The following is a 144,179-nucleotide window of genomic DNA, read 5'->3' as shown; positions in this document are numbered from 1 at the left end:
AGAGGTCTTTATGTATTCTGGGTATAAATCTTTTATCAGACATGATTCACAAATAATTTTTCCTGGTTTGTGACTTTTCATTGTCTTAATGGTGTCTTTCAAAGAGCAGAAGTTTTTAACTTTGACCAAATTGAATTTATCAGTTTGTTTTTAAAACAAAAACAAAAACAAAACAGCTTATCGGTATATAAAGAGTTGCACATATTAAATTTGTACAGTTTGGTGAGTTTAAACATATGCAAACATCTGTGACACCATCACCACAATCAAGATAATAGACACATCCAATACCTCCAGGAGTTTCCTTGTGTCCCTTGTTTAGTTTTGTTTTTGGTAAGAACACTTAACATGAGGTCTACACTCCTTACGAATTTTGAAGTGTACAATACTGTATTGTTAAATATAAGTAACTGTGTTGTATAGCAGATCCTATAACTTAGTCATCTAGTATAGCTGAAACATAATACCCATTGAATAACAACTCCCTATTTCCCCCCCTTCTGGCCCCTGGAAACGGCTATTGTATTTTCTGCCTCTATAAGTTTGACTATTTTAGATACCCCCAAATGAATGGAATCACGCCGTATATGTCCTGTTGTGACTGACTTCTTTCACTTGGCATAATGTCCTTCAGGTTCATCCATGCTGTCACAAATGGCAGAATTTTCTTCTTTTTTAAGTCTGAATAATATTCTACTATATATATCACATTTTCTTTATCCATTCATCTGTTGACAGACATTTAGGTTGTTTCCATATCTTGGTTATCGTGAATAATGTTGCAATAAACGTGGGAATGCAGAAACCTCTTTGAGATCTTGATTTCAATTCCTTTGGATGTATACCCAGAGGTAATATTGCTGGATCAGATAGAAGTTTTATTCTAAATGTTTTGAGGAATCTCCATACAGTTTTCCATAGCTGCTGCAAGGTTATTCTTTTAGGAATTGTGCTTTTTGTGTATATAAGAAAGTTTTGCCTAAGCCAAGACTACACGACCTTTCTCTTATGTTTTCTGTTAGAAGTTTTATAGCTTTAAATTTTAAATTTAGGTTTGTGATCTGTTTTGAGTTAATTTCTTTATTTGGTAAGATATCAATTATATTTCTTATTAGATATGCAATTGTTCTAGCACTATTTATTGAAAAAGACTGGTTTTCTCTACTTAATTGCCTTTACACTTTGTCAAAATTCCATTGTCCATATATGTGTGGATCTATATATTTCTGGATTTTATAAGCTGTTCCATTAATTTGTCTGTGTTTACATGGTACTATACTATCTTGATTACTGTAGCTTTATAACAAGTCTTGAGATCAGTTAATGTTAATCCTCCAGCTTTGTTCTTGTTAAAAGTTATTTTGGCTAATCTGGGTTCTTTGCATTTTCATATTCTGGAATTAGTTTATCAATATCTACAAAAAAATATGCTGAGATTTTGGTTGTGACTTTGACTTTAGGGTATACATTAAGTTGGAAGAACTGAAATCTTAACAATATAGAATGTCACACTTCATTATGTGGTATATCTTTCCGTTTACTTAGGTCTTCTTTAATTCCCCTCAGCAGTGTTTTGTGTTTTAAGTGTACAAGCCATTCCATGTTTTGGAAATTTGTTCAGAATTTTATGATTTTTTATTCTATCTGTTTTTAAGAAATAGACTTTTTAAAAGAGCAATTTTAGGTTCACAGCAAAATTGAGCAGGAAATACAAAGAGTCCCCATATACCCCTTGGCCCCCCATATGCACACCCTTGCCTACTCTCAACATCCTGCACCACATCCAACATGGTGCATTTGTCACAACTGATGAACCTACGTTAACACCTCATTGTCACCCATAGTCCATAGTTTACATTAGAATTCACTCTTTTTTTTTTAATTAATTAATTTATTTATTTATTGGCTGCATTGTGTCTTCATTGCTGCACGCAGGCTTTCTCTAGTTGCGGCGAGTAGGGTCTACCCTTCATTGTGGTGTGCAGGCTTCTCATTGCGGTGGCCTCTCCTATTGTGGAACACGGGCTCTAGGCACATGGGTTTCAGTAGTTGTGGCTTATGGGCTCTAAAGCTCAGGCTTAGTAGTTGTGGTGCAGGGCTTAGCTGCTCTGTGGCAATTGGGATCTTCCCGAACCAGGGATTGAACCTGTGTCCTCTACATTGACAGGCAGATTCTTAACCACTGCACCACCAGGGAAGACCTAGAGTTCACTCTTGATGATGTACATTGTATGGGTTTTGGCAAATATATAGTGATGTTTATCCACAATTATATGTCACACAGAAAGTTTCACTGCCCTAAAAATTGCCTGTGCTCTGCCTATTCAACCCTCCTTTCCCACTAACCCCTGGAAAATATTGATTTTTTTATTGTCTATAGTTTTGCTTTTTCCAGAACTTCATATAGTTGAAATCATACAGTAAGTAGCATTTTCAGATTGGCTTCTTTCACTTAGTAATTTGCATTTAAACTTCCCCCAAATCTTTTCATGACTTGATAGCTCATTTCTTTTTAGTCCTAAATAATATTCCATTTTCTAAGTATACTACAGTTTATTTATCCATTCACTTACTGAAAGACATCTTGGTTGCCTCCAAGCTTTGACATTATGAATAAAGTGGCTATAAACATCCCTGCAAGTTGTTGTGTGGACATGTTTTCAGATTATTTGAGTAAATACCAGGGAGCATGATTGCTCGATTATACTGTAAGAGTATGTTTACTTTTGTAAGAACTACCAAACTATCTTCCAAAGTGGCTGTACCATTTTGCATTCCTACCAGCAATGAGCGAGAGTTCCTCCTGCCCCATATCCTCGCCAGCCTTTGATGTCGTCACTGTTCTGGATTTTCAGTGTTCTGATACGTGTGCGGTGTTAGCTCATTGTTGTTTTCATTTACAATTCCCTAGTAACATATGATGTGGAGCATCTTTTCATGTGCTAATTTTATATATATATATCTTCTTTGGTAAGCTGTCTGTTCAGATTTTTTGCCCATTTTTTATTTAGGTTGTTAGTTTTCTTATTGTTGACTTTTAAGTGTTCTTTGTATGTTTTGTATAACAGTCCTTTATCAGATACGTGTTTTGCAAATATTTTCTCACAGTCTGTGGCTTGTCTTTTCATTTTCTTGACAGTGTCTTTTGTAGAGCACACATTTTTAATTTTAATAAAGTCCAGGTTATTAATTCTTTCTTTCATGGAGTATACCTGTGGTATTATATCTTAAAAAGTCATTGCTAAACTCAAAGTCATCTAAGTTTTCTCCTGTGTTATCTTCTAGGAGTTTTAGAGTTTTGCATTTTGCATTTTACATTTAGATCCATGATCCATTTTGAGTTAATTGTTGTGAAGGGTGTGAGATCTGTGTCTATATTCACTTTGTACATATGAATATTCAGTTGTTCTGGTACCATTTGTTGAAAAGACTGTCCTTCCTCCACTGTATGGCCCTTGCTGCTTTATTAAAAATCAGTTGACTCTATTTGTGTGGGTGTATTTCTGAGTTCTCTATTTTGTTCCATTGATATATTTGTCTATTCCTTTGCCAAGACCACTGTGTCTTGATTACTGTAGCTTTATAGTAAGTCTTAAAGTGGGGTTGTTTCAGTCCTCTGATTTTGTTCTTCTCCTTTCATATTGTGTTGGTTATTCTGGGTCTTTTGTCTCTTCATATAAACTTTAGAATCAGTTTGTCAACATCCACAAAATAACTTGCTGGGATTATGACTAGGATAGCAGTGAATTCATAGATAAAATTGAGAAGAACTGATATCTTTTTTTTTTTTTTTTTTTTTTGGGGGGTACACCAGGTTCAATCAACTGTTTTTATACACATATCCCCATATTCCCTCCCTTCCTTGACGCCCCCCCCCCTCGAGTCCCCCCCACCCTCCCTGCCCCAGTCCTCTAAGGCATCTTCCATCCTCGAGTTGGACTCCCTTTGTTATACAACAACTTCCCACTGACTATCTATTTTACAGTTGGTAGTATATATATGTCTGTGCTACTCTCTCGCTTCTTCTCAGTTTCCCCTTCACCCCCCGCCCGCTCCCATACCTCGAGTTCTCCAGTCCATTCTCTGTATCTGCTTCCTTGTTCTTGTCACTGAGTTCATCAGTACCATTTTTAGATTCCGTATATGTGAGTTAGCATACAATATTTGTCCTTCTCTTTCTGACTTACTTCACTATGTATGACAGATTGTAGTTCTATCCACCTCATGACATATAGCTCCATCTCATCCCTTTTTATAGCTGAGTAATATTCCATTGTATATATATGCCACATCTTCTGTATCCATTCATTTGTTGATGGGCATTTAGGTTGCTTCCATGTCCTGGCTATTGTAAAGAGTGCTGCAATAAACATGATGGTACAAGTTTCTTTTGGGATTATGGTTTTCTTTGGGTATATGCCCAGGAGTGGGATTACTGGATCATATGGTAGTTCTATTTGTAGTTTTTTAAGGAACCTCCAAATTGTTTTCCATAGTGGCTGTACCAACTTACAGTCCCACCAACAGTGCAGGAGAGTTCCCTTTTCTCCACACCCTCTCCAACATTTGTTGTTTCCAGACTTTGTGATGATGGCCATTCTGATTGGTGTGAGGTGATCCCTCATTGTGGCTTTGACTTGCATTTCTCTGATGATGAGTGATGTTGAGCATCTTTTCATGTGTTTGTTGGCCATCTGTATGGAGAAGAACTGATATCTTGACATTATTGTCTTCCTATCTTTAAACATGGACTATCTCTTATTTATTCAGTTCTTCTTTAATTTCCTTCATCAGAGATTTGTAGTTTTCTTTATATAGATTTGTGTATATTTTGTTAGATTTCTACCTAAATGCTTCATTTTGGGGGTGCTAATGTAGATGGTATTGCATTTTTAATTTCTAATTCCATTTGTTCGTTGCTGGTATAGAGGAAAGTATAGAGGAAAGTAATTGACTTTTCTATATTAACCTTGTGTCTTGCAACCTTGCTATAATTGCTTGTTAGTTCCAGGATTTTTTTTTTTTTGTCAATTCTTTTGGTTTTCTACATAGATTATCATATCATCTGTGAACAAAGACAGTTTCATTTCTTCCTTTCCAACCTGTCTTCCTTTTCTTGTCTTATTGCATTAGCCAGGACTTCCAGTATGATTGTTGAAAAGTAACAGTGAGAAGGGGAAATTTTTGCTTTGTTCTTGATCTTAGTGGGAAAGCTTCTAGGTTCTCACCATTAAGTATCATGTTGGCTGCAGTTTCCTTCTAGATGTTCTTTAACAAGTTGAATTTGTTGATAATTTGAGAGTTTTTATCATAAATGGATGTGGGATTTTTCAAATGCTTCTTCTGCATCTATTGATATGATCCTGTGATTTTTCTTCTTTAGCATGTTGATATGATGGAATACATTAATTTATTTATTTTCTTTTCTTTGTTTTCCCCAGCTTTATTGAGGTATGGTTGATAAATAAAAATTGTACATATTTAGGTTGCATAAATTTTTAAGGGTGTACAATATGATAAGGTAATATACCTACACATTTTCAAATGGTTACTATAAGTCTATAAGTAAGTTAATGAACACATCTGTCACCTCATGCAATTATGTGTTCTTTTGTGGTGAGAACACTTAAGATCTCTCTTGGCAGATTTCAAGTATATAATACAGTATTTTTAAATTTTTTATTGATAATTGATTTACAATAATTGATTTAGTATAATTGATTTTTAATGTTGTGTTTCAGGTGTACAGCAAAGTGATTCAGTTCATATATATAATTTTTTTTTTGGAATTCTTTTTCCTTATACGTTATTACAAAATATTGAGTACAGTTCCCTGTGCTATACAGTAGGTCCTTGTTGTTTATCTACTTTATAATAGTAGAGTGTATACATTAATCCCAGCCTCCTAATTTATCCCTCCCCGCCCTTCCCCTTTGGTAACCATAAGTTTGTTTTCTATGTCTGTGGATCTATTTCTGTGTTGTATATAAGTTCATTTGTATCATTTTTTTTTTTTAGATTCCACATGTAAGTGATATCATATGATATTTATCTTTCTCCATCTGGCTTACTTCACTTAGTATGATAATCTCTGGGTCCATCCACATTGCTGCAAATGGCATTATTTCATTCTTTTTTATGGCTGAGCAATATACCATTTTGTGTGTGTGTGTGTGTGTGTGTGTGTGTATATACCACATCTTTGTACATTCATCCGTCGATGGACATTTAAGTTGCTTCCAAGTCTTAGCTACTGTAAATAGTGCAGCTATGAACATTGAGGTGCATGTATATTTTTGAATTATGGTTTTCTCCAGATATATGCCCAAGAGTGGTATTGAAGGATTGTATGGTAGATCTACTTTTAGTGTTTTTTAAGAAAACTCCAGTTTGCAAGGCAGAAATAGAGACACAGATGTAGAGAACAAACATGTGGACAGCAAGTGGGGAAAACAGGGAGGGTTGGGGGGAATGAATTGAGAGATTGGGATACCAAATTGTACACTCTAAATATATACTGTTTATTGTCTGTTAACTGTATCTCAATAAAAGTTCTTTAAAAAAAAGAAAAAGAAAAAGAAACCTCCATAGTGCTCTCCATAGTGGTTGCACCAATTTACATTCCCACCAACAGTGTAGGAGGGTTCTTTGGTTCTTTTTTTCTCCACGCCCTCTCCAGCATTAATTATTTGCAGATGTTTTGATGATGGCCATTCTGACCGGTGTAAGGTGATACCTCATTGTAGTTTTGATTTCCATTTCTCTAATAATTAGCGATGTTGAGCATCTTTTCATGTGCTTTTTCATCATCTGTATGTACTCTTTAGAGAAATGTCGATTTAGATTTTCTGCCCAATATAATACTATATTATTAACTATAGTCACCATGTTGTATGTTAGATTTCTAGGACTTGTTCAACTTGCATAACTGAGGCTTTGAACCTTTTGACAAGAACATCCCCATTTCCCTCATCCTCCAACCCCTGGCAATCAGCATTCTTCTCTCTGGTTCTATGAGTTTGACTTTTTTTCTTTTTCTATTCCACTTTTAAGTGAGATCATATAGTAACTATCTTTCTGTATCTTGCTTAGTTCATTTAGCATAAATGTCCTCTAGATCAATCCATGTTGTTGCAAATGGTGAAATTTCCTTCTTTTTATGACTGAATAATAATATTCCACTTGTGTGTGTATTACATTTTGAAAATCCATTTATCTTTAGATGAATACTTAGAAAACAGATTATTTCTTTTTCTTAGCTATGAACTTGAGCTATGTTGCAGATGAACATGAGGTGCAGATATCTCTTTGAGATACTGATTTTATTTCCTTTGGATATAGTCCCCAAAATGGGATTGCTGGATCATATAGTTCTATTTTTAATTTTTTGAGGAGTATCCTTACTGTTTTCCATAATGCCTATACAAATTTATGTTCCTTTTGACAGTATACAAGGGTTCTGTTTTCTTCACATCCTTACCAACCCTTGTTATCTCCTGTCTTTTTGATAATACCCATCCTAACAGGTATACAGTGATATCTCAGCAGTTTTGATTTGCATTTCCCTGGTGACTAGCGATGTTGAGCACCTTTTCACGTACCCATTGGCTGTTTGTATGTATTCTTTGCAAAAATATCTATTGAGGTCATTTGCCCATTTTAAAATCAGGTATTCATTGATTGCTATTTAGTTATATAAGTTCCTTATATATTTTAGATATTAAACCCTTATCAGATAACTGAATCACTTTGCTGTACACCTGAATCTAACACAACATTGTAAATCAACTGTATTTCAATAAAATTTTTAAAAACCCTTATCAGATATATGGTTTTCAAATATTTTCTCCTGTTATGTAGTTGCATTTTTATTTTGCTGATTTTTTCCTTTGTTATGCAGAAACTCTTTAGTTTGATGTAGTCCCACTTCTTGATTTTTGCTTTTTTGTGTGTACTTTTGGTATCATATATATTAATTGATTTTTGAATGTTGAACTGGTTTGCATGCTGGCATAAATCTTGTTTGGTCATGGGGTATGATGACTTTTTTTCAATTATAAGTATCAATTTCTAGTTTTTGCTAGTATATAGAAATACACTTGATGCTTGTATGTTGAGCTTGTATATTTCTCCTGTAACCTTGCTAAACTAACCTATTAGTTCCAGTAACTTTTTGTAGAATCCATTGTATTTTCTATGTAGATAATAATGTCAGTGTTTTTGAGTATGTGGCTGAAGATTTGAGGGGGACCCTCTGCAATCTTCAGAGCTCTCTTTCTGTGCAGTTCTCTATTTTACGGTACCCTACCCTGCAAACCACAGCCTCTTTGGCCTCTCAGGCCCCCAGATCTGTCTTCTTATTTCAGAGGAACTAAGGGCTCCATCTGTGTTCCCTCACCCTGTCCATGTCCTGGAAATGTTCTGCAGTAAGGTCATAGGACTTGTTACCTGTCCCTCAGGGACCGTTGTCCTGTCCTTCACTACTTGATATTCAGTGTCTTAAAAACCATTGTGTCATATGTTTTGTCTGTTTTTTGACTTGTTTTCTTTTGGGGTTGAGGGGGGAGGGCAACATGAATCTGGTTTCTGTTACTCCATCATATCCAGAAGCTAAAACTTTCAGATACCTTTCCATATAAGTGTATGTTACTGTATTGACTATCTCAATTTTTATTAAAGGAAGCATTTTATTTTGTATTTATCTTCTGTTAATGTATTTAACTATTCTCCTACTGAAGGATATTTAGGTTGTTTCATTTTTTTTCTTTAGAACTGAGTTGTAATGGATGTTTTTTCTCGTTAATATTATCTGACTGAATTTTACACAATGAATACTTTTTGAGATACTTAAAATTATATACATATCAGCAAAATGAATGCCTATTATATGGTTAGAACTGTATTAGGCAATGTATATAATCCTACTGAGAATTCTTATTTAAAGATATACTGTTTAAAAGAATTAAAGCATAAAGTGAAAGAATAGGAACACGCAGCCACATTCAGCTATTCCAGAGTCCTTGGGAATTTGTTATTCTGGATAAATGACATTTCTGAACATCTGAAAGGTAAAAGTTGAGATAAAAAATGATTTGCTCTCCACTGAATTATATTGAAATCTTGAAAATTGTATTACGTACTTTCCAGCTTTAGTCCAAAGAATAAAATTACATAATTTAACCACACCTTGATGATGATTCGAAATCATCCTTAAAACCATGAACATTTATCTTCTGATGTAGAAGATGTGGGCCACTGAAATGAATAAGTACTGGCAAGTGACCTCAGGCTAGAGAAGTAGAATGGCCATGCATTTTAGCTTACTTCCTGGTAGAATGACTCTTTTTCTTTGAGATGCTCTCGTAGACCTATTATGTCAGTTATCAGTCTGTCTCTTCAGAGTGATTTAGGTTCATATAGCTTAATTCTACTGGATTTTTATTTCCTGGAGGGCAGAGATAACCTGTTATTTGTGTTTTTAGACCCCCCACAGTGCCTGGGTCAGTATTGGACATGGTTAATTAAATCAGGTAGACAAAAGATTTAGGAGAGTAAGAAATTTCAAACTCTTTTTGGATCAATTGAGTTATGAGTAAATACAGAACTTTAAACCACGATATTGAAAAGGCTAACAGACCCATATTACAGCAAGACAATTAGTCTAATCTTAGTCTAAAATTTATCTCTGTACATATGGAGAGTTTAGTAATGTGTAAGTGGACCAGCAAGAACACTAAAGATGAGCGAAATGGAAAGGGACTCTCACCAGTAACTCTAAGGGTGAAGAAGTTTAACCTTTTGCTTCTCAGAAGGAAAAGGAGTAACGCTTAGGCTTGAGTGTTTTGTGTCCTCTTTCCCATCCAATGTATTGTCATGAAGACAATGAGAGGATGTCCCTTAAGAGTCCAATGTACTAATTAGTTAATTGAACAAATGTGTATATTGAGCACAAATTATTGCAGTCCCACTTCGCTAGCGAAATTCAGGATCCATTTCTCAGGTTTTTACTAACTAGCCATAGTCTATTTCTTCTGAAATGGAATTGCTCTTTGGGGTCAAGAAGATAAACCCCAAAAAGGATGAACTGAAAATTAAAATATAAGGCACTTCTCAAAGATTTTCCATCACACTATGAATAATTCTTGTTTTTCCCACTCAAAAAGTGAATTTGGAAAAGGATAGTAAACCCCTAATTTGAGAGAGAACCTTTAGGAAGATTTGGATAGACCTTGACAGAATTACCATCTGCATCTTAAATTTTATTCTTAATTTATGATTGTTACCCCTGCCCATTTTCCAAGCAAGGCTTAAACTAAGGGGGAAATTTTTTTCTTCCTATTTTTTCTTATTGTATGTGGATTGAAATAGTTATATCATAAAATTGAAAAGTACAGAGCATAGCTAGATCTTTATTTTCTGTGGTGACTACTTATACATCCCAGGGAGTGTTGTGAAATAGGCCATAGGAAAGATGTACTGCAGAAGAAAAATCATATTGATATTGTTTCCAAATTTTTGACTATATAGTTTGGAGAAAAAAAATGATCTTAGAAAAATAATGAAGCATACTGAACTCAATACTGCTTCTCTAATCTGCTGACTTCTAAATGCAAGAGATTTTATTTTAGATCAGATCCTCCTCTGACAAATTTTCTTTCCTGATACATTTTGGTGTGTGGTTAATTTTATAAATTGCTGAAAATATAACATCTTTCGGTTTTGGTAACTCATTGAATCAATTTCATAACAATTGAATCAAGGCCTTAAATAAAAGGATAATAAAAATAGGATAGATTAAGAATAAGTACCCCAATCAATGGAAATGGGTTATTTCAACATGTTCTTTTCCTGCCATAACACACTCAAATGGGCATATCCGGATGTTGACCCTCTGAAACAGGGAGAAATAGAAGAACCAGCACTGTACACAATTAAACCACTTTTCCTTTGACCAACATCCCCCATATCCTTCTCCAGCCCCCTGCTGCTGCAACCATCCTCCACTCTCTGCTTTTACCAGTTCAGCTTTTGTAGATTCCTCATGAGATTGTGCAGTATTTGTCTTTCTTTGTCTGGCTTATTTCACTTAGCATAATGTCTTCCAGGTTCATCCATATTGTTGCATATGGCAGGATTTCCTTCTTTTTAAAGGCTTTTTCATTGTGTATATATATATCTCTCTCATGTATATATATCACAGTGTATGTATGTATATATATATCACATTGTGTATATATATCACATTGTATATATATATTACATTGTATATATATATAGCACATTATGTGTGCATATATATATCACATTTTCTTCATTCATCTGTTGATGGACATTAAAGTGCTTTCAGTATTAGGCTACTGTGGATAATGCTTCAATAAACATGGGAGTACAGATAGCTCTTTAAGAAGGTGCTATTATTTTTATTTTTATTTTTTGGCCACATAATGCGACATGCGGATCTTAGTTCCCTAACCAGGGATCAAACCCATGCCCCCTGCAATAGAAACGTAGCGTCTTAACCACTGGACCGCCAGGGAAGTCCCAAGAAGGTGATATTTTTATATAAATATTCTAGCCAGTTAAAAATATTTATGGATTTTTAACCCATCGCATGAAGAGTATCATGGCTAATATCACCAGATTGTTTTTGGTCTTCATTGGATTTGGTAATTTGGACTGTCAATCAATGTCAATGGTATTGTGGCTCATGTATCAGGTCAATGGTGATCAGTGGCTTTCAAATGATGGTCAGTGGAATCTCGGGGTTCTGTGGATATGCCTCAGGTGTCAGCAAAAGCGGGCAGGTAGAGGCTAAGTAGGCAGCCTGGTCTCCTGCCCATGTCTGAAGCAGAGCAATTCCACATTTATTTGTGTTGTATATTGGGGTTCTACAAAATTCTTCTTTTGAAAAAAGCTTTTCTTTTTCCTTTTCAAAGAAGATATTTGAAAACCCAAGATATAGATGCACTGCTATGCTCTCTTTATCTCTCCTTTCTTAATAAAAATTCATCCGTGGGTAAAACTAAGATGAACATGGAAGCAGATACAAAATCAGCACCAAAAGCACGGTAATGATTCATAATTACTCCAGTTATCATTGGCTTATCCCTAATGATGGCGCACTAAGGATGTGGCAGAGGGGAACTAAATTGCAGGTTATTTCTAATTCTTTCTGCCTGCAATTCAGCAATTTCTTCCAACGTTAGAAAGCAGATAGGAAAGCAAGTGAGTGAGAGTGGTACCATTCGGGGAATAACCTTGAATCTATTCTAATTTGTAGGAGAAAGTAAATCATTTGTATGATTGACATTCTAATTATTACTATTAAAATTATTTCAACACCCCTCATTACTAATGACATCACACTGGTTGAGGATTTTCTAGGGTACGGAGCTGAGAGCTGGAAGTCACTGCACTGACTTTAAAATAGGAAATTTTTGGATTGCAAGGAGTATAGTCTATTGAAGACACCTAGATTTTTGAGGTATAACAGCTCTTATTTTGTTTTTATTTTTTTATCATAGTCCCAACAGAAGACAGTTCACATAGCAAGAGAGAAAATATCTTTGGAGGATGCCTCACAGACTTGGAGTGAGAATCCCATGAGGTCTCCTGGGACTGCTGCCCACAAGGTAGCTGTAGTGAACGGGAGGAAATTTAGCTCAGAGAACCAGTCTGGCCAGAAAGAGCAAGGGAGTGAGGCCTGTTAATAAATTAATTGAGATGCAACCAAAGAGCTTTTTCATAGTAACATGATCCTCCAAGTAGAGTTTTGTGGGAGATTTAGATCTACAGAAAAGCAGGCTGTATGATGGAAACATAATCAAGATGATAAGAGCCTGTCCTATTGCTAGAATTTGGTAGGCCAAGGCTGTGCTTCTCTTCAGGAATAATTCCTGGAGTCATTAGTGACTTAAACTAAAACTGTCGGGACCTCCCTGGCGGTCCAGTGGTTAGGACTCTGTGCTTCCACTGCAGGGGGCACCGGTTCTATCCCTAGTCAGGGAACTGAGATCCCGCATGCTGTGCAGTGCAGCCAAATACATACATATATGTGTTTGTGTGTGCTTGCGTGCGTGTGTGTGTGTGTGTGTATATATATATATAGAGAGAGAGAGAGGCAGTAGACAGCTACTTATGTCATGTGATTTACGAGATACCAAGAAAGCCGCTGATTAAAAAAAACAAAAACAAAAATACTAAAACTGTCACAGACTAACTGTCCCAGGGAGCTGTGCCAGCCCTGAGTGTGGGCTAGGCCTGGGGTGTGATACACAGGACGATGGCATCTGTAGGATTCCTTCAGTAACCTAACCCACCTCCCTTTATTTTAATAGTGGGTTGGTGTGGAGAGACGCCTGAAGTAACCAGTCAAGGGGTGAAAATATTCAAGGGAGAAAATCCTTCTAGGTTTCCTGTCTTCACAACCAGGATTTCTGAAAACTTCCTGGGTTGCTACTTTCAATGACACATGCAGAAATCCAAATAACCAAGTCAATAAAACTAGACATGGTAACACTTTCATGTGCATCTTTATACACCAGTACTTACTCTAGAGGAATAGTTAAGGGTTGAGAACCTGCCCGTCCCTAATATTACTAACAGGGACCACAGTGTCTGCAGGAATTTTGCTTTGAAGCCTGAGGAAAATTGCCTAAGACATGGTTTACCAAGTGCAGAGTATGCCTTGAAGGGCATAAAGTAGCTGACAATGGAACTTCAGATATTCACATACCAAGCCAAAGGGGTGAGGCGAGAAGGTATTTACTACTTTTGAATCAATGAGAAAATACCTCCAGTTAGGTACATTGCTTTCTCCTTTAGGAAACCCATATCATGATTACCCATCTGGCTCTGCAGTCACACCATCCTGCGGCTGGATGCCTGATGGGTCACACAGCTGGTGACCTTGTGTCATTGAACCTCTCCAAGTCTCACTTTTCTTATTTTTAAAATATTGTAAAGTAGATAGCCAGTGGGAAGTTGCTCTATAACAAAGGGAGTTCAACTCGAGGATGGATGATGCCTTAGAGGACTGGGACGGGGAGGATGGGGGGAGTCGAGGGAGGGAGGGAATACGGGGATATGTGTATAAATACAGATGATTGAATTTGGTGTACCTCAAAAATAATAATAATTAATAAATAAAATGAAAATAAAATAAAATGCCACAATGGTGATACTTTTCTCATAAGATGGGATTAAATAAATAAATGCTTGCAAAATTGCTGGTGACTCTTCTTATCCTCATTATAATGAATAATAGCCAAAATGATACGGAGAATCATATAAAGTTTCTGAAATGGGAGAAGTCACAAAACGTGCCCCAAACATTGTTGGGTGGAAGGAGGAAATGCAAGAGACCAGGGGCATGGGGAGGGCTTTAATCTTTAAAAATGATCTTTTGTCCCCTTCATCAAAAGTACACGTCCAGTTTGGGAGAAGTGGTAACGGCAGCTTCACCCTCAGATAATGTCAGATTATCTGGAGAACTGGTACAGCCAACTGCTGGGGGTCTATTGGCAGGGGGTGAGAGGGACGTTTGAGAGAGAGGAGAAAAGGAACAATGTACGGCCCATTTGACCTCATAGCAATATTTATTTGGTTTTTGCTTGTCAGGTTTTGCATTTTACTCTCGAGAGGGTGAATATAGAAACAATGACCAAAGCAAATGTGACAGTAGAACTCTGATCCACACACGAGGCCTGGATGCAAAACCAGATTTCTTTAGCAACCAGTCCCAGCAGCCAAACCACAGCCCATTCAACATACATCCCAGGACGGTGAGGACTTGGTCAATGACTGCCAAGTTCCTTCCTTTTGCCCCAACTACCACCTCAGGACCAAGCAGAGAAAGCCAAATATGCTCTTCAAACCAATCACATAAGATGCCCCGTTTCTAGGTAATTCGCTTCCAGCTTTCCCATGGCAACAGCCTCCTATCAGAGCATACCTGGTGCCTTCCCCTTGTTTGTGTGACAAAGCTTTCCCACTTCCCTGCCTGCCTTTCAGCCTCTGCCCAACCCAAGTGATGGGTGCTGACTCCCTTGTTATAGACAGCTCTGAATAAATAGCCTCTCTTCCTGTCCAGGGTGTTTTCATTTATTACCACCTTCTACAGCACATATGTTTGCTTTCATGAAACAGTCATGTTTAACATTAGAGTATTAAATTACCAGTGAGTAAAATGAACGTTTCAGAGTGGCGCTGTGTTTAATCCTGTACCCCTGGTTTGAGACACACTGACTCAAGGATCACAGAATCCTTTTTTGTTAACCATTTTATTGAATGATAATTTACATACCATATAATTCACCCATTGGAAGTGTTCTCCCAGTCTGCATTTGTATTTCATTTTCTCCTTAATTGTATCTTTTCAGCTGCAAGAGTTTTTAATTTTGATGAAGTTCGATTTATCAATTTTTCCTTTTATGGGTTTTGCTTTTGGTTCATTTCTAAGACACCTTTCCTGACTCAGGATCACAAAGATGTTCTGTTACGTTTTCTTCTGGAAGTTTTACAGGTTTAGCTCTTACACTAAAGTCTGTGATCCACTGTGGGTTGGTTTTCGTGTGGACGATGTGTGGTCAAGCTCTAGGTTTAGTTGCATATAAGTATCCAGCTGTCCCAGCAGCACTTGTTGAGAAGACTATCCTTTCTTCCACTGAATTGCCTTGATAATTTGTCAAAAATCAATTGACCATCAATGTGAGGGTTTGTTTCTGGATTTTCTTTTCCGTTTCATTGATCTACTCATGTATCACACTGTCTTGATTACTGCAGCTTTATAGTAAGTTTTGAAATCAAGTAGTATAAGTCATCTAACATTCTTCTTTTTCAAAATGTTCTTACTATTGTAGGTCCTTCGAATTTCCATACACATGTTATTGATAGAGTCAGTTTGGCTAATTTGTCTTTGACCCCCACGCAGCTTAGGCGCTGAGATCAGGGCCTGGTGGTCCAGGCTGGCAGCGCCTCTTTCATCTGTAACTCACTTTAGCAGATACTGTATTTAAGTGAAATATTTCTGCAATAAAATTTACCAATAGGACCTTGGAAAGCTATTTATTTTCTCTTAATTCTACATTCTCTACTAACATCTCTAACTTCTCTAGAGAATCATTTCTCTTTATTTTCTGAAATGTTCTTTTCTGTTTTTGTCCTCTAAGGTGGAAGACTTTCTTCAAAATCATATAAGCAGTCTCATCTGTTACATTGTATCTCCAAGTGTCTCACCTAGAGGAGCAAGAAAACACTAAGATTATTCCCTCACTAAAGGAGAATTTATAATTTCTGTGATCTGAAAACTACTAAAAATGCTGAATATAGTAATACATATGTATATTATTTTTGCAAAAGAAAGTAGTGATACAAATTATCTTCTGTATAAATGCAGATGGTGTTCAGAGCAAAATGGTTCCTTTTATGAAGAAAAAAATATATGCACAATACAATCAATTATGAATGGCAGGAAAAAAAGTGATGCTATGATTGGGTAACAATTCACTAGCCAGCTAATCTTTAAGGCAAGCGATAAGATAATTCCTTTTTGAACTTCCCTGTTAGAAGACTCAGTAATCTCTTAGAGGCTAACATTTGTTTTTCTTACAGTGTTGTTATTTAAAATATCAACACATGAATTTATTAGTATTAAAGTTTTCAACAAAGTGTAAAACTTTTAAAACTAGAAAAATTTAAAGCACATTTTAACATTAGTAGAACACCTTAAATGTAGCAGGCATTCAATTAACATTTAGAGCTAATGATTACAGCATTTATCTTACTTTTTTTTTGTTTTTTTTTAAATGTTACACAACACATTAGTGTATATATTATATTGTATAAATATACATTTTGTACAAGCAAAAAGTAAATGAAAAAGATTCTTACATTCTACAAGAATGCATCTATGTATTGGTAGGAGGACAAAAACAAATAACCTTAGGGTTAAAAAAACAATTCTGGGAATTTAAAAATAATCTCCTTTAGCAGAAATAAAGTAACCAACTCTCCAGGCATGCTGTTTTTTTCTCTTCAAAGAAGTAAATTCACCATAAACCAGTCTAGTGGAGTACAAAGTAGGCAGTCACTTTATACCCAACTATTTTTTTGACATCTTTTATTACTTAGTGGGTCTCAGTGTTGATTAAAGAGGAATGGCAGAAATTGTAGGCTTTGAAAAAGTTGAGTAATTTTCATCTAATTGCACTATAAATATACTTATAAATACATCAATAATATTAATGGCCATCAATTAATAGGGGTTTCTTGAGTCTACATGTAGATATCCACACATTAGTACATATGTAAATACATGTATTAAGTAGTTAAGTGATTTAGAACAGTGTTTGGCTCATAGTAAGGACTCAATATTAGTTATTATTATACGGACATATTGGTCTTTTATCTGTATATTATTTAACTGTATATTTATTAAATAAGTAGAGGAAAATCCAGCTCTATTAGTTATATAAGGGTGCATCAAATATTATCTGCACTCCAGCTGTAGAATTTACAGAAGTTTTAATATAACCAGAGTGCGGATAATTTTTGACTCACCCTTGTACGTGGAAGTAGCTGGCTGTCAGCCTGAACTTTTGACTCTGGTACTGCACATTTCAACAGTGACTGTGTGAATGACAACTATCAAACACTGAAAGGTCACCCATTCTTTCAGCACTGAAGGTTAATTTTGACATCATCTTGCCAGGGAAACGAAGAAATGTGACATAAATAATTGAGGTAAGATAACCCAGAAGAATGACCCTATGAGAGTGATATCTGTCTTATGATACCAGCTGCTAACTTTACTTTCTCCTTTAACATCAGTTCAGACTGTTTGCCGGTTACATCAATTGGGCTTATTGTAAAAGAAATCATTTTCCTTTTAAGTGTGACTGTCTAGTGAGGGGTCATGACTTAATATGTTAATTACAGGGATAAAAAATATTATTTGGCCTATTCATTTCTTTTTTTTTTTTTTTTCTGTAACAAAGGTGATTGAATGTGGTGCGCAGCTTCTGACCTGACGCCAGGGAACCCCATCTCCTGGGAGTCACATGTTTGTGCGAGGCCCTGCCCCCGAGCATGAGTCACTTCTGTGTTTGCGTTGCTAGCTTTCTCTTCTTTGCCCTCTCTCCTGCTTACTGCTGCGTAGTGAGATGCTCTATGGAGAGGCCCTTATGGCACGGAACTGAGGCCTGGGTCCAACAGCCCGCTGAGATCTGAGTCCTGCCAACAAGCACATAAGTGAGCCTGGAAGTGAATCCTTTCCAAGTGGGCCTTGAGCTGACTGAAGCCTCAAGTGATGCTCAGAGCTAGAGTACGCAGCTAAGCAGTGCCTGGGTTCCAGATTCAGAGAAACTCTGATACTAAATGTTTTAAGCCAACATTTTGGAGTAATTTGTTACACAGAAATAGGTAACTAAAACAATGGGTAAATTGCAGAGGCAAATATTTGCTTGATAAATTTGGGTTGTGGGGATATACAATTTCCAGTTATCTGAGATATTATATGAAATGTCTCTGAAGAGTTAAAAAAATTGTGCAGTATTTTGCACAGACACAATGTTTCTAATAATTCTCCTTCCCCCAACTCCACCCCCAGCCTGAGCTTCATGATCTACTTATTTTGCAAACAGGGCTAGAGCTATGATATTAGAATATCTTTATACATAATTACTCACTAGCCAAAAGACAAAAATAAAATAATTTGACAAAAGCAATTTGCATGTCATAGCTCTAGGCTACATAATGTCAAGGAACATGAAATATAGCATATATTTAGAATACTTTCATTACCCATGAAGAAAGTTGCTTCCAATGGGGAGTTCTCCTTTGAGATGATTTGCGAGGATTACACCTGCCACAGCGCATTACATCACACAGGAAGGTCCTTATTGCCACTGTCAAATGCAATGGGCCAGATGGAAATTGTCAAAGAAAATTGTCTTTGAACTTACATGATAGAAATTTTTCACTGCGTCCCCTCACCCTAAGTAATCTGTAATTCAAAAAGCATATTGCGGGCCAGTAGAATTCTGGAGCATGTGATGAAAGATGTGTTGGTTACGTGTGTGCAATTAGCAGTTTGCCATATTTTCTTTCTCCAACTTTGGGCTCATGTATCCAAGTGAGAAATTGTGTCAGGAAAGTAAGGCTGAAGTTTATTGAGTTAATTCACTTTGCCAGAGAAAGGAAATGAAATTTAGTGGTGTTTCTGGCCTCACTTTATTCCAGGTCTAATAACGGTTTTGTGCAAGTTGGATAGTTCTGGTTTGAAGTTATCCTGTTAAAGTGGTGCGGTTTTCATCTTCGGATGAATACAGCAGATTCTAAATAATTTAGATGTTAGCTGAAGGGCAGGTTTTGCAGGGTGCAGCTTCTCTTCTGTTTCTGTATTTAGGGCACACTAAGTAAGCATTTCAACCAGCTGCAGGAGGCAAGTGCTGGTTATTTGGGGTTTGGCTTATTGGCTGTTCTGGTAAAGAGGGTCAGTGGAGGAGGAAGTTGGATTTAAGAGAAAACATCTGCTGACTTCAATGATCCGTATTAGTTTGGGTCCTATGAACAAAGGAATCGAGTGGGGATTGGTTTTCAATTTCAGCTCCTGCTGGATCAATACAACTGGTCAAGATACAATAGTGAAAAGAAGTGAATGTATGGGGGCCAGAATTGGCCCTAATAATACCTGGTTTGTGCGTCTACAGTCGAATGTTATAAATACCCTTAGCATTATTGCTGTGGGCAATTGGCTAAACAGCCTATTAACCATGAGTCAAATTTACTTACTTTCTGGTCTGTTTAGATAAAAATTGATCCTGATTATCTGTTATTTGCTCAGGTTACTTGTAACCAGTCAGGTGTAGCAAGTTTTTCTGCATCCAGACGTGCAATCCTGACAGAATCTGCTTTGCTCACAGAGGCTTCTGCCGGTTGTGGCTTTCAGGTGCCTTCAAGAAATCGTTCTAACATTAGAGAAAAGATGCAACTCGTGTTCTCAGTGATGTGACAGTGGTGGAAGAAAATGGTCAATTATTTTGGTGTATTTAAATTTAGACTTATTACTCTATTATAAAAATCACCTAGATAAAAACTTTTTATTCTTTCAAGAATTAAAAAAATAAATCTCTGACATGCTTTCTTGCTTTGGTAAATTAAGGTGCACTTGAAAAATAAAGCTCTAAGAAAAAAAATGTGTACAGGATACTGCTTTGCCTTTCAATTTACCAGAGAGGAAGAAAAAACACATCAGTGCGTCAGAAAGATTGTCCTGAGATATTTGCATAGTCTGTTATAGATAAAACTGGTTGGATAAGGGAAAAAAAGTTTAATAACTTCTGTGTGAAATTGGCTATAATCTCATGGATCAATATCCCTTTATGTAAATTTTACAAAAATGTATTCATTATTACAAAGCAATACTTATTTATTATAGAATAAAGTATAAATTAATTCAAGAAATCTATAATTTTAGCAGCCAAAGGTTAGCCTCTAATGCTTTGATTATTTATTACATACCTTCCACATAATTTTTTAGCTGATAGTATCAGGAGTTATGCTCTTTTACCCTCATTTTAACTTGCTTTTTAATTCAACAGTATTTTGCTAACACACTTCTTTTCAGTAAAGGTGTCATCGTGATTATTCTTGATGGCTGCATTAGTATTTCACTCCATGGATGTACCGTACTTTGTTTAACCATTAGGCATGGTTGGCCATTATACTCTGTTGTTAAACAATCCTGAAATAAACTTCCCTATTTTCGTAGCATTTTTGAGTCCTAGCCAAATTCTTTCTTTAGGATACATTCCTAAAATTAGAATTTCAGGATTAATGTTATACATTTTAAGTGTTTTGATACACTCTAAATTTATTTTATCAAGTGAGAATTTCTTTCCCCTTAAAGGACATTTTCGGGATCCTTCTTGTTATTTGATCATTTTGTACTTTATAAATAGCTCTTATTTCTCATGCCAATGTATATCTTGGACGACCACTAGAGGTCATTTAGGAAATTAAGCATCCTACCTGCAACTCAAATTTTTCAGTCAGAGGTTGACTTTTATGTAAATCAAAGAGAAAAATAGTCTTGCGTTAATGCTTGCTAACTCGAATAACATGAAATATTAAAGTCAAATCTCTTTCCTTCCGCCACACCACCACCTGCTTTAAAAAAATGACTATGTTTGTGGAAGACTCAGCAGCATTAGACTGTGTTATTTTTGTGGTGGAGAGGTAGGTTATGGCCTTATGCTTAGCACGTGTTTCTTTTTCACAATCTTCCCTGTTCCTTTCATGTATTTTGCTCTTTTATACTTCTTTGAATTAGTTTATGTCAAATGGTGAATCTTCGAAATCTTCGGAGTTGAAATACCTAGTGCAAGGTGTTTTGATCCTGTTTGATGAAGGTGGCAGACATTCTTGCTACTGTATGCTTCCACCCCTCTGCCGTGATGTAGGTTATGTGTGGGTGTGCCGAGTTTGCTTAGTGATTGGTATTGTTTTGTTAATATACTTTCATCTTGGTGGATATGTCATCATCATTTTCATTGTTGAAAGCGGTGGTAATTATACTTGTTAAACCATTTAGCATACAAATAATAAAAAGTTGAAAAAAATGTTATTCTAACAATTTTCTATGACTACCTTGCAGATAGACCAGAGATGACAAACTCCACTTAAATATACATGTTATATATAGAGGTATTAGTTTGTATTCTGAACATTTAGGTAACTACTTATGTATCAAGAAAGTTGTCATGCTGATCAAGTGAATCTCTTAATTTTCCTTCTCTGTCAGACTTTATTTGATTTATCTATATATCTATATCTATCTCATAGTGTGTAACATCCTGATATAATATAAATTATATAAAGATTTCATTATGGTTACATTTTTATTATATACAAATACATACAGTTTTTTGTTTGTTTTTAATAAATTTATTTATTTATTATTTATTTTTGGCTACATTGGGTCTTTGTTGCTGCATGTGGGCTTTCTCTAGTTGCAACGAGCAGGGGCTACTCTTTGTTGCGGTGCATGGGCTTCTCGATGTGGTGGCTTCTCTTGTAGAGCACGGGCTCTAGGCACGCAGGCTTTAGTAGTTGTAGCTCACAGGCTTAGTTGCTCCGTGGTATGTGGGATCTTCCCAGACCAGGGCTCGGACCCATGTCCCCTGCATTGGCAGGTGAATTCTTAACCACTGCCCCACCAGGGAAGTCCCTACAATATTTTCAGTTAAAGGCTATCACAGTTTGTGGTAAGCTAAGTGCTTCATCCTCTTTCAGTGTATTCTGTTAAAGAGATTCTTTGACAATCTTTTACAATATGAACTCATTAAAACACATACAAGAAAATGTGATAAAAGCATTCAACTTATGTTCTAATTCATACTTCACTCTACTCTAACACAATAAAAAAAAAAAATCACGTTATCACCTGACAATAATCTCTTGGAAGGTCTTTCTTCATGGAAAAGTGGCGTCAGTTCGGGTGGATGCAGGGATGACAATTACACTGAGTTTCAGGGAACCCAGAGAACTGTCAGGCTGACTTAGGTGCTCATTGAAAACCACTTGCGGCAACATGAATGGACCTGGAGATTGTCGTGCTGAGTGAAGTGGGTCAAACACAGAAAGACAGGTGTCACGTGATGTTACTTATATGTGGAATCTAAAAAAAAAAAAGGGTACGGATGAACTTAATTGACAAACAGAGGTAGAGTTGCTGATGTAAAGAACAGACTTATGGTTACCAGGGGATAAGGGGTGGGGAGGGATGGATTGGGAGATTGGGACTGACATATACACACTACCAAATATAAGACAGATAACCAACAAGGACCTACTGGACAGCACAGGGAACTCTACTCAACACTCTGTGGTGGCCTATATGGGAAAAGAATCTTTAAAAAGGGTGGATATGTGTGTGTGTGTAGCTGATTCACTTTGCTGTACACCTGAGGCTAACACAGCACTGTAAAGCAGCTATACTCCAGTAAAAATTTTAAATAAACAAAAAAAACACTTCTTGTATGACCTTGTTTCTCACCTATGCTCTTGTGCTGACAGTGCCACGAAGCTATGAATATTCTTCAAAGTACTCAAAATTTGTGTTCCTAGGAACCCTCTAGACTCTTAAAAATTGAGACCCTCCAAAAGCTTTTGTCTGTGTGTATATGGTATCTAGACATATTTAGTGTATTCGAACTGAAAACTGAAAAAGTTTTTTAAATATATGGATAGTTTATGTAACAGTAACAAACCCATTACATGTTAACATAAATAACATTTTAATGAAAAATAATCTTGGGAATTTCCTGGCAGTCCGGCAGTGAGGACTCTGTGCTCTCATTGCCGAGGTCCTAGGTTTGATCCCTGGTCGAGGAACTAAAATCCCACAAGCCCCGTGACCAGGAAAAAAAAAAATCTTATTTTCTAAAACTAAAAAAAATAACTTTAGCAAGAAGAGTGGCATTGGTTTTTTATGTGGGTTTGTTTTGCAAGTTTCTTTAATGTCTGGCTTAATAGAAGACAGCTGGATTCTTATATCTGCTTCTGCATTCAATCTATGGTGACATCACAGATCAAGCAGCCTCTGGAAAACTTCATTGTGGGCTCATGAGGGAATGAGAACAAAAAGATTTTTATGAAAATAGTTTTCCCCTCATGGTCTCCCTGAAAATGTCTTGAGCACCCCCAGGAGTTCCCAGATCATACTTTGTGAACCACTGTGCTAGATTATAAAACTACGGGTACCCTTATTCATCTTTCTTGTCGAATAAGAACATTTACGGGAACCGTGACTGGAAGGCAGTGCTGGAGAGTTACAGATTAGGGTGTGAAATCTCCATTACAGCTCTGCTGTTCAGTTGCTTTGCTGTCGTGGGAGAGTCACACTTCTAAACCTTAGTGTCCTCACGTGAAAAATGAATGTAGTAATATTTACCTCATGGGGTTACTTTTAAGGACGGCACTCTAAGTTACCTGCAATCTCTTATGTTTTTTTTTTTGCTATTACTGAGAACCTGGTGGTCTCTGGGTTCGTTGATAAAGACCCCTTTCTGGTTCTGCAAAGTGGAGAACCTGGCTCCGTACTGTGCGACATTCAGAGAACATCGGCGTGTACAGTGAGTGCTGCTGCTACAGGAGCTGTCCCGGTGTGGACAGGCAGACGCACAGGGGTCACGTCACAGGCGTGAGGGCGGCGGCCTCAGATCTGGAATGAGAATCTGCAGCTCCCCTGCAGGGTCTGCATCCCTAACCTGTAACCTACACAGCCTCTCCAGCTAGCATGTGGATGTCATACTTCAAATTACGGAATTTGAATCTAGAATTTGATTCTTGTCATTTTTCTGAGTGTATTTTATACCAAGGAAAAATTATTAAAATTTACATCAGTCACTACTTCGTGTACTCATGGATGTTGCCGTATTAACATTCACAATAATTGCTTTTCTTTCCATCTGGTTTGATTTTGCCAGCATTTTATGTTACTGACTATAGCTGTCTTCTCAAAATGTTCTTTCTATAGAGTGTCTCACCCGCAATTGTGTGAGGAATAATTTTCAGCATGATTATATCCAAACAAGATGTGCTTCTTTAATTTTTAAAAATTTATTTTATTTTTTCTTCCATTTTTATTAAGATGTAATTGGCATACAGCACCATATAAGTTTAAGGTGTACAGAATAATGATTTGACTTATATACATTAGGGAACAATTACCATTTTTAAAAATTTTTAAGTAAAGAGAACTTGATGACTTTACTACTTTAAAGAGAATTTTTTTTCATTGGTTGGATTTCAGGAATAAAATGTCTCAAATATGTTTTCTCTTCATTCATTTAAATTAATTTTTAACTGTACTGGACCACCCTATAGCATCACTGACATCATTCTCCAAAATAATTGAAACTAGGCCAATAGATATAGTTTGGTTACCGCCAACATATATTCGATACAAAATTATAGTTTTGCATTTATGTAGCAATTACATGGCTAATTCAGATGTCAGTGTTAAGAGAGGGACAGATTGAATCTTTTCTGATGTTTTCTTTTATCAGAGAAGAAACTTCTGTGTAAAGCTGGACAGCTAATATTCATTGTTTTTCTTGGATAAAACTATGTGGCACAGTTTCGTGTGGTCGGTGCAGTTTAATTTGTGTTAATAAGGTCAGCATTGCCATCTGGGCCATAAAAGAAGGCCACCTCTTGAGGAAAGAAATGATCTCGTTCCTAAGCTCATTATAAGAGTTTCCTTTTAACTACGTTTATTTACTTATGATATTGAAGGAAAATTTCATTCTTTGAGAGGCAGCTTTAAAAATATTTCATAGTTAAAGCTGGCACAGGTGCTATGAAATCACATGGTTTCTGCAGTTTGAAGAAAGCTCTGAACAAAGCATGAGAAGTTAGAGATTGATCATGGTTCCTGTGTTCACCGCTCCCATGACTTAGAGAATTTCTGGCTCTCTTTGCCACCCCATCTCCTCTAAGCATTTTGCTTTTAATCTCTTTTTAACCCTGAACTTTCTGTCTCACCTCTCCAGGGTTTCTCATTGATCAAAGGCATCAACATCTTTCTTCCTCTTCTACTAATTCTCTCTAAAACAGACCCCTGCAAGGCTGAGTCTATAAGGTTTCCAGATCATTTGTTGTGTGTTGCCATTTCTCAGTGCTGCATCCTTTCCTCCCCTACTCCCAGTCCATCTCCATCTATATTTGCTGTAATGAAGCATCCTCTTTTTGTGTTAAAATTAAAACCCCATTTCATAATGTAGTGGTTTTTTTATTGTGGTTTGAAGTATAATTCTTTGCTGTTGTAAACATTAATCCTCCTGATGCCCCCACAATGAGGTGACATAAAACCTTATATATCAGTCTCCATAACTTGGTAGAATAATTATATATCGTTTGTATACTTCTGGGGATTAATAAATCAAACATGATTTTAAACAATTTCAAATGTAAGTGATTTTGAATAGGGCAGATCTAAACGTTCAGCTTAGAGAAACATTGAAAACTCTCCCTCTGATGATTTGGTTTACATATTGGTGACTGGTTTTAACTTTAATGAATTATTTCAGCCCCAGACTAGACTATAGGAAAAAGAACACAGATTGCAAGTGACAGGAGACTGTGCAGATGAACAAAATTTTTGATGTCCTGAAAGGACTGCTTGTTTTACACCTGGGAAAATGACGAAGGATTTTAAAGATCAGTTTTTCCCAGGAATAACAAGAAGAATTGCTTTTAAAAGAGCCATGCTGAAGGCAGGGATTTTAGGATTTCTCCTTTGAAATTCCAAGGGGAAAAAGGACCCCAGTCACAGTCTTCTGAAAGGTATTATACAGGTACAAAAATCATATCCTAGATTAACACAGCCTTCCCTGTGTAGGAGTCAATGTCTTTAGTGATTATAATTTCAAACAGTTTATTCTGTTAAATGAATGCATTTTGCCAGGACGAGGTGGTACAGCGCATTTTTCTTTTGGGTGGCTTCTTAACTTGTCCTGATAGGTCTAAAATAGGAAGGAAATGAGAACCGTTAACCATAAAGATAGAATGGTTCAAATGTAGTCAGTATATTTCTTCCTAAAATACTTCCAGATTCATAAACTCTTTTGAAGTACGAGAATATTCCAAAGGGTCCTTTCTTCCTCTCCAATCCAGACTGAATTGAGAACATCCTAGAAGGAAGCACGGATTCTCTTTCTGGGGGGAAAAGACATCTATTGTTGATTCATCGATTAATCTATTCTTGCAATCAGCAGCTATCTACCAGGCATTCTTCCAGTGCTGGAAGGTACAGTGGTGAGCAACAGACAATACCTCTGCCTTCTTTTGGCTGCTGGATGGGAGAAAGACAATTGGGCTGTTGCCAGTTTCTGACTTTTATAGATTTGTTGCTATAAATATTCTTGTATGGAGCTTTTGGTGAACATATGTATACATCTCTTTGGGGATTATAATTAAGAGGAAATGTTCAGATGATGAGGAAGATGTATGTTTAGCTCTAGTCAAAGGCAAGATGTTCAGAAAGTTCCTCTTCAGTGATGTCACATTGGTAGCTTGAGATTGGCTGTCAGGGGAGTGTTTGCATCATAGGCAATACTACAAACCAGCAGTCCCCCTCCCAGCCTGAGAATTAGGTGTTCAACATATACTAGCTTTAGTAGTTCTGTTCTTATAGTTTTCCAAATTTGTATTTACCAGTTTACCAATTTATACTCCCACCAACAATATAGAATTCATGCTGCTTTACATTCTCACCAACATTTATTATCTTGATTTTAATTTTAGCCATCCTGGTGGGTATGTAGTAGAATGCCAGTCTGAGTTTAATGGCACTTGGAAACGTTTTGAGTTATTTAAATGAGCCTGCTACCTGGATTTGGAAACCTGGATGTAATTTCTGCAGGCAGCTGCTTCGCAATGAAAAAAGGAACAGTTGAACAAATCATTGAACAAAGAAAATTACCTAAAACATGCTATAGTAGAAATGCTTTTCTTCTTAGATAGTTTTCATTCATTTAGAGAGATTTGAAACTTCATTTTAAACTTTCTCACTACTTCTTTTACTTAGAAACTTCTGGATTTTGATATCAAATGAAATTTACCAATGCCCATTTTAAAAAAAACACATCGTGTGATGTCAATATAAAAGATGAATTTCTTCTTGACTCCTGCTTGTGTGGTCCAGTGGGATGACAGATGGCCTGAACAACAGTGAGCTATTGGCGCGAACACCACATCAACTTCTTCATGGGTTTGTGGAGGGAGAGGGGGACTTTTCAGCCTGTGTTACTGCTACAAGCAGCCTTCTGACTGGTGATTTGTGGTGATTGCTCCAGCTGCTTTAGCTTTATCTAAGTTATATGTTCTTCCACACGAAGCAACTGACTGCTGGTAGCAGAGTTTAAAATAACTCAGTGCATTTGGATTTAAAAAGTTAAAAACTCTTTTAAATGAAAACATTTGCTACTATATTTGAAAATGATCTATCTATCCAGTTGGACAAGTACAGCATATGCTTTGTGTTACATCTCCTATTATTTCTTTCTTAATTTAGTAATGGAAAGTAAATGAGGGGATATAGGAATATATAAATATACACATTTTCAAAGAAGGGACACATTCTACAAAGCACTGGGGTTATTATATCCAAGAAAGAGTTTGAATGCCAGCCACACTGATATAAAAAGTGGAAGTAGCATGGATGGAAAAATAGCTCCCAAGACCCTGGTAATATAATAAAAAAGATACTGAGGGAGAATGTATGGAAAACTGTATGTAGTGATTCTGGATCTTGCCACTTTGGGGGCGGGGGGCACCTTTAATTTATCTTTTGTCCTAAAATGTTTTGCTCATCGTATTATATAAATAAAATTGTAGGACAGCTCTGTTAAAAAAAAACAACAAAAAACACGAAATCCTGTATTTACTTGGCTGTGCCATCTTTGCAAACACTTGCGTATTCAGGAAAGTAGACATTTATATGGAATTCTTAGGGATTTTAAAGCAGAGGGGATGTGTCAATGGTTTGAAAGTAGAAAGAGAGTCGAGAGGTAAGGTGTAAATGAGCATGAAAGCATAGCTTAGAGATTCTGAGGGTAAAAGGAGGGGAGGGTGGCAGAGGACAGTGTTTTCGACTTCCACCAGTAATTCCACACCTTGACCTGTGTTCGCACAATCTTTTTTCCTACCTTGTCTCTCCTCATAGCCAATCTTTCACTTGCACTCTGGGCCCCAAACATTCTTCTCATCAATAACTCTCTCTGCCCTGGACCATCCTCAGTCCTGTCAGGACACAAACATGCTCTGATCTTTTCTGTCTTTGGCAAAAAACCCCAAACCTTCGAGGTTTCCTCCTCCAATCTCCCCCTCTGAGCTGAATCTGAGAGAGACAGAAATGCGAGTGTCTGCTTCCCTGCTGGCTTTGTCTCCTACTCATCCTAGTGGGAGTCCTGGTGCTGACTCTTCTGTACCACTTCCCTGAACTTAGCTAGAGTGAGCGGCACTGTCACAGCAAGGTTGCCAAACCACCGGCCGTCTTCTGCTCTCATTTTCCGCGGCTCTCTCTGCAGCAATGCGCATAAGGCCCTCACAGTCTGAGCCCTCTGTCTTTCTCCAGCTCATCCTTTGCTCTCTCCTCTTCGCTCACCAGGCTCAGCCATACTTGTCTTAGATCTCTGAAAAAGTCTAGCTCTTTCCCTCCTCAGAGCCTACACGCTGCTTTCATCTGAGCAGGAGAGAGCTTCTCTCCACTCTGTGCATGATAATTCCTCACTCTTCAGTCTGAGCTTTAATGCCATCTTCTTAGAGATGCCTCCCCTAATCATTTTCTTTAAATTCATCCCCCTGACGCTTCTCTCTCAGCTACTTGTTGCTATGTGGCGTTTACAACTTACTTTATATACTTGTAAATTTATAGTCACGTGCTTATTTCTCATTTTCTCCATCTTCCTTACCAGAATATAAACTCCATAAAGATAGGAACCATATCTATGCATTGTTCACAGTGGTATCTTTATTACCTAGAACTGTGCTAGGTATTATCTGTGAATGAGGAAAAATGGAACCAAATTAATTACAGTTTATATTATTACAGTGCTTTCATTCCAACAAATAGGTCTCATTTTGAATTCAAATAGTTAAAGGAAAGATGGTATTTCCAAGCATTTTTAAAAGTTTCATTTTTCATAGATATGATACTGCTATAAATAAATTGTCTTTTCACTGAATTTTCATCCAAAAAATTTAGGTAACATTTTAAAATCTTTGGATTTCATCATAACACCCCACTTAACTGAATCTGAGTGCATTCAATTTAAATTAAGTAAAAGTGTGCACCTTCTTGCACTATGAAAGATGCTCAAAATCCCCGCGCTCTCAAATCCACTCCTCTCCACTCGGTGACTTTGAGTTCTGCCTTCCTTCCGAGCTTTAATGTCACATGATTTGGGTCACTCCCCTAAGCCTTCTTAGCTTTCCGCTTCCCGGTGTAATTGCAGCCAGAAGTGCAGGGTAATTTGAATGCTTTTGACAGGAATAGCTTTGGATAATCTTTTATTAATGTAATTAGCTTGGCTTAATTAAGGGTCAAACCTAAGGGGCTTCTCCAACCATTGCTATTCTATATCCTGCTTTAAATGCTTTTAGTCTTACCCAGGGTAGTTCCATTCTAGGAAAGATAAATCCCCGCAGGACGTTCTGACCTGGTTCTGTCCCCAGAACACACAAACAGATAAATTCAACTTCAGCTCCATGGTCCTGGTGTTTTTGACTTGTTACTCTTTTCAAGGCTGCATTGCAGAAACATTGCTTCTGTCCTGTTTTCATTTTAGTCTCTTCTTAACCCCCAATTTTCTCTCTCTTTTTAAACACTAAAATTGAAGCATTATCTTCAAAAAGCTATTGATAAAAAAAAAAAAAAAGCTATTGATAACTACATGTACGTCCGGGAAGAGAGGCAGACCCTGACTGGGACCCAAGGATTTTCCATTACTCCTCTTCTTCCGCACAGAAATTCTTAAAAAATAGCTTCTTATCAATTAGAACTTTTGGTAGGCGTAGAGAGTTAAAGGATAGGAAACACAGTCTTCATTGACAGGGGAAGAACGTGGGCTGCTGAGAAAAGGAGGGCAGGTTGAAAGACCTTTGAGGACAAGAGTTTGAGAGCAGTGAATTAACAGGAACACTTGGAAGAGAAGAGAAGGTGAGTTGCTGCGTTGAGGTAAATAATGAGCAAGTAATACACTCATTCTTAGAGTTTCTTTGTCTTCATTTTAGTCCTACCAAATACCTATGGTGGTGTGGACCATGTCCAAATTTGGTGGAGGACTTTCTTATTTACGGGGAGAAAAAACATGTATGATCTTTGCCTTCATTTCTCTTCCCGTCCAAGTCATGTTGTCCCGCGGTTACTAAAATGTGCCTTTCATCGTGTCACTTTACTATCTGAGAATCTATAATGGTTCCTGTTGCTTCTTGTATAACCACATCTAACATTATTTCCCAGTGCTTCCCAAACACACAATTTGCTATCTCCCTTACTCCAGACTATTTTTTGGCTTTGTGTTTTTAAATTCATTTCTTTGTCATACATATATGGTTGATACCAACAAAGAGACCCGTGCTAACCTACAGTGGATGATACAGTATAAATAAGGTATATTTAATAATGTAGTGGGGGTAAAAATCCTAAAACTACGCCAATAACTATTTTCATGCAGTTCTTTGCCTGGAAGATCTTCCTTTTCTATTTATTATTATAATGTGAATTCATAGTGTTCACAGTTTTTAATCCTTTATGTCGTGTGGTCTATAATAGTGCTTCTCAAGCTTCCATGATTCTCAAGAATCACCTGGAGAGCCTAAAAAAGGAGGAATTCCTGGACCCTACTTCTGAGGATTCTGATTCAATGTATATGGGTTGGGAACCTAGATCTGCATTTCTAACAGGTTCCCAGGTGATGCGGTTAGTGAGGGTGCAGGGGCCACAGTTTGAGTCGCTCTGGTTTATCCAGTGACCCTAAGATGTAGACGGTGTTATCTCCAGTATACAAGTGGGAAGACAGATGTTCAAAGGAGCGCAGTTGGCTAATCAATGCTCCTATGACTAGTGAGTGACAACACTGGAACTCAAGTCCTGTGAGCTGTGATCAAGTGTTACATTCCAACGATTTCCAACTATTTCTACTGCATCCTAGGCAGAGTTTACACAGCTTCAAACACTGAATCCCTACTTCAGCGAGGCAAGAAAGTGAGGACTCTTGTCTGTGATCATTTTATCATTTATGATATTTACTGCCTACATCAGTAGTTCTCAATGTGGAATTCACAGACCCCGTGGGCCCCTGAAATCCTTTGAGTGTCTTAGAGGGCAAAGCTCTAATAATAATACTAAATAACATATAATAGTACTAAAACATTATTTGACTTTTTCCTTGGGCTATTTGCAAGCATGGTGGAAAAAAATGGTGAGTAAAACTGCTGGCACCTATACACGAATGGAAGCAGTGGTACCAAACTTTAGTCACTGTATTTTTCTTTATTTTATATTCTTTATTTATTTTTATTGGCAGTTCTGGGTTTTTTTGCATGGGCTTTCCCTAGTTGTGGTGAGCTTAGGGCAACTCTTCATTGCGGTGCTTGGGCATCTCATTGTGGTGGATTCTCTTGTTGTGGAGCATGGGGTCTAGGTGCCCGGGCTTCAGTAGTTGTGGCGCATGGGCTCAGTAGTTGTGCCTCACAGGCTCTGGAACATAGGTCTCAGTAGTTGTGGTGCACAGGCTTAGTTGCTCCATGGCATGTGGGATCTTCCCAGACCAGAGCTTGAACCCGTGTCCCCTGCATTGGCAGGCGGATTCTTAACCACTGTGCCACCAGGGAAGTCCCCATTGTATTTTTCATTGCCCTACACTGAAGTTGCTTTAAAAATGCCAGTTATACCCAAGAATATCTTTTTAAAGCAATAAAGATTATTAATTTTATTAAATCTTGACACTTGAGTGCATGTCATTTTAACATTCTGTGTGACAAAATGGGAAATAGGCATAAATTACTTTGTGCTCAACTCATAGAGAATAGATTGGTAGTTGTTAAGGGTGGGGGTGGCGGATGGGGGAAATGGGTGAAGGTGGTCAAAAGGTTCAAACTTCCAGTTACAAGATGAATAAGTTTTGGGGAGGTAATGTACACCATGGTGATTGCAGTTAACCATACTGTATTATACATGCAAATGTGGCTAAGACAGTAGATCTTAAAAGTTCTCATCACACACACACATATACAATTTGTAAGCATGTGAGGTGATGGATGTGTTATTGTGGTAATCATTTCACAACATACACATGTATCAAATTATTAGTTGTACACCTTAAACTTATACAATGTTATGTGTCAATGTATTTCAATGAAGCTGGAAGAACATAAAGGACTTTGGTTGCACTGAAGTATGTGTATTTGAGTTACTAGCAGAACTAGCTACTTTTTGCATGGAGCATCCTTTCCACTTGCAGGAAAAACTGTCAGGCAAACCAGAGCTATTCTGGTGTATTCAGTAGGCATATACTTGAAAATAAATGAAATGACTCTATCATTTTAAGAAGCAACTGACATTGTTGACAATGAAAACCATTTGAGGTTTCACACAAACATTAGAAATGCAGAAGACTTGTAATCATTGCTGTGAGCTATAGTTTGCCAATACCTAAAGACTTTTCTAATGAAACTGGTGGTGATATTAATGAATGTCATCTTTTGATATCAAGTAATAAAATGAGTCAGCATTTGGAAGATCTGAATAGCTCAGTGAACCAGTACTTTTCAAGTGACTAATGCATTATGCTACAAAATCTTGCACAGTTCTTGAAAAGATCCATTCAAAATGTAAGACGAACTGATGACTTCTAGTGGAACAGAATAGAAAAAATTCATGGATGTGATTTCCAATTTCACATTTTGGTGTTGTGTCAGAAAAGAATAACCACAATTATCTGAAAAGGTTATTGAAATATTTCTTCCTTTTGCAACAATGTATCTGTGTGAGGCCACATTTTTATCCCTATATTTCCAAGCAACACACTACGTATCACAACAAACTACATACAGAAGCAGATATAAGGAATGAACTGAATTCTATTAAAGCCAGAAGTTAAAGAGAATTGAAAATGTGTTCAACAATGACACTCTTCTCACTGATGTATTTTGTTTTGGAAAATGTAGTTGTTTTAAAATAAAAATATGTTATTTATCACACACAATGGGCTTATTATTAAGCCGATCAGTAAAAAAATATTTTTTAAACTCTTAATTTTTTTAATTTTATAAATATCAACTGAAATCTACAGACTTTTTAACAGTATAATGAGGTTTTTAGACCAAAACATTTGAGAATTGCTGGCCAATTCTATGAATTTTGGTCATTAATTACATTCAATATGTTAGTAACAGGGAAATAGAAATGTCCTAACTTAAAAAAGCATCACTTTGATTTAGCCTTTGCTAAAATTAAAAGGATTTTTTTGGCTGTAATAATTGTCTAGAATAAAGAATCTATTATGTAAAATACTTTTAATCATTTTTGTTTGTCTTTTAATAATTCAAACATAAATTTTAAAAAATAAAATTATATTTTGAGTCCTTTCCTAATTTTACTACTCCCTATTGCCTTTTTTTAAATTTTAGTTTATTTTATTATATATACTTGTAATAAAAATTGTGCAGTCATTAACATTTTTCCTGTAGGAAAAAGAATACACAAGCAACTAAATTATAAGCCATATGAGGACATTGAGGAAAGAAGGTAATGCCCCTTTCAATTAGGCTTTTTTTTGTTAAGAGACTTTGGTATTAAAATGTGTAGGTATGTAATGAGTAAAAAAGAGAATACTAAGTCCCCCAGGGATTGGAGGCTAAGAAAGAAAAAAAAAGAAAAAAAGGATGGGAGAAGAGAGCGGGGAATATTTACGATAGAAAAGCTCAGTGAGTAATCTTTTTTTTACTTCTATTTTATGTTGGAGTAGAGTTGATTTACAATGTTGTATTAGTTTCAGGTGTACAGCAAAGTGATTCAGTTATACATATATACACACCTTTTAGATTCTTTTCCCATATAGGGTATTACAGAGTATTGAGTGTAGTTCCCTGTGCTATACAGTAGGTCCTTGTTGATTATTTATGTTTAGTAATGTGAATATGTTAATCCCAACCTCCTAATGTATCCCACCCCCCCCCCCACCTTTTCCCTTTGGTAACCATAAGTTTGTTTTCTATGTCTGTGAGTCTGTTTCTGTTTTGTAAAAAAGTTCATTTGTATCATTTTTTTAGATTCCAGATATATGTGATATCATATGGTATTTGTCTTTCTCTGCCTGACTTACTTCATTCAGCATGACAATCTCTAGGTCATGTAGCTGCAAATGGCATTATTTTGTTCTTTTTTATGACTGAGTAATATTCCATTGTATATATGTACCACATCTTCTTTATCCATTCCTCTGTCAACGCACATTTAAGTTGCTTCCATGTCATGGCTATTATAAATAGTGCTGCAATGAACATTGTGATACATGCATCTTTTCTAATTATGGTTTTCTCTGGATATATGCCCAGGAGTGGGATTGCTGTATAACATATGGTAGCTCTATTTTTAGTTTCTTAAGGGACCTCCCTACTGTTCTCCATAGTGGCTGTATCACTTTACATTCCCACCAACAGTATAGGAGGGTTCTCTTTTCTCCACCCTCTCCAGCATTTATTATTTGTAGACTTTTTGATACATTTTAGACTCATGTTTAAATTATTATAACCACTGGAATATAATTCATAAATGAGTCATATAGTATACTGGAATATATTTCTTTTCCATTTAATTACTTAATTTTTATGTACTTATAACTAATTAAACCCCACATTATCTGACAGAACATTAAAACTTATTTCTATAGAGTTAAACACACCAAGGAACCTATTAGCTCAGTGTGTGTGTGTGTGTGTAGGTGCATCCTTTCTGGAAAACTTCATATCTTCTTGCCCAGTCAGAACTTGCTCCCCAGGTTTGCTGCTCAGCTGTCAGGCTGGAGTATCTTTTCACCATCATTACTGGAATTCAACTCACCCTTGTTTTTTAGATACTCTATTCTGAATTTTATGTCGCCTTCTTTCTTGGATTCTTGCTTTCTTGCTTTTGTAGAGCACATTTCCATTAACTTCCTGAGAAAGTATTTGGGAGGTAAATCTTTTGAGATTGCACAAGTCTGCAGAATCTATCTACCTTCACATGTTCATGGTCTGGCTAGGTGTAGACCACTAGGTTGCCTATCATTTTCCCCCAGAATTATGTAGGCTTTCCTCCATCATCTTTCTGTATTCCTCTTGGCAAATTGGATGGCATTCTGATTACTGGTTCTTTGTGACTTATTTTTGTCTCTCTGGAAGCTTTTAGAATCTGATCTTTATCTCAGGCCATTTGAAATATGGGGCTATGACTTTGTGGCTAGCCGTCCCAAAATCCGTTCTTCCCTTCCATGTATAGAGTTGAACCTGGAAAGAGGCTGATAGTTGAGAAACCTCACTTTCCAGCTCTTTGTGAAAGTGAATGTGGCCATACGACTAATTCTCACCAGTGTATATGTTAGCAGAAGTGATGTGTGCTGTCTGGGGGCCAAGGCTTTCATGAAACGGGTGTGCTTTCCCTTTGCTGTTTCCTTCCTTTTCCATAGGCTGGATGCAGATGGCAGTGGTGAGCTAGGGGATGGCAGAGCCACCAAATGGCATGACCATGGACACCTGAATCATCCCATGGAAGAGACCTCTTCATCCTCCTTGGCCTCCTATGTGAGTGAGATATAAACGTCTATGTGTTTGAGCCTTTATATACATGGCTCAGAAACATACACAGATGGTCCTTGACTTATGGTTCAGCTTATGTTTTTCTGACTTTACAATGGTGCGAAAGTGATATGCGTTCATTAGAAACGGTACTTCGAATGTTGAATTTTGATCTTTCTCCGGGCTAGTGGTATGTGGTACAACCCTCTCTCATGATGCTGGGCGGTGGCGGCCACAGGTCCCAGTCAGCCACGCAGTCACGAGGGTGATCGACCGATATACTTACAGTTGTTCTTTTCTTCACCTTTGGTTCAGTATTCAGTCAACTACATCACTTGATCATAAAATAGGCTTCGTGTTAGATGATTTTGCCCAACTGTAGGCTAACATAAGTGTCCTGAGCACTTTAAGGTAGGCAAGGCTAAGCTGTGATGTTGGTAGGTTGGGTGTATTAAGTGCATTTTAGACAGGATATTTTCACCTTATGATGGGTTTATCAGGACTTAACCTCATTGTTAAGTCAAGGAAGACCTGTATGTACATTCAGTCCAAAGCTGCTCTTGGGCTACTCAGTCTACATGAAAAAAACTTTGTTAATTTCCCTGGAAAGTAACATTAAACTTTAAGATACTAAATTCCTTACTTTATCTATAGAATGTATTGCTTGTATAAATTGGAAACAAACTATGTGAATCAGATCCATCACTAAGTTAATTGCTTAAGCTCTCCTGTTGGTTGGAAAACCTCACATTTTTGGACCTAGTTTCCTCCTACTTGACAATTCAAATTAAAAAAGGAAAATGTTGGCTGTAGTGGATTAGAACCCAACAAACAACTTGTCTTGTTATTGTTCCACACAAATGTCTTTTCCTTGAGGCAGAAGCTATGTTACGTATTTCTTTTGTGTACCCTATTGCCCCTCCAGGAGTGGTTTTTGAAGTTTTTTCCTGTCCCACCAGTAACAGAATCTCCTGTCAAAGATGCACATTTACTGAATCAGAATATCTGTGGAAGGGCCTTGGCATCAGGCTTTTAACAGGCGTCCCAGGTGATTCTCAGGACTCTAAAATTTGAAACCCGCTGCCTCACAGGGTGCCAGGTAGTTTAGACACTTTTATACCATTATTTAATTAAGGACTGTTAATCCTAAAATATATATCATTGAAGTTTATGTAAAAAGAATTATGACAATAATCATTAGGCTTTGATACGCAGAGTCTTCCATGATGCCTCTGCAATGATTTATATAGCTTCAGAGAAAATTCTTCAAAAACTGGGGCAGGACCATTTCATAAAATGTGAATAACTGTATCTCTTTTGTGTTATCTGTTCTCAAATTCAAAGTATTCAATATGAACGAGCCCAGTTCCATCTTTCCTTTTGGACTATTTCCATCCTTTTGCTGGTGTTGCTGCTCCAGTTATGTGCTGCTGTGTCATAAATCCCCCCAGACTCAGTATACACAAAACAACTATCTCCTATGCCCACGATCCTAAGAGCAGGGATGGGAGTGTGGCATGGTGCGGTGGCTTTTCTTTGTGCCACTACTAAGGCCTCAGCTGGAGAGACTCAGAAACAATGGGGGCTGAGTCCTGGGGGGCACCTTCACTCACATGTGCGAGCTGGGAAGGCCAGGAGCCTGGGCTCAGCTGAGATACTGACCAGGGCTCCGCTCTCTCCATGCGGCTCCAGCTTCTGCTGTGTGAGGCTGGGTTCTGAGGGGGAGCCTCTCCAAGGGGAGGGCTTCAAGGGAACCAGGCAGAAGTGGCAGGGCCTTTTAGGACTGAGCCTCAGCCCTGCTGTAGAGTCATGAATCCACCCCTAATCAAGGTGGCTGTAGGGGACATTGACCCTGCCTTTCAAGAAGAGTCTCAAAGAATTTGGGGACCATGTTTTAAAAGTACCACAAAATTAAGAAGCACTTCTAATCATTTGATGTCTAAAATCCTTTCTTAGCCCTTTATTCGATCTCTATAACTTATATATGAGTATTTCTCTGCTTTTCTGATGGAGGCAAATAGAGCCAAATGCTAAGTCTATATATCCTATTTACATATATAATTTTCACAACTGCTTTATAATGTTGATGTTATCATCACCATTTAGCAAAGAAGACACTGATGCGTTGAGAGGTTGAGTAGCTTGGCCGAGGTCACACAGTCGGGGAGGTTCTGAGTCCAGAGCGGGAACCCTTCATGATACCTGATTGGTTGCACTATCATATTCATGTGAGATCCTCTCACAGTGAATCCAGGGAAGTTTACATCATCTAAATGTCCTTAGTGAGAGCTGAAACACATTTATAATCACACTCTACCAAAAAGCCTAAGCCTTTTAAAAAGTTGCTTTTGGCTAAATGATGGCTGGATCATAAAACTTATCGTCTTATGAAAGCACTTAGGGGCTACACATGTTAAGGATTTCATTTTTTGTGGAAAAAAGAAAATGTTCTTAGTTGCACTGTGCTGCTAAATTTTGACCAGGAAGTAAGAGATACCTTCCTCTGTGAAATAGAGCAGGACACTTTCATTTGTTTTTCCCCGAGGGACTGGCTATTTGGTCTAATTTTTGTGATTAAGCTGACTCAGGGTCAGGGAATGTCAGGAGTGCAAAAGGCAACAAAACCTTGGAAGGAAGACGAAAGGCTGGCATCAGTGGAGACCATAAATAGAACACCTGCCCAGGAAGGGTCAGACCCAGGTGACACGGAGTTAACTATCTTAAATCAGTTAAAGCTGGACTCAGATTCTCTACACCAGATCGGGTAAAAATTTGGTTAATGCATAAGGAGACAAACTCGATAGTGGGTGATGACTTAGAGGGCCAGGATAGGGAGGGTGGGAGGGAGTCATGGGAGGATGGGGATACGTGTATAAATACAGCTGATTCAACAGCAAGATCTTTTTTGATCCACCCCCTAGAATAATGGAAATAAAAACAAAAATAAATAAGTGGGACCTAATGAAACTTCAAAGCTTCTGCACAGCAAACTATAAGCAAGACGAAAAGACAACCCTCAGAATGGGAGAAAATATTTGCAAATGAATCAGCAAAGGATTAATCTCCAAAATATATAAACAGTTCATCCAGCTCAATATCAAAAAAACAAGCAACCCAATCAAAAAATGGGCAGAAGACCTAAATAGGCATTTCTCCAAAGAAGACATATGGATGGCCAAGAGGCACATGAAAAGCTGCTCAACATCACTAATTATTAGAGAAATGCAAATCAAAACTACAATGAGGTGTCACCTCACACTGGTTAGAATGGGCATCATCAGAAAATCTACAAACAGTAAATGCTGGAGAGGGTGTGGAGGAAAGGGAACGCTCCTGCACTGCTGGTGGGAATATAAATTGATACAGCCACTATGGAGAACAGTATGGAGGTTCCTTGCAAAACTAAAAATAGAACTACCATATGATCCAGCAATCCCACTGCTGGGCATATACCCAGAGAACACCATAATTCAAAAAGACACATGCACTCCAATGTTCATGGCAGCACTATTTAAAATAGCCAGGACACGGAAGCAACCTAAATGTCCATCAACAGATGAATGGATAAAAAAGATGTGGTACATATATACAATGGACTATTACTCTGCTGTAAAAAGCAATGAAACTGGGACATTTTTTAGAGACATGGATGGACCTAGAGACTGTCATACAGAGTGAAGTGAGTCAGAAAGAGAAAAACAAATATCGTATATTAACACATATATGTGGACTATAGAAAAATGGTACAAATCAACCTGTTTGCAAGGCAGAAATAGGGACACAGATGTAGAGAACAAACATATGGACACCAAGTGGGGAAAGTGGGGAGAGTTGGGGGGGAATGAATTGGGAGATTGGGATACCAAATTGTACACTCTAAAAAATGCAGTTTATTGTAAAAAATTAAAAATTAAAATAAAAAAATACAGCTGATTCATTTTGGTGTACCTTAAAAATTGGCACAGCATTGTAAAGCAATTATATTCCAATAAAGAGCTTAAATAAAAAAGTTGGTTAATGAAGCTGAAGTCCTAATTGGAGATAAAAAGTTTAAGCTGGGGAAACGGCAAAAGTCACCCTTTATAAGAAAAGTGAAGACATGCCAGCTTGCGCTCCTCTTCTGCAAAGCCTGCCTGTAGGTGATGGAGGGAGAGGTGGCTGTTCACTTGGCTCTGATTTGCCTACAATTCACAGACACGAGAACAGCCAAGTCCTAAGGAGTTTGGAAGTAAGAAAATGGCAAGGCAGAGCTCAAACTCATTCTAAAATTTCTTCTTACATTTCTGTGTTTCTGTGGAGAGAAGATGTGGTACTAATTCCATCCTTAAGGATATAGGAACATCTCTTCTTGATATTAGGATTTTCCCAAACCCATGAGTTATATGTTTACTTACGTCCTACTTCCCATATGTTGCTTAAATTTGCAGAATCAAATGGTAATTATTACCTAAACTTCTCATTCTGAGAAATCTAAATATTAAAAAGCTTCAAGTCAATCAATACTGTTCATTTTAGCATTTTTTGACTAACTGTTGTACTTACTTGACAATGTTACAAATTCTCCCTCTATCAGAGAACGCAGGTTTTAAGATGTTTAAAGTTCTTGGTGCATTTTCCTCAACCCAGGTCACTGGGGAGATATATTCTGTGGATCCTCAAGATAAATGATCTTACTTGGGAAAGGGATTCTTAGTTGTAGTCATTCTCTAAAGCCTGGAGATGTGATTTTCCTTCTCCTTCTGTTTTTCCTTTACAAATTGCTCTTTATCCTGAAATTCAAGAATTTGAGTGCCTTTTCAAGCTGTCTAACAAGCATCTCAAACTCAACATCCCATTAAACCCAATCCCCTGGGCTGCTGCCTCCCCCAAACCTGATCCTCACACAACCTTTCCCATCACAGGAAACAGAAACTCCATCCTTTCCAGTTATTCAGGCAAAACCAAACAAGCAAACTTGTTGACTCTATTAACCATCTCACCCCGTACCGAATCCACCTACTTTCAAAATATTTCCACAAGTTGAGCATTTGTCACTCCTCCACTGATACCACACTTGTCCAAGCCCTTGTCATTTCTTATCTCAATTCCTGCAATATCCAATGATCTAACCTCCCTGTTTCTGCCCCTACTGCGTACTGTACACAGTCTGTCCTCCAAGAGCAGAGTGACTCGCTTAAAACTTAGTTCACCTGGAGTCCCTCCTCTGCGCCCCCCCTCCCCGCCTCCTGGTTCTCCAAATGTGCCAAAGGCCTCACACCTGTCTGCGGAGCCCGACGCGGTCCCACCTCCCGCTGCAGGGCACCGCATCTCTGTCTCATGCCTCATCTCCAACCAAGTGGCCTCCTTGCCAGCATTTGAAAGAGCAAGGACGACACCACCTCAGGGTTTCTGAACTTCCTGTTACCCACCTGGAGTGTTTCACTTTCTTCCAGTTGCTGCTCCAAGTCACCTCACCTGAGATGTCTCTGACCACTTGTATAAAATGGCAAATCCTGCCTCGGCAGCATCATCCCAGCGCGGCCCAGTGTTACCCCCACACTGCCGAGTCACTGGCTTTTTTTTTCCCTGTATCACTCATTCCCACCTGACATCCATCTCGTCCCACTCACTGAGGGATGGCTCAGTGCTTGTTCACCCTGTATTCCCTGCCACTAAAACGGTGCTTGTCACAGGCAGAAAGAAGATAACTGTGTGACTGAAATGTCTGCCAAGTGTCTTTTTCCCCCTGAAGTTGCCTGGAACCGACATAGTGATAGCCCTTTCGAACTAGTGAAATTTCCCTCTAGGATGTAGTAACTGTGCCTTCCTGACTCTGCTTCCATTTTTTCCTTACGGTTCTTCACATTATATATCCTAAACTTGTCTTGGAGGTGTTTTCATTTTTGCTACCATCTCTGTATCTTTGGGTTTTGCTTTTCTAAAGATAAATTACTACTACACATATTCCAGGCCACTAATCTCATCCTCAAGAGGAGCCATTCCCCTTTTTCCTACCATGTTTCAATGTGTCAGGTTTTTGTTTTAATTTCTGGAAAGTTTCTTTTACACCGATTGAATTTCCTCATGTGCTTTTTCAAAGTTAAAGTTGTCCTTGATCTCTTTAGCAATTCTTTTTCACCACTACCCATTTCTGAGTGTTCTTTCTCTCTAGATACTATTTTTCCTCAGTTTTCCCTAGGCTATTTTCCTTTCTCAACTCATTCACCCTTCGGCACAAGTCACAATGTAGGATACTCTGAGTATAAAGCCGTGAGCAAAAAAGCCAGTGACCTGGGCTTCCGCAGGTGACGGTGTATCAGCCAGCAGGCTGTCAGCCCCCAGCACACACAGGAAGAAAGTCTCCTCCACTTCATATCCTCTGTTTACGAGAACCTCCTCCTGCCAGCCTCATGGGAAGACGTGAACTGCAGCAGCCCAGCAGGGACTTGGGAGCGGAGTCTGCCTGGTATTACCTGCGTGGACTGCACCACTTTCCCTCTAAGTCCAGGGATCTCTGAGAGTGAGGCTCTCACATCTTCCAGCCATACCCCTAGAACCCTGTTTACGTTGAAGATGAAAGGTGCAACCAAGTTTAAACGTGGGTGGAAAGGGTACAAGGTGATAGGATCAAGATACTGTTACTAGCGAGTAAACAGACAGTGGGGGAGGTTGTAGGAGAACATATATGAATGAGCAAGGTCCCTGATGGGTGACAGGACGTTTAAATCACTGACCGGGGGGGGGGGGGGGGGGGGGGCGGAGAAAAAAGGAATGCTTATTATTATGCATACCTGTTTGTGACATACAGTCCCGGGAAGTTCATGGCATCTGTGTCCTCTATCAAGAACAGGCGAGGTCACTTCTGGGTAAAGACAGTAGGTAAAGCAGGATCACACCCGGACCATATTTAACAACTAAAGACTTGGTGGCAGAGTAAGGGAGGAGAAAAACCTGCATTACGATCAAGAAAAGGCACAAGACCTCATGCTAACAAAGAAACCAAGGAAAGAACAGATTCAGGGAAGATTTAGATAGCCTCTAACCCACCTCATTGCAGGAAAGGAAAGAGGACAACTTTGAAGAATCCTCATCCAAAATCCAGAACAAAGCAAACTGAGGAAATAAGAGGCTCGCATAGGAAAAAAAAATCAGTGAAAACCCCTCAGGAATGAAAAACGCCTCTGACCACCAGTATCCCCAAGGGTTCCTTCTCCCAGCACCCTGCGTGCAGTTTGGGAACTGATTTCAGGGCTCTCCCTCCCTCGGTGATGTGATGCGTGTACCACTGGGGGCGGGGGAGACGGATGGACCTTAGAAGAAAGCAGAGCTCAGGTCTTCCAACAAAGCCTTTACCATCCTCAGAAGGTAAAAACCTGCCTCACAGGGGAGCAAACAGGGAAGACAAGACTCGGAGTAGGCAGCAAGGCCATAGGAAGAATTTGCACTTAGTAACATTGAAGCTCTCATAATCTGTGCTAATGGGACAAATACATAAAAGTTTTTAAAGCATGTCAGAGGGGGGCGTTGAAATGATCTATACCTTTAAATCTCAAAATATCTAAATATACATTCACTGACCTCTTGATAGAATGCCAAGGATTTTTGTTTTGAGCATGGATTCTGTAAAGCTCATGCTGTCTATCTAGTCACCATCTTCCTGTTGCCATCAACCTGAATCCCTAGCCTGTGGCTCTCCTCCCTGTCACCCCAACTCTTGTTGCCATTCTCCATTATTTCAACACTCACATTAATAACCATGGTCTCACAGATCCTTGACTCCTTATCTCAAAGATCTCTTATCTTGGCCTCTTCCAAGGTCATGACTTTTTCTCAATATTCTATCACCTCTGAAATCTGTATTTCACACATCCCATCCTCTGGCCTTCTCATCTTTCAGGCTCATTTTTAGCCTCATTTCACTAAAGGTTTCAGTTCATGGTCAGCCCCACTCTCCCCAACCTACCACCTCCTTCCCATCACTTATTCCTTGAAGGGCTTAGATCCCATGTTCTGGTACAGCAATCCTCACCTTGTGGGTATCTTCAACTCCCTGGACTGCTTCTACTTCCACCTAAAGTTAAAAATCTATTTGCTTTCTCTACACCTGCAGCTAAATGCTACTGGAGAAGAAAAAAAAAAAAAAAAATCACACCACAGGTTTGCCTAGTTTCACTTAAATTTGTGACTGAAACCCCAAAAGGATACATTGCTGCCCAAATCCTAATATATTTGGAGTTCGCAAATAATTTTTTCTTTCTCCTCAAATTCCTGTGTCAACTTGCTTTAAACTACATTAACGCTCAATTTATTCTATTTCATCATCAATAACTCTTACACTTCCTTTTTGTACTCAGTGGTGCATTATGGAATAAAAATCCATAACTAAGAATACAAATTATTTAAAATCAAAACCATCATAAACATTAGAGATACCCAACTGTGCTAAAATAACTGAATAAGCCACGAACAAGCTCATTTAATCTCCACCTACCATTAAACACACTGACTTGAGAAACCTTCAAGTTATTCCATTTTAAAGAGAAACATGTTCATATTATTTAACAAATTTAAAAAGAAACATCGATGCCATTACCGCATTTACATCTTTAACACTGTTAACTGCATGATAACAGCTGTGCTGTGACTATTCATTACCATATCTTATCACAGTGTTGTTTGACCCAATGTGTTTTCATCTGGATTTTTTTTTTTTTTTTTGGCAAATAAAGCACAGCCCAATAAAATATCCAAATGTGATAAACAGAATCTCTCAGAAGCCTTCTGTTTCATATGGCCTCAGCCCTACTGACATCAGTTATGTGATGTAAATCAATATTCTATAGATGAGGGTGAATTATAAACAATAAATAATTTCATGCCAAAGGATCTACAAATAATTATGAGACAGACTCAACAACACAGCCTTCTCCAGAGCTATTTTTAATGTTTTTTATGGTCATTTAAGAAAATTGAGAGAAGTCTTCTAATCCACCATAAATGCTGATCATTATACAATTAAATATAAAAGGAAAATGTTTTAGAAAATGAAAGGAAGAAAGCTTATTTGGCAATGCGCTGGTATATATATACTAGCACCTTTGAGCCATAAAAGAAGTTCAACATTTACAACTCACGCTGTATCTATTTTAGTTATGTGAAAGCTCACCCAAGAGCAGATGATCAAAGGAACAGTGAACAGAATAAAATACATATTTAGTGGTCACTTATGAATTGGATGGAAGTTAAGTTCGAACATGGCCCATTAAACTCTTCATTAAAGAAATTTTGCTGCAGTGGATTCACACTATTACTGGTGCCACCAATATGTTGCTGCTGCTAATGATTTGATTACGTGGGAGTACAGTTTGTTTTGAAACTATTAAATGTGAAAATCGGGATGCTCAAACTGTAAAGATAATGTAATTTACCAGGATACACTCTTAATTCTATTACAAGGATACAGAAAATGTGACCATAACCAACCTCTAAGTTCAGCCGAGCACACAGCGTATGTATTGTCTTTACGAAGAATTATGAGTCTCTGTATTATTTAACTTATTAACAGAAAAGGTGACTATAAATATACTTAACTCAGTAGTTTTCAAAGTGAAAATTTGTATTTATTTCCAAACCAGAGGAATATTATGCCTGAAAAATCTGATGAGTCGTTTTATGTAGAGACTTTCATCATCCGTACCCTACCCCACAGTGCAGTTTCTGTCTTCTTGGCTGGATGTGATTTTTCTGGTTGGGAGGGGGATGGTAGTATATATTAAAGTACTACAAGATGTTTTATTCACAACTAAACCTGAGACTTAAAAACCCACTGAAATTAAATCAGAATGAGTAGAACACTTTATCAGTTTACACAGCCCAAATTTAAATTCTATTCAAGAACCACTGTGCTTGAGAAATAATAAAAGTAGTGGCTAAACAATCACTTCTAGTGCCTACATCATGTATATGAACTGCATTACATATTAAGCACTTCAAACTTGGAGGTTAAGTAGCTTTTAGTAAATTTAAAGTGGACAGAAACAGAATTCAATAGCAAACAAAATTCTCAGAGATAGGTCATTTACTTAACTTTGACATAGTATCACCCCACTTTTTGAATTTTGGCAATAAAACTAGTTTTATTTCATCAGCTTTACTCATTTAAATGGCACACATTTATAACTCCCAAGATACTCTCATAAACACTACCCAAAATAATACATAAAAAACCAAACAGAGCAATAACCTGAAACTGTTATTACCTATTATGCATTTACTAAATATAATTCTTTATACATCTATTATACATTTTTAATTTCCCTTAGTTATTATTCCAACATATTAATATAGAAACCATGCTGGGGTCAATATATATCCAAATGTGGCAATGAGTTGGCTTGGAACATATAGGACATGGCATTTCAAAATTTCTAATCCAATTAAGTCAAATTTCTCCCCTTTTTATTTCCAAAATTAATATACCATGGTTAATCAGTTGAATATCAAATTCAAGTGAATAATAAAAGCTCAGTCAAGTAATATTAAGTCTAATGTGACTGAATTTATTTTTTCATGTTTCCTTTAATGTTTTGACCAGCTTTTATAATGGTTGAATTTGTAATATTATAAAATATACTGTTGGTCTCAAAAAAATTTTTAGTTCAACAACTAAGACTCATATAATAGTTATCTGGCAAGTGGCAATTTATTCCTGGCCACATATGTATATCCTATCATCACTGTTTCTATTGTTAATACAAATAAAATGGGATTGTTATGTAGTAAGAAATATGGCAACTAAATACCCACTCCCCACCCTCCAAAAAAGAACAATGTCATCACTTAAATTTTATTAGGAGTCACAAAATTTTTTATTTAGGAAAAATACTTCCTTCAATGTTCATTAGATAATGAATCTTATTTAAATGAATAATTTACTTTTACTTTTCTGTGTAGACCAATTAAAAAGTATGCCTCTTTCCTTTCATAAGTAAATTCTATTTGTCTAATTCTGCATGGCAGATAAGAAATTAATACTTTACTTCCTTCTACCTTAAAAACTAACCATGAAATTTTCCTCATTACGAATTAGTTATTTCTATATGGACTGTTGTCATGCTGCTGTTAAAAAAAAAAAGTTAGTAAAGGATATGGACACGGGAAACAAATCATAAACTATAATACTAGTTTATAAGGAAATATATTAAACATTGTTTAAATATTAAACAGCAAAATATTCCTATATTAAATAAATAAGACTTGAATTTGTCATGTGGAACTTTAGGCCAATACCACCAATAATGGGGATGGTCTAGTGCAAAAGGTGGCCACAAAAGAAACAAAACAAAACAAAATAAAATGGAGACGGCACAACATTTAATACTGGCGTTGTTTTCTTAACAAATTTAACCAGTGATTTTCAATCCTTTCTGAACGTGAGATTACCTGAAGAACTTTTTAAAAATACTGATGAACAGGTCTCATCGCAGACAAATTAAATCAGAAACAGGATTCAGGCAACGAAATTTTTAAAGGCCGCCAAATGATTATAATGTACAGTCAGAGTGAGAGCTGCTGATTGAAACCCACAAACTTCTGTTGCCTGACTCAGAAAGGTGTCCTATGAATGAAGAAAAAGGAGCTTTCTTTCACTGGTAGGACCAGACAAAGGTGTCTCCAGTTACTTATGGGTAAGTCAAGCTTACTAATGTGTACTTCCTTTCCATTAAAATATCTGCATAGCTCTCTTCATTCCCTACAGGGAATTACAATTCTGTATTTTTAAACTCCAAGACCAAGTAGAGTCAAAGTACTTCTTTGTAATAAATCAGTTACACTGAAAATCCATCACTCATTCATGTACATAAATATTTACTGAATGCCTACTATGTGCAAGGCACTGTGACAGGTGCAGCTACAGGACCTGGAGTCATGAGAATATGAAGAGTGACTGGCTGGAGGCTTTTTTTTTCTCTTAGAATTAATGGCTATAAAATGAATTACATGGACCTAAATAAGGGAATGAACATCCAAAAAAAAAAAGGAAAAGAAAAAGACAAAAAGTACATACTAAGGGTCTGATTTTAAAATACATGAAACAGCATATTTATACTTTTCCTAATGTTATTTCCAAAGCCTTTGAATACATGTAAGGCAAATTCAAGATAGAAAAATAAACCCTGTTTAAAGTAGATGTTCCCAATTTTAACCACTCTGTAAAAGTAAATTTCATACATAAGTATAAATACTAAAAATCTTTATAGAAAGGTAGTTCATGTCCACTTGTAGTAGTCTTAACAAGTAATCTTACATTAAAATATTACAGATTCTAGTCCTTGACTATTTCATCATGGAGAAAGTTTATACAATACATAGTTTATTTGGAAAACAGATTTATATGCTGAGAAATTCTAATGTGAACAAATTTGAGTTTTCTTTTCAAGAAGAGAGGATACGGAGAAGGGAAGAAAGGGGTGGGATGGGGGGTGGGGTGTTCAAACCTTATAAATATCCTGAAATCTAATAATTTAAAACGCTGACTGCTTTCTTCCTGAAGAGCCTAGTGAATTCCCTATGAATAAATACTTTTTCTATTCATTACTGGCATGGACTTTTGTGGTTACGTAAAAAATAAATAATAAGTGCTTCTCATTTTTAGGATAGCATTAAATTTCAAAATGAGGCTAGGTAAAGTCAGCTTAACATTAGAAGGAGCTAAATGCTTACATAAAATATGTGAGCCTAAGAGAGATTACTCTCAGGGGGAAGTGACTTAAGGTGAATGATCAGCAACAACTTTAGCGGCAAAAACTCTTTAGGGGAGTAAAGGTTCCAAGTTGCTTTTAAGGAATAAAAGGTGGATCAAGACTCAAGAAAAATGCTCATTCACTGTACCTTGGATGCAACACTCTGTTCAACAAAGTACAGAAGAAGTAAAATATTTTACTAAGTTAAAATATAGGTTTTATATTTTATACGATATTGAATACACACATAAAAATACCAGTGTTTTTATCTTGTTTCTGTTCAGACACTTAATTAAGCAAATATGTTCTTTGGTGTCTGGGAGAGTTTATCAAGATTTAAAGGTAATGGATGATAAGAACATGCCTAGAAATAGAAGACTCAAAATCCTATACCATATAAAGTAAGAATCAAAGGTGGACTTACGAGAAAAGAAGAGTTCAAGTTACACTGCAATAGGACTAATACATTTCTTTCCCCCAAATCATACTCTGGCTCCCAAAATAAAAAGTATCATAGCCTATTAGGTTTTTAGTCTGTGTCTTGAGATTTTTCAAGTGGAAAGATATCACAGATAGAAATATATCATTCTAAGTTTTAAAATTACCAAAGTCAGTGAGAAGAATGTACATTCATTAAATGTATTCATTATAAGTAAAGAAGTCTCAAAAAGCTGAACAGTTCAACCAAAGGTGAAGAAATTGTTCTTGATTTTTCATTATTCCTTTTTAAATAAAGAGGAAGTATAGATATAGTACACGTACAGGTTGACATTTTGACTCATTCAAAATAGTCACATCCCTCTGCTCAGTTTTGGAAGTTCCAGAGGCTAAAATTTAATACCATTTATAACATAGTATTTTCAATAAAAGGAATTATAGAGCAATGAAAAATCAGAAGCAAGATGGCTTAGAGAGCCTTATAACCTCTACATATACACACTTTTGTAACCTGTATTTATTTTCTAAAGAAACAAATTTTAAGTAATGCTAATTTAACCAATGGAGAAAAAACTTCTATCAAAATATACAATTTCCATTACAGATTAGAAGGCTGATATTAAAAAAATAGTTGTAAGCCAAAAGGTTTGCTCATACGGATGACAGGCATCATCCCTCTGAAGCATAAATCATCAAATAAGGTTTATAAAAGATCGATCTGTGACCTTCTTCATTTGTAAGTTCTTGATAAATTCATAAAGCTTGAGTCCCAGTCTCTACATCACGGTGTATCCATCCTTCTTAATCCAGATTTCCAGAAGAGCGGGAAAACAAGTAATTCAGAATCTCAAGTGGGATTTGTGCTTTACCATGTACCTGAAAAATAATATAATAGGTTATAATGATTATAGGAATTCTAGAATTTTTAGAACATCACATGTAAAAATAAGGTGACCTTTTTTTGAAACAAAATCAACAGTGGAACGGGATGTTTTGCTTTCTAAAAAACAGATATTGTAAACTTTGGGAATATAAGGATTTCTGAAGTAAGCCAAAAAAAACATTCCTCTAATTAATTTCTATAATCTAAGAGCTTCTGGCCAGAATAATAAATGATTCTCTTTAATATATTATCAGTTATAACCACTGGATTACCTCAATCACTTATGACTTTGAGGAAACCCATAATACTCAGTGAGAGACCAAGAAAGTCACAGATTTTAAAGAGCACCTCAAATGAAAACAACAGATTCAGTGGTATTGTGATATATGCTGTTCTTAAATTTCCAATTATAAAACTTATATTACTGCAAAGGGCCTTAAGAACTCAATTTATACTAGTAATTAAGATAAATTCAAAAACTGAATTCCATTTATGAGCTACCAGCCAGTCATAACTCAAGTCCAGAGACAGAGACCTTTCACTGCTGGCAAAAAATGAAGGGATCACTTAATCCAAGTTCCTTGACTAGACAGAAAACAAGACTCAGAAAAGTCACACGGTTCATTAGAGCCAAATCACTCCCTTTGTTTTTGAAAGTCAGTACGACAAAGATATTTGTTAATTATCTATTAGATCAACATCAAAGTAGGCAATGTTTGAAAGGGAAGTTGGGGGATATGGTTCACAACTTTAAGGAACTTAAAATCCAATAAGGAGACAGGAAAATTACTACAATAAGGCAGAAGTAAGTGCATGTTAGGACCAGGATTACCTATCCAATGTTTCCCAGAATCGTAAGAAAACTGGTCTATCAAGATGACGTTTGTGATAGCTGAGTTCTAATACTGTTACATCCCATTTCTGAACGTTTGGATCCAGACGAACTTCATCATATTTGAGATGGAAGGCTTTAACTATGGGGGGGAGAAATAATATTTTTTATTCAAACTGCAATCAAAATTATAAAAATATTTTATGAAAGAATAAAAATACTCAACACAGACATTACCCCCCCCCAAAGCCAATCTTCCACGAATCAAAGCTGTATTATAACCAAAGTGATCTTTGAAATAGACGTTAAGCACTGTAGTATCTCCCAAAACAGTTACTTCAACTAAAATTTACTGAGGCTTATACATGCCAGCCACTGGGGACTGAAATGAAGAATGAGGTAAAATAAAATGCATATGATCTGGTGAAAGACAGAAAGAAGAAAAAGACTACTCACATATCATATGATAAAGGTAGCAAAATATCACAGAAACACAAGAGAGTACCTTACCCAGATCATGGGATTCAGAAAAGGCTTGGATAGGTAGGGGGTTGTAAGAATTAGGCAAAATACAGAAAAGTGACCCAGTTAACAAAAAGAACACGCTCAAAGAGAAAATGGTTTAGTCTAGGAACTAAAGTAATTTAACAAAATTGCATCATGCAAAGTAACATAGGAAAAAAAATGAAGTAATGTAGGTAATGGATAAAAGATAAGACCATAGAGGTTCAGAGCAATGCTGGCCTTGTGGACCACATTTACCTAAGAGACATCGAGAATCACTGCAAAGTGTTTAGCAGAGACTAATGACACAGTATAGTAATCTAGGGGAGAAAGAGACATTTGCTGTACTGGGGAGAAGATACACACCCGACAAGAAAGATTCAAGAGATAATTAACGAGTGAGAACTAATGGGACTTGGTAAGAAATGATGAAAAGGAAGAAGAAACAATTGGAAGGTCTCTGGAGAAAGTTACCTGGAAGTAGATATTTGCATGATATAAAAAAAGAGTCTAGCAAAGATCTAGAAGAGGATTTCAGGCAGAGGGAACAGCTGATACAAAGGCCCTGCAATGGAAGCAAGCTTGGAATGACCTACAAACAAGAACAACTTTTATAGGCAATGTCCTATATGTAGAACCTACCCAGCTATGTTAAAAAAAATTCTGAATTTTATTCCAAATGTGATAGTAAAGCACTAGATGGTTTGGAGCAAGAAGCTGAAATTATCTGATTTTCATTTTCAAAAGGTATCTCTGCATACTGGGGAGATTAAAGACTCTAGGACAAAACTTCCCAACTAGCATCTGCTGCCAAAGGTTAATAAAACACTGACTGTGAGTCTTTCTCCTTGATCATCCAGTTGGACTGCCCTCAGCAGTTTATTATTGTATCTGCAATCAGTTTATCATCAGTGGACTGTTAGTTTTACTTGTGCACATGGAAGATGTTTAGCTTTTCTTTCCATTTTTTACTTTTTTTTCCAACATATAAGATATGATCATTACTGTCACCTACTACCAGGGGTTTCTAAAGAGAAAATGACTGACTGTTAATTTTTTTTAATAGCTGCTTTATAGACTGTCTGTTCCATACTGCTTGCAGACTTACTGGCTCTTGATGTACACAACTAATCAAGATCTAATTTTTGATGGAAATACAAAATAGACCATTTGTGCCCCCAAACAAACATTATTTCTAAATTATTCACTTTTATAAATAAAGGTCTCCTCAGTGAGCACATTATTTATTTTGAATTTAATTCAAATTAATCAATTTAAACCAATTCATTAAAGGGGCTATATGTTATGGATTAAGAAAACCCATTTGCAAAATACTTATTATTTGTATATGTAAAAAACATTTTAAAGTTTCTTTAAAGTTTTAAGTTAAATGAAGTCAATATTTCAATACTCTAGTCTGCTTAGTACATTTCTCTTTTCTGACCTCAGTATGATTTGCTTTAAAAATCATTCTTAAAAATATGAGTTATAGTGCGGGCCCTCGGGGCTGCGCGAGCAGGTCTAGGACGCCGAACGATGCATCCCCGTCGCACCCGGGGGCCGTGACGATGCTGTTACTGTATGATTTGTTCTCTAAGGAGATGCCTACATAGAAGAGTGACAGCAGCTGGGCTGAATGTTTCCCTGCTGAACTGGTTCCTCAGGTATCCTGGCTCTGGCGATTGCTATGGGAGATTGGATGACTGTTACAGATCCAGGTCTGTCTGCAGGAGTTGACTACTTTCGGTTTTCCTTCATTATATGAAGAATCCAAAGGTAAAGAGACAAAGAAACAATTAAATATAGTTGCTGTTTTAAATTGCATGAATGAGCTACTTGTACTTCAGCGGAAGAACCTTCTAGCTCAGGAAAATGTGGAAACACAGAATCTGAAACTGGGAAGTGATATGGACCATCTACAGAACTGCTATGCAAAACTTAAGGAACAACTGGAAACCTCCAGGAGAGAAATGATTGGTCTTCAGGAAAGAGACAGGCAGTTACAGTGCAAGAACAGGAATTTGCATCAGCTACTGAAAAGTGAGAAAGATGAGGTGCAGAAATTACAAAATATCATTGCAAGTCGAGCTACTCAGTATAATCATGATATGAAGAGAAAAGAGCGTGAATATAATAAACTAAAGGAACGTCTACATCAACTTGTTATGAATAAGAAGGATAAAAAAATAGCTATGGACGTTTTAAATTACGTGGGGAGAGCTGATGGGAAAAGAGGCTCCTGGAGGACGGGTAAAACTGAAGCCAGGAATGAAGATGAAATGTATAAAATTCTCTTGAATGATTATGAATATCGTCAGAAACAAATCCTAATGGAAAATGCTGAACTTAAGAAGGTTCTTCAGCAAATGAAAAAGGAAATGATTTCTCTTCTTTCTCCCCAAAAGCAGAAACCTAGAGAAAGAGCAGATGATAGTACAGGAACTGCTATCTCTGATATTGAAGAAGATGCTGGGGAGCTGAGTAGAGAGAGTATGTGGGACCTTTCCTGTGAAACTGTGAGAGAGCAGCTTACCAACAGCATCAGAAAACAGTGGAGAATTTTGAAAAGTCATGTAGAGAAACTTGATAACCAAGTTTCAAAGGTACACCTGGAAGGTTTTAACGATGAAGATGTAATCTCACGACAAGACTATGAACAAGAAACTGAAAAACTCGAGTTAGAAATTCAGCAGTGTAAAGAAATGATTAAAACTCAGCAGCAACTTTTACAGCAGCAGCTCGCTACTGCATGTGACGATGATACCACTTCGCTACTACGAGACTGTTACTTGTTGGAAGAAAAGGAGCGCCTCAAAGAAGAATGGTCCCTGTTCAAAGAGCAAAAGAAAAATTTCGAGAAAGAAAGGCGAAGCTTTACAGAAGCGGCTATTCGCCTAGGATTGGAGGTTCTGATCGGGACAACCCTACAGTATACTCGAGGCCACAGCAAAAGAAGCCTCATGGTGCGCCTAGTGGGTCTCCAGTTTGCACGTCTAAACTTACTAAATCTCTTCCTGCGTCTCCTTCTACTTCAGACTTTTGCCAGACACGTTCCTGTGTATCTGAACATAGTTCAGTCAATGTACTGAATATAACCCCTGAAGAAACTAGGCCAAATCAGGTTGGAAGAGAATGTACGAATCAGAAGTGGAGTGTGGCATCAAGGCCTGGATCACAGGAAGGTTGCTATAGTGGATGCTCCTCAACCTACACAAATTCCCACGTCGAGAAGGATGACTTACCTTAGACGTGTGAACTGGGATTTTTTTTTTTTCCATTAACATGTTCATCAGATTTCACATCTGAGTTGAAACAGGGTGTGTTATAAAGTCAATCATCTCTAATAACTTAAGATGGTCTGTGTTGTTTGTTTGGACTTCCCTGTTCCTCCCCCAAAGAGCTAAAATGTTAAATCTATTTAAATGGATATAAAAGCTTTGGATATGTATTTTTAGTAACAGAAGCATCTGGTTCTGTGAATAAAGGAATGTATAGACGTTTGGATGGAAACAAAGCACTAGAAGGAGTTTCCTCTTATAGGTATTAAAAATAGCACTTTTAGGAAACTGACTATTGTAAATGTTTAATTTTGTCTCATATATAGCTGGCATTGGAAGTTTAGCCTTTCCTTGAAAGTATACTGTAGATTTTTAACAAAGCAAGTTCTATATTTATTATGTTTAGTGTGATTTGAAATATCCTCTTTCATATGTTTTAAATAAAGTGAAATTTATGTAAAAAAAAAAAAATATGTTATAATTTTTAAAATGACTTATCTAAAGCCTTATATAAAGGTGTATAATTCCCTATTAATTTCAAGAGATTTAGTTTACATAGTATTTATTTTTCCAATAGAATACACAACTTTTTAAATTAAAACTGAGTATCAGAGTCCAAAAAGTTTAAGTCACAGATGAGGAAACATAAGGTTTCTCTCATCATACACAAAGTACGTCATTAGCATGAAGCAACGGTGGCAAGCAAACTTACGCCAAGACATTAGCATAAAACATCTTTCTTATTCAAAGAAAGACGTAATTTTTAAGCCTCAGCAAAAATAGAAGAAACAAGGTTCTTTCAAAAGAAGCCAGTTATCTGGGGGCACAATGAACACTAAAGCAAAATACTTCACACTATTCAGAATTGTTCATTTTTTGCAAACTGCATGAACACTGTCAACACTTTTTTGCAGGAACAAAGAAAGAAAAGAAATAGAAAAGGTGCTCTTAAATAGTATTTTGGTAGATAAATGATGGCATGGCAAATGACAAAGGGACAACATAACAGAAGATTATTAAATGAAAAATTTTTCTCAACAATAAAAAATTTGAAGAAATCATTTATTAAAAAATCTTGATCAACAAATGCATATAACCACTTTGAGCATAAAAAATAATATTTTTAAAAAGCTATATCCATGACACATATACACTACCAAATGTAAAATAGGTACCTAGTGGGAAGCTGCTGCATAACACAGGGAGGTCAACTCAATGACGGGTGATGACTTAGAGGGATGGGATAGGGAGGGTGGGAAGAAGTCCCAGGAGGGAGGGGATATGGGGATATATGTATAAACACAGCTGATTCACTCTGTTGTACAGCAAAAGCTGGCACAACAGTGTAAAGCAACTATACTCCAAAAAAGAGCTTAAAAAAAAAAAAGCTATATCCAGTTACAAGCCCAAGTTTCCCATAATTTTGAAAAGATTTTATCTGGCAATTTTATATAAGTCAATATTTAAGATATTCTCTAAACCTCTCTATTTTCTTACTGTGCAATATGAAGAAAAAATTTTTTACCAAGTACCCTCAGTTTACTCCTATGCTAATATAGATATTATCATTTTCTATGGGGGTTATGGGGAAAAAGTGAGAAGCCAGAAGAGTCAAGAGTTCAAAGCAAGGAGGACCAGCTAAAATCTGAGAAAGAACATATTTCTAAATTTCTGGCTTAGGCAAATTACTAAAAAAACTGAGGAAACGAGCAGTCTGGGGATGACAGAGAGTATAAGACAATAGTTTCTCCTTGCAACAGGTTGAGTCTGATGCACCGATGGGACTTCACAGGGACTCACCTGGTCATCAGTGAGACAGACAGGCCTAGACTATCAAGCCAGAGACACAACTTCTAGAAACAGAGGACACAGACTGTAACTGAAAGCTATAAGATCTCCTTGAGAGAGTATCTGTGATTAATGGAGAAGAGAAGTGGGAACACAAATTATGTCGCTGAAAGCCAGAGGAAAGCAGCTAGAGTCTGAGAAAATATAACAAGCCCTCCGAAAAGAACATTTAAAAAAGGCGTAAATGGGTTGAGAGTAAAATTTTGATAAGGAGATCAAAGTATCCACTATTTGGGTCACTGGTGAGTCTGGTGGGAACAGGTTCAGGGGCAAAAGTGCACGACGCCAGCAGCCTGAGAATCACAGAAAGTGAGTGAGGAGAGAGAATTCTTTCAAAGGCATGGCTGTAAAAGGAAAGGAGAGGGAGCCAGAAGAAAAGGTGAGGTAAGAGCGAAAGGTTTAATTTCCTTTCAAGATGGAAGGGGCAAGAGTACTTTCATTTTAAATGCTGGTAAGTAAAGAAGAAGGTTGAAGAGAAAGAGAATAATTCATGGAAGAAAATCATTACTGTTAACTTTTTAAAAAAATCTCTAGTTCTTATCTAAATTTCTGAAGACTAATGATCTGAACAAAACAACAATTAAAACACTGGTATATTCTTAATGAAATTTAGAGAGCATTTATAAAAAAATATGAGCATTTACATCTTGAAGACATTCTAATCATTTTTTATTACAGTACTATTCAACAAGGCAAGCAAGTAGGTAAAACACAACAGAATTAGTGTTCACTGACATTTTGCTTTCATTAAAATTCCCATTCTCTCTATATCTTTGAATTCTATTTATCAAATCTGTGCATTACTCAGATTTCAGAAATAACATAAAAAGCTATCACCATATTAGAATTCACTTTTAAAACTGAATGAAAGTAGGAGAATTAATGATTAAAAGCTTTCAATCCTAGGCAGTTTCCAGCCTGGAAGAATGGTGGTACCACTAACAAAAACTAAAATTGCTTTATTTAAAAAAAAGAAAAAAAGCTGGATTTCACAGTAGCATAATCTACATTCATAATAAAGTTATTTCTAACAAACATACTTGTTTCATGAGAATGCTTTTTAAAAAGTAATTTTACTAATATAACTAACTTAAATGGGTACTCAAATTAAATAATAATTAGAATATCCCTACCAATAAAAAGACAGGTGTAAATCCATCTACTTTTGGTATATCAATACATACCAAAATGTGGTGAATAAAAGATATATGACACATGAAATCTATCCATTTAACGGGTATCTACTGAATGCTTCCCAATGCCACGCTCTCTTCTGTGCCGACAATACCAGAGTGTACAAGGCAGACAAGGCTGCTCCCGTCCTGGACCTAGCATTCCAGCCAGGGATATACAGATATAATGCAGATATACAATGCAGATATAAAAATAAGATAATCTCAGGCAACAATGAATGTCACTATTGGAGTAACTAGGAGGAAGTAATGGCTACTTGCAGATGGTCAGAGAAAGGCTCCCTAAAGGAGAGAGTACTTGGCTGAGACCTGAATGAACAGAAAAAGGCCTGTCGTGCTGCAACCATTCCAGATATTGGGAACTGCAGAAGAAAGTCAACCCAGTTAAAAACAAGCCTTCGATTTTAGTAAAAGTATAGGGACATGCAACAGTATTAATCATTTCCAAGCAACCTAAAAAGTAAGTATTAATGTTGAGGCATGGGCAATAATTCACTTTCAGATGTAAGCACATAAAAAATACTGATGTTCCAAAAAGGCTTTAAAATATTTCACAGGTAGTTAAAAATTATAATATATGGTAATTAATAGGAATCCTTTGATATACACATCACATGTGCAGAACCACAGATGGCTTTTTCTCTTAAATAAAGTAAAAGCATTTCTATACTAGGTAAGCAGTGAAAATAGAATCTTACTTTTAGCAAATATGTCGACTGGTGATCCATCCGGCAAAAGCCACGGCCAGCCTTTGAACTGCCAAGCGGGACCCTGAACAAAAACTGCTACAACCCGGTCCCTATAAACAGAAAAGAGGAAGGGAAGAGTGGAGACTGAGTCTCTCAGATATCCTTGGCTACTATAATCCTTACAGAAAGAGTCTCCTCATCACTCCTGCCATAGTCTCTTGTCAACACTTCTGTGAGGCAAACACAGCACTACATTACCATAACTTTTCATTACAATGTTACCATTAGGGGACATTAATGATTGCTACACTTCCCATGCATTGTTTTTTACACCTAAGTCATTTAAACATAATTACATGCACAGTTCTTATATGTGATCCTTTCAGCCTTTTATCTCTGCCACTTCTATTAATTAAAGGGCCCATTTTTCTAATGCAATAGGGAACAGTAGTATATCTGTTAACTGAAAAAGCTGGTTTTAAAAGAAAATTATTTAAAATTCAAATACATCTTAAATATTTCACTTTAATTATAATAACTGTTATAAACTATAATAACTCATTAACCATTTTATAAAGATCCAAGGCCTTATTTTGAGTTCTTCTGATTACCTGGAAAATAATCTGAGTATAGAAACCCCCTAAACTTTCTAACTTTTTCAATTGTTTTACACCTGTTTCACTCATCCTAAATTTTCTAAGTTTTTTCTGAAGCAACTTGTTTTTCCCAGCCATTCAACTTCATTTTCCTAAAGCACAAATCTCTTTCTAGGCCCTCAAATTTCATTAGCTTACAAAGTACTTAATTAAATTGAAAAATTACAATAAGTACAACTACTGTAAACAGTTTAAGCCTACAATTAAAGAGGTGGGAACAAAATCATAACATCAACAATAACAACTAACAGTAGTTAAGATTTACTATGAGCATTTACTATGTGCCAGTGCTGGTCTAAGCAGTTTACTTATGTTAACACATTTAACCTTCAAATCAATCCCGTGAGGTAAACTATTATTACCCCTATTTTACAGAAATGCACAAGCATACTAGAGAGCAGTCCACTAGCCAGAAGAGAGAAGGAGGGAGGAGCGGGAGGGAGGGGATGAGTGTGGAGAAGAGAGGACAGTGGGAGAGAAGGAGGGAAATCAATGACTGATCTTGTGCACTGGTTATGCTACTGTCCTGTATGGGGACTGATAAATCATGACACTAGCCAACTAAATGTTATCATGGAAATAGTTTTGACTTTACAACTCCCTGAAAGGGTCTTGGGATGTTCATAGGTCCACAGACCACACTCTGATAATCACTGCATTAGGTGGAGACTCCATACATCCAACAGAATATTAAGCCAAGCTTACCTTCTATTCAAGTTAAAGGCCTACAGCAATGATCAAAGTTACTGTGGAAAAACCACAGCTTAAAACGCTTAACCTGCTCAAAATCTCTAAGGCTAAAATTAAATCTTAAATAAAAAATTTCTTCGTTCGTGGAATATTTGCTCCATAATGCCTAAACCATCTTTGATAATGGAGCACACTATTAAATGGCCTCTTAGTTTTATGATGTAACTTGTACCATGCAATAGTTGAAGGTCCAAGGTACCTGTCAAACTAAAGGGAACTTGCTAGACAGAGGTCACCTAGATCCTACTGTGTCTCATAGGGTTAGCGGGGGAGCACGATAATAAAAATACTACTCCCACTGAATTCCTGAAAGGTCAATTAACAGAAAAGAGAAGAAACAATTATCCCTAGGTTATGACACCAATGGCTAGGGACCAAGCTAAAACACACAAGCAATATAATACAGCACAGTGATGGCACGTGTACACACTGTGTATATCATCGTTTTCTGCAAATAACTGCAAACGTATAAATGATGTAACTTTCTACTTCCTACAAGTTTTCAACTAGATATCTGAAATTCTCATCTTATACTTCATATATAACTCAAAGTATCTCTGTTAGGTACTAGGAGAAAATTCTAATACAAGAATCCTTGATTCTTTAGTAAATTTTTAACATACCAATATTCTTAATGGCTTGACTTCCTAATATCTGAAGACTAACGAGTACTTCAAACGTAAATTTCAGCTAATGCGCCAATGCGTTACACTCTCTGTATCAGAGAGATGCACACTCAAGACTGTATTTTTACTGTGGCTTAGATTAATGAAATAATTTAAGGTAATTCATGTATCTGAATTTATAGACACCTTATATTATAAATAGCTTAATATTTTATTAAGGGACATTTTAATGCAATGAAAGAGCTGAACCAGGGTGATGTTATTATTTTCATTAAAGTATTTCCTTACAATAAAAGTAACATTGCTTTCACTTATCATTTCTTCTCAGAAAATCTGAATTCTCCAAATTAAAAATCTAAAATACAGGCCCTCTAAAACAACATTCGTCTATTTGAAAATTTTGTTCTAAAAGCTGATCCAGAATAAATGGACATGTGGAAAGAATTTTGACTCTAAGTTTTCCAAAGGTTTGTGTTTCTTCTTGTAAGTTAAAGTTTAGACATCCAAAATAAATTTACCTACGTGTTACTAGAATGTGAACATTACTGATGACCAAATGAGACACTAACACAGGTTTCAAGGATAGGTTCTATCTAGAACTCATGATAAAATCTGACACTTGTTCACTCCACACAAAATTAACGACTATGTAAAAAATACAGATTAACTTGCCAGTCTTGAGGCATCAGTTTAAGAGGCTGGTCCACTACTCTGTAAGGAACTGTGACACTAATTGCAGTGCCCCCTGGTTGCATCTGGTCTTTTCTTCTCTGTATTAGAGTTTCATTTTCTCGTTGGCAGCCTTGTTTCTTCTTTTCATCTGATGGGACAAATCTTTCAAAAAACAGAGATGAGAAAAAGTCAAATGATTCCACAGGAATCGTTAAATGAGAAAAGAAACTGTATTTTGAAATTATTTTTTAAATAATGTTCTTTTAAACCAAAAACATTATTTTTTAAAATAAACCTGCTCTGCATGTACAGATCATAATGCTTGAAGAGTATGGGTCTTTCCTTTGCGTGCAAAGTAGAACTCAAGCTCACTTAGGCCAGAAGTTGGTGTATCTGTGTGTCAGTCTCACACACAGACACACACGATTTATATTCCTTCATCTAGCGTTTAGCATTTCCCAAGGTTACATAAACAACCACACTAATCCTTGATTTCTCAAATGCTAGGAAGAGGGAAATTTTACTCTAAATCAAAGGTCAACTGAAATGGAGCTGACCTGGCTAGCTAGGTGACTCAAGTCTACCCAGGAGCATCAGCAAACATCCTTTCCACATGGTGACCGCCACTCACATCAGGATACAGAACATGCGCAACAGACCAGAAAAGTTTCCTCCTGTACCTTTCAGTAAATACCCATCCTCCTCCCTCAACAGGCAATCACACAATTCTGCTTTCCATCACCCTAGATGAGTTTTGCCTGTCCTAGGAATTCATAATGTGGAATTGTACAGGACTGTACTCTTCTGCACCCAGCTTTTCATTCTATTTAATGTTTCTGATATTCTTTCATGCTGAATATCAATGAATTCTTTTTTACTGCTGAGTAAAATTCTATTGTATGAATATGCCACAATTTGTTTATACATTCTCCTGTGGTACATTTGGGTGGGTCCAAAATTGGGGTTATTACAAATTAAGCTACTATAAACACTCTGGTGTAAGTCATTTTGCGCACGTACGTTTTCACTTCTCCTATATAAATACCTATGGGTGGGACTGTTGGATCATAGGGTGTGTTTAAGAAACACTGTCAGAAAGTTTTCCAAAGTGGGATAAAGTATAAAGAGCATTCTAAAGGTATCTCTGAGCTAGCTAGCAAGAAGTAAAGGATTCTTGGGCCAAAGACCAAGTAAAGAAAGGGAACTCAAAGAGGCTAGAATAACACTGCATACTTCTATCCAGGGAAGGCACTGGCAAACTAATTAAACTTGTCTTTTATTGATATTATATTTCACTAGACTCCTGGAAGAGGAAACAAAGCCCATATTCTGCTCAAGGTAGAGAATCTAACAAAAGTTTCTTCTTTCATAAAGCCAAGACTCTGGGGGTTAAGTTCAGTATAAGGTAAACCAGAAATAAACCCACTGCCCACCCCTTTTCCTGCCCCCGAACCCACCCCAGCCCTAACCAACACCCTGACAGGTGCAAGAAAAATCAAATCTCAGAACTGTAAATTGGACTTCACTCGGATTTAAAGCAAGAGTTAACAACCTTGACCACAGTGACTGGTTAGGAAATAAACATGTTATGCAAGCCAGGCAAATAAGACTTAATCCTGGGATATTTGCTGGAATTATTGGGAAATGGGCACTGTTTTTTCATGGTGATTGGTAACCTGGAGTTTCTGATGGTCATCTTTGCCCTTGAAGCGGGAGAACCTGCCGCTTGGACAGACTAACTCTGGATCACTTCATTTAGCACTGAGTCCAGCTGTGTCAGAAGCCAGGACTTCTCAGTTATGTTGTGCCAAAAAATTATTTTTGGATAAAGCTACTTTGAGCTGATTTTTAATACTTACAACAAAAGTGCTCTAACGAATACAATCAGAATTGCACAACTGACTGGATGGATATTTGTGATTTGGAGAATTTATTCTGATGTCCACTGATTCATCCAATATTTGCAATTTATTTATTCCACTTTACATTCTACGAATGTGAAGGAGTATGGGTGATATGATTAAAGTCATTACTGTTTAAACAAGTACAGTTCCACTAAAATAATTTTCTTAGTATAAAATGCAAATGAGATGATATACCTAGGTAAGTTCCAGATTTTAAGTTTATGTTATTTTGAAAAACAGAACAATTTTATGGATATTTTCCAGATTAAAAACACAGTTTTCGGGAATTCCCTGGTGGTCCAGTGATAAAGATTTTGCCTTCCAATGCAGCAGGTGCAGGTTCGATCCCTGGTCTGGGAGCTAAGATCCCACATGCCTCAAGGCCAAAAAACCAAAACATAAAACAGAAGCAATATTGTAACAAATTCAATAAAGACTTTAAAAATGGTCCACATTTAAAAAATAAATAAATAAAAGTTGAAATTTGGGGGGAAAAGAAAAGAACTAACAATAATATCTGGATGTTAAAAAACCTCAAACTGAGAATTCAACTTAAAGCAATGTTAGATTGGCTGTGCTCCCAGGTACTTATTAGCAGACACAAATGTAAATCTTCATTTTGGAACTCAAAGAATTCCCACAAGAAAAAATATCAAGGAAAATGAACAGAAATTACTAAATAGCAACACTGAAAACCATTAAGTGAATAGTAAAAAACAACAACAACAAACAACATAAACAAACTAAACACACAGGAAACGAGGTGTCATGAAAGAAAACGATCAGTAAACACTTCCAATGATGCCACTATCAAAGACCAAACTTGCAAAACAAGCCTGCAAACATGTACAGGGAAGAAAAAATTATTAAAAAAGTGAGAGAGATCGAGAGAGACAGACAGACCACAGATTTGAAAAAACTAAACAGAACCACTAAGATAGAAAAAAATAAGATATCTGAATTTTAAAATGGAATGAATAGATTAGGGGACGGCCAAAGAAACAGACACCTAGAAAATCTACAGAAATGATCGAGAATGCAGGTGACATAGAGACAGATGGGAAGTAGAACAGTTTAAGAGACACGGATGATGAAATGAGAAAGTCTACAGTACGTCTCATTTAAATCCCAGAAAGAAGAGAGAAAAGGGGGAGATGAAGGGGGAACACGGAGGTAATATCTAAAGAGAGAAGAACCAAGACTTTCTGAACTGGTGAAAAACATAAATCCGATTCTGATGAATCCCAAGGTGCGTTATATAAGAAATCTACACCTAGGCACAGCAGATAAACAAAATTAAAATGATCTTTAAAATAACAAGATAAAGCAGATTTCCTTCAAAGGACTGAGTATCTCAACTGACCTCTCATCATCAACAAAGGAATCTAGAAGACAGTGCAATAATACCTTCAAGGTAATAAGAAAAAAATTAACTCCTCTGTGGTTTTCCTAAGTGGTTGAATCATTCTGCACTGCGTGTGGCAGCTGGGAACATGAACTATTCATGGTCGAGGGTAAGCTCCAGTATTCTGCCTTTTCTTCCCCAGCCTTAAGTGGTTTCCTCACATGCATGTGCTGAACAGTATTTGACTAATGCAAGGGGAACCCTCTGCCCATCTCTGGAGAGATCCCTGTGTGCAATCTCTCCTCTTTGGAACTCTGCCCTGTGACAGGACCGGCATGGCCAGAACCACAAGTGCCAACCAATCCGTTTATTTTAAATAAACTTACGGTTCCAGTGAAACTCCTCTCGAAATCATGTTTATAAATGTAAAATATGCTTTTTAATACTTTCATAATACAACCTTAATTTTGTTATTTAAAATGTTAAAGGTGAAGGCAGGCTTTATTTTATTTCGTTTCATTTACTTATTGAAGGGCTAGAAAACTGAAGAATCCTCAATTTTACATGAAACCAAACAGAATCTATGCCAACATGAGCTATGGGTTACCGCCAGTACTATAATTGTGTGGAGGAGGTTTCAATTATGCATTAATTACATGGCAAAGCCTCCAGCTGACTCAAGCTGTAGGGGAGATGTCAGTTGCAATGAGGTGTTAAACAATGAAGGGAGTGTTTTAAACTTAGGAGGAAAATCAGGCATGATCTATCCAAAGAAGGTAGTCTGTTAAATTGTTTGGCTTCTCCATAGTAAGACTAAGGAGAAAGATACTAAAATTTCCAAGCACTACTTACTATCTTTATTACAAAATAATATTTTATATTACCTATTTCAAGAGATGGGCCAAAATAATTGTATATCACATGCATCCAACTGCAGATTACTTGAGGAACTGAGACTGAGTAATCCACAACACTGTCAGAATAATAAACTTCACCCAAAAAGTCTAATAAAATATAGAAATATAAAACCTAAAAATTCTTTCCACAGTTATTGGAAGAAGGTTTATTGAAAATGTCACTCAAAATTACTAAAGAAAAAATACTATGTACTTGTATGTGCCAGTTATATAGGTTTTTATACAGCCATTTAAGTCATAGGCACTCAAAATTAAATTCTGCATTTGGTAAAACCTGGAATCAGCAAGTATTACAACTTATTTTGCTACTCATTTTTAATTAGTAGTAAGTTATTTAGAAGCAGGATAATTTTCTTTTCTGGAGGTGAGGTTGCTTTGTTTCATTTTTAAGAATTGTCATCGTTATTTTACTGAGAAAGTTAAGCATCTGGAAATTTTAACGCAGGATACAGATCTCCTCTTCACTTTTTCAACTAACTTTTACTAATATCCAGGTTAAAAAAGTATGGTCCCTCCCATCTAATTATCTAAAGTTCGTATTACTTTTCCAGTTCTTTAACCGGAACTTGGAAGTGGGGAGAAGACAACCTGAATTTGTTTCGCAATCTCTTCAAGCTCTTCAGCTGAAGCAAAACAATTAATGTTAAAAATTAATACAACAGTATCCTTTTCATTAAGGCTTTAGTTAGAGTTTCTATAATTTCCACTACAGGATTCAGATATAAAAGAATATACTGCTTTGCAATTTATATTTGAAGACTATCTGTAAAGTCTATAGCACTGAAACTGAATTTCTGTTTTCTCAAAATAAGAAATATTGCATCAGTAACTACTAGTTCTCAACAATAGCTCCGTGTCCTATGAAAGCAGTTTAACAAATCACTTACTTCAGGTCCTGTAGAAGGTCCTTTGCATTAAGCATGGTTATTAAAGAGGTGGTGGCTGCAGGAATTATGATAATGGGTGTTCGAGAGCCTATAAAGACAAAATTGTAAAGGTAGCAAATATGTTATTAAAAGAAATTATAGTTACTTTCCTAATTAAAAGTTAAGTTTGTAAATTTGTAATTTTAACTCTTTTGAGCTAAAAAATATTTTAATCAGCAGTGATATTCAGAATAATAATCTGGACGACTTGAGCACTGACTACTCAGAATGGACAACAAACACAAGCATATGCTATAACTGCACAAGCATGCAATCAGCCCTGGTTTCATAAGCTAGTTTACTCACATTTACTTTTCAGAGGAAGTTTAGAATCATATGCACAACCTTACTTACCTTTCTTTTGATTTGGGGGAGGTCTGGCTTGAGAAACTATAAGAAAGAAAAAAATTCAAAATTTTGAGTGTTCTGAAACTCACATTCTTATTTTCAAACTTACAAAGTAAATAAGGCCTAACATTTATATTACATATGACTAGTTATAAAATCTTTAAATGTTTGGCAATCTTCTCAAATAATATTATTTCTCTGCTTCAGAAAACCACTACAGTTCCTTAGCACCTCAACAGTCACTGCTACTACTACCGTTTGCCTTCAGCAAACTCGTGACTGACCATTAATTGATACAAGCTGAGACTAGGCAACTACTGTTGCGATGCTTGATTTCAAATATAATTATATTCTTTACTTAAATATTTGTTCAGAGCCTAGGTACAAGGCACTCTGCTAGGTTCTTATTTTTATGATTATAAAAACAGAAATAATTCCTGACCTCAAAGACTTTTCAGTAAAGTAGGGGAACAAGACCATAACAAATAGGCACACAAACACATATAAACAAACTTGAATACATAATATTAAGGAACAAAAAGAATGTACACTAATGAACAAGTGAAAGAAGAGTCTAGATAAGAGGTAGGAATGTCGACAAATGCCAAAGGCAGGAAGAAACCGTCATGATTGTGGAACTGCAAATGTGCAGACCAACCGCGGAGACAAAAGGAGGAGTGGCAGGAGATGAGGTTAAAAATATATAGAGAAGCCAGTTTATGTAGGGTTTTCTAGGCAACATTATGTTTGTATGTAAGTGCCGCTGGAAAACCCTATAACTTCTAAGCCAGAAAGTGACATAACTTGATTTTCAAGTCACACCTCCTGTAAGGGAAAAACAAAGTTAGATAAGAGATCAAAAGGGGGACAACCGTTGAGAGCAGGAAGCTCAGTTAGGACTATTACCAATATTCTTCAGTGGTGCTACCCAAATTATGTGCAGTTAAGGATAAGGTTTTTCTGTAAACTTTCCAAAAGCCAACTGAATAAAATGCAGTAACAATGAACAGCCAGAAAACTGGGCATGCACCTGGATGCTGTGACAGTATTGCACTCTCAATTCTTATCTGTGTCTTGTTAGGGACCAGAAAAAACAGGTCATGGACTAATATCAATATTTTAAGATGTACTAGTCTAGAGAAATGATGGTGGTTTAGACTTGTGGCAGTGGAGATGAAGAGAAAATAGATAAATCTAGAATATAGAAAAGGTAAATCTGACAGAACTCACTGACATGTTAGATGAAAGGAATAAGCAAATGTGAAGAATAAAGAATAACTCCTAAGTTTTTGACTTAAGAAACAGTTGATAGTAGTGCCATTTATTCATGAAGAAGCAGAAGAATGTGAAGTAAGACATGTTGGGAAAAATATCAAAGAACAAAGGTTTTAAATCAGTTTTAAGATGCCTATAGCACATCCAAATGTTAAACAGTTAATAGAAGATACCAGATGTAAGAAGAATCAGAGACACAAGTCATCAGCACCTAGATTTAAAACTATGGAATGAGGCAGTCCAACCGACACCAAGGTTATAAAGTGGATGACTAAACAGCTTAAGAAATCTGTTTAAAATATACAGAGGGCTAACTCTCTCTCAATCTCACGTGCACAGTAAGCAGATAAACTAGAGTTAGAGTGTTATGGGTAGTGTCCTACCCACTTCAGAAGACCTATGAAACAGAAGTAAAGAGGCGACAAGAGCAGGGATATGTGCAAGAGATTTAATGTGGCTCTAAAAGGAAACAACATTAAGCTCCAGGACTGTAGCTTATAAGGCTTGTGTTTCTTAATTCACTGGAAAACATGTGCCTCTGGTTAGTTATATTCCCTGAATGAATGTTTAGAAGTTGGGAATAATTGTAAACACTTTAAAATATTAAATTTACCCAGGAACTTGCCTGGCACAATTAGTGCTAAATAAATATTTGATGAAAGAATAAATAAGAAAGAAAAAATGATCATAAATGGACACCATCCATGAGTTCCTTCACTGAAGGAAAAGACTATAGGTGCTTCTGTTCCCTATCTCCAAATAATTCAAACTCTACCTAACAAATAATAGTACAGATCTATGCCATCCATGTATAACATGTTACATTGCCAGAAATGTTTTGTGTGGGGTTTTTTTTTTTCCAATTTTAAAAAGACAATCCAGGTGAACATGCCATATATTACACAATATCCCTTCAAAACTGGGCAACTCCCAATAAGCAAATACAGTTAACAATCTGCAAAACAAAAATTCACTGAGCAAGACAAAGATGACAAACTGCTAATACACACTCAAGTCAGGTCTTACTGACAAATGAGTATTAAAAACTTATAAAATAATCTTTGCTTTTGGAATGGTGGATAGGGACTGTGGACCTATGGGAGTCAATCAGTGAGTGAAAGAGGAGACCTCACATGGGTGGGTGTCAGAATATTTGTTATATCATGAGACATTAGATAAGATTAATTTCAATCATTTTAATCTCCAGTGCACACTGGCAGAACAACTGAAAAAGAATGACAGACTATTAGGAGTTGAAAAGACCCACAGCTCCCTACTTCACATGTGGCCTCTGTAGGACCACATAACCAGCTCCCTTCGTGTCACATTATCACACGGCACATTTGAATAACCTGGTTTATTCAGGTATTAGTGCCACCCTTACCCCTGTCCTTTGTTTGCCAAGTGATTTTGAGAAAATGTGAAATGGAGACAATTATTTACCACAAAGCACAAAACAGAGTTAGAATTCTCAGTTGGTGATTTCTTCCTTTTTATACTATTTCCGAATTTCTCATGTGATCTTTAGACTGACCAACCACAGCCTGCCATCCGTCCCTTCCAAAAGAAAACAAACAATTCTGTGTCTATCATTTAACTGCCTCCACAATACTCCTCTACTTTGCAGGCTGTATTCTTTGGGTCCAACTCAGTCTGCTCATTCCTATTTCCTTGACTTTTTTCTCCTTCCTGAAAAGAGCTCCTTTAGCTTCTCCTAGTTTCTGGCACTGAGTACATGGAAGGCATTCAAATAATATTTATTGAATTTAATTACTCTTCCTTATACTCTCATCAGCTTTTAGCATGGTCCTCTCTACTGAAAAACAGTGCCATGGTCCTGTCACCTGAAATAAATTACATCCAATGTGCTCCAAATTTAACAAAGATTTCAAACAAGCCCACTGTCATAGGGGAGGGGAGGGGAGGGGGGGGGGGGAGAGGAAAGGAAATACTAGTCATGCCAAGACCCAGGTATATGGATCCAAGACAGTGAAAGAGCCTACAAAACCATCCCAATATAACCCTCTTAACATCATACTTTTAAAGTGCTTCCAGAAATCTGAACACTTATCACCTACGTAATTTTAGACTATGTATGAATAAAAAGACATACAAATCTACATTACTGATAGTAACAAATTGAAAAGGAAGATCACCCAGTCAGATTCCTGACTGTGCCTTTTCAATTCTTCTCATTTTCTCAGTTCTTTTCATTTCCTTCGTAGCCACTTTTTACAGCACTGATACTATGCTAAATGCAAAAATAAAACAAACACTAAAATCAAACCCAAAACACCTAAAATGAATGTAGTGTTCATATCTATATGCATTTATAAAGATCAATCTTTTTGGGTACTAGGAAGAGGAAACAAAATACTGCTAAAATATTGGGTTGGCCAAAAAATTCGTTCTGGTTTTTTCCATAAAGTGTTTCAGAAACCAGAACGAACTTTCTGGCCAACCCGATTACTTCAATACTAACCTTGCTTATTAACATTCATATTTTAAAAAATGATTACAGAACCTAATATGCTCAACAACACATATGCATGAAATTCTAAACATCAAAGCCGCTTATCAGTCTATTAAAATCATGGTTCTATGCTTCCATAGGAAAAAACAAAAATCACATCCACCATACTATCATGGAACTCTAACAAGGAACTGATGAGGGAATGGGTACATAATAAATAGCTTTTTAAAACATTTTGCTAAAATTAACATTTTCTTAAAAATTTTCTTTAACTTTTCAACTATACCTATTTACTCAAGTAAATGTTCTTATAATACTAGTTTTGAAGTATTTTAAGTAAAAGTTCAATTCCTTCAAAGCATTATACATTATCAAAAATTTTCACTGTCATGATTATAGAAAAAAACAAAAACAAAGTTCTGTGTTTTTACCTGGTCTTGGTACAGGCTGTGCTGCAGGAGTCTGCGTCTTACGGGCCGATGCACCCTCCTTTGAAAGAATAAAAATGGATATGTTACAGTTCCTTTGCATAATAAACACTTTCATTTAATGACTGCAAAGAAATTCCGTTATCTCTTTGTCCCTCCTCAGTCATTCCACTAAACATGCTATGAGTTCAAAACAAAACAACCCTCCCCTTATTTTTTATGCTATTGGTTGTGAGGTAGTAAGAGAAATTTTTAGTGGAAAATATACTTAAACTCTTACCATTCAGTAGTTATTGTAAGTAGATAACATTTTTCAAATATTCAATGATTTGCTTAATTGCTGACAATTTTAATATTCTCTGAAATGTCATTACCACTTTTAAAATCAAGTCAATCTCTTTTTCTTAGTCTCGAAATGAATAAATGATACATAATCTCACATTAGAAAGATGTAAACAGTGTTACTTTCAGTTCATTAAAAAATGCAAATATTTCAAATTAAATGCCTTTTAAAATATTCAGGGGAAATAATCCATTTATAAAGATGAGATCTGTTACATTTAAGAGTGGTTGAAAATATCTTAAAAACTGAGTAACAAATCTCAACTAATTACTAAGCATGTAATATATACAAGGAAATGTGCTACGTATTGAAGTATATCAACTACATACTCAAGAACAGATGCCTCTGAAATGCTTAAGATACTTCAAAAGTTATCTATCTTTAGCTCAATATTTTCAATCATATTTACACTACATTTTTCATTAAAACATTTTTCTTTATAGAAAGCTACAAATGTAAATTTCAAAACAACTAGTAACTCATGGAGATTTTATTCTAGCTGCTGTCAAGTGAAGGAAATTTGATAAATATCAGGGAAATTACATAAATCCATAATAATAAAAATCACTACTACAACCACAGAAACATTTCTAAAGAAGTCCTGTTAAACAATGTTAATTTTAATCATGTTACATTTTCTTCAAGATTTGAGATTTTACATGGTAAAATCATTGGGAATGGCAAGCTATCCCACAGCATCTTTTTTTTTTAATGATTATAAAAATTAGTACCAACACAGAAAATGCATTTCACTTGGAATTCAGTGGGATTCCTGGCATTCAGTTAAAAAGCTAAAGAAACCAATTTTTATTGCAAAAAATAATAGCAGCAGAGGCAACTAGCAAAAACTCTGAGCAGAAAAGGTACCTGAGGACAGCAGAACATCCTTTTCCAATATTTTCAATATTATGCATTTAGTTATACACTGGTGTGGTTGAGACTGAGTCACTGTGGATGGTGGTTTCATGGATGTGTTAAGTCTGTGAAAATTGGTCAAGCTTACTAATGATATGGTCATTAGACTACATGTAAATTATATTCAAGTAAAATTTTAAATCTAAAGGAAGGGAGTTATTAAGGTGGAGAGCATACTAAACATTTAATTTCATTTAATGCACTGATATTTTCTGATTTATATGTTTCTCTAAGTTCATGTTAGGGGACACAACTGCTTTTACTCATCTTTGTAAACCTAGTACCTAGAACACTCAAAAAATGTTTGTCATACTGAACTGAGTCTAGACTTTTAAAAATCAGAAGCCATGGGATAATCATTAAATAGAAATCACCTAGAGATTTTAGCTTTCTCTCCCATGTTCCTGTATAAAGAGGAATCAACTATACATTATACAATAAAATAACAAGATTAAGTTTTAACCATATTACTTTTAAATTCTTGTATGTAAATACAGACTCATTGGGTATGGTTTAAGTACACAGAGAAGGAAGAAAAATAAAGCAAATGAGACAGGAAGAACAATGAGCACACACATATGCAGACCTCTTTCCTCACACATCTGACTCTAAGGCTGGCTGAATCCAAATCAAAGCCCTCTTCATTTGAATAGAGTAGACTTAGGTCAAAATCACTAGAACACAGCACTATGTGCACATGAAGAGAACTATCCAAATCAAAACTGTCCAGCTGACTACTAAAATACACCTATACTACCTGAACAAAGAACACGGCTCTTACAGCATGGGTCAGCAAAGGGGCAAGCACACACATGTAATATGAAAAAAAAGCCTTTTCCATTACAAAGTATAACCCTTAAATATTTCTGTATACTTCTGAGTAAATTCAAAACTAGACCCCTTTAAATGTCAATAATGGGCATTTTCTGTTTGCCAAGTAAGCAATCTTTGCTTGAAGACCCTTGCCCATTCCACGTCATTCCTTTTGGCAATAAGCCCCTGGTCCCTTGGTCACTGGGGCATGTGTCCTGGGCTAGGTCTGTCGAGAGTTCTCTGATATGTGTTTTATCAACTGGAGATAGCTAGTCACAAGGTTATACGGAGGTTAAGTCTAAAATTACAGATAACCACGTCTCTCGACTCCTGGAGAAAACCCATCTGCAGAAGGACATAATGACGTTACCAAGGTGCAAGAAAAGACACAGAATACAATATCCCTCATGACACCTATCTAGTTCTAACAGCCTGTAAGACCTATTCTCCTGCTAACTCTTCTTGATTCTAAGGGCCATTAAAATCCCTCATGCCATTCTATGTACCCCACACAAACACATTTTTGTCTTAATTAGTTGAGCAGAAGCTCTTAATTGCAACCAGAAGAGTTTTATCTGATTTTGTCTTCTCAGATTCAATGAAAATGTTGAGTTGCCAAAGTCACTACAGTATAACTTTGCTTAATTCTGAAGTAAACACACACAAATAAGCTCAAGCACACACAAACATACACAGCTATGACACTTCAGTAGGCTGCAGGCTCCTGGAATGAAAACCAGGAAGACCTTGCTAATCATGTCGTGAGTTCATGGCCTTTTCTAAGACTCCCTAGCCAATACTGAGAGCTAAAAGCTCATTCTACTTTGATTTGCATTACTTTGAAATACATCTGTAGAAGTCATTGCATACAGGATCTCAGAAACCATATACTCCAATCCCAGTACCCTTTACTCTAAAGATGAAGAGACAGAGGTGAAACAGTTTTCAAAGGCTACATAGCACTGTATCTGGCATATATTAAGAAACAGAAATAATAATTGGCAGTAATATGGAGTAGATGGACAGTTTTATATTTTTAAAGATATTTTGATTGGGGGAAAATACTACTCAGCTGGGAAAAGAAAAGTATCAGCACAAAAACAACTAAAAGAGATGACAAGTTGTGCTAAATGGAGAGGAAAACCTGCTTTCTCTTAAAAAGTCAGAATAATTACAATCTCACCAAGACCTGAGGCATTCTGGAAAAGAAGCAGCCGATAAAAAGGGATGGTGCTTCCTAGGTGGTGCAGTGGTTGAGAATTTGCCTGCTAATGCAGGGGACACAGGTTCGATCTCTGTTCCAGAAAGATCCCACATGCCGTGGAGCAACTAAGCCTGTGCGCCACAACTACTGAGCCTGTGCTTTAGAGCCCGTGAGCCACAACTACTGAGCCCATGTGCTGCAACTACTGAAGCCCATGCGCCTAGAGCCCATGCTCCACAACAAGAGAAGCCACGGCAATGAGGAGCCTGTGCACCACAACGAAGAGTAGCCCCCAATCACCGCAACTAAAAGAAAGCCCGCACACAGCAAAAAAGACCCAACACAGTCAATAAAATAAAGTAAATAAATAAATTTATTTTAAAAAAAAAGGGATGGGGGAAATAGTGATAGAATCGTATTTACAAAACATAACAAAACAAGGTAAACTATAGTCCTTCCTTGCCTTCTTTTAGCAAATGACATCACCTAAAATCTTCTAGTATTGGGAGAGAGAATATTGGTATTTGCTGCTTAAACAAGTAGAAAATAATACAAGTAAAATATCATAAGAAAAAATATTTGTAACAAGTATCAGTATGAAAAATCACTATATTTAATTTTGAAAAATGCTATTTATATGAAACAATGATATACTGAAATTTCTTAGTGAAGCAAACATATAGAAAACATATGCAGATTCTAGGAGTTTATAATCTGTCTTTGACTACTGTATTTATGACAGGAAAAGCAACATAAAGTAAATAAACACCAATTGTACACTTGCATGCTTTGTCTTTTTAAAAAGTAATTTATTTCCATGAAATCTGGATTTGATATTTAGAATTCCCAAATATTGGGATTTTTTTTTTTTAAAGCAAATGAATTTTTAAGTTCACTAAGTCTTTAAGTATATACTGGAAAAACTATGTACAAAATGGAAACTGCAACTCTGAGCAAATCACAATGAGGCTGAAAAACACTAAAGGTTTCAGGAGCAAAACACCTCACAAATTTTAGGTACAAGGTTTTTTTTGACTTGTCATAACCAGGGGGGCATATGTACACAATGTCTGCAACGCAGAACACAGCTGACACATTTCTAAAATATAGTACAGTATATTTATAGAGGCATACCACAGAGATATTGCAGGTTTGGTTCCATACTACTGCAGTAAGCTAATATCGCAATAAAGTGAGTCACACAATTTTTTTGGTTTCCCAGTGCATGTAAAAGTTATGTTCACACTACATTGCAGTCTATTAAGTGTGCAACAGCATTATGACTTTAAAAAATGTACATACCTTAATTAAAAAATACTTTATTGTTTAAAAATGCTAGCCATCCTCTGACAATGCAGGGTTGCCACAACCTTCATTTAAAAAAAAAAAAAAAAAAAAAAAAAAGCAATACCTGCAAAGCATGTAGTGCAATAAAACCAGGTATGCCTGTTAAATATATAGATTTGATATCTCTATAAAATTTCTCATTATGCTATATAAATACTTGTCTACCTCTTCCAACCAGAGTATCAGTTACTCAAGGTCAGGGGACTATCACACGTCCAATGCCTGTTATAGAGAGCACGGTACATGGTATATATGCTTAATAAATATACATTAAGTAATTAATTAAAACAAATCCATGCTTTGGCATTACTAATTCACTACTGTTATACTGGTTAAACTGCTTTAATCTGTTAAATGAAGATCGTAAAAATATCATAAAAGATTACTGAGAGAAACAAAATTTATTTATTCATTCCACAAACTTTCATTGAGAACATCAAGTACCAAACAAGAAACTGGGAATGCAGCAGTATAAACAAGAGCCATGTGGTCCCTGTCCTTATGAGACTGGCAATCTAATGGAGGAGGCCAGTGAATGAATGAACGAGTTTAAAACTTAGAAATATAATTACATATGTATTTAGTTATCTGTAATGTGCATACACGTGTATTTGTCTGTAAATGTGTATGTGTGTATATGTCTGCGTGTCCAGCTCACTGCCCAAAATAAAGAGGGACTAATAACTGCTAAACCATCTCTTTTCCATAAAGAAACATTCTCTATGCAAAGATAAGAAAAGAACTAGCAAGACAGATTCAGCAGCATATTGAAAAGATTATACACCATGACCAAATGGGATTTACTCTTGGAATTCAAGGATGGCTCAACATATGGAACTCAATCAGTGTAATAAATCACATCAACAGAATGAAGGGAAAATAACCTCATGATAAACTTCATGATCATCTCAATTAATGCAGAAAATGCATTTGACAAAAGTCAACACCCTTCCATGATTTAAAAATTAAAAACCCTCAACAAACCAGGAACGGAAGGAAACTTCCTCAACATCATAAAGGCTATATATATGAAATATCCACAGCTAATACTATACACAGTGATGAAAGACTGAAACCTTTTCCCCTAAGATCAGGAACAAGATGTCCACTTACCCCACTTCTACTCAACACAGTATCTGAAGTTCTAGCCAGAGCAATTAGTCAAAAAAAGAAATGAGACATCCAAAATTTGAAAGGAAGTGATAAAATTATCTCTTTGCAGATGACAAGATTCACATGTAGAAAACCTAAAAATTCCCTGGGGGGCAGGGGGTGCCAGGGAATGGACATCCTACAAGTAATCAACTAGTTTAGCAAAATTGCAGGATACAAAATCAATACACAAAAATCCACTGCGTTTCTATACACTACCAATGAGCAATCTAAAAGGGAAATTAAGAAAACAATTCATTTGTAATGGCATTTAAAAAATCAAATACAAATAAATTTAACCAAGAAGCAAAAAAAAACTTGTACACTGAAAACTACAAAGTGCTGCTGAAAGAAAGTAAAGCCATAAATAAATGGAAAGACATCTATGTTCATGGACTGCAAGGATTAACAGTATTAAGATTTCAATACTACCCAATGCAATCCCTATCAAAATCCTCACCCTAGAATTTATATGGAATCTCAAGGAATCCCAAAGAGCCAAACTAATTTTGAAAAAGAACAAAGCTGGAGGATTAAAACTTTCAGATTTCAAAACTTAATACAAAACACTATAGTAGGGCATAAAGACAGACCTGTAGACCAATGGAATAAGATAGTCCAGAAATAAACTTTCACATACATGAAAGGTGCTGAGACCATGCAATGGTGAAAGGACAGTCTTTTCAACAAATGGTGCTGGGAAAACTGGATATGGACATGCAAAAGAATTTGGACCATTACCTTACATTATATACAAAAATTAACTCAAAATGGATCAGAAGCCTAAATTTAAGAGCTAAAACTTTAAAACTTATAAAAAAATAAAATCAAAGAGTAAAAGCTTCACAACATTAGATTTGACATCAGTTTCATGGATATGATACCAAAAAGTAGAGGAAACAAAAGAAAAACAGATAAACTGGACTTCATCAAAATTAAAAGCTTTTATGTATCAAAAGACACTATCAACAGAGTGAGAAGTCAACCCAAAGAATGGGAGAAAATACTTGCAAATCATTTATTTGATAAGGAATTAATATCCTAGACATTTGGTTAAAATATTATTCTGGATGTGTCTGTAAGGATGTTTCTAGATGGGATTAACATCTGAATCAGTAGACTGAGTAAAAGCAGACTGCCCCCCCCAAAGCAGACAGGCTTTATCCAATCCACTGAAGGACTGAATAGAACAAAAAGGCAGAATAAAAGAGAATTCACTCTGCCTGGCAGTTGTGGAGCTGGAACATGGGTATTCTCCTGCCTTAGACTCAGACTGGAGCTTACACCATCAGCCCTTCTGGTTCTCAGTCCTTTAGGCTCAGACTGAAGCTATACTATCCCATCAGCTTCCCTGCGTCACCAGCTTGACAAACTGCAAACCCTGGGACTTTTCAGTCTCCATAAGCACATGTGCCAATTCCTTACAATCAATAAATCTATCTATCCTATTGATTGTTGCTCTGGAGAACCTAAACTAACACAGCAATAAAAATTTGGATCAAAAGAGAGGAAAAGAGAGTGAGACAGAACACAAAATCTTTAAAGAGGTATTCTTTCATACTGGGAAAATGTCAGGTTTTTAAAATTATTTATCTGTAGATTAAAAAGTTACATCCACATGAATGTAGATGAAATGTTAAGCATAGCACTGCAATTAGAAACAAACCAAAGTGTGTGTACTGAGCTCCTTTAACACCAAAGTCTATAATGATCACATAGCTTCTGGTAGAAATGAACAGTTCTTTCTCACTGAGGTTTAATAAAAGCATTATCTTTCTCACTTAAAACTGGCGGAATTGTTTTTATAGTGGCAGAGGGACAGGGGTAAGGTAGAAGGTCCACAGGACCATTTGTGTAGCTTATAGGTCCATGGACTAAAAACAAATACACTGATGTAACTAGAGACAGAGTCAATCAGTGGGGGGGGGGGGGGGGGGGGGGGGGGGGGGAAGAAAACCAAAAAGAAACCAAAAAAAACCTTACAAGCGTTGAGCTCTAGGTTCCAGCTTTGGCTCTGCCACATTAAGAGCAGACCTCTGAGAAAAATCACAACCTCTCAGGGTCTTAGTTACCTTGCCTGTAAAATGAGGAAACTAGATTTTTAGATGACCTCAAAGGTCCAATTCTGCTCTGAAATTCCATTATTCTAATGCAAGTAATACCTTTTCACTAGGAACAATGGCATTACAGTACAACCCGAAGGGTCCAATTAGCTTATTAAGTTTGAGGACATAATTCAATGTGGGTTTCTTCAAACACATACAGCTTATAATTTTGCTCTATAGCTTATAAATTTGCTCTTTTGTTTCATATGAATAAGTAATATTCTCCTGCCCAGCTCACTCTATCAAAGATTACATGTTTGGAATTATATTAATTTCGTTGTTTTGGGAATCAGAGATTACAGTTACTGGTAATGCAGGTAGAAAGTGAAACAACAATATTGTAAGCTTTAAAAGAAAATATTCAATGTTTTACCATTTAATAATTGAAGAAACTGACGGAGGAAGCTAAAATAAAACACAGACCTGTACATACGTCACTATGTGAAACCACACACACTAAAGCAGGCAACTGAAATGTTGTGAAACATTATAAATTCCAGAGATGTTAATAAATATAATTTCTGTGAAAAGTTACAGAGGAAATATAGATAAAACTCAAAATCTACTATGAGGATATTTATGAAAAAGAAACATACTCAATATGTTAATAAGTAAGCAGGGAGACACTAAAAAAATGGAGGGTACAAACAGAAATATATGTTTTCATTTTTTAAATTTTAGTTCACTAAAACTCAGCAACTGTATTATCTGTGAGCCCTGTTCTTATTTATTAAAAGGGGATAAAATATTAGAAATACATAAAAATGTAACATAAAAATGTAACATAAAACCAACTCTACAATTGAGAAGATTGAACATATCAAAACAGTGAAACTGAGTGATACCATAATGAATTGTACAATACAATCTGTACACAAAGGGAAAAATTGTAAATACTATGTAACATTTACTTCTAGTTATCTTTGCTATCTTTATAATGATCTGTGTACCCATCAAGTCTAGCAATTCCTTGAAAAAAGGAACCTAATGATGTAGTATCTCATATACTCCTGTAACTTGTGTATATGCTTAATGTGTTTGCTGACTGTAAGTGAATCTGTTGGGCATTCTCTAAGAAGTTAGGGAGGGGATGAAATCAAACCCTAGTCAAACCTTACACCTTCCTAATCCTATAACCTTTGCCTGTCTCTTCTCTGCTTTGCAAAGTTTCTCTATACTGAAGTATAAAGTCCCTATTTCCAACCAGACCATAAAACAATCATTCTGAAGACAGCTACGTACATGAACTTAGAATCAAGTATACTCAATACTCCCAGGTCACTTCAAAAAAGCCCTTTGGGGAAAACATTCTATTTAGTTACTTTTAATTTTTGCTTTCTTTCCCTATCTACTAAAGCTATTAAATAAGAAGCATTTTCCAATACTAATAATTTATATTTGGGTATCTATGCTTCTTTGTGATGTTTTAGTGGACTTACAGGTTCTAACATATTATATCTACCTGAATTTACAAACTGTCACACTTTGTAATGAATTAATAGTGTTAATATTTGTAAATACTGTAATGTGCTGGGGAGCAGAGAGTTGGGAGTAACATGCCTGAAATAATTTAAAGGTGCAGACCTAGCAGGCTTCACAACTCTATGAAACTCAACACACCCCTTTATGTAAGAAATATTTTACACTGACTCCTCTAACAATCTAAAATGAAATGCACAGGTAACATATCTAACTTAGGTGTGTAAAATTTTTTAATGGAAACCAATATCTTAGCAATATACTTTGTATTCCAATTATGCTTTAGTTTTATTTAATTATAAAGAAGGTCTAACATACACACACAAGGTCTAACACACACATACACACACAAAATGAGACAGAAGTCCTGCAGAACACAGAACTTGTCTTTGCTGTTTTCAAAAATTGTCCCACACACTATGGACTACCTTTCCTGGCCACACTCCCTAAATGCCGTTCAATTATTTTGCGGCCAAAGATACCTTCCCTTGTAAACTTCCAGAGCACCTCCTAGGAAAGTAATATAAAGCCCAGTCCTGCCCTCATGCATAACCCCAGCTCTAACCACTAAGACTATTTCATGTGTGCCAAATAACAACTGAAGATTCTAGTTGACTTGTGCTAAAAAGAAATAGCTATGCTACTAAGAAACCAAAGGATATACAAGCAAAAGGGCAGACCTCGTTTCACTGCACTTCGCAGACACCGCATTTTTTACAATTTAAAGGTTTATGGCAACCCTATGTTGTCAGATCATGGTTAGCATTTTTTAATTAAGATATGTACATTGTTTTTTTTAGACATAAAGCTATTATCTCACAAAGTATACAGTAAACATAACTCTTCTATGCACTGGGAAACAAAACATTCATGTGACTCACTTTATTGCAATATTCGCTATTACAGTGGTCTGGAAGTGTATCTCTGAGGTATGCCTTTACTATTAAAGTACTTGTTAAATTACTGCTGATTTTAGATGCTTACATTTCCCTTAGGATCATTAATAGTTCGTATGAATTAAAATGGATAAAGGTGTCTACAGTTAGTTTTGAAAGAGACATTTAAATTTAGCTCTGCTTTCAAGTCAAAAGAAATCCTTAAACAATATGAGTAACTTCAGCACAAGCTTGTGAAAACTGAAGGAAGGGGTAAGGCAGGCAAACACTGACACTTGTGGTCATTCTGAGATTGCTAATTTGCAATCAGCTAATTCCTGCTTTGTGAGTTCGAAGAAAAGTAAAACTGTTTTCATAAATCATCTATTAACGTCAAAGGAAAATGCCAAATTCTTATTAAACACAATATTTTTTTTCAAATATGGAAGACTACTAATATTAAATAGCCCAAAATATGCCATTTGTCCAAATCTTTTATGTAATGAAAAAGATGTCATCTGATTTTAAGTCAAAACAGTCAAGAGATATAAACTCTAAGCAAACAATGCTATGCAGAATTGTTGATTGATCTCAATAAAACTAAAATTATCATCTAAATAACTCTGTCGAATAGAATTTTTCAGAGTACTATGTTGGAAATTACACCTGATCCAAAACATTAAGATTTTTCTGCAGCACTGGAAAAAGCCAGCTCTTCAGGTGAAATCAACGGCTTGCATTTAGGGGCCAACTAGTCAGACTAAAGCACAAACAAGGAATGGAGACCAATGTAGGGAAAACCAGAGTCATGTCTCCCTTCTCACATTACTCAAGGTTATTAGCTCATCTCAGTGAACAGAAATCATGCACCATGGTTGAAGTGTTCTTCCCATATCCCTTTCTCCCTCATTCTTTTTACAAAGGACATTTAGTTGAATTTATATACATAGATATAAATACAGTATAATTCCATGAAATTACTTGTCTTTCCTATTACATACTGAACAATTCTATACCTGGCTGATCATGTAATAATCACTCAAAAACTATTAACATGAATAAAAAAGGATTAATTATTTCTGAACCCAGTAGAAACTAAGAGTTAGGAGGCACAGCAAATTCTGTCTTTAAATTCCAGCTCCTTAAGGGATATTCTAGACATGCCCAGGAAAATCCTAAAATGAGCCTGGACAATTCTGGCCATGATGCATAATAAAAGTAATCACCTATTTTCCCACCAGGGATCTGTTATAAAATTAAAAAACAGACCTATGCAGGTAAAAATTACATTTATAACCATAAAACTTAACAAAATAGCTGCCAGTTTGCTGAGTCTGACAAATCTGTCCCATTTACTGAGAAAGTTTAACCACAGAATTCAGATGTTAAAAGAAACCAGACTAAAGGAAGAGCTTCTACAAGCTTGCCTGTCATAAGATTTTTACAGTTTCTCTTTGCTGGAAACATGCAGGTTGCTAGAAAAAGTCACCAAAGGAACTTTTATCTCACATCTGCTGTTTTTCTGTAAAGTTCCTAACCAGCTTAACCTAAACATAAGAAACAGAATGCAATTGTACCTAAAAAGTTTAAAGTAAATTCTGATTCAGTACACAGGTACCCTTTCATTAGCTTTCAGGAGTCTCCTCTGTTGTATAAACACTTGCCCTATCTCAAGCACAGCTGAGACAATAGTCCACTGGGAATTCAGGGGCTCTACCTAATACTGCAGGGTACCACTACCAGCAGGTTACCTACAGAGCTCTCTTAATAATCAAGATCCATAAGAAATCCAGTGGGGCATCAAAAAAGCGTCCAATCAAAAGATCAGCCAAAAATAATGGCTTTACCCTTCCCGCAGAAAGGGCGGGGAATGTATCTAAGCCATCTTTGTACCTCTAACATTTAATAAGCTGTGCCGGGACTTCCCTGGTGGTGCAGTGGTTAAGAATCTGCCTGCCAATGCAGGGGACGTGGGTTCAATCCCTGATCCAGGAATATCCCACAAGCCATGCAGTAACTAAGCCCATGTGTCACAACTACTGAAGCCCAGCTGCCTAGAGCCTGTGCTCTGCAGCAAGAAGAGACGCCACCACAATGAGAAGCCCGTGCACTGCAACGAAGATTAGCCCCCGCTCACTACAACTAGAGAAAGCCCACGCCCAGCAACAGACTCAACATAAAAATAAAATAATAAAAATTTTAAAAAATCAAATATCTTAAAAAAAAAGTATATAACCACAAAACTCCCAAAATTCAAACTGACATTATTAACAAAGATGTTTAAAAAAAAAAAGCTGTGCCTAATTACAAATGTTGACAGAGTAGTTGATCAGATATATATTTGCTGATCAAGTGAATAAAATGAAAATATAAACATCCATCTATACTCCTATGAATGATCTCCAGGAATACTGTGCCAGCAACAGGAAAAAAGGCCCAGCAGTGCCATGTAGCATAACGGTCAAGAATAAAGCGAAAGGACTTAATCTTGCTTTAATTCCCAAATGGAGTCTTTCTCATCATTAACCATCTGATATTTGAGATAATGATTTTATAACTCTAAACACTGGTTCCTCATCTTTAAAATGGGTATTACATAATAAAACCACTATGAGAAAAAAAAGTCACTTATGTAACAGCTCAAGTAGGCTTAGCGCACAACGTTTAGTCACTGCCTCTAATTGCACAGACAAATCCTACATCAGGAATTACTGATAAATAATAATCTACTAAACTCCACTTATACTTTTATAAGCTATTTTAAGTAGGCACTTAAGCACTACTCTGCCACCTAAGTGTAATTTTTTTTTAAAAGTAGTGAGCATGTAATATGGGTGGTCCAAGAAACCTGGGTCTTAGTTCTCTTCTTCACACTTAACCAGAAAAAGCCAAAGCTCTAGGCCTCACGTTTCCCATTTATAAAACCCTCAATGTTCCTTCTAACATTTCTAGGGAAATCATGGACACTCCTTTAAAAAAGTCTTAGGATTCCTACAAGGACAAAGCACATTTCATCGGCTACACTGAAAAAGATAATGAGGGCACAAAGCATATGTCTGTATCTGAAACAACACACGTTACTGGAGAAGACAGGTGGGGTGAAAAATAAATGACTAAAAATATACAGTGTAAGTTTCAGAATGGTAAATTTCTACGAGTTTATGTCCCTAAGGTCTCTGAGGAAAAACTGATAATTCAGATTCAAAAAAAAAGACAATGCCCCAGTACTTGCAGAAAAAAAGCAGCAAGGTGCCCAACAGACTAATCATACAAAGAAATATTTCAGAGTGAGTATCTGTGTTTACTGAAGAATTTGCTTGATGGCAAGTTACTAAACTATCCTGAAATATTACGACAAATAAACATGATTAGTAAAACCTCATTACCCACTGAGAAGATCCTGTACAAGTGTGCTTTATCCATTATATCATTTTGTTGAATTCCACCATACTTGTAATTTTAAAGAAAAAGAAAAAAGAAATGCTGACATTAAAAAAGTGATTAAAAATAAAGTTTTCCTGACTTTAAGAACACTAGAAACAGAATGAGTTAAAAAAAAAAAGAAAAGAAAAAAAAAAAAAAAGGCAGGCTGTGCCACATCGTGTGTCAGTAAAGCAATCTACAGCAGCTGATTTATATAAATCCCCAAAAATTGGGGGGGGGGGTGTCTATGTTACTGATTAAAAATGGTCTATGAGTCCTAACTAGATATTAGTAAAACTAAAACGAGAACAATTTGAGGAAAAAAACTTCAGGGGAAGGAGTGCACTGAAGGGGTTAAATTACACCAAGTTACATATCAAAGCTTATATTGCTTATGCCCTATAAAATCATGTAAGTAACATGAAAACCAACATCTAACACTGAAAACATTCAAAAAGCCTATGCTTGAGCATAAAGTTAAAAAAAAAAAGGAAATAAGCTGGAAAAAATAAAATTATAACCATTCATTTCATAATCATCCCATTTTTATATTATTCACTCATCACTACGTTTACACTGAATGTATATAATTTAGCACCTAGAAGCAAAATCTCTAAGCTTCTCCCTACCTTAGGTTTTTAGTCAAAATGAATGCAAACAATCACGTGGGATTCAGCCAAGCAGTGACGTTAAATTCTGCTCTGTCAGAGAGCGCATCTGTCAAGCCCACATTTAAACTGCTGCCTGCCTGTGCAGCAGCTGAGGAACTGTGGATTTCATATTACAGACTAAAACCCCAGTAAAACTGCTCAAAATCCTTCCTGCAGCTGCCAGGCAACAACGAAAGAGAGTTAAATCCTGTTCTTTTCCAATACAATCGAAGCTCTCCATTCTAGCTCTGGCTGCTTTGCATTGCAGCTGAGTGTGCCTACTAGAAATATGGATACTGGGAAGAGAATACAGCACTGCATTGTCCGGCCAGGAAAACAGCAGATATAAAAAGCTTCAATGCATCAACTGTCGGCAAGAGTCGACAGTGCTCCAAAGAGAACGAACAACCACGGCTCTTTTGTTTAAAGAAAGAGAAAGAAAATGAAAGAAAGGAAAAACCTCAGAAGACTAGGACCCATATGAACAAGGAGGGGAACTCGAAGACAGGCAGACAGATGGACACTTTGGACACTGTGAAAAGCAATCGCAGGAGGCAGACTGTTGGGGGAGGTGCGCGTGTTCGATAGCATCTTGGCTGAAGTGATGGCGTGCCAAAAGTATCTTCAGTGGGCATAATCCTCACCACATAAATGGCCTGACCAAGGAAGGTATGTCGATATCTTGTGTGTGATACTTATTTAAATGTCTGTTACCTTTTTATAGCCCAGGAGGCACTAATACCTAATAAACAAGTTCATACAGTTCACTGTCCTTGAAACTATGAAAGGGTTTCTAAATATATGATTTTAAAATCTGTCATTGTTTAGAAGACAAGCTGTCACTGCTTTATTCAAGTAAATATGTAGCTTGCAGTAATTATGGATTACAGAAAAGGCAAATAGTAACAAGATGTGCTTAAAAGCTTCTCTGAGAAATTAAACTTCAACAAAAAAGTAAATATGTAGTTTGCAGTAATTATCGATTACAGAAAAGGCAAATAGTAACAAGATGTGCTTAAAGGCTTCTCTGAGAAATTAAACTTTAACAAAAATCTGAAGCCCTCTAAAGAAAACACAGAAATGCTCTATCAAATTAGGTCAAGTTGAATCCTTATCCAATAAATTAAAGTGCTCTCTTAAAAATGGCTATCAAAGGAGTCAATGCAGTGAAATTACATTAAATAGTATCAAGGATGATCTTAATATTAAGAGCTTTTTCAGTCCTTTTAAAACAAAATATAGAACTGCTTTTAGTAACAAAACATTCCTTCCCATATCCTCCTCCCTAAATAAAGACAACGCATACAACCTCTGAGACTACCAACAAATTCTAAGTACCATCGAGCTGTGAGATACTAAAAGGAAAGCACAGGATCACAGAAGGCAGTGTGTGTCTATGCACAGCACACCACCACAGGGGATGTGCATGCTCACGAATACAACTTTAAACAAAGAAATACCAATACTTGCTAAAATCACCCCCTGTTGAAACAGTGAGCTTTTACTTTAAGCAACAGACTGGTTCTAAATGAGCAAAATATAAGATTGGTTTTGGTGATCATTTTTAAAGTGAAACTCAAAAGCATAATATGAAAATACTTCAATATAAAAATATCCATGTGAAAGCAATACAAGGTCAAAAAATTAAACTTAAATGTAGCCACTGTGCTTCCAGGCTATACAAATATGTAGTAATGAACTACTGGCAAAGTATATGCATGCAGGGCAGAAATAAATCTAATAAACTATTTTAGTAACAATCACAGAATAGCAACTCATGGCTCCGGAACTCAGGTATTTCTAAAATTTTTTACAGATGGTCAAAGATCCTGATTTTTAATCAATTTTACAGCATAACTCAACCTATTATTTAGTAATTACAAAAGGCAAACATTTTTAAGATACATGTAAGCATTTCATTCTAAAACTAAGATTAAAAAAGTCTATCAGGCCTTCCATTCTAAAACTAAGATTAAACAAGTCTATCAGGCCCTATTATTATAGCTCAATATCAACTGTCACTCACAGTATGAATTTTTACTCCATTAGAGAATGAAATCAGATGGTATTAAACAAACAAACAAAAAATACAGTTGTAAAAAACCTCAAGTTTCTCTTTAGTACCTTTATCTCTCAATGTTAAAGTCACCAATTAAACATTTTTTATAAGCTAGCTATCTCAAAACAAGAGTGTAGAGTTTTTTATTTAAGCACCCCTTAAATCTAGAACTGTTCCAACAGACTAAAGATATCAACACTTTTCAAAGCCAAATAACTAAAACAGCGGTGGTGGGGGGGGGGGGAATGGTAACTGAATAACATTTTACAGTAACATCCTCTCCATGAGAGTCAATCCATTTAAGATGTAAATACACATTAATAACTTGATAAGATTACCATAAAAAACCATAAGAGATAAGTCAAAGCTATTTCTATGCTGAAAATGTAAAAGTGCAAAACTATTTAGAATGTCAAAATATTTTAACTTTCTGGTCTTGTTCCCACTTCTTAAGAATTAATGTACAACAGGCAGTAACTGGAGAATAATTTTATTTTTTAATAAAAGGAGGAATAGTTACTTTAATTGTACTTCCTATTAGAAAAATTATGACAAATGCCTGAAAAACTTTTAATAAAGAATTGTTTTAAGGCTAGACACATGCACTACATTCAGCAATGGGAGATTAAGAAATGAGTAATATGGATTTCAAGCCTGAGCAGCTTAATATTTACAAACATACAAATCTCATGAATTTAAATTAAGACGCATCTCCATCACCTATTGCTACAAAATCACATAGGACCATAAACTACATGTATGCCAGATTATAATATGTAATGATTTGCTGTTTTCTATAACATCGAAATACTTCAGAAACTCACTTCAGTTATGTTTTCATAAAAACACAATTTACTAATATATTTACCTTCATTCATTTTTTTCAGTCCGTTATTCAAACATTCATTCAAACATCTGACCGTGTATTTACTGCTTCTTAAACCTTCAAATTTACACTTTTAAAAGATGTAAATGATTAGACTTCAACCAGACTGCAAGCATTCTACACCGACCGACAGAAAGCTGACACATTTAATTTAGCTCTGGAAGGTCCAATTAGACTATCAAATAAATTTTAAAAGCAACTTTTGTTTCTTTTAAATTTACACACATAACCCTTATATCTACTGGCTTCTTTATGGGGTGGAGGAAGAATTATTACTATTTATCTAATATTGCATTTGAAAATAAAAGCTTAGAAAGAGTTTCCTCATCGAAACAGAATGGCCAACTATTTACAAGTATAAGGAGGAAAAAAGTGAGTTTCTAAATCAGAACGCTCAGCTCTATTACTTCAGCTGAGCTCCCAGCAGAACCGTGATTTCCTGGTACAGTGAACAGTCTTGGTCTTCATCAGGGCAATGTGAAATTAAAATTCGGGTTAGTAAGTTCCAATAAATAACTAGATTCTATGTTTTTAAAACATAAGGGAAAAAAACACTGCTCCTATCTCACAAGATGATTAAATAATTCTTACATTTGAGAAATACCATAACTTCTAAAAGTACTACATAATTTCAGGTACTAGAAATTATCAAAAGCTGGCACCTGTACTATTACACTTTAGAAATCTGTTTGAATCCCCACCTACTTGCTCCCCCTAGTGGCTGTTACTAGAATAATAGTACTTTCATTCATACCTACGTCTAACACTTTCAATCAGTATTTTCAAAATACTTCACATTATCTGAGTGTTATTCTAGTTATTCAATTATATGAGGACTTCCATGTAAATGCCATTATTTCCCCCAAATAATTAAATTTTATATCGAGGTGAAGCAAATTTGGTATTAACCATAAGCCTCTCAACCTCACAGGCCAAATAAGCACATGTGTGTGTGGATACATAATTTCAAAAACGCTCCTGCAATAGTTTTCAATTAACCAGTTTTCTTCTAAAGAAATAATTTTCACAATAAAAAGCTGAAAAAATTAAAATTACACATTAGTGCCCTTCTCAAAAGTTTTTTTTCTCTCTTAATAGAATTCAAGCTACAGCTCCTTACCCTTTCTCTACCCCCATGTCTTGATTCAGTAAAATTAAACCTGCAAAAACATGAACATATATGTGCTATGCACTGAAAACACTTGCTAAAATCAGTTCTTAATATGCAGCACTGTGAACCTCCCATACTGACATCTCATCTTTTTTTTCCTTAAATGTAGGGCTCTAAGTGTCATGCTAGCAGAAGTCCTAAAAATGTAACAAATTCTCTACATGCAAATTTAGAACACAGCACAACTCAAAAATCTTTTAAAATGCATTTTGTGAAATTTAAAATTTTAAATAGTTGGGGATATAATAGTACCTAGTGTCTATATTTTGTAAAAATCTGAAAAGACTGTTCAAAGCAGTTCTTTGTTTAATTCTAACATGGAGATTCAGCTGACACATGTGATAGTACTCTGTGAAGGCCACAGATAATTAAAGATAATTAGTTGCTATATTTTAAAAATTAATCAGAAGTGTAAGTAAGGACAATGATCTCCCGAATACCTCATATTTGAAGTGGAAGGTTAAAATGAGAAAAGGGTACTTGCAAATGTGCATCATTTATTACTGTCTTAAAATCCTGCACTGAAGTTATTGAACCCTGAAAATTAATTTTGACAGGTGCATCTTCTCATTGACTTTCTCAACACAGTAGGGGCCAATGGAAACATGCCAAGCAGTGTACTGTGACTAACAGAACTCTGCCATAATCAACCTTGCACCGTCTGTCCCACAACTGATACATGACCATTTTACAAAAAAGGCCGCTGACTGTGCACCATACCACCAATGGTATGTCAAATCAATTTTAATTAATGCCAATAAATTTTCCATCTGCTCTCAGGCCTTTTACATGGCCTCTCTCGAGAATCTAGCAGCATTTTTCTCTTCTCCATGCATACAACTTCTAATCTTTAACTTAAGTCAAAAGTATAAATGACCAGAGCTACTAAGACAATGAAATAAATGGAAGAAAATCAATCCATCACCTCTCTTTAAAGTGGTCACTGTGCTCCAAAGCACAGCATATTTTTAAAGACATTAATCCTGTTCTCAGGATGTTACGTTGCCAAGGGAAGACAAATTATAAACTTTGTTCCTGGGTTATCATATTTTCACAGCTTAAAAATTCCCATTTGCCCTAATTTTATTAGTCTCTTTCAAGCAGTTCTGTGATATTTAACATTTTGTAAACTTTTATACTTCATCTTTATAGAATGACTGCGAGGGAGATGATGTGACCGGATTAGAAAATGATTACCAAAGAAAAGTATTGATTCTGTAGAACACATTTTCAGCCACCGATATCTCTCATCCATTACTGGATATTTACAACATGCTTCAGTGGAGGAGAAGACACTGCTGCTTTGCAAAGATGAGTTGGAATGCCAAGAGGTCTCTGTTTCGTACTCATCTTATTGGTGTACTTTCTCTCGTGTTTCTTTTTGCTATGTTTTTGTTTTTCAATCATCATGACTGGCTGCCAGGCAGAGCCGGATTCAAAGAAAACCCTGTGACATCCACTTTCCGTGGATTTCGCTCCACAAAAAGCGAGACAAACCACAGCTCTCTTCGGAACATTTGGAAAGAAACAGTCCCTCAGACTCTGAGGCCGCAAACAGCAACTAACTCCAATAACACAGATTTGTCACCACAAGGAGTTACAGGGCTGGAGAATACACTTAGTGCCAATGGAAGCATTTACAATGAAAAAGGTACCGGACATCCAAATTCTTACCATTTCAAATACCTTATCAATGAACCTGAAAAATGCCAGGAGAAAAGCCCTTTTTTAATACTACTAATAGCTGCGGAACCTGGACAAATAGAAGCAAGAAGAGCTATTCGACAAACTTGGGGCAATGAAAGTCTAGCACCTGGTATCCAAATCACACGACTTTTTTTGTTGGGCATAAGTATTAAGTTAAATGGCTACCTTCAACGTGCAATACTGGAAGAAAGCAGACAATACCACGATATAATTCAACAGGAATATTTAGATACATATTATAATCTGACCATTAAAACACTCATGGGCATGAACTGGGTTGCCACATATTGCCCGAATATTCCATATGTAATGAAGACCGACAGTGACATGTTTGTCAACACTGAATATTTAATACATAAGTTACTGAAGCCAGACCTGCCTCCTAGACATAACTATTTTACTGGTTACCTAATGAGGGGATACGCACCCAATCGAAACAAAGACAGCAAGTGGTACATGCCACCAGACCTCTACCCAAGTGAGCGCTACCCTGTCTTCTGTTCCGGGACTGGTTATGTTTTTTCTGGAGATCTGGCAGAGAAGATATTTAAAGTTTCTTTAAGTATCCGTCGTTTGCACTTGGAAGATGTATATGTAGGGATCTGTCTTGCCAAGTTGAGAATTGATCCTGTGCCCCCTCCCAATGAGTTTGTGTTCAATCACTGGCGAGTTTCTTATTCAAGCTGTAAATACAGCCACCTAATTACCTCTCATCAGTTCCAGCCTAGTGAACTGATAAAATACTGGAACCATTTACAACAAAATAAGCACAGCGCTTGTGCCAACGCAGCAAAAGAAAAGGCAAGCAGGTATCGCCACCGCAAACTACACTAGAAAAGGCAACTTTTTTTTTTCCCAAACGTGCAATCTGTAAAATATTGCTAAAAGCATGTATAGTTAAAACTGATTACATCCATAGGACAAGTTTTAGTTAAAACTCATCACATAAAGGAATCCAAAAATATTTTTTTAATTTCTGAAGAAGGTAATTCTTAAAAATACAGCATTATATAACAAAAAGGTATCCCAAAACAATCTATTAAAAATCCAGATAAGGGAATTCTGTGTATTAACATGCAATAACAGGCATGTATACATCAATGGTTCAACTCTTACGTTAGGGGCCAAGATGATGTATTTGCATATGTTTTTCACATAAATTTTAATTTAAGAAATGGATACAGGCAGAAGACCTTTCACTTTAGATTCAGTTTTTCATTTCCATATATAATTAAATGTAAATAAAACATTACTGTCAATTTTAAGGAAACTTTATAATTGTGCAAAGGACAAATTTTTGACCTATTCTACGGTTCTAAAAACCATATTCCATGCAATAAGATTTAGTTGAGTTATTCCATATACATATTTATAAAGTTCAGATGTTTCATCAATGCAGTTCTCATCTAAGTATTTACTTTTTAAAAACAATTGAGATATTCATTTTCTTTTATCAATACTCACATATATTGGGGGAAATTATTTTGACATGACGTGCTAAAATGTGAAAAAAATCAGTGTCTCAGGCTCAAGTTTTTATTAAAAAAAAAATTTTAATGTTTCAAAATAGAATGTCTGTTTCCTCGTTGGTGTTCAGGGCCAAGCTAGCACTTCAATGATTTACTCAATCAGCCAGTTACTGCACTCTCAAGGAGCATTACCACTTAATTTCAAGCGTATCTGAAAAAATCTATCATTTTCCTCTAATTGAAGCAAAGGTGATTACTTACAGGCACAAAGAGGATGCGCTGTTGAAAAAAGATAAAGAATAGAGAGTGCAGCAGCAGTTTCATTCAACACATTTTAAGATGCATGTCTGCCAAACTGCAACATATGGGAAGTCTACTTCCTGACAGCAGGTGTCCACGTGCCAGTGCTTCATCATTCTATGGCGCCCACGTCTTTCTCCAAGCGCCGAGTTTACAAACCTGCAGTTTTTAATTTGGTGGATGACAAATATTCTGCACCACCAATTAAAAACTTTTTTGGGAGGGATGGGGGAAAACTGCAAATGTTTGATGAACACTTGATTCTAGGATGAACAATGTATACAATGCACTTTTATCAAGTTTTTAATAAAAAAGGTAAACAAAAAACCTTTACTGAGTGTTATGGTCCAAATACTTCACAGTAATTTTGTTTGGCTCCATTACAAATTTTAAAATCAAGAAATACTAACCCATTAATTTTAAAATAGTGTTTTTACTTTAAACAAGTAAATAAGTTTACCAATCTTGTACAGTGAGGATGTCACTTATCCTAATTCTAATAACAATCTTTATCCTTGATTGTATTCTGAAGTTATCCACCAAAACAGAATTCTAACATCTGTTACAGTTCAGAATCACAGAGACTGTTTCAGTACTTATTATTTAATGAGTTGAATTTTATTTATACTCAGTTTATCTCCCATTTTCAATTCAGTCGTCTAAGTGTTCTATTCTACACAGAATAACCCTGAATGCTGAGCTATATAATCCTCCCCCCAGCTCTTGGTAAGGTCTGTTTTTCACTTAATCTATTCTGTGTGATTATAAAAAGGCTAAAATTACTAAATACCAAAGTTACTAAATAAAGGCCACACATAAAAGGATAATACCAAATGAGATAAGTAAGTGTGATGAAAGACAAAAGGAATCCTTCCCTCAGTATAGAGTAACCCTCTCACCAATACTTCAGAAGTTTTATTTTTTAAATGTGTATGTATGTGCATCCACAGCTATGTACTCAGAAACAATGAGAACACTATGTGTACAAATTATTATTACAGTGCAGTATCCTTAAAAGATAGTATTTTCCTTCCAGAAAAATTCAAGTTTAAAAAGATGACTTATGAAAACCAGAATTCTTAGTAGACAACTAAATTTCTATCTCAGGTATCAATTTAAAATCATTTCTATATCCCTGATAATACTATCTTGAAAACTGATGGGAATCTGATGACACTCCATGTTCTCAAAGAACAATGAATCAAATAACAAAATGTTTTAGTACTGCTGAAAATCTTTATTTTAAAATAAATATCCTGCTGTTAATTTATTTTTGGCCTTCCATTCTGAATATGCAAGCTGATTTTGTCAGCAAAATATGATTTTCAAATTCATATTATGGTATTTAAAAATATGGTATTTAAACACCTCACCAAATATTAATTGTGCCTTATTCATGTCCAGTACTATGTAATTTTTATTAGACACGAAAATATAATTTTAAATGACAGCACTTGCATTTGGTCAAAGAAAAAAATTACAGGAACAACTATGTAATCTTTACGCTCCAAGTGTTGAGATATTTTGGAAGATAAAAAAACCAAAACTTTCAATGTTTATACTAGTTTATTCTGATCAAGATTATAGGTGATGAAATTCTAATTCAGGTGAAAAATTTAAATTTCTCACCTCTCAGTATACAGTATAATCACGTAAAATCAACTGGGAGTGTTATTAACATCTATTGTCAAAACGCCTAAAATAATACCCACACAGCAGCAGAAACTATTTACTGACTAAGCATACGCTGTGCGCCTGGTACTGTGTTAAAGCACTGTACACACATGATCTCATATAATCCTTATAAGTAACAGTAAGAGATAGGAAAGACTCGTGCAAGAGGTTAAATACCTAAGATCACACAGCTAGTAAAGCAGCAGTTCTATTTCAAAGACTCTTAACCATTATGCTATTCTGCTACATACTTCACATACAACTCCTGCTAGAGGGTCTAAAAGCTAAGCAAAAACAGCCTGTCCTCTCTTCTCCTATTCTATGCTTATTCTTCACCTTTTGCTAGGATCTCCAGGCTTCAAAACTGCTTTCTCACACTGGAGGGACACCTGATGTCACGTGCAAATAAAGAGAAGGAAAAGGAGAGAAAATCTGATCCCTCAGTTATTTTTTCTTCTCCTTTTCAGTTGTTGATGTCTGGGAGCCAGACTCTTAGAAAAGCCATCTCTTGCTCCTTTGGGCACTGAGACACATCTGTAAACAACAGGCAGGTGGCACTCAGAAAATTATATAAAATGTTTCTTTTGAAGTACAATTTGATCACTGTTAATAGACAAAAGTAGCCCGGCATTTACTCACTCTACTAGTTAGTCACCTATTGTTTTGTGATGAGGTGGTAAAACCCATTTATCCAGCTAGTTTAGGTTTGTTTGCAGTTTTCACTGCTTAACTAAAAAATTTGACTATTAACATAGATTCAAGAAGACAAAAAAAAAAATATCTACCATACATACATTCTAACACCTCACAGAGTATCAGTGTATCGCTCAACATGACTCTCAGAAGATGGATAATGTACATCAAATACTAACAAGGGACATTCTGAGTTTCAGCAAGAAACCTGCTGCTGTGCACTCCATCAACACACACACACCCCCTCCCCCAAGTGTGATGTAACTCTAAACCTTACTACTTTCAATATCTGATTTGCCAGAGAAGCAAGAAAAACTTTTCTGTATTTGTAAGAAGTGTTTCCTCTCCCTCTAACCAGCAAATGTCTGAGCTAAAGGACCACTAGAGGGAAAGCCACTGCCTCCATCAGTTTATTGACCTAATTATTTCAATTTCCAACTGAACCCTAAGGATTCTCAATCTGAATTTCACTTGAGACAGAATCCTAAACATTGAAAAATGAAAATAAATGAATAGCATCACAAAAAATAAATGTTAAATAACAGAAAGCTATAATACTACATGTAAAATCTTAAATTCATGCTTGTATAAGTTTTTAATTAAATGTTTAAAAGATACTAATTTATACAATATAGTAAAACTAATAAGGGTTGTTTGCTTCACTGTCATACCTAAAATGCTACTAAAAACATATATCTGAATACAGATAACAAACAAAATTAGCGTAAGATTCTGATGGCAAAGAATATTTTCTAACATACTGGCAGATTTCCTTTGGGAAGCTACTCTACCCTCAAATAAGAAAGTTCTAGGAAAACTTTCAATCAAGACATCCTGCCTTGCTCTAGCCAAGCTAAGATAACCAGAGACCCTCTCTTATAGCAAGCTGAATCCTGAAGGAAATACACACACACACACACACACACACACACACACACACACACACACGAGGCACACGTACACACTGAAAGAAAATGGCACCCTGCAGGAATCACCCACTGATTCTTGCTCTCTAGATCCCCAGAGCTGCTATGGTTCCTGTCCCTGCTACCACTTGGTTCTTTAATTTTATGAACTCGCCCATAATATTCTGATTTTTTTTTTTTTTTGGCTTCAGTTAGAGTCAATTTTTGCTCGTAACCAAAGAATCCTAAGTGACAGAAAGCCTACCACTAGCAAATGCTGCAGTAATAAGGTTGTTCCGAGGTCCTAGGACTCCAGAATGCTCTATAAGACCACACCCTCTGTGTGCTTTGCCACCTGGACAAGTCAGGAATGTAAAGGGATCCAAGAACAACTTTCTATTAAAGAAAACAGGCTGAAAATTTTAGAGCTGTTCATAATCCATCTTCATGGCCAGGCCTCACAGGAACAAAGAAGTAGTTTATGTGCATATAACATAACACAACCGAGAATACGTTGCCATAGATTCCTTATTACTGAAGAGGGATCGGGGAAACACGTTTGGGAACTGTGTTTCTACAGTCACACTACCAATGGAGGAGAGGCAATGTGTCTCCAAGTAATCAGCAGCACAAAAGTAACCAGCGGCATGCTGTCTGAACCCCCTGCACTGTAAAATGCTGTCTGAGCTCAGAAATGAATGAGCAGAGAAGCCTGGACCACACCTTCATATCTACTGTTTTAAACTATTCCTTTATCAGAGATCTTTTCATCTCCTGATATGGTCTAAAAAAAAGAAAAAAGGCTACAACCTTCTTCCTGGTAGATTTATGTAAGAGAGGGAAGAAAATGAATGACTCCTCTAAACTGAAAAGAGAAAGCTAATAACTGAGCCAAAAAAGACAAGTTAATTTTTCCAAAAAAAAAATGAGTTTCCTAGTCAAAGTTCATAAGCATAACCCCAAATTTAAAGTATGTGTATGTCTGAGTGTCTTTAAGTACACACATTTAACAGTATATTTAAACCCAGTTATCTTCTCTCATCTCCAAATTCAGTAACTTTTTAAATAACATTTCCTGTCTCAGTGAATGGCTATATCCAGTCAGTGACCACATCAAAACATCAAGAGTCATCCTCACCACTTCCTTCTCATTATCACCCATACCACTCTATCCCCCAAACCTGGACTCCTAGTGGAATCCACCCACTTTTCTTCATCTTACCCTCTAGCAGTTCAAGTGAGCAATACCTTTACAACTGGTTTCTTCAGTCCCCAAATCTGCTTCCCATATCACTGCCAGAATGATACTTGCAAAACCACAAAACCATTCAAATCATCCCACTGCTTCAGTGGCTTCCCAGTGTTCCCAGGATAAATACAAAATCCTTGAAATCCTTGGCTGGTTGTGGGGCCCATGAATGATTCCCCTTCTTGCTAAAACTAATCGCTCTATCCAATCTTCTGATCCTATTCCCGCCTTCTACTTCATCCCATAATTTATCCTCTCTCTTCTTCAAGGCTGATTTTAAAAGCAATAAACAAACAAAAAAATCCTAGATTAGAAACAGTGAACTGAAATTTGACTCAATAAAACAGCCTCACCCTTTTGGTTTGCAGCATTTTCATCTTATTTGAAAGGAAACTTATTTTTAAGGTGTCAAAATCAATTTTTCTCTATAGTGATAAGACTCAACCACTGGTTTAAATATGGGCTCACCCACACTGCAAATAAAGCAACATATAAGTATATATATGTTGACAAAAAAGAAGGCACAAGTATTCTGGAAATAATGACTATAACAAGTTCCACAAATGTGTAGGTCCCTCCTATCACAGTGCACTTCTAAGCAGGGACCATGATGTTGAAGAAGATCAACAAGTGTTAACTATCCTCAACAGATCCTCAATGCAGGTGAAACCTCTAGGCATCCTGTCCCAAACAGACCAGTTTACCAGGTCAAATTCCAGAATTCCAACACTAGGTTAATAGAAATTCTAGAGTCCAGTCCTCCTTAGTATGAAGAAGCATCCAAAAGTCCACTCACTTGATATATATTTACTGAGAGCCTAGCATTAAGACATGAGCTGTAGATGCAATGATAAAAACAATCATTAAGTTGCTGCAATAATACTCCTTTAACAGAAAAGGCCACGTATCAGCTCTTCACACAAATATGTGGAAAGGACAACAATGGTATCTGTCACAAAGCAAAGTACACAGTGCTTTGCAAGCATATAACAGGGGAACGGGTCTAATCTGTGTTGCCTAGGGTCAGAAAAGCCTTCTCTGAGGAAATGTTTATGTTAACATCTAAGCAATAACTAGATGTTAACCAGGCAAAAGGGGAACAATTCCAAGAAGAGGGAACAACAGGTACAATAGCCCTGAGGTTGGAGTAAACAACCGCACAAAAATCAAGAAGAAGATTGGTATGAGCTGGTGCCAGAAAGGTCAAAAGAGAAAGAGACACGTAAACCCACATCAAGACCTGCAGTACCTGTTAAAAATTGTGGCTTTTAATCCTAAGAGTAATGGAAAGCCATTGAAGATACAGCAGTATCTGGAAAACAGAAAAAAAACAGGCTAGTGCACACTCCTCTCTTCTTCAGTGTTTGAGGCATCCTGGCTGCAATATGAGAACAGTCTGAAGAGATGCATGAGGGATAAGGGAAGACCAATTATGAGACCACTGCATAATCCAGGGCAGATAGTTGGACCAAGAAGGATGGTAGTGATCCGGAGATAAGAATTCCAGAGATGTCAGCAAGTGAGGTCCACAGGCCTCCACGACGTGTGGGATATTGGAGGTAAGGGAGAAGGGAGTGAGTGGCAGGCCTAAGACGCTGGCCTGGGCACTGAGAGGATGAGGAGAGAGAAGATGCTGCATGAGAACCTGAGTCGCCAAGGATAATAAAGAGCCACTGAAAAATGTACAGAAGGACTGTCAAGTGGCACTGAGGGCCTACTATTACAAAGCAATAATAATAATAAATCTTTACTACTACTCTACATGCATATGAAAGGATGGAAAGTAACTAAAAAGGCACAGATAATATGAGCTTAAGAATCACTCATTCAATAAATCCTTTCCAAGCAATGCCTATGTGCCCGCTACCCTATTCTCAGCACTGGGGAGATGGTGGAGGGCAAGGAAGATGTGTTTCCTACCTTCAGATCCTTATATTCGAAGAAAATCATCAATGTAAACAAATAAATAAGATTACTAGCAGAAAAAAATCTGAGAGGTCTTCCTGGAAAAGTGACCTTTAAACTGAGATCTGAATTTTGAGGAGCCAGTCCTATTAAGAGTAAGAGGAAGAATGAGCCAGACAAACAGAACTACAAAGGCCAGGAGGCTGAGAAGAACCTGACGAGTCTGCAGAAAAACAGAAAAAAGCCAGTGAAGCAGAACTGCAGCCAGGACCTTTCTTACTACCTTTACTCTAAAGCAGAGGCTTGTGGATAGAATTCAGAGATGCCCTAATTTGGATGGGAAAAAAGTTCACAATTTTATTTTCACCAACTTCTAACAGAAATTGACATTGCCTTCCTTCATGAATGTAGGCAACAAACCACAGTACTATTAACAACAGTCATGACTTTGTCACCAAAAGAAATCAAATATTTTCATATCACAACTGTTACATATATCTTGAAACATTGTGTATGGTCATACTTTAAAATTCTGGCATTTATTAGATTTGTCCCTAGATCTTGTTATAGAATACATTAATGAACGCAGCACAAAGTACCATGTCATAAATCTGTATTTCTCAAAACTGATAATTTTATTTCATTACAATTGGTTTCCTTTGTTTTCTTACATATTTTATTCGCTGAAAACATTATGCAGAAAAAGTACTCACAGGGCTCACCAGTCTCCTAAATGGGTCCATGGCACCAAAATATACATATACATTATGAACCTCTAATCCAGAATAAAAGAAATGTAAGATTCCTGTCAACTAATGCAACTACTGGTGCTTGCTTGGATCCTATTTCCAACAAATGAACGACAAAGAGAGATCTTTCAGAAAAAGCAAAGAAGCTGGAAAATGAACTGGGTATTAGATGATACAAACAATTATTATTAATTTTGTTATATGCAATAATGTCTAGGTTAAAAAAAAAAAGTCCGTATTTTTAGAACTGCAAAGTACACAGGAACAAAATGACGGTGTCAGGGTTTGGCTTCACAATACTTCAAGGAAAAAGGGAGATGTGGAACAGCTGAAGTAAAAGTGGCTAAAAAATATTGATAATTACAGAATCTGTATGATGGGCAAATTAAAAAATCATATACTATTTTCTCTAATTATATTTATGTTTGAAGTTTTCATAATTAAGAAAAAAGCAAGGAGGTGGGGAGTGGAATTCAGTAATTGCTTTGCGAAACAGAGCTCCTTAGAGGGGGGGAAAATGCAAAGGGGCACTGTTTGCTGGAAGAAAATGAGAGAAAGATGCTCCTTTCTCCAGGCTGATGATGTCCTAGACCAGGCCACCGAACTTGAGGAGGGTGCAAGCTATTTAAGGGGTTTTCCTCTTTCTTCCCCCATTATGTTCAGGGAAGACATTAGCATCAAAAACGTGCTCTAACATTATTTGTATCTTGTGCGTATGCACCACCTGTCTAATGGCATTTATTTCAAAGAAAAAATAACCTATTTCCCATTATATCCACTGTCCAAGCCTAGAAAATTAGTCTTTGATCAAACTAGCACATCCTGACATTAGAAACAGTGATGGTTTAGGGAAAATAATAAGTTATAGTTTTAAGCTAACAAGCACTGATCACATTTAGTTTTTATACTTAGGAGAATCTGACAATTCAGAAGAACCGGGTTGGGGAAAGGAGAGGGAAGCTAGGTAGTTGCAAATGCACATAAACAATGCAGTGCCAGGCTGCTGGCATTTTCGCGACTGGTAGAAACTTAAAAAATCTGGATGGGAGGTGAGGGAATACTGTACATATTTAGGCAACTGAACCATGCAAGATGGTTCCCAAGTTGTCAAAAAATGTCTGTAACCAAAAAAGGACCCCTTTCCATTTGTGAGTGGGCTTATACACCTCTCTGGCTTAGCGTAGTCAAGGCAGGAACGAACACTAACAAGGCTCTGCATCAGCAGGAAGGTGGACTTGCTCATCTCCTCTCCACAAGCGCCTGACACTGTCCTGCTCTCCTCACCCGTCACTTAACACCTGCCCATCAACTGCTCCTCTGTCTTCACATAAGTGTTTTCTTAGCCTGGCTGACAGACAAAAAGCCTTATAACTTTGTTTCCCAAATATCATATGCTGTCACAAACCAGGAGGATGTCTCAGCAAAAACTGAAACATTCTTTCATTCATTAAGAGAAATTTTCTTTTTAAAAAACACCAAATATGTCCATTCTATCTGGCTTTAAGCAATAAAAACTTCCTGGTTGTGAAAGTTTTATTAATAAAAATTTAATTCCTTCAGTAAGAGGAAATGCATCTTACAGTTTCTCACTGCTATCCGTCTAAACTCAAAATACATCAGTAATAATTTTCATTTAATACGCTTGCATTTCCTAAGATAAATAGAAATAATAGTTTTAACTACAGTATGCAGACAACGGCCACTATATAAATGTCTCCAACATTTTTTAAATAAATCAAATGGAACAGAATGAGATGTTAGTCCTAAAACTGAATCAGTCATCTGTCCATCTAAAGAACTACATCATATCCACCTGGAGAGGGATTAGGCAGACACATCAACAGGAAAAGTCACAATGACAAAGCCTATCAAAGCAGTGACCAGGCTAAAGGTTCCCTGGCCTTTGCAGCAGGTCTTCCTTTACTGAAGAGATACAAATATCATTATATTCTGATCTCCAAGTAGCTTCTCTACAGGGAGAACGTGTATGTGCTAGATAGAGGAACAGAGTGCCCCATGCCCCTGGCAATTACATTTCTCACTGGAAATTAATAAACAAGCATTTAGCATTTCAAATATTACTGCTTCATAAGGTTGAACAATGACTCTCTCCCATACACTAATGTTACCCAGTTTCTCAGCCTTTCTCTGTACCGTGGCCAACAACTAAGGAGATGCCACCCTACCAGGCAACCTGGGATCCACAGGACTGATCTTTGCCGGGGAGAATAATCTTCTGCATGGCTGCTCACCACCAGCAGTTATTTATGCTTTGATCTGTTACATAACAAAGACGATGGTGAAAATTCTTCAGGTACTTAGAATCAGACTGCATGACGAGGAACTGGTCTTCAGTGATCTACAAGAGGGCTCCAATGTAAAACACAAGTGTAATGCTACCAGTCTGCCACAGTGAAGCATGTTTGTGTAAAACCTACTATCCTACGACCTTCATGCTGATGTTCAGAGCTTTAAAAAAAATTATACACACTTTTCAAAAATACTGACTCAGGTAGTTCAGAAATAAATCAAATGTGTATCACAGGTCTCCCCAAAATTGGTATCTATTAATTTATCGGACAGTATTAAATCAATTATATCTATTACATTTAATCCAAATAAAGAAAAAATGTTCCCCAAATCAATTTATTTAAATAGTTAAGCTTTTAACATTTATTTTTCCTGTTAAAGTAACTTTGGGGCGGGGGGAGGAGGATATACTATATACTAAAGTTATTGATAAATTATAAGGTATCCACAAATTTACTATCAGAATAGATGGCTATTATAAGGTAGCTCTTTATACTAAAAGCCAACAATTCCTAAGGATACTATGAAGTATTCTGCACAGCCTTTTAAGATAAACTATAATATTCCAATCATATCAGAAGCTGAATTTTTTGGGGGGGAGAGGGCTTATAAAGAAAACTAAAAGCCTTCTACATAATAGAAGTTAAAATTCTGCTGAAAGGTCAAAGAGCTGCTTAATTTTAATTCTCGAACTTGGTATATTAAAATATATAAGGAATTGAATTTCAGGATGTTTATGGCAACACACATATAAGATAGAAATGACAAAGACACTGCAAGAAGACTGAAGCACTTATCTAAAATTTCAAAATTAGGGGAAGTAAATGATTAGTTTGATAGCATCCAGAATTTACTGCTTGTACATGATGATAAAACACTAAATCAACTCTTTCTGACTTACATGGTAATTTGTAAAAATGTTAAATTGACTTGATTTCAAAATAATTTTGTGTTTGATCTTATATACTTCTGCACAAACCTAAATGTTAAGGAACAAATGCTTTTTCAATGACAACATAAAATATGACTTCAACAACAAGACAATTACCTGAGTTCTACGGTATGACTTTTGTCTCCAATTAAAATAAAACTAAAAATCTTAAAAGCTTTAGTTCCTTAGCATTTCAAATGAGTATGTCTTCAACTTATTCACGGTAAAGCACCATTCTGAAATTTCAAATAAAAACCTTAGTTCTAAACAGTAACGTTTATCCAGACCAGAAGTAACTAAGAGTTTTAAAAAAACAGATATTTAAAATAAACACAGGAACAGTCACTCACAGAGGAACATGAGAAGCAGGAAAGACAAGAAGAACAACATTAAAAGAAACATCCATCAAGAAAAAGACCTGGAAAAGAAACCAAAATGTAGAATTAAAGATCAAATGAGGCTGGCAGGGTGTGGGACAGAGAGGAGGGGAAGGGATGAACTAACCAGATAATCCAAGTGAGTATTAAGAGAAAAATACTAAGACACTAGGAAAATAAAATCTGAATGTAGGATTTACACGAAAGATTAGAAATTCATTGAAGATTTAAATCAATTTATGAAGACCTAGAAATTGATAGAGCAAACTGAAACTCGGCCAACAAGAGCCAACAGAAAAGTAGCCATCAAGAAAATATCTAAATACCAGATTGCAGTATGTTATTGATACTAAGTTTTCGTCATATAAATGAACTGATTCAAATCATGTCATGAAATTAAATGACATTAAATATTAATCTTTTTTCCTCAAATTAATGAAGAAAAATATACAAAATAAAGTCATGTCTAAGTTGAACAGTAGTAGTTAGTCCAAAAATACACTGAGTAGTTAGAATTTAAAAGTGATGAAATATGTTCAATACTGATACTAATTTTGTTAAAACTGAATGAAGTTGTAGTGATGAAGGTAAACAGAAATTAGAATAAAGGACTATACTGTAGTATGTCCAAGACAGAATATTAAATTTAATGAAAATTAAAGTTTGCTTTTGTGCATATCTGAGTCATATGACTGTAGCATCACATATGGAACTACAATGAAAATTTATATAATCAAGCTGAAATTTCATAGTATAAATTTTATCATATTAACAAAATACCACTGTATTTCCAAATTGGTTTCTGTTTTCTCCTGTTTTCACAACAACCAATATTAAAACATTTTGAAACAAAGTGATGTTAACTATTAATAAAAATTACACAATGGTTTTCTAAATTACTTCTAACGTATCAAGAATAGCTTCATTCAAAATAAGTCTCAGGAATTGTGTGATCATGGCATTAACTATATGGTCATTGGTAGAATAATTTAAAAAGGTATGTTACAGGCATTATTAAAATTCCAAGATATTTTGGATAAACCGATAATTACTTTAATGAAATGCAAAGCTAAATTCATGAAGTTTAACTGTATAGGCTTACACCAAAAGTACCATCCATTGTGCAACAGATTTTCAATAAATCTCAGCAAGATACAAAAACTGAAAGCAACAGTATAAAAAAGCAATATCATAAAAATAACTTTTACTTTATAGGCATTAAATTTCCCTAACACTGATATGATCTGTGCTATTATTCATTTTTTTAAGTATATTAGCATCAAAATGCTGATTATGCTGACAAAATATTAAAGTAAAATGAGATTTTAATACCTTTAAGAAGGTATCAATGTAAGGAGACTAATACCTACCCAAATACGTGTTCACTCTACATACCACCCAACTAATTTTTTATTTTGATTAATTTTTAAAAATTTTTATTGGAGTATAGTTGATTTACAATGTTGTGTTAGTTCCAGGTGTACAGCAAAGTGAATTGGTTATACATATACATGTATCCACTTTTTTTTTTTAGATTCTTTTCCCACATATGCCATTACAGAGTATTGAGTAGAGTTCCCTGTACTATAAGCAGGTTCTTATTAGTTACCTATTTTATATATAGTAGTACGTATACATCAATCCCAATCTCCCAACTTATCTCTCCCCCTCCTTATCCACCCAACTAATTTAAAAGGGGGGGCAGCTCTGTATTAGTCAATGTAAAAAGTTTATAACTACAATTAATTCACTGCTACAAAGAGCACTGAAAGAACAATGCTAAACTAGGTATACCTGTGCACATTTAAAACCCTGAAGACCTCAGAGGAGGTTATTATAATACCACTTTTCAGATGAGAAAACTGATGCCTAATTTGCTGCAACAAACAGGCAATGAAATCATAATAGAAGGCTCTCTTCTTTTTTCTCCCTTATATTGAGGTATGCTCCAAATCTATAACGAGTACAACATTATAAGAAAAAATTTTAACACATTATTACTGGGGAATTTTTACAGAAACTAATGTCTGCATCTGTAATATGTCTCCTGTCAAAAATGTGTTAAAAAAAAACAAACTGTGGGAAAATAACTCAGGGAAAACTACTATAAAAGGGATATAAGAGAAGTTTTGAGGACAGAGAAAATAACATTGTCCAATTTGTGATAGTGATAAAATCTTAAGACATATAATGAGTTGTTGACAGAAAACATCAATGTTTTGTTTTGTTTAGGGGGTACACCTTTATGTTGCTCAGGCTGTCATAGGACAGAACCACCCAAGTTCCCTGAAATAAAAAGAGAGCCAAGTTCTGAAAATTATTTCGAGTGTAATGTAATGTTCTCAAGCAAAATAATATGCCAATCTAAATGTAGAATGCAGAAAATTATAAAACAGTCCTACTTACAATTCTGTGACCACATATTAAAATCTCAATACTTTATATACTTTTTGGATCAAAGTAAATATTTTAAAGTAAACTACATTTCTTGCTATATATGAGCCCTTACAGGTAAATGGAAAAGCCCAACTAGCTAAGCTGTCACACACTTAACACGATAATGTCTTTACAGCAATTTTCTCTCAAAGGATAAAGAACTTTACTGTAAGATAAACACACACAGCGATAGTAAAAATATCCCAGTTACTGGAGAGGAAAATGGGTTCTCATAATATTTAAATAAACTAGTCTTTGGAGCTTTGAATGATAATTGTATCATTAAACATGTAATATTAAGTTCATCGCTGAAGCTACAGTTGCCTACAATTGCACTTAGGACAAATGGAAATTATACATAAAATTATTAATTCATAATACAAGTAGCCACGATTTATCTGCTGAGTCCTTTCTGTGCTAAGCACTTTACACAGTGTCTCTTTCACTCATCAATAATACTATAATGTAAATTCTATTATCATTATTATAAAATAAAAATAAGCCCTCTGATAGAAAGGTCACATAACCTTCTCAACTTCATTAGTGGTAGAACGAGTGAAGGAAAAGCAGAGTTTCAAAGTCAGGACTGACTTCAAAGCCTTAAATTTGTGTTTCCAACTGACTGACTTCTTTTTAACAAGCTAGCACTGCGTTTTTTTAGAGCAGGGATTTCCAACTGAGAGGCCAATAGGGCCTAAGAAGGTGGTGTAAATAAGTGAAGAAGGCAACATAAAAAGACCGGAGCAGCGAGGCCTGGGGCAACCTGGAGAACACGTCCCAGGTAAAGAAGATGCCCTGCTCAGGAGGACGTGGGGGCTACCACGCTGGACTGTGGGCCCAGTGCCCAGCATGCCAGAGGCTTCTCAAAAGAAGCCGGAAGTCCAGACTGTTTACATGACACATTGATTTTTTTTAAGTGTTGATGAGTAACATAAAATTTGGAATTACTACTATAAGTGTGGGGCCACATTTAGACTGGCACAGTGAACGGCCCCAGAAGTGTGTCAAGAGGCCCTGGCACGAACAGACAGGCAGGCCGCACCTAACTCTGGAAAGAAACCTTCCCACAGGCATCCTTCAAATCCACATAATAACCAGTCTTCTTTCAAATCTTTCTCAGTGACATGCTCTTCCCACCAGGGCATTTCCTCCTGCCTTCTGTTCAATCTCCCTAAAATGTGCTTTCCTGCAATCCTCAGGTCAGCTCCCACTCAAACTCTGGATCTTACTTTAAGCAGTACTTCCTCAATGAAGTGTTCTGACTCCCACAGAAAATCCTCCGATTTTAGGTTCTCATGGCACAATGCGTCTCCACACACTTGGCCCAGTCATAATTTCATATCTGAGTGACTAATGTGTCTCTCCTCCAACAGACCACTAAAAAAAGAAGTCCATGCACACAGCCTGGTTTTGTTCATCTTTGATGTCCCAGCACCTAGCTAAGCACACGACAAACACTCAACAAATATTTGCTGAGGGAAGAGTAGAGGGAGGGAAGGGAAAGAGAGTCTTAAATAAGAAAGTCTTAATCAGCTATCTCCACCTTCTGCTGGCCCCGGCTCTAGACCCACCTCCAGAGGGCACTGGTACGAGCGCACTCCCGTAACACTTCAAGCCGAGATGAACACGTCAACTGACCACCGAATGAGAAGGAAGCAAGCTTTACAGGATGGGGGATGGAGTGGCCACTGATGTACGCATTCCTGCCTAAGGCGGCAACTTTGTGGAAACTGATATTCCGGACCCTTCTCAAAAATGGAAGTTGACAGCGATATTACTAGACCTCTAACACAGATTCTGAAAATCCATCCAAGTTTACTTACTTTTAGGAAAATGGTCTCCCAAAAAAGAGATTATAAGAGCTACAATGTCTGTCGGAGTTGCTCCAAATAACAACCTTAAAGGAAAGCTTTTGATCTGTACGCTTTCAGAGAGCAAAAGGTTTCCTCAAAAATGAAGACAGCAAGGTTACCGAGAGTCAATAACATTCAGTAAGAACAGAGGAAAGAATACATAGGGGTTAGCATACGTGGTCCTTTCACATGAACATGAACAAACTAGATTAGGAGGTTAAAATAAAGTAGTTCTCAATAAAGGATTTCCAAATTCTGATAAATAATAAGGATGAACTGTGATCAATCTTCTCATTCCCTCTCCAGTGGAACCGCAGATAAATTCCTTGCTACTACCTAACAAAAAAAGTTCTTGATCATCTCCTCTCATTTATTATACAATGAAAAGCAATGTCAAATGGCATTTTCTTAGTCTAAAATGGCCCCTTTCATTAAAGGAACACATGAAAATATATTCTGATGTCCCCCACAGTGAATGCTTTCTACTCCCAAACCACGACTCCTAAGATAGCTTCAATTAAACTGATTCTATGCAACTCTTTGCGTATTCTCAACAGGAGGGAGGAGAGGGACAAACTCGGGGGATAAACAAGCTTGGGAAAGAGTCCATACTCCTGTCTTCCAATTAAGATACTTATATATTAAAAACAATGAGATTCCTGTACCACAAAGTCTGTTTAATCTAGTATTTCTTAAACATTATAGAACCCAAGTGATACATTCTAGGGCAAGCCTCCCAACCCAGGAAAGCCCTCCAGTGACTCTTCACCATACAGGTCCTGTGCCTCTGTATTTCATGGCACAATTCAAAAGCCAAACGGAGGCCCAACTATAAACTTGTAACCTTAAAGATACCAAATTTCGATATATTATTATCTTTATGAAATGTTACAAAATACATTGTGTGGGCCTTAATTTCTATAGATTTCAATAACTTATGATTCTTACAAAACATTATCAAAACACACATCCCTGGGAATTCTCTGGCAGTCCAATGATTAGGACTTTGCACTTCCACTGCAGGGGGCACGGGTTCAATCCCTAGTCAGAGAACTAAGATCCCGCAAGCCGTGCAGTGCAGCCCAAAAAGAGAAGGGAAAAACAAAACACCCACATATCCCTTCTCTATAATACGTATAGAAAAAAAAAAACTCACTGGTATAAAAATTTTCCAGTCTGCATAAGTTGACTTCTTAGTTTAGTCTTATATCTAAAGGTACTCTGGTGTCTTTAAAGACATGCAGATCAATCCTAATGCAGATTGAAACTAATCTTAGTAACTATGTATATCAACCAGGTATATCAAAACCCTGAAGAAGAATGGTAGCAAAAATAAGCTGCACATAAATTAGAAAGGAAATCACATCTGTGCAACAAAGCTTCTAAACACACTCTTAAATGCTTTGTCTGTTTCGGTGGATCTCATAAGAGAAACTTTCTTAATTGGAGAATAAGGTGGAAAATTGAAACTCACAAGCTCACAAACAGGTAATAATTTCAAAAGGAAAAAGAGAGCAGGAAATAAACCATTACATTGAAAGGATAAGTTTGAGATTCAACTAAAAACAATTATTGGAGTAATGTCAAAGCTTTCAGGTTTAAAGTTCTCAATGTATTATTCTCTAACAACTGCTAAAATGAATCAGGTCGTAAGCAAGCACAGAGATTCAAACTGGGCATTAAAATATAGAAAGTACTGGCAATTTGACCATTTTTAGTCTTTGTGTTGCATTCCTACACAATGTCTTTTTGTGATTAGTTCTGTAAAATCACACACCATAGAACTGTTCGCTTCTTACAAGTATATTTAGGAACAAAGGCTTTGATAATGAAGTAGAGCCTTATCATTCTCACACTGTTTAATTAAGAAGCTGTCTTCGGATTTCAGAAAAACTGTTCTGTAAAAAGCATCTATTAAAAACTATCACTGATTCTCCTACTTGCATAGAAGCTCAATAATGAAATCAATTTCATGGCATTTCAGATGAGACAAAAGTAAAATCAACAACAGCAACAATAACCACAAGAAACTTATTTTGATGGCTACATAAGCAAAACAACATCAGTTCCATAATTCACTTCAGGAATGGCCAGGAGACAAGTTCTGTCCCCAAGAAAATGTCAATAAATAAATCTTTAAGAATTTAAGTTAAATCTTACAGCTACGAGTTACCTTTTGAAGTCAGGAAAAACTAGGCAGATCTCATAAAATGGGTGTACCTAATCTTTTACCACTTTCCTCTCACCCACATGACTCTGGAGACACCAGCCTGCATGCTACTGCTTACGGGACCCCAACCCTGACCCCTGCATGTCTTCATGGAATGTTTTCCTCTGGGTCTCTGCTCAAACATCACCTCCTCAGAGCGGCCTCCCTGACTCCTCTCTCTAAAGAGCCCTATCTGGCTTATTCACAGCAACAACCCTAGCAACCAGAACACAGTCTGGCACAAGTACTCAAGAAGCACTTGAACAAATAATGAGTCCACATACAATTTCAATAACACAAAAACAAATCTGATGACAGTTTAAAAATAAGTGTTTTAGCAAAATACAGATAAAGAAAGACAAATACCATATAAGGAAACCAAGAAAACAAACAAAACAAAACCTCACAGGTACAGAGATTATTACATACATTAGTAGTTACCAGAGGGTAGGTAGTTGGGAGTGAGTGAAATGGGTGAAGGGGTCAGCTGTATGGGGCATGGTAACTAGACTTGTGGTAGTGATCACTCTGTAGTGTATACAGACGTTAACTTACAATTTTGTACAACTGAAACTTATTTAAAAAAAAATAGGGCTTGGTCAGATCATCTAGAAATAACCAACTTTAGGAGCTTAAAAAATGAAAAAAGAAAGTTTGCTAAAAGTGAGCCAAAGGCTTAGAATCATGGATGTCAAGTATTTGGTTGTGTCAAATATACAACTTGTAGCATAACATCAACCACTGTAATCTGTCTTTTTAGAGCATAAAGCATTACATTTTAACATGAGATATTACGGCAAAGAACTCTCTCAAACTGAACCTCAGAACTCCTCGCTGATTTTAAATTCTCTAACCAGGCAGCATCCAATCTACCTGCAAGTTAACCAAAACAGCTTTTATTTACACACAATCAACTCAGTTTAAAAAAAAAAGACACCCATGAATCAAATAATCACCCCACAGCTCTGTCAGCACAACTGGTCATTAAAGTAAATGCATGAAATAGAAAATGTTGGCGAACAAAGATTTCCTTCATCATCTGCTACTCACATAAAATGACTGGAACAAAGGAACCTCTGCAGTTAGAGTAACTTACCGTCACAGACTTCAGCGTCATACCATGGTAGGTGCCCATAGTGTCAATTTTGAAGCCTTCGGTTTCTATGAAGAAAGGGAGGTTACCATTAGATTTTATATACTTCATGATACATAACAAATCTAAAGTAATAATCTACATTATATCTGACAGTTCAACCGAATAACAACGTCTTGAATCTACTATACATATAAAGTTAAATTACATACTTGTGAAGATAAAAACTTTAAAAGGAATACTAGTCTCAAAGATGCATTCAATATACACCAATGAGCCCAAAGTGTAGAAGCTGGTTAGGACTCTCTCTACAACTGTGTTCAACAGTCATATAGTTGGTAGGAAATACCAAAAATTAGACTAAATAATATACTTTATAACTCCCAAATTATCTAGTCCTAATATTCAATTATAGCACCAGTAAAAGCATATAATACCATGAGAACTCTTTAACTTATAAAAAGCTGTGTTCTAAAATTACAATCATCAGCATGTTATGTAATTCGTAGAAAACCAATACTGTAAAACAGTGACAGGGGCTCCAGGACAGAGTCCCGATATACCTTTCTGTGATGAGTCAGATATTAAATATTTTACACAATGCAAGCCATACAGTCTCAGTCACAATTCCTGAATTTTGCAGTTGTAGTGCAAAAACAGGATGAACATACATAAACAAATGAGTACAGCCTGATTTGGCCCAAGGAAGTTCAGATTTGGTCTATGGGCTGCAATCTGTCAATCCCTACTTTATATAATTCATTCTAAAAGAAAAACATTGCAGTGGATAAAAGAAGAGACTTCTGTCTTTCTACGCCATGTATTCAGTACATGCCTCTATCCAGCAAATGAAACCAGCACACAAAATTCACTGTATCAAAGCAACAAACACTTTAATAAACTTAAATGGAGATTTCAGACTGTGCAAAAAAAAAATCATAAATGTTAAACTTCCAGTTGCTTGTACCTCATTTTTTCACGAGTAAGTCAAGATAAATGAAGATTCCAAGAGAAGTTTCACTGACATTAGTCCCACCCTCACCAACCACTTCACTGATGTGCACATGGTTCACTACTGAATTAGCCGTGTGGCTTATCACAAAATAAGCCCTCGCATGGCTACTCCAATCTACGCTTCCCAAGTTCTCAATGTACACCTTTATAAATGGGGAAACATGGTTTGATGTATACAATTTCCACTCTAAAATAAACTTCTGAGAAACAGAATTAAGGCTAATAAGAATTATTTACAGATAGCAATTATATATACCACTCACTATTCTGGGGACTTTATTAACTAGTTTAATCCCCACAATAACCCTAAGAGATAGAGACTACTTCTACTACTACTATTAGTATCGTAATGACACACAAGAGGAAACTGAGACAGACTGCAGTTAAAGTAACCTATCAAAATTATTCTCTAAAATGCTGGAGAGCAATTTTAGGCTTTGCAGGTCACACGATCTCTGTCACAATTCAACGCTGCTGTCAAAGCACTAAAGGAGCCACAGACAGATAATACAAAATGATTGAGTGTGCCCGTGTTCCAACAAAACTTTATTCACAAAAACACAGGGTGGCACAGACTTGCCCTGCAGATGTTAGTCTGCCAACCCCTGCTCCCGAACATGAGGCCACACTGCTCCTAAGTTCAGCGCAACCACAGTAAGGGGAAGATAAAAATTAAGTAACTTGCCTTCTTTTCCTTTGAATCTTTCCTGATCATATCTGTTGTAGGCAGCTGGAATAGGCTGTTTGGTACGCAATGTGGGATCCTGAAGAAAAATATAATAATTATGAGTTACATGTCAATATTGTTTAAATTGTTACTTAATACTCATAATAAAAACCACAGTAAGGGCACTGTTTTCTCTGCCTTTTTCTTACTTTAGCCATTAAGACAAAAATGAGGAGCAGACAAAAGTGGGGAGTCATCTGAAGCTGATTTTAAAGATACTGTTCACTGCTAGAAAATTACCATGCCTTGCCAGGGACAAGGCAAAGGACCCCAAGTAAACATGCACCAAGGCAAAAAGCAAAATTCTTATAAACTGCAGAAATAAAATCAATGTACTTAGTAATTTCATTCTAATTACTTAAATTTCTTTACAAATTAATAAACTCCCTCCAATCATGAATTATTTTCCTTTACAAAAAAAAAAAAAAAAAACAACTTTTAATTCAAAACTTATTAAGCTGACATTTTGGAGCTTTTTAACTGAATTATTCCCCCAATTATTAATCCTTATATTAAATAAATAAGACAACAATGACAATAAACCCATCTATCAATGTACAGTGTAAAACTGGAGTTAACCAAGTTATTTTCTTTAAAATACTTAGAAAACTTGTCAATTTAATGATGTGTAATTTAATTCACAAATACCTTATCTACTGATAAAACTCACAGTCTGTAATAATCTAAAAAAGCATATGTAAAGAATACTCCCAAAATTGCTTGGGAAATTCATCATATTCATAAAGACTGAAATATTCTTCATTTTGCTAAATAGGATGCTACCCCAATTATTATTCCAAATAAAAGATATTCAGTCAAGACTGTCACTAGGTATACACTTCTCAAATGCCAAACATTAAAATTTTCAAGTATTTTAATGATTATGGAAATAGAGAATATTCAGTCACGAAGATAATGGTTGAATTGTTTTAAGATTTGACATAAGTTTCCTAACAATTGCTTTTCAACACGTCAATGAATTCATAATTATAAGCCTCCCGTGTTTTACCATAACAGCACCTGTCCCACTACCTTTTTTTACTTATCTGTATTTCTCACTAGATTATAAGCCCAAAGGGGGCTTTTCATTCTTGTACTTCTGGTATCTTTGCCAGCACAGTCCCTAACAAATAAGAGGCACTTAAAAACTTGCCAGAAAGTCACCTGAAGAGTTTATCTAAATACCAGCAAAAACTCACTACCTCTAAAAGGCTAAACACCAAGGATTTCATTAACAAATAAAACTACTTATTCTTGCAAAGACTGTATTAGTACTCTACCAAATTTTGACATACTTTTAAAAATTCTATATAAAATGAAAAAGGTTTTATTTGTATATTATTTTTCCTTTGCTGAATCTTATGAAACTGCCTTCAAAGATTTCACTTATATGCGGAATCTAAAAAAGAAAGCAAATCAACAAACCAAACAAAACAGAAACAGACTCACAGATGTTGACAACAAACTGGTGGTCACCAAAGGGGGTGGGGGGAGTTGGGGCAAAACAGGTAAAAGGGATTAAGAGGTACAAACTTCTAATTATAAAATGATTAAGCACAGGGATGCAATATATAGCATAGTCATAAATACTGCAATAACTTTGTATGGTAACAGATGGTTACTAGACTTATTGTTCTGATCAATTTGTAACATATATAAATGTCTAATCACTATGTCGTGTACCTGAAACTAACATAACACTGTATGTCAACTATACAATAAATAAGCAAATTAATATCTTAAGATGTTTTCAAAATTATGACACTGAATAATTGCTTTCATTAAAATTAATACATAAGCGGCAAGATATTCTTACCACAGGTGCCGCATTTGGGGCCGGTCGCTGTTCAGGTGCACGCCCTTCTTCTCTGGCTTTTACTGATTGAAGAATTGCAAAAATATTCTTGGAAAAATTCTGAAATACAAATGGATTTTAATTGTTAAGTACACTTAAAATTATATATCCAAAGAAAGTAAATTTACTTAATAAACAATTTCAGACTCAGTTTTCTTCCTATCAATTCTTCCCTAGTATATCACAATGAGGTGTGATTACTACACACATAAGTAAAAATCAACTACTACTAAGAAATTCATCTAATGACCAATTATTATAAACCAGTGTTATTCACTTATTTTCATTTTACTTAAAGTGCATAACAGGCTATAAATTCATTCATATTCACCATTTATTCAAATCTGTAAGCAGGAAACAAGTTAACACTTCAAAAAAAAATAAAATATGGCAGATTTGTTGCCAAGGGGGCGTCTTAATTCTAAAAAGAAATTAATCCTGAAAGAAACCAACTACTACATTCTTTTCTAGTATGATAAACTCCAGTGTTAATTTCAGACTGCTATAATTTATATGAGATGCTGAAAGTTTTGAGACACTGTTAGGAATCAAAATGCACTTTTCAAAGTTTTGTAAGTTGGAAAGCAATTTTAAAAATTTAACTTAACTTTTGCATGAACATCCTTAGCAACACTGAACAAAGCTGACGAATCTGACGAATCCTTCCTTCAAGAAATATTCTTCTTTCCACCTGAGCCTCTGCCTCAGTTTGCCTGGGGCTCTTCTAATTCTGCCTATCAGTAACTTACCATTTTAAGCAACATGTATTACTATAGCCAAACACTTTGCTTGGCGCTCAGATACAATGATGACTAAGAGGGACACGGTCCCTGTCCTCATAAACCTCAAATGCAACATGATTTCTCTTCTCCAGACAATTAAGAATACTGTTGCCTTGGCTTGGACTGCTTATCCCTCCTAATTACTTTTTACTCTTTAGGTATCATTCTCTCCTCTTTGCTCTAGATCAAGTTAGGCACATCTCTACAATGTCATATGTCACAGTTACTGCTTAATTTTCTATCTCCTGTTAAAGAATATAACTTCTGTGAAAGCCAGGACCAATGCATATCTAGTCAGGGCCCACCATGTGCCTGGTTGGTAAATGTTAATAAATATTACACAAATACACATGTATACAAAAGGAGAGACAGCCTGAAACCTAACTTTAACCACTGCCCCAGTAATAGCACTTACTAGTTCCTTTAACTCCTTAGGACAACAAATAAATGTCTCAATCACTTCCCACGCTTAAAAATTACGGCACACCCCGAAGAGTTTTAGTTTATATAGGTTACAATATATCACATTAGAAATTTAAACTAAAATATTTTTAAAATATTAATTCCTTCAAAAATGAGGGAGAACACTATTCCACGTAAAAATAACTTGTTTTTATGAAAAACTATTTTCCAAAATGCACAAAAAGTAATGACAATAAAGACTGGCACTATGTTAAATTTAGGAAACTATTACAGTCTTCAGTAGCAAAAAGAAACTTCCCAAACTCTAATTTTCTCATGAAAGTTCACATTTTAATTACTGGCAACAAATACTGCCAGTTCCACTTCTTGAAGGAAAAGGCGTTCCTCCCTCGTTTTCGAAAAAATGTCAAAGGCACTAGTGCTCTTCGTGGAGACAACCATCACATTTTGTATGCAGAGTGCTTTGTATGATCTGATTTCATCACAGAAGATACTAGAAAGACATATGCTCAAAGGTTAAGATTTAACAAAATTAATAAATTTTCAAATTTCATCAAGGACATCATTAGTGGGTGAAGAACAAAATGGCCACTAACAAAGTTTGGTGCCAATGCTTTGATTCATGACAAGGTGCCAGCAGTTAACCAACTACTGCTTTTGCACCACAAGTGTGTGAAGGTCAATACAGTGACAAATGCAAATAAAGTCTTAATCCTATTATGAAAAAAGCAGAAAATGTGAAAAAAATCAAATTTCACTACTTTAAAAATAATATAGCATTTCATGAGAGACACAAACTCCAGGAGAATCAATCACGTTACTAGCTATTTTCGTGTGGTAGAAATTACAGGTGATTATTATCTTCCTATTCGTAATTTCTTTTTATCAATTTGTCAACAATGAACATAAACTAGTCTATGTAAGTTTAAAAGTACGTTTTAAATAGTATTATAAAATCAGGTTGCGGGCTTCCTAGGTGGCGCAGTGGTTGGGAATCTGCCTGCCAATGCAGAGGACATGAGTTCGATCCCTGCTCCAGGAAGATCCCACATGCCGCGGAGCAACTAAGCCCGTGTGCCCAAAAAAAAAAAAAAAATCAGGTTGCTTTTTATGGGGTGCTTGCAAAGGTAATATAACTGTAAAAGTAGGTGTTTATATTTCTCATGGAATTTTGAACCTTTTGTTCCAGAAACTCAGAAAATAAGAAAGCCCTGATACCTGGTAATAATGAAGATCTGTCTAAAATCATAGGGCCTTTCAGGACTATAAGTACCTAAAAGGTTTTTTTAGAGTTTGGCAGATGAAAACTATACAAAGGGACTATTGGTAAAAATTGTTGTTCTGATTTTTAAAAATGTTAATACTCATAGAAGCAAACAGTTCTTCTAGTATTAACTGATTTCTAATATTACACGTTGGTGCCAACAATGCTAAATTGTATTAAGTTTTGAAATGGTGGTACAATCCTGCCACCTAGAGCTCAAAGAAAATTGTTCATTTCAAAAACTACAATAAACATTGGTAGAACAATGTAAGCAACAATATTTAACTATCAACCATACCAGGCAGTAAAAATGAGTATCAACAGATCACTTTATTTTAAACACAAAAATGAAAGTTTACTTGTGTTCTCAGATTTCTCTATAATTCTAAGCTGCTCTGGAGATTGATGCTTAAACTTGACCTCAAGTACTAAACAAGTCAAAGTACAAAAGAAAAAGAATTCTTTCCTTCATTTACTCTTTTCTAGTAGCTGTATTCCTACTAAAATAGTACAGTAAACTTCAGGCCAGAATCCAAAGAAATTTGTTTTGTGCAAACAAAACCGTTAGTCTGCCTAGTCCAATGTTAAAGTTCACTTTCATCGATAATCTCACAACTTCTATTAACCTTCTCACCAAATCATCACTGTGAACAACTGTGCATCAGCAAAGAATTAACATTTAAGAGAAAACTCGGATGTGCAGGAGGAGAAGACAGGTGCAAATAGGTAAGTGAAACAGAATCAAAGCAATGTTTCTGGAGATCTATTAAGATACTGAACGTCCAATATATTTCAACTTTTTACCTTTAAAAATTTAAAGTACACATCTCTTTTAACCAGCAATTAGCCTCTCGGAACTAATAATTTTGCTAAATAGACACAAATGCATGAAGATGTATGTACAAGGATGTTTTTTAATGCAGTTGTTTTTAATTATGAATAGGAAGGGAGAGAAGGAGACAGAGAAGGAGAGAGGGAGGAAGGAAAGAAGGAGAAAGAGAAAGAAGAAAACCCAGAATCCTGTAGCAAAAAACAAAACAACTCCATTAATGAGGAATAAACATCCACCCAACAGCATATATGTATCAAATACACTCAATAAATGTTTGCTGATTTTCAAGTTCTCTACTTTGCAATGAAAAAAATTAATAATGGTATTAATGACCAGAGAGTTTGCCATCAATACCCCATATTAATTAGGTTCAGGCAAAAATCTCAACAAGAAAATTGCAAATCTCTTTGGACTTACAGATAAGTGGAAATAAAGGGGCTCGCACTTTGATTCAGACTTCTTTCATCAGCTTCTCTGGTGAACAACAAGCAACCATATGCTAGAATGGAAGGTAAATGCGGCCACTTGGAAATCCACATTAGTACTGATCTTTCAGATATAAGCTCGAAACTTTCTCACAGGAAACGTTAACCAATTTATGACCAACATTGACTCTAATGCATACACACTGACTCTAATGAACAGGTAAAATGTTTCAATTACCTTTCCTGTGCTCTGTAAGATAGTTGTCCGTGTCCTCCACACTCTTTCTCTGCTGACAATATCTCGGGTCACATCTACTTCAGCGTCCACAAAACTCCTCTGTTTTAGGGCAGTTATATCATCATCTAAGTCAGTCTTGATGGTAGATCTTTTCTTAGCCATAATTTTGGCTTTAATAGCGGCAATTTTTTCCACAGACATAGCTTCAGACAAAGACCTGAAAGCAATTTCTTTTTTAATATTCACAGCAAGGATAAGCACATCATAAAATATTCTGTTACATTTATAAGTTCCTGGTAATAACACTTTAAGTGGCAATAATTAAGCTTTCCTTCTTATATATAAAACTGACATACTTGATAAGTTATAACCATCTAAGAAAAACTTCCATGTAGAAATACTGCACTATAAGCAAATAAGTAAATTCTTAGAAGGAACAATGCAAAATATTTTTCACATTTTTTTTTAATCTCTTGCCCTCCCAATCAGAGAATTTTGCACAAGCTGATCACATACCCTGTGACACCCCTCCCTCACCCTGCCTTTAAAAATACTTTGCTGAAACCCTTCAGAGGGTTTGGGTTTTCTGAGCACGAGCCACCTGTTCTCAGTGCTTGGCCCTGCAATAAACCTTTCTCTGCACCACCCCGCAAAACAGCCCTTTTATATGAGACTTTTACTTGCTAACCCCCCCCACCCATGCAAATTACACACACACACACACACACACACACACACACACACACACACACACACACAAGCATGTGCATGCACCACCCTGGAAAGGGGGTTAAAAATTTTCATTCTGTAAAGAATTCAAAGTTTAGGTTTTCCTTGAAATTTATTTCAAGGTTTCAAATCTATATGTTGCAATGTACAACATATCAATTTTACAGATGACAGGTTTTTACATGCCACCTAAACATACACTCCTCTCAAAGTCTGGAAGATAAAACAATATTTTGCAATTTTTTTTTCTTTCCTTTACTTCATTTTCAAATAAAATGTGAAAACAGGAAACATTTTCAGAACTATTTAAAAAAAAAAAGACTAACAATGAAAGTATAGATTTCATTAAAATGATAATCTTAAGCTTACTGTCATTTTTCACAACGTAAAACAAGGAAAAGAGTTCGGATACCTTAACAGCAGCTGATAAAATTATTACTCTAATCACAAGATGACAATCTTGAAATGCATTTAAATAATATGTGGGAAAAGGACAGGAATTCCTGCAGGTTTAAACATGGTAGTATTATATAGTATGTATTTTATTTACGTTAGGTATGAAAGTACTTTATAGCAGATGCTCAATATGCATTAGTATTTGACTCAGTTTATATAATACTACGCAACTTTCCCTTAAAATCTAAAGCATACCAGCATACCTTGAGCCAAATTCAAATACTTTTCTAAACTATAATCAAACCCGCACTGAACATTCAATCATTGGTCTTTTACTTCCAGCCAAAATGAAGTAACAGGGACTGGATTAACCCTCCTGCCTTGAAACAACCAGTCAAAATACATGAAACAATAGTTTACTCAATCCTTGATATCAAGCAATGAAAGACAGTGGTCTCTGACAAATGCAAACTAAACAAGTAAGTCCTATGAATGCTGAAGCTAACGGCCTTGAAAGTTTCCAACACGGCACAGGGAGGAGAACCCAGGCAAACCTTAGTGTGTTTCCTGATTTGAGAAAATGGAGCTGGGATTCCAGCAATAAGGCACACGGAAACTCACAGGCCAGTGAGCCTGAGAAGAGAGAGCTGCACAGATGGTCCCCCTCAAGTATTCCAGCAGAATACTGATTAGCACATAAGCACAGAACCACCAAGAGTATTAGAGGGAACGGTGTCCAGCACTCACACAGAATGAAGAAAAGTTCCCACCAGCCAAACTGAAAACCTCATGTTCCTGGGGCATTAGGTAGAGTGCTCAGAATGGTCCCCCCTCAGCAATGGTGTGGAATATCTACCCCAACTAAACATTGTGCAAATAACAAATCTTAAAATCAAGACTCAAAAACTGCTTCCAAGTGATTTAACTGTGTGCCAAAACAAAACTAAAGAAAATTTAGAAAAATACAAAAACATCTAACACTCAACAATGTAAAATGCAAAACATCTGGTATCCAAAGATTACAAGGCATATAAAGGAAAACAGGAAAATACAAGCCAAAATGAGGAGAAATCTAAACAAAAACACTGTAAACTGACACAGACGTAGGGCTAGCAAACAAAGACATTAAAATAATGTACCTATTCCATATGCTCGACATGTAAAGACATGGACTGCATATTTAACCAACTTGTAGAGATAAAAAATACAATGTTGGAAACTACAAATGCAATGTGAATATAATTACAGGCGAAAATATGAGTGAACTACAGAACTATAGAAATTATCCAAAATGAACAGAAAAAAGAATCCAAAAAAAGAAAAGAACCTAAGTGAGCTGTTGGACAACTTCCAGCGGAGTATGAGTAATTAGGCCAGAAAGAGGGAAAAAGAAAAAAAATATGAAGAAACAATACCAAAAATTTTCTAAATTCAATGAAAATTATGAATCCAAAAATCCCCCTGAAAAGCTCAATGGACCTCAAGCACAAGAAACTTGAAGAACACTCCCCCAAGTCATGTGATAATTAAACAGCTCAAAACCTGCAATACATAAAATTTTTAAAGTAGTCAGAGAAAAAAGGCACATTTAAAATGACAGCAGGTTTCTAATCAGAAACAATGCAATCAAGAAGGCGGTGGTACAACATCTTTAAAGTACTTTAAAAAGTGGTAGCTTGGAATTCCATAAGCAGTAAAAATTTTAAAAAGGGGGGGATAAACTTTTTCAGAAATAAAAATTAAGTTGAATCACTAGCAGACCTGCACAAAAAGAAATGTTAAAAGAAGTGAGAAAAGGCAGGAGAAAAAGAAAATGGATACACAGGTTTACAACAGGAAAAAAAGAGGCGTGGAAATGGTATGTAAAAATTTTTGCTTTTTATTTAAATCTCTAAAATATAGACGCTTAAACAAGAAAAAGAACAATGCATATTGGTGTTTATAATACAGGTATGAGTAAAATGTATGACAACAGTATCACAAAGGACAAGAGGAGGGAAGTACCCTATTGCTAAGGTTCCTGCGCTGACACACGAGGTGGTGGAGCACTGAAGGCATACTGTGACGCTAAACCCTAATAACCACTCAAACAGAACAACATCATCAACTAATCAGCTAACAAAAAAAAGGTGGAATGGAATTACAGCATGTATTCATTTAATTCAAAATCAAATGAATTTCCTTTTTGGGTGACAAAATCTTAGTCCCCCAAAAAGGAAAAAGAACAAAGAGACAAACAGAAAACAACAGCAAACTAATGAACTAGAATTAAGCACATCTATAACCACGTTAAATGTAAATATTTAACACATGGTAGTTTACAGAAGCTTGCTGATCACTGCTATAAACCAACAAAAGATTTCATGATAAATGAGTAGCCTGGATTATAGAGTAATTTTTGAAATGGAAAGATCAATATAGTAACAGAATCAAGAAGCCTCCAGAAAGCATAAGTAGCACAATGGCTTCCAATCCCCACATCATAAAACATGCTCAAGCATCTTCTTTTGAATTTAGGGCACACAGGCATACAATGAAGAATGCAAGATGTATACAGCATATTGATATCCCTTTTTTTCCATATACACTTACATATACCTAAACTGCCTGTTTTCTATTAAAGAAATTCTTACCTGATCTGTTCGGTCTGTACGATCCCTTCTTTGTGACCCTCCAAACGAGCAGCCAATCTCTCTTTATCAAGGCGTACACACTCTTCATCCTGAAAATAATCACTCAGTGAATATTTTAAATTTTTATTTAACTTTTAGAACAACAACAACAACAAAATACACTGCACATAGCTCTTCCTTACCGAAGTTCCCACGGATGAGGTCCCAGGCATCACTGGCCTTAGGTCAATTTTAAAATGCTTTTAGTTACGTAAAGACAACAATAATAAATATATGCTGGATCACATAAGATTAGAACTGACTAAAAGCTGATAAACTTTAGTAAGTTTTTTCTATGATTAAGTGTTCTTCCCATAATATATCACTGCTACTCTTATTCAGAAAGATAACATACAACAAATAAATTCCTTCTCTTCAGGAAAATCTATAACTAAATTTTATGAGACGTCTTCACCACAGTCAAAAATTTCATTTTGGATCTAGACTTTTTTTCCTATGTTGCCCCAGGTCCTGAATCTATCAGCACAAAACAAAACGCCAGAAGTGAAACTTCAATGGTTTTCCAAACTATGTTCCTCAGGACATCAGGCACTTCCAACAAATTGCCCGTGAGCCACTTCTTACCCAAATTCAAACTCCGTAGCTCAGCTTTCACCTCACTTAGATATTAGAATCTCAGGTAAAAGTCAGTATGAAAAGTGTTTGGTTACTTAAAAACAAAACTTACTAACTCTGATGTAGTTCAATGCCCACATTAAACAAACGAGAAATGAGAACCAGAGTCAGTGTCTACAGCTAACAAATATGAAATTGTATAAAAACCACTAGTACATCCAAGAGATTCAGAGAGATGCTGTGCTCCAACTGTGTTCTAATCATGTTAAACTCAAAAGAGGCATATTGCTAAGATGAATGCAAAGATTAATATTTCATCAAATACATTAAATTCTTGCCATTTGTAATAAAGATTTAACACATACTGCTCAAGTTCCTTAGGAGACTGATTTTAAAGACAACTGCAGCCTAGGTTCTAACCAGATCCCAAGGTTTCTCTCTGCTAGCATAATGCCCAGAAGGCCCTCAACATATATTTGCTGAACTGAAAACTGTTTATTTAATACAGCTATTTATATAATTCATTTTAACTCTACAAATGCTCTGGAAAGAATTTTATTATGCTATTTCTTGCTGGTTTTTAGAGTCACCAGAATCCTAGCAAATTTGCAATTCTGATACATTCGTTTTTTTTCAAATAATTAAACTATGAATTCCAGGTGTGCCCAAATAAATGGTATCTCTAAATTCACTCATTATGTACACAGTGGGTTACAACCTCCTTTCACACAAAGAGCTGGGGAAATTTTCCATTTTACTGCCACAGAATTTGTACCCAGTGTAGTAGAATAGCTAGGAGCCAGACCGCCTGGGCTCTAATCTCCGTTATGTGAACCTCAGCAAGTCACTTCTCTCTGAGCTTGTGTGCTCACAGATGACATGCATAGTACTGCCAGCTTCAGGAGGAGGAGGTGAGGATCACACAAGTTAATAATATACATAAAGTACATAGAGAATCACCTAGCACAGAATAACAACAAGCTAATTATCACTTTCATTGTCTGAAAAACATCAGGTCCGTGTCTCAGACTACACTTAGGTAAAATTACATAACCTGAGCATCAAATTTTGTCAGTGATTCTACTGTATGTACTTACCAATCAACCCTGTCCCTTTGTTACCTTTCTTATCCTTCTTTAATTGTGGATGCTTTGCTAGTCATGAAGTAAGCAAAAGGTACAACTATTTGATTTTTATACAAGTGTGAAATGAAAAGACTGACAGTCTATAGTAATGTTAACACTACTGGTGACAAGTGTTCTTCCTACAGTGCTATCGGAATAACCAGTTTATGACGAGATATACAGCCAGTTTAGTCATTTCTCAGATTTTAAGCATGCCCCTAATGTATGATCCTCCAATTTTAGAGGGTTTTATATGCAACTGATCTGGGGCTTGTTAGAAATTTAAATTAATAGTATTACAATCATACAATTCAAATTCCTAAGGATTAACCATCTTATGCAATACATGAGCTGGTCAGCAAATCTTCCTCTCAACGTTAACTGCATTCTTACGTGGGTTCTACTTAACATCAACTATCCTTGTTCACCAATACTAAAATTTCACTTGCTGGCTATAAAATGCTACCAAAAATACATATAATCTGATATGTGAATATTGGAAAAAGTAACTGTAATAAGCACTTTATGTTCACAGCTCTTCAGAGTGGAGTAAACTTCCACACCACCTCATTCCAGGGGCGAGCAAACTACAACACAACGGCCGAATCTGGCTGCCACCTGTTTTGTAAAGTTTTACTGGAATACCGCTTCACCTGTTCATGTATGCACTGCCTATGCCCACTTTTGCACTGCAGTGGCAGAGTGGAGGAGCTTAACAAAGACTACAAGGCCCAAAAAGCCTGAAGCAGCTACTATCTGGCCCTTTATAGAAAAAGTCTTCTGACCACTCATCTAGTCCAACATTTTCATCAATAAAGATATAAAGGCAAAGAAAATAAAGCGATTTGTCCATCACACAGCTTGCATGCAAGAGATCTTATAGCTCGAGTTACTTATTAATCAACTGTTCATTCTAACATAATCACTTTTCCAGGGGAAAAAAAAGCTCTTAGAACTTCTATGAGCAAAGAATTCTTACTACCACACAACTCCAATTTCCACAAAAAAAAAGAATCACCTTTAAAATAAAGTTTCATTACCTCAATTCGTGGTTTTTTTGCTTCTGCCAAAACTTCATCTGCAGCTCGTTTGACTGTAAGAAAAAAAGAAGTAAATAAATGTACAGTTTGGGGACAGGTTTTTGAAAGTTCAATATAAACATGCAACAAGACATACCTTGAGTAGATCTCTGCAGACCTATTTCTAGAGGGGCACTTCTGTCTATACTGGCCGATGTTGCTAAAGATTTAAAAAAATTTATGTGAGAGGATAAATATTTGAACACACATACTGGATATTATTACAAGCGAAATAATTAAGATTTGTTATATTTCTTACTTTATATATGATTACTTCTCTTAAAAGATAAGTTTTAAAGCAGGTTTGAAAACGCGTTTTATTATAAAAGATTAATCTGTATTATAAAGTCTATAAGAGGACAAACTATTTCTGACCATTTAACTTACAAATTGAGAGAATTTGACTGAAATCAACTTCAAAGAACATACTCCAACATCACAACACATGTATGTAAAAGTGTATGTAAACATAAATAAAATCATGAACGTACACATCTGAGGGAACAACATGAGAGCACAGTTTTGAATGGGGTGGTAAGAAGTGAGTCATATGATAATGGAGAGAAACAAAACATAACAAAGAAGGACTAGCAAGTGCAAAGGTCCTAAGGTTAGAAAAGCTAAAAGAACCAAGACAACTGGACTTCTGTGAGCAAAGGAAGACTGGAAGATGAGGTCACAGAGACAAGCAGAAGCACCATCGTGAAGGTCAGGAAAGGAGGATGAGCTGTGTTCTAAGTGTGACGGGAAGCCACAGGATGGACTTGAGCAGGTAGGTGACACAATCAAGTTTAGATAATTTTTCAAAAATGTGTCCCTCTGAGTGGTGAGCAGAGACTACATGGTAGGAAACGAATAGCAAGGACCTCCGAGAAGGCTGTGCAACAGTCTAAAGAGGAAGGTGGAACAGGGTGGGCATAAGATGGTAAGAAGCTGTCATACTTTCAAAGGTAAAGAAAGGACTTGCTAATGGAATGGATATGAACTGTGAGAGACGTGAGAGAAATCTTTGATTTCTCTTCTCTTTGATTTCTCTAGGGTTGGTGGCCCAAGCAACTACATGAATGGGGTACCATTTACTGAGACGGGAACACTGGGAGAACAGTCTTGCTGCTTTTGTTCTGTCTGAGGAAAGAAGGGAAGGAGGGCATCGGTATTCTATTCTGGATACGTTACACTTCAGGTGCCTGTTAAATATCCAAGGGAAGATGCTGACAGTGACTTTCTAAATGTGAAGCTCAGAAACACATCGGTGTCGGAGGTAAGGAAACCAGAAAACAAAGTAAGGTGGCAAATGAGGAGAAAGAGGCCCTCAAGAGTCTGGTGCCCCAAATGCCAAGTCAAGAAAGGCTTTCCAAAAGGGAGTAAGCAGTCAACAGTATCAACTGCTACTGAGAGGTCAAGTTAGCTGTGAACGGGAGAGACCAAAGGACCTGCCAATCCTTACGTCAGTGCTGACCTCGTAAGAGTGCTTTGAGAGAGATGGTGAGGAACAAAGTCAGACTGGAGTGGATTCAAGACAGAATCAGAGATAAAGAGGAAGCAGTGATACCACACAACTCTTGCAAAAAGAATTTTGTAATAAAAGGAGAAGACAAATGGAGCAGTAGAGAGTAGGAAGGTGGGGAGTGGGGGTGGGCTCAAAAAACATTTTTCAGTGAGAGATATTACTGTGTATATTCTAAAGGGAATGATGCAAAAGAAGAAAACTGATGATGCAAGAGAGAAGCAACAATTTACAAAGGCAAAGTCTTGGGCGTGTGAAAGGAGATGGAATCCATACACAGGGAAGGGGTGACTGGTCCTATGAGTCAAGGATGTCCATTGTAACAGGAAAGAGAAGACAGCATGTGGACACAGCTGCAGGTAGGGCAAGTTTTTAGTGGGAATACACAGTCTCTTCCCACTGATTCTTATTTCACAGGGGGATAAAAAAAGCAATGGCGGCTATTTAAGAGTGAGAGCAATTTAAAAATTTACTCACAAGCTTCACCATTGAGATACCCAAGTAGATCTTTTCGGTCAGGTCTTCTAACCACCGGAATATTTTCAGTCTAAAGTTAACATTTTAAAATAGATATCAAATCAATAACAATTATAAGAAACTCCATAAAGATAAATGTCATGTAACATCTGAATGTATTTCAACATATCTTGATAACATATATTTAGAATCATGTTAGTTTTTAGAAAATAACTAGGCTGAAAAAACCTAATAAAATCTTAAAAATTTTTAAGCATTTTAATTTTTAGTAACTTTATTCTCAAAATTCCAATAAGATATACAAAAGAAAAGCATTAGAAATGAAACAATAACTGTATCCTCTTCAAAAATACCAATTACGGTCTTTTTTTTTTTCCCCTTGCCTTATTGTAAGTATTTGTTTTTTAATTTTACTCATGATGTTTTGCATCTGGGGACAAATACCCTTTTAGTTCTATTGCCTGCTCACTTTAGTCAAGGTTTCCAAAGTGCTTTCTTTTCTCACACCCAAACCAGACCGCCTCAAAATATGGTACTTGAACTCTTTCAAATAAACTAAATTAGCCACTAAAACTAAATTTTCATAATTAACAATAAGTACATGTTCCAAGAATATACACTATGGAAAAGACAGGCTTCTCAATAAATGGTCCTGGGAAAACTGGGCAGCTACATGCAAAAGAATCAAACTGGACCACTTTCTTATACCATACACAAAAATAAACTCAAAATGGATTAAAGACTTAAATGTAAGAATTAAGAAACAATAAAACTCCCAGGAGAAACACAGGCAGTATGTTCTTTGACCTGTGTCTTAGCAATATTTCTTTGGATCTGTCTCCTTAGGCAAGGGAAACAAAAAAAATAAATGGACTACATCAAACTAAAAAGCTTTTGCACCATGAAAGAAACCATCAAAAAAATGAAAAGGCAACCTTCTGAATGGGAGAAGATATTTGCAAACAATATATCCAATAAGGGATTAATATCCAAAATATATAAAAGAACTCACAATTCAACATAAAAAAACCCAACAATCCATTTATGAAATAACTAAGTCATGGGGATGTAATGTACAGCATAAGGAATACAGTCAATAATACTGCAAAAACTTTGTATGATGACAGATTGTTACTAGACTTCATGTGGTGATCAATTCACAATGTATACAAATGTTGAACTGCTGTGTTGTACACCTGAAACTAATACATTACTGTATGTCAACTACACTTCAATTAAAAAAAAGAAAAAACAAAATGATTAAAAAATAAGTATGTGTTATTTAGGCATGGGAAAAATTTAGGAGACTACACAGAAAAATGTTAATGACAGCTATTTACTTTCTACATTACATATTTCTCTTATCCTTGAGTGTGTATAAATTTTGTAAGCAGGGGGAAAAAATTAAAAAATTATATCAGGAAAATATATCTATTGTGCTAAATGAGTAGGTTTCCTTTAATTTCCTATATTAGCAATTTGTAAAGAGGAGAGCAAAACAAATGAAACTGTATACTTTAGGTATCAAGTTATCCTTGGGCCATGAATTCAATGAATCCTGTCACATCCACAATTTTCACTACCATTTTATAATGTAAACAAATCACAAAACAGAGTCCAGGGAAAACATGCGCTTACAGGATTATACAGTTATAAACTCTTTGTTACTTTACATAAGCAACAATGAACAAGAACCCTTAGTATCTCTGACTAATTATATTGAGTGCTGACTATACTTCACTGCACCATTCTACACATACTTCTCAATGATAAACTATATTTAATCACTTAAAATTAATGTTTTTTAAAAGTTAGGTTAAATTTTAATTTCTGCTTAAGAATATAAACAATTAAGAGCCCCCCAATTTTTTGTGCTTGTTTTTAAAAACCACTCTACATGAAATATCATAAATAGTTAAAAGATCTGAATTGGTTTTCTCTAAATAACTGTGTCTAAGTATGACAATATACTTCATCATTTGGTCACTAATGACTACGTATACCCTATCACGCACAGAAAGAAGTATGAGTCTCTTCACACTAAATAAAACAAGGACTATGAGTTGGAAAAACTTACTTCAGAAATGGTCTGCTCACAAGAAAGCAAATAATACAAAGGAGTTAGAAGAAAACAAAATCTGTAGAATCCTAGACTTTTAGAATTCAGTCCTTTTAATCTATCAAATATTTAAGAAATATAATAGTTAAATCTTATGTGACCAAAGGTCCTAAGGCCCACAGGAACAATTATAGCATCAGTTATGTGCTACTGCCATCCCCCAGAGACATGATCTAAGCCTAAACCAAGTGCCTGGATTATCTTTATTACCCTAAAAATAAATGGACCTATCCAACAAAACATTCTTATTAGCGCCTGATTCAGTTTTTAAAGATCTAGCATGAGCTAACGTAGCCTTATAGAGCCTTATCCCATTATTTCCCAAGTCTCAAACAGTTTCACTCTACATATTACTTTTTTCAATACATACTTGGCACTAAAAATATATTTCTTGTTCAGAAAAGCAGTGTTCATACATTCAGATGCAGAAAGCAGGCATCTTTCAAGCATCTGAAAACAAATGAATTTATCAATAAAGTATGAAAAAAGTTTATAAAAATTGATTAAAAAATTCATTTTAAAAAGCTATCTAGGGAGGGCGGGAGGAAGTCGAGGGAAGGCGTCTCAGGAGGGAGGGGATAAAGGGATATATGTATAAATAAGGCTGATTCACTTTGGTGTACCTCAAAAGCTGGTAAAAGAGTGTAAAGCAATTATTTTCCTATAAAGAGCTTGGAAAAAAAAAAGATATATTTGGATGAGGAAAAAAAAAAAAGCTGTCTACTAAACTTGGTTCTTTTTGATGCAAAAAAATTTTTTTTTCCTTGAGATTAAACCAGAGTTCTGAATATCAAGGTCCTCTAACAGGCTCATAAATTTTTTAAAACATCCCTACAAACAGCTTTGAAACTTCTGTTGTTATAAACACTATCCACATCTAACATGTAAAAAAAAAATCACAGATTAAAAAATGTGCATAAATCACAGTGATCTAATTTTGACCCTCCAGGAGACTTTCACACAAACCTTTCATTCTTTTGATCGGAAACTCACAAGGGCAGTTATCCACGCCAAACAACAACTATCAAATCAAAAAGAAAGTTTTTAAATGAATTCTACTTACAGCTGCACGTCGAACATAAACAGGATGAGACAGGTGCACATTATTAAGTAGAAATAAGATAGAATCCAATGTGTAGTACTCTCTAGGTTGGCCTTCCTTCCCAGTCCTGAAATGAATAAGACAAGATTTTTTTACTCACAATTCTAATACAACTCCTCGGGCTTAATCATGTGTATGAATTTACCTACACCCATTCCGCTATCCAATGAGAGATTTAACATAGCTAACACACGCAGAATATGAATGTAATAAGTGGAACTGTCATTTGGGCAAAAGGAACACAAAGGTAGGCAATGATAAAAAGCAAGAAGGGAAGCATACCATATTCATACTTTATTACTAAAGACTTCTCAGAATTTGGCCCAAATTAGGTTCTGGACTTCGTCAATACAATAGAGAGAGAAACCTAATCAGAGAGGAACCATAAGAGAAAACAATCAAACTGATTAAAGGAAGTACGACTACAACTGGTGCTAAACTTCCAAGAAACACAGCCCATCTCCTAAGTAAGATAATGCTGAACAACACCCTTTACAACATTCTTAAACACAACAATTTCAGAGAGATGATTCTTATGACATCCCTCAAATTAAATCAATCATGCAAAACCAAAACTAATTCTACCTGTAATAAAACAATGTCATCTAGGGATGCAAGCTCTTTCAGGCAAGCACTACTTGCTCAACAAATGTTAGTGTCCAATCCCACTCTCCCTATTATGTTCTCCCCATCTAGAAATATCAACGTATTATCTACATTCGCCTCAATACGGCCCAATATAATCAGCCCCAAACCTACTTTTCTAGCCTCTATTTCCACTTCTCCTCTAAATCCATATATTTCAAACCACACATCACTTACCAATCACTGTACTATGAACTGTAAAAGAAAAACAGAATGCACTGCATTCAACAAGGATAAATATTGTTTAACATTATGTATATGTGTGTATTTACCTGTCAACGGAAAATAACAGTAAATGAAAATGTATGTATTAGTGTGATTCACTGTTGTGAAAGTTTGAAATCTACTATTCTAAGCACTCCTTTCTCACTACTGGCTTCACAAATGGCTGTCAAAACATTCCCTTTCCAGCTCTCATGCCTATAAGCACACAGTTCCCTCACTCTGGAAGACCAAACCCACCATTTCATCCTCAGAATTCCTATCCATTCCTTAACACTTATCCATTTGTTCTTTCATTTACTCAAGAAAAATCTGTAGCATGTCTACATGCAAAACACACTTCCATGAAACCTTTCCTAACACCCCCAGGTAGAAGTGACTGCTGTGTTAAGAGCTGGAATGTGATTCTTATCCAGTTATGTTCTCATCGAGGTAGCCTCCTTTGAGGCACCGACCCGGGTCCTCACAACTTTTCCTAGTTCTCATACTGAACAGCCCTCCACCTTGAGTACGCAACCATTTTTTAAAGAAAACCCAATCAGTCATAAACGCAATCAGCCTGTAGCTCTTATGGGTTGGGCAGAAGACTCCTAACATCGTCTAGTTTGGCACTGCCCAAATCAGTTAAGACTTTCCCCCAAATAAACTCTTAAAATTTGTTTTTAAAGTCCAATCAAATGTAATTCTGCCTGTGCAAATTCCTCTCGGAAAAGAAAAAAACAGAAAACTCAGAATAATTTATGCCTCAACATTTCATAAAGCTAATTAAATCAGAAGCCCCCAAGGCCAAAAAAACAAAAAGAAAAAAACCAATCAACTAAACTTCCCCTAGCTTTTCATCAACTTCTCCTAAAGCCCACAGCTCCCACTCAAACAAAACGAGGAGGGAAGTTCTGGCCCAGTGTTCTGGCGATCCAAGTGAAACACCACTGAGAGAGACAACACTCAAAAAGCCCCCAACGATGAGCAGATCTCTCTCTCTCTTCTTTCTTTTTCTTTTGTAACACGTATGCATAACTCTGTTCCTTCTCAGATTCTTTTCCCACACAAGTTATCACAGATCTCTCCTTAGCTGTGCTCCTTAAGGACGCACATTCGGGAAACCCCCGCACCTGGACCAACAACATTCCCAGACACATTTCCCTACATCGCACACTCCAACCAGTCCCCACCTAGACCTGCAAAGTTTACTCCATCTCAGCAGTAACTTTCTGCCTGAGGAAACTCCTGCCTTCACCCCCAACAGATTCCGACCGCTCTTCCAAAAGTCGCCGAGCCTCTCTCCCGTGCTAACTTCACAGAGTTCGTTCCCCTCTCACCGCTTAAGGGAATCGGGAGAGGAGAAGGGGCAGACCGGGAGCTGCAAGGGGTCGGCAGAGAGGGCCCCAGAGCAGCCCCGGAGGGAGAGGAGAAACTACAGAACAAAAAGCGCCGTCCGGGCACCTCCGCGCGCAACCCCCCGCGGCACCTCCCCCGACGCCCTGAGGACGGGCCCCCGCACCCGCCTCTCCTCCCGCGCCCCCCTCACCTACAGGAGCCACTTCTGCTCCCGGGCAAACTTTTCCCCCCGGAGCACCCGTTTCTCTCCATCCCTGAGGGGGGCGGGGGCAGGGGTCCGGGCAGAGGGGGCCCGGGGGCGCCCAGCTCTGCCCCGGCCGCGCCGGACTCACCCCCACACCACGTAGTTGGTCTTCACGTTCTTGGGCCAGGAGAACTCGCCGAAGATCACTTCGTCCCCTTTCACCACAATCTCCTTCTTCTGGATGTTGTACTGTCGCAGGACGCTGAGCACGTCCGCCATCTTCGCCCCCCTCGCCGCCGCCGCCGGCCCCGGGCGCCCCCGCCGCCGCCGCCGCCGCCGCCGCGCCCGCCGCCCCCTTCGCCCGTCGCCTCAGCCTCCTCCTCGGCCGCCTCAGCCGCCTCAGCCGCCGCCGCCGCCGCGAGCCAACTGCAGCAGCTCTGGCAGCCGTCCGCGCCTACGACAGCAGCGGGGGAAGGAGCCTCCCAGGCCGCCGAGGACCCCGCGCTAGCAGGCAAGGCCCCGCCGCGGGCTGCCCGCGGAGAACGCCTGACCGCGCGCCGCCAGCGCCGCCGCCCGCCGCCAGGGGGCGTCGCGCCCGCCCAGGAAACGCCCCTCCCAGACTCCCACGCGGCGCGCGGCCGACTCCCGGCCCGAAACTCGGAGTGCGGGGACGCCGTGCCCACAGACAGCGCACGTACGCGGAGCATTGGCCGGCGCACGCGCGCGGGGCACGTAACCCATCGGCGGCCCCCCGCCCCCGCGCGGCTCGTACGCGGCAGGCGACAGGTGCGCGCGCACCTGCGCGGAGGGTCTGGAACCTCCATCCCTAGAGCGCGCGCTGGAGGCTCCACGACCCTCCTGGAGTGCGGCCAGTGGCACTCGGGTCTCTCCTTGGCGAGAGATTTCCAGATCCAGGATAACCTTCCCAGCTGCATCGGACCCGCCTAGCAAATGGCATCTAGGTCTTGGTGATGAAGCCCCCTTCGAAGAGAGAGGTTTTGGGGGTGGTGTTGCTTGGGGGGTTGTTTTTTATTTTGTGTTTCTGGTGGACTCTCATGGTGGAAAAGACCGAGCCCAGTGGAGAGCAGTCCCAGGCACTGGTGTTTGTTAGCTGCCTTTTGACCTTGGTCAAGTTACACACCTTCTCACAGCATCAGCTGGTTAATGGAGAAAATGGAGTTAGTGTAGGAAGGTGAAAGCATCTAGCAAATCATCAAAATATCATAAATGTTGAATCTTCCCCCTCAATTCCTTAGGTGGTGACTTTTTCCATCCTGTCCCCTTATCCCCGCCAACCCCAAAGGGCTACATTTAAATGGCTCTGTTCCAAGATGCTAATAGGAAAGTTAGAGAACACGAACTCAATTTATTGATAGTTCAGTATACTGTGGCCTGTTTACCTTAATGCAAACATATCCCATATCCCGTAGGCCATTTTTAAAATTTTCTCTTACTATAGCAGAAAGGGAAAAAAAAGTCAGCTTTGTGATTGACATTACCAAAGTCTTTTACGTGCTTTGAAAGGAATCAATTTTTGTTATCTGCACGACAGAGAGATATATAGAAGAATGTGGTTCGTTTTTCTATACACTCTTTAGCCATTTTGCAACCGAATTTGAGAAATTTTGGCTGTTCTACAAATGTTCCTGTTACTATGGTATTTTCCTAAGCTTCACCCCAAACACTCACATTAAAAAGAATGTTTTTTATTTATCCCCAGCACTATCTACTGTATTTATCATTGTATCAGAGCACCCAGTACTACTTGAGTGCCTCTTCTACAAAACTAAATGACAATAGACTTGTGTTATCCTATCGGAGTGTCTTACACATTATTTGCCACAGTGCTGGCAAACATTTTAAAAAAATGTTAAATTCGGGACTTCCCTGGTGGTCCAGTGGTTAAGATTCCTCCCTTCCATCACAGGGGGCATAGAAGGAACTAAGATCCTGCATGCGGTGTGGCAGTGGCAAAAAAGAAAAAAAGGAAGTCGAAGTTTTATGATAGATTAGGAGAGTCAGCTACAGTCCCTTCAGAAAATACTGAATTTCATTTCATACACAATGACTGGCTTAGTCCATTCAGGCTGCTCTAAGAGAATAGTATAGACTAGGTGGCTTATAAACACATTTATTTTTGATAGTTCTAAAGGCTAGGAAGTCCAAGATCAAAGTTCCTGCAGACTCAGTGTCTGGTAAGAGCCTGCTTCCTGGTTCATAGACCTTGATCTTCACATTTCATCCTCATCTGGTGGAAAGAAGGGAGCTCTCTGGGGTCTGTTTTTTTTAATATAAGGTTCTAGTCACCCCCCCCCCCCCACACACACACACACAAAGATCTCAGTCTTAGTACCATCACCCTGGAGTTAGAATTTCAACATGTGAATTGAGGGGCTTGGGGGGGGGGGGGGACACAAACATTGTTTCATAGCAGTGGTCAAATAGTCTCTCTTTTGGGGTAAATCATGGTGTTTTTTCTTCTGTGAGGGTAATGATTCTTTTTTCCTTCCCATTATAGTTTATTATAAGATGTTGATGATAGTTTCCTGTGCTATACAGTAAGACCTTGTTTATTTTATATATAGTAGTTTGTATCTGCTAATCCCAAACTCATAGTTTATCCCTATCCCTCTGCCCCTTTGGAAACCATAGATTTGTTGTGTATGTGTGTGAGTCTGTTTCTGTTTTATAAATAAATTCATTTGCATCATATTTGAGACTGCACATACCAGTGAAATCATACACTCTTTGTCTTTCTCTGACTTCCTTCACTTAATATGTTCATCTCTAGGTCCATCCATGTTCCTGCAAATGGCATTATTTTATTATTTTTTATGGCTGAGTAGTATTCCGTTGTGTATATATACACCACATCCTTTTTATCCATCCGTTTAAGTTGCTTCCCTGTTTTTGCCAGTGTAGATAGTGCTGCTATGAATATTGAGGTGCATGTATCTTTTCAACTTAGAGTTTTCTCCAGATATATGCCCGGGAGTGGGATTGCAGGCTCCTATGATAGCTCTAATTTTAGTTTTTTAAGGAAGCAAACCATACTTCATAGTGGCTGCCCCAATTTATATTCCCACCAGCAGTGTAGGAGGGTTCCCTCTTCTCCACACCTTGAGGGTAATGATTCTTAAACTCAGTGTAGTGAGATACATCATTAGTAATCTCTTGCTTATTACAGTTAAAGGACTGAAAATTGTAGATCATTTTGTTTTTAAGTCTCTTACAATTACTCCACTAATGTTGGTTCAGTGATATTAGTGTCAAAATACAATAAAAGGCAAGATCAGTAGTAGAGCTGAAAAATTAGAATATTAATTAGAAAAAAATGGAAAATTAATCTTGTTTCTTGGTCTTAGATAAAAGCTGCCCACTTTTGCAGTCATCAGCTTCTAACAAATTCATCGCAATCCTGAGTTTGAAGTCTCCTGATAGAATAAATGCCCAGCAATCAGGAGGAAGTGGTACATGCTTTTAGTTGCAAACCATGGATCCAAGATCATCACCTTGGAGTTTTACCACTATGTCTATTGTTAACGGCACCTGATAAGGATCTCTCCATCAGTGCCCAAGGGCAGTTCTACTCTGATGCCTTTTCCAGGTGACCAATCTCCAGGTTTTAGATCAGGAAGAGTGTGGTTAGGTAGGCATTTTGGAAATGCAGCTTGAACCTGCTAGTGATAATTCTGGAGGCATCATAAACCTCTTGTAGTACTTATTCACATTAGTCTGTAATGAATAGAATCTAGGATTGGAAGTAAACTTTTCAAATGCAAGGGATGGCAGGAGGTGGAGAATGGCGATGGGGCATAGTTGTTAAATCTTGAGGAGATACTGTGTGGGTTCCAGAGGGGCAATCTTATTGCTATGAAGGCCAATGGCAATATGAAAGTTCAGTTTTCTGAGAGCTTTGCTAATATTAGTTTTAGGAGTCCATTAATTTTCTTTGGTTTTCCTAAAGTTTATAGAAGACAGGAAGTGGAATTATAGCTCCCCAGCAAGAAAAACCTCTGTCTAGCCTGAAAATAAACAACCACCTGAACATATTCTTAGCTTATTGCCAGAGAAATTTGTGTAAAATCAGTTTGGCAGTGTTTAAAGGAGCCTCGAGGCTTTGGCTTCCATCCATATCCTACCTTTACACTCATGCCCTGATTATGTCCTTGGCTGATAGGATGCACATTGGAAATATTCTCAGCAGATACCCTTACAATTACCCCAAAAACGTTGGTTCCATATTGTTTTCAGTTTATCTCTGCTGTTGTATGTAATATCATGAAGCATTCTTGTTAAAATTCACTTCTATTATTGCTTTGTCCTTAGATGATAGCAAAGCTTCTAAACATTTTTAATTTGTTCATTTTATAAATGTTACTGTAGAGGTCAGGGATTCTCTGTTTTCAAAGCATTCCAACATCATGGACTTATCCAATATATGTGTACATACATATGTAATGTTTACACATGTACACACACATGTGTGTGCATGTCTATGTATAAATATATATATTTATTTATACATATGCATATATACATACTCTTACCATTTGTAGGTAGGTTATGTGAGAGAAATTTGGCCTTCGAAATGATTTGATTCTGGAAGCACCTTATATTTTAAGGATAAATTTGAGTATGTGGTAGCACAGTCCCTTTGGCAATTTTAATTGTTCTTTTTATGCATGAATCATCAACAAACAAAATTTAATCAGAGACATCCAAGAGTTCTTAGAGGTGTGTGTGTATTATGGATAGTTTTCTAACAGAGTTAATTTCTAATGGAATTCTCCTTTTGGTAAGGAAAGGAGGGTGCCTGGGCTAGGTATTATAGTAATGGATAGCAGTGTGTGAGGAAAACAGTATTTTATAAGAGGTTAGGCAACTAGCTGAGAAGTGTGGTGTATTTTTTGTCAATAAAAGAGTCTGCATGGCTTGGGGAACAATTAGGCTTAGTGGAGACCCTGCAACAATCAGCGGAAGTTTTCACACGTTTTACTATTATTTGTCACGTCTCTTATGCAAGATAGACGCACCTTGGCTGCTGGATCTAATGAAAGACTGAAATAAGTAATGAACCTCTGATGAGTCAGGACCACTGACTAGTGGTTGTTCAGACTTATCATGAACAAAAATAGAAAAGGATTTTTGAATCTAGGGTACTGGAAAAAAAGTATTTTGATAGACGGGCTTCTTTCAACTTGAAAAGTACACAATCATTGAAAGATACCTGTACTGACACGTTTTGTTTATGTATACTTAAACTTAGAAAATGAACCTCTTTTTGCCTTATCCATTTTTGCGTAAGTTTTATAACAATGGTTACTCATAATAATTTTTTTTAAGTTTAAAGAATTCTAGGAAAATCCTTTTTGTCCTTTGATATTTAGGTTAACGGAGCAATTATTTTTGTTTCCTAATGGACATTTTGGGAGACCTGATGAGGATTTAGGAATTATTCTGAATCTGGTCCTAAACTGAGAAAAAGCAAAATTAGGGATAGTTTTTAGAGTAAACAGAATTAAGTTATAAGTACCTGAAGTCAAGAAATGTTTATAGGCAATATTGTAAAAGCATGGAAATAGACAACAATGGTATTTGGAACTAAATGTTTTCAAAAGGATTATTTTGAAAATGAATTATTTAAAAATATGTCAGAAAGGGGACTTCCCTGGTGGTCCAGTGGTTAAGACTCTGAGCTTCCACTGCAGGGGGTGCTGGTTCAATCTCTGGTTGGGGAACTAAGATCCCACATGCCACTTGGGGGGCCAAAAAGTAATAATGATAAATGTCAGAAAGCACTGAGAATTAACAAATATTTTGGTGACAAAAAGGAACCTCTACTGATTTGGGCATGGAATAACTAAATCCTTTTACAGAAAACATATCCAATTTTAATTTTACTTTTTTTGTACATTATTCAGATATCTATTGGCAATATCAGATTTATAAATACACCTTTATATGTAGGTGTATTTAGGCATAAGTTAATGTGTAAATATATAGATAATATAAAGTTTTAAACTATAGCCTTTGATATGTGTATAAAAAAACAATGTATATGTCATATTAAATTAGCATCTTGATAAACAGTAATAGCTCTCTTAATAAACAGAAAATCATGTCTATTGTCTGCTATACATTCTTGTTTCCCTATAATTATTGTCACCTACTATAATCAACCAGTCGTATTAAAAATCATATTTAGCCAAATTAATCATCTTTTTCTTCAAACAAAAGAGAATATCAGAGGACAGGAAACCAGTAATTGCCTAGCCATTTTTTTCTCCATGAATGTGTGTTTTATATCATTTTAACAATTTGGAGGTAGTAAAAATAAGCACACATATATACTATCACCCAGCCATTTGTATATTTTGTTAATGTATTGCCATTACAAGAAATAGGACTAAAAGAAAATTATGTTTAGTAACCAGTGTTTTTTCAATCTCCTTTTTTTTTTTTTTAAAGCACTTGTTAACATTTAATGAATCTCCCACCACCTGGCTTCAAGCTACCAGGACACAAGCCCCACCCACACCCTTAATCTTCTCCTCAGCTCTTCTGCTGAAGAATTTGGCCTTCACAATGACAGGCTGCTTTGGGAGCGTTCCCTTCCCCAGAACTTTGTAGTAACCTGATTGCATCACATCAATGATAGAAGCAGCTCCAGTCTTGTTCTTGGCAGCATTTACCCATGTTTGCTCAGTGACCAAGTCCCACAATTTATCAATGTTGACAGTTGGGCAGAAGGTCTGGTTCCTCTTTAAGTAGTAATGCCTCATACCAACTTTCCCAAAGTACCCTGGGTGATATTTGTCAAAGTTGAGCCTGTGGTGATGCATGCCACCAGCATTACCTTGGCCTCCCGGGTATTACCAGTGTTTGCTGCTGTGGCCATGCCCATGGACGTGGCTCACGTGGCCTCTAAGCTTCCAGGTCTTCCTTAGTCTGGATGGCATGTCGGCGGCTGAGGCAAAAGATAGCTCAATCTGCTTTTTACTTAGAAATTGTCCAGACATCAAAAGATTAGTTATTAGTTAATTTAATTCTGTTTCTAAAGTCTTAAAGTTAGTTAAGGATCTGGAATGTACAATTAAATTCTCATTATTTGTAGCCTTCTAAGAATTTCATAAAATTTAACTGTTGAAAAGGATATCTGTTATTACCATTTCATTAAGTTACGTACAATTACATATATTTTTATATGTATTTATGTACGTACACATACATAAATGTAATTTTAATCATGTAGAAACAGTGATTAACTCATAAAATCAACCTCGTAAATTTAAGAAGTTTAAATTATGATAAGTTTAACCCTAGTCCTGTATGAAACAAAGTATTGTGTTGATGTTATTTTTAGATAGTCAATTAAAATGCAAATACTCTGAATCATACCATAAGCTCTTCTTTTATTTTGGAACTAATTAAAGCTTTGTCTTCTTATCTTGTAAGTATGTAAATAGGGCTACTCAGTAAAAAACGCTTTTCAGGGTTCACAAAATAAACACTGAGATTTTGACAACTCTTTTTCTTTTAGAGATTTTGACTGTTTATCTGGACTAGATATTCCTAGGGTGAGCACGTAATAACTGAATGTTTTCATTTGTCTCTTTGATCCATCAGCTAATTTTTCAATTTTCGAAGAGAGAGAAAAACAGAACAAAATGAGGAGTAACCAGCTTCAGACGAATATGAAATTACCACTGTGAAAGGCTAGTTATATTTTCTATGCAAAGAGAGAAGAGAAAATTTCGATGTAGAAATACCCATTTTACATGTGTTCACACAAAAGAGTGTTATTATAGTGAAGAGGAAAATTAGAAACTTGCACTCAGCTAAAAATAACTCCATGCTCGTTCTGCTTTTGTAAAATATGCTTGCTGAGCTGAAAAAGAAAAACAAAAACGGGATGACCTAGCAATCAAATGTAACCATAGGATGTTTTGCTGAATATGGAATGTTCAGCACCTGCTCTTATAAGTTTCCATTTGGAAACTTTTGTGCTCTGTAAACCAAGTAACAAATCTACCAATGCTAACTGTAACCATGTGCACTGACCCCAATAAAAGTAAAGCTCACCCTGAGCTCGGGGCCCAGAACTTTGGAGTGTTAGCTAATCTGGGGCTGCCAGCTTAATAAACCTGAGCTCTCCAACCCTTCAAGTGTGGTGCTTGGTTTCTCGATGGACCGATTTCTGCAACATTTCTGGAGGCCCCGGTGAGATTCCAACCACACTGGCCCCTTGAGCTGCCAAACCAGTGGCTCAGCCGAGTCGGAGTGAAGCACCTCAGAGATGAACAAGGAGGCACGCCACCTGACAGTATTCTGGGTTCTCTTTTGGACCGGTGCTCTCACTCTCTGGAAGGCTGGGCCCCGACCGGACACATTGGAGGGATGGACCAACTCACCAGGAATGGCCACAGGATCAGGTAAGGCCCCAGGGCACCGAACCCAGTCAGGTCCCATCTCCAGACAGAAGAGGAGCTTGATCACCTCCTATGGTCTTCAGTAAGAAGACCACCAGTTAGGGACCTTCCCAGAGTGGGGAGCCACTGTGATAAACTCTGGTCTGAATGTGTGTGTGAGTGAGTGCCCTGGTTTGTCCTCATTCCAGGGCGATTGTGTGGCTCCACGGTCTTCGTGGCTACGGAGTCTGAGTGGATCCTAACCTGCGGTTCTTTGATGACCTCATATGGCCCAGGGCAGTGTCTGTCTCTGGGGGACCCAGTCCCTCCGGGCGAGTCAGATCCAGGCCAGGAATTTACATGGGCCCACTGAAGCTAAGAGGCACCTAAGTTCCCCATGGGGACGTGGACAGGTGGGCACCTGAATGGTCTCCTTTTTTGAGGGGGCACCCACCCTTGTTTGATTTTGTGACACTGACACAGGGTGGGATAGACAGAGAGGGGGGCAGACAATTGATTACTGATTTGATTTAGAAATTGTGTATGTCCAAACAGCCCTTTTGCCCTAGGGCCCTCCGCCAAGATTATTTTCTTGAAAATTTTAGGGCTAACGCTCCCCTTTTGTCAGCTGACTCATTGAGCTGATTTATTGAGGAATTAGATTTTCCCCGAAAGACTTGCCCCATTTGCCAGACAGATCTGTACCTCCCTCCCTCTTGGTTCCCTGGACTGGTCCGTGTAGAGCAACACACTCTGGCATGTTCTTGTATACTTTCAGATTCTCATTATGTGGCTGCCTTCCTCTGTCACCTTTCCTTCATAATCCCCTGACTCCTTAAGGACTTCAGGCTCTTCACTTAGGCGAGGAGTACGCATATTTGTTCCCTCCACCTGCTCAGTGCCCTCAAGAGGGTCAATCACCCCAGACCCCCTCCAGAGCCCCACCTGAAGTTATTCCTCCATGAACCCCATTACAAGAAACCACCTCCTTTCAGCCCTGTCTCCCTCAGGCATTTAAGAATCAGGGCCATCTTTAAGGAGGCATGTACTCATGCTGTCTGGGAATACTGGGCTTTCCAGGAGTAGCAACATCAGCACTACCTGGGTTATAAGGCCCTAAGACAAGGCCCTTCCCATGTGCGCCTCTCTCTTCCCTGGTCAAAGAGGCACATTACATTTGTCAACATGGAGGAAGTTCCTCTAAGCTGACTGTTTTGGATTGTATGATGAAAAACTTTAAGAAAGGTTTTTTCCAGAGACTATGGGGTTAAGATGACCTCAGGAAAGCTCCACACCCTGTGCGAGTTACAATGGCCCACCTTCGGGGTAGGATGGCCTGCGGAGGGTACTCTAGACCTTCTTATGGTTAGAGCTGTGTAGCTAGTGGTGACAGGGATCTCCAGGCACCCAGACCAGTTTCCAAACATAGATTCCTGGTTGTAAATCGCCATTCAGCTGCCTCCTTGGGTTTGGTTCTGTGCAAATAGGCAGGGACAGTGTAGGATCTTTGTGACCCAACTAGCTCCGAGGACAAGCAAAGAAAAGCCGGCAAGGTTATCCACCAAGAAGACCCTGAAGAAGAGCCCCTTGTGCCTCCGGCCTATATGCCAGCTGCTCCGCCAGTTCCGTTCAGCCTCCTCACCCTTTACCAGACAGGCTTCTGCCATCTGTGTCTCCACTGCCTCCAAATCCAGAGTGCCCTCCAAGCCTGCGGCAACTTCGCTCGGCCAACCAACCAGCTCAACAGCCTGCAGCCCTGCAGATGCCCTTGCGAGAGTCCCGAGCCCACCCCAGGTCACTGAGGACAGCTCTGTCCAGCCAGGATGCCTGGTCCTTTATTATCAGCCCTTCAGCACTACCAGCCTCCTCAGCTGGAAACACCACACCCTGTCCTATTCAGAGAAGCCACAAGCAATGATTGACCTCCTCGAGTCCATTTTTCACACCCACCAACCTACCTGGGACAATTGTCACCATCTCCTCCTGACTCTCTTCAACACTGAGGAACGCTGCCGGATCCTGTAGAGGCACGGAAATGGCTCCAAGGGCAGGCACCAGCTGGTACAGTAGATCCTGCAGCCTGGGCCCTGGGGACTGCAGCAGACGATCGACCCAACTGGGACTTCAACGCCCCAGACGGGAAGCACTCCCTTGATAAATACCGACAAGCCCTGCTGCAGGGACTGAGGGCGGGAGCCAGAAAACCAACCAACATGTCCAAGACAACAGAAGTGCACCAGAAGCCAGATGAATCACCCATGCAGTTCTATGAGAGACTGTGTGAGGCATTCCTTTTGACCCTGAAGCGCGGGAAAACCAACCCATGGTCAACGCAGCATACGTGGCCCAGTCTGGTGCTGACATCCACTGTAAGCTTCAGAAGCTTGAGGGCTTTGCTGGAATGAATGCCACCCAGCTGCTGGAAGTCGCAAACAAGGTGTTTGTCAACCGCGACCAAGAAGCCCAAAAGGTGGCAGAAGGTGTCCCTGCTGGCCGCCGCACTGGGGAACCCAGGTCCAGTAAAGCAGGCTGCTCCCCCGTGGAAAGGGGAAGCCAAGAGGAGACCGTCACTATGTCGCGACCAGTGTGCCTATTGTAAAGAGACCAGACACTGGAAGAATGAATGTCCCCATCACAAAGCAACATCTGAAGGGTCAAAGAAGTTCAGTCAACCCAGCAGAGGAAGGTACCAGTCTGAGCCAGCCGT

General features: G+C 36.8%; 3 protein-coding genes and 1 pseudogene across 3 annotated transcripts; 2 read left to right on the top strand and 2 right to left on the bottom strand.

Moving 5' to 3' along the window:
* Positions 1-45,139: 45,139 nt before the first annotated feature.
* On the bottom strand, positions 45,140-133,427 carry CDC73 (cell division cycle 73). Its single transcript, XM_057727478.1, has 17 exons — positions 133,210-133,427; positions 130,634-130,739; positions 127,452-127,521; positions 125,565-125,627; positions 125,429-125,481; positions 122,650-122,738; positions 118,892-119,108; positions 114,889-114,987; positions 113,031-113,109; positions 111,335-111,399; positions 71,053-71,110; positions 66,880-66,915; positions 66,487-66,574; positions 61,434-61,595; positions 58,739-58,839; positions 51,218-51,359; positions 45,140-50,378 (listed from the first exon to the last, which is right to left on the bottom strand). The coding sequence occupies exons 1-17, from the start codon at positions 133,338-133,340 to the stop codon at positions 50,342-50,344; spliced, it is 1,596 nt and encodes a 531-aa protein (XP_057583461.1). The 5' UTR covers positions 133,341-133,427; the 3' UTR covers positions 45,140-50,341.
* LOC130848016 (afadin- and alpha-actinin-binding protein-like) lies at positions 53,203-55,416 on the top strand. The gene is given in 3 exon segments (XM_057725797.1): positions 53,203-53,283; positions 53,434-54,625; positions 54,628-55,416. Coding segments are annotated over 3 exon segments (1,614 nt in total). The 3' UTR covers positions 54,969-55,416.
* B3GALT2 (beta-1,3-galactosyltransferase 2) lies at positions 85,440-93,277 on the top strand. Its single transcript, XM_057727477.1, has 2 exons — positions 85,440-86,024; positions 90,624-93,277. The coding sequence occupies exon 2, from the start codon at positions 90,744-90,746 to the stop codon at positions 92,010-92,012; it is 1,269 nt and encodes a 422-aa protein (XP_057583460.1). The 5' UTR covers positions 85,440-86,024; positions 90,624-90,743; the 3' UTR covers positions 92,013-93,277.
* Positions 133,428-139,537: 6,110 nt separating the features above from the next.
* LOC130849921 (60S ribosomal protein L27a-like) lies at positions 139,538-140,023 on the bottom strand (annotated as a pseudogene).
* Between the last annotated feature and the right edge of the window lie 4,156 nt (positions 140,024-144,179).

This window comes from Hippopotamus amphibius, chromosome 3 (genome assembly GCF_030028045.1).
Source record: "Hippopotamus amphibius kiboko isolate mHipAmp2 chromosome 3, mHipAmp2.hap2, whole genome shotgun sequence".
Taxonomy (NCBI): Eukaryota; Metazoa; Chordata; class Mammalia; order Artiodactyla; family Hippopotamidae; genus Hippopotamus; species Hippopotamus amphibius.
Note: the sequence above shows the minus strand (reverse complement) of the source record. Positions and strands in the feature narration are given on the sequence as shown.

What these genes read in the sequence shown, in the direction of transcription:
- B3GALT2 (XM_057727477.1), top strand. Translation starts at nt 90,744, where the DNA reads ATGCTTCAGTGGAGGAGAAGACACTGCTGCTTTGCAAAGATGAGTTGG.
- CDC73 (XM_057727478.1), bottom strand. Translation starts at nt 133,340, where the DNA reads ATGGCGGACGTGCTCAGCGTCCTGCGACAGTACAACATCCAGAAGAAG. An exon ending in GTATCTCAATGGTGAAGCTT is followed by an intron (nt 125,628 to 127,451) that starts GTGAGTAAATTT and finishes TTAAATCTTTAG; the next exon opens with CAACATCGGCCAGTATAGAC. An exon ending in CAAAAAAACCACGAATTGAG is followed by an intron (nt 122,739 to 125,428) that starts GTAATGAAACTT and finishes GATTATTTTCAG; the next exon opens with GATGAAGAGTGTGTACGCCT.